The following is a 132,730-nucleotide window of genomic DNA, read 5'->3' as shown; positions in this document are numbered from 1 at the left end:
GCATAACGAATGCCCGCTCAAGCCGTTCGTAGCTTAACACCAAAAATAATGATGTCCGAAAGCCGATAGCCACCAGCCACCACAATCTTTGAGCGCGAGGCCCTCATAACAAAATCCCTGCCCTTCTTCAAATACCGATCTATTAAAATCGGCCTTAACAGCTCGAAAATAAGGGCTCATAGATTAAAAAAAAAAAAAAATACTACCCGCAGCGCTACCTGGGCATAAGGAGAGTTCAACAAAGAGACGCCTTTGCTTTTATAGTTTGGATTTATGGTGCATGCGGTTCTTCGTTTGGAAGTATGTGAGCAGTAGGGCCCTCGACCTGGCCGGGCAAAGTTGGGTCGGTGCGAGCACAGTGCTCGCCCAGGACGATGATCTCGAGTCTCGACAAGAGGATTCAACACCAAAAGCGTACTTTTTCTAACAGGGGAAAAAAAGGTCCTAATGTAAATAATTCATTACAAAAATATTTCAGGGTATCTAAGAATTATAGATGAAAAATTTATCATTGCAACCTGACGAGATTTTTTTTTTTCTTGTCCGCGTCTATGGGAGACATGTAGCATTACTCGATTCACCAATATGAAAGCTCATTATGAGCCTAGATAAGTGTATGTATGAGTTATTAGTTACAATAATGAACAAATGTTGCAGATTTTTTTTTTTTTTTTGCTTAAATAAAGGGGGGGGGGGGTGCGCAAGCCCATCCCTGCATAGCAGTCTCTACTGGGCCCCTACCCCGCCAGAAGAATGTTGGTATGGGCAGAAATGACCGTATGCTGGGCATCCCGGCCGGTTTTACTCATATCCTCCACGTATGAGTACGTCACACCTGGCACCACCGATGCTACCAGTAGAGCGATACGCCCTTTCAGACTCCGTGTTCGAGTAGGGAGCATCCGGTCTCTATAATTTAAGCGACGTCCGTACGTTTCGAACTCGAAACCACTTGGTTGGAAGTAAAGCTACGCTCCCACTAGGCTACCATCTCAATGGTAAATTTTGTAAATTTTAGTGGCAACCAAACACGATGGACTAATCCAGACTAGAATATTCTCTGCAGCTTTTTCTCTGTTGTTCCTTGATGGTCCGTGACTCCTTCCGTGCCTCGGCCTTTTGCTTCTCTTCCGCGTCTTCAGAAAAGAAGAGTCGTCAAAGTAGGAGGGCCTTGCGATGCAACCTCCTGACCTGTGGTCTTGGCGGTCAGCCCTCTCGCAGCCTATCTCCTAATCTCTCCTTTCCGATCTCTAAGCGGAGCATCCAAAGGTTGAATCGCTTTTACTTCTCAGATGCAGAAAAATGGCCAAGCAAAATAAAATTTGATGACTTCTGACTATGAGATAAATAATAGCTAATCTAGCCAATTAAAGCCGGAATCGGATCGAATATATATTGAATATTAGTATATTCATATTCATATTTATTTTGTTTGACGAATATAAATATAGATAGAAATGTTAGTGGGATACAAAAATTTATATCTATATGTATTTTAAATAGATACTGATGCAAATCCGATACCGAAAATATGGATATAAATACTTGTATAAATCAGATAATTAAACTTTATGACTATAAAATCAAATATATTACTAAGTCGATAATAAATCAAGTTAATAGTATATTAATATGATTATTTATTTTTTAAAAAAAATTATGAGTGCCACGTAAAATTAAATAGATCTATAAATAAAATTAGATATTCGGATACGAATCCAATAGCTGTCTATCCATATCCAACTTCATTTTTATTTGAAGGATATGGATATAGATATGAGTTGGATGCTCAAATTTTTAGTTAGTGCTTATTGTAGTCTAAAGAGAAATTAGTTAGTGGCTGCAGGGCCAACTTACTAAACACCCTATTCTTATAAAGAAAATCCATGCACATAGCATTCGTCTATTAAAAACTTTTATCTATCGTGTAGTCAGATCCACAAAGAATCAGAATTCAGGGCAGTGCAACATAAATCACCTGAACACAACATAAATCACCTGAACACAAACAGACTCACCCTTGACCATGCTAGTGTTTTCCAGGGCTCTTAGTCACCCCAATTAAAACATATCACTGGTGTTCCTGTCTCAAACTCTGTTCCTTTGAAACACCCATTGGTATTTAGGGAGGACGCAGACCGCTATGAAAATTTCCTCCTCTGTAACAGGTGACAGTACCCATTAGAGAATGTCACCAAAATTCTTCATTCATCCCACCAACACATACAAATCAAGAACCCAATTCTACATATTATTTCGTATGCAACAATATCTGTAGTACCTGATACTTATTTATAGTGACAGTTCCAAACTCCTCCCTTCGATGTAGCTCTACACCTTCTGTCTCTATCCCGTAAACAAAATTCCAGTATTCGACACATAATGTAATGTACGAGAAAGAATAATAGTAACAGGAAGGTATAATCCAAAGTAAAAGATATATCGACGCCACCGCCCCCTTCGACTCTCCTCACTCGAATTCCCCCAAAACCGTTTCCGCTTCCCCCGTCCTCCGCCGGCGGTCGCGGAAACGCCTCAAGACCCCATCCACCGCCACGTCGAACGCGTCCTCCATCCCCTCCCCCAACCCCCCCTCCGCCGCAGCGTACACCAATCTCGGTATCAGCTCCACCACTTTCTCTCTCATCTTCTTCGCCCTCTCCACCCCGATCCCCTCCAACACCCCTCTTACGCTCACTGCGCCGCTCCTGACCTCCCTCCGGTCTATAAACACCGACCACTCCTCGCCCGCCGGTAAGTACCAGCGGTACTGCACGTACGCGCTCCGTCGCCAGAACAGCACCGGCACTGCCCCTGCCACCATGCAGTCGAACATCGACCGCCGCGTGAAACTATCACCCCGTGGCTGGAGGCAGAACGTCGAGTCCAGGAACAAGCTCAACGTCTCCGCGCTCCGGTTACCGCACCGCCCACCGCTGCAGTCCACCGTCCGGCACTGACCCCCGGCACGCCGGCACTCCCCTAACAAAAGCCCCCGGAAGTCGTCCTTGAACCCGGCCCGGGCCGCCCCCGCGAAGCTGAACAGCTTGGATCGGCTCCGTCCCAGCACGAACCGCTGCCATTCCCTTACCTGGGCCGCTGTCCGCGGGTGGAAACCGGTCGGGTAAGGGATTCCGACGTCTTTTTCGTCCCATGGATTGCGCTCGATGAGGAGGCGCGTCACGTTCTCCATGCCAGGCATGTAGAGGAAGCTCCCGCCCCAGTCGCCCTCTCTGGACCGGCGGAAGTCCCACGTAATCCGGCCTAAAACGATGAAGTGGTCCCAGCCGTTGGACCGGCGCCAGGGGGGCTGGTCGCGGACCCAGCGGAGGAGGAGGGCGCAGTCGCGATCGCGGTCGCCGGAGGTGGAGTTGGGGGACCAGAGGTGGCGTCCCACAGCGAGGCCGCCGTAGAAGGGGACGTAGAAGGCGGCGGCGGCGGAGGGGTCGCGGGCGCGGCAGCGGTGGGCGAGCATGCGGCGGTGGAAGATTATCTCGGCGGCGAACTGGTCCGTGGAGTACCAGGATGGCAGGAGAGAGGACGGGATGACGCCGGCGAGGTCGGCGGCCGGGGGGCCGAAGCCGCCGTTCGAGAGGGCGGCGCAGCGGGAGGCCCAGGGGTTTAGATCATCGCAGGCGGCGAGGAGGTCTTTGTGGAACATCGGGGGGAGGTCGTGGACGTAAACCATGCCGGCGGCACAGGGCGCGGGGGCGGAGGTGGCGGCGGAGGGAGGGATGGGGGGGCGGTGGCGGAGGAGGTGAAGGCGGGGGCCGGGGATGGAGCGAGCGGCGAAGAGGAGGAGGAGCTGGAGGACGAGGATGACGAGTACGAGCCCCGCGCGGTGGCAGGGCGGAAGGTGGAATTGGAGATGCTTGGCGGCGGCGGCACTTTTTCCGGGGTGGTCCGGGTTGGAGGCGGGGCTGTCGCCGGCGGCGGTGGAGGACGAGTGCTTGTGCTTCTTGAGGAGCTCTGCCTCTGGAGGCGGAGATTCCGATCGCGGAAGCATCAGAAGAGAGGAGGAGGAGGAAGGCGGTAACCTGATCACGGACTGTCCGTTTCCGATCCGAGGGCGTAGTAGAATGACCGGAGAATTGCAACTGTGGCGTCGGGGAAGCAAAGGAAAGAGGCTCGTTGGTTTTTATTACGATTTACGAGTGGCTGATCTTTCCGCGTGTCAGTAGTTCGACGGTTTAGGAGTACACCGGTTCGTGTACCGGTGACGTTGGAGAATGCCTCGTCCGCGGGGTGGCAACGTGGGACACGAGGGGTGTGGGGTCCAGAGGGGTGGGAACTGGGAAGGTGGTGGGTTAAAAAGTTGGTTACTTTTTGGGTGGAGAACGGCATTGAATGGAGTGCCGGGTAGCGAGTGGGAGAGGTGTAAAAGCGGACGTCATCGGGTGTTATGGAATTTGGTTTGGAGGAGGAGGCGTGGCGTCCGTGACGGGATGACTTCAACGGGATTCTTGTTGGAGAACTATGCATGCCGTTGCCGACAGAGCAAAGTCACCGTTTGTCGTCAATTAACGCCACGTAGTGAAACCAGGGGATTCATAAATGACTCTGTTTTCTTCATGATCAACTCTCGATTTGCATATTGATGGATATGATATATGTAATATATATTTATACCACGAGTGAGAAGCCAGTGGCGAATCTAGGTACTATTATAAAATATGGGTCAATTATTTTAACTCTTTTTACCCTGTAAAATTTTTTTAACTAATTGATGCTTAATTAAAAAGTTTCTATCTAAAATATGCCATATCAATTGAGATTTCAATATAGTGATCCTGAACTATCGGTCGAGATGTCAAAAGAATCTTGAATCCAAATAACAGATTGTGATAAATAACAGATTTTCATACTTAATTCCAATAATGACAAAGTTCATATCTATATGCAATATAACTATATAGCCCATGAGCTACAAACGATGTAATTGTTGATTTTACAAAAATTTGGTCTCGATATTTTATATACACAAAGGCTAGTACTAGTTCTCATGTTGTAGTCGAAGAACTTTCTACCAAACTCTGTCATATCTTATGCTCGATCTATCATTTTGAGTTTCAATTCATGTCATCGGACTATTTCGATTTTATGTATATTTATTTTTTAGATTAGAAAGGAAATAAAACAAGTGATGACATGTTTTATCTCATCCTAGCTAAGATTTTCTACTTGTCAGTATTGGCACTTGCTCTCTCCACTTAGATAATTCTTGAGCCTACTGGTCTGTTCATGCATTTTTCATTTTTTTATCTAAGAATACATGTATTATTGAGCCATAGCACCTGCAATGAAATATCTTATTTATGTATACAAATGTCTTACATCTCTCTCTCTCTCTCTCATCAAAATAGCATAAGTTGGTGATTATTTTTAAATCCTTGAAATGATAATTTCTAAAGTTAATTAAGTGGCAGCATATGGAAATTACATGTTTCACCTTACCAAGGTATATATGTTTTAATTTGAAAAGAGAATATATTACATATATTCATGAGTAAAAAATACGAGAAATACATGAGCATAATTGGCATGGCCTTGGTTATATGAACCATGAGCAATCGCTAACAAGTTTGGATACAAAATAGGAAAACTTACCTTAGTTAAAATGTCAATCGACTGCAAAATTGCACCTAATAACAAATACATCAATAGTCACTGCAATTAAGTGAAGAAAAAAAAAAGAAAATACTATAGAAACAATAATCCCAGCCTAAGCCTCCACGTTATATCAAATAACTTGCTGCTATAACTTCTTAGTACTTACGACTAGTGTCACGTGCTGAATCTACTCTGATACATTTGTCACAACTCAGAATCTTGTCTAAAAAGGCTAGTTGGAAGATATTATTTGAATTTCTTGATTCTGTATACATATCCAAGATCTATCCAACGAATAATCAATATAGGACTAAACACACGCCCATAAGAGTCTTCTCACTGGCGGGATCAAAACACCCATCCAATGGCACCAAAAGTCCAAAACACACATCCTATCATATACATGCAGGGACTTTATGAAAGCAAGAATTTTGTAAGTAACACGACTTTTTTAAACAACAAAAGTTACTTAGCTTTGGATGTGTGTGTGCGATTCAGCTTAAGATGTTTGCTTCTCAATCCCTAACGGGTTCGATCTGAAATTTTTTGACCAGGAACCGTGCATATGAAGGCATCCAGAAATGATGACATTGTCACGAGGATTGGGAGAAGGATAATTCGGTTTCTTCAATGGGGGTAAAGCGAGCAATGAGTGGGCCGCACTCCAAATCATTCTCATCATCCACCAAAGTCGAGATCGAGAAGGTTCTGCTTTCCAATTGAGAACAGTTCATTAAAGAACATAAACTTGATCAAATGCCTTTAGTTCTGCAGGCAATATAATTTTATTGAAATATTATTTTATTCTTAGGAGGACCGTGTGCTGCTGGTACATGTATTACAAAGTTTGGAAAAATCACCGGAACATTTCATGGATCATTATTCCTCAGTACTTTCCTTGTTTAAAAGTTTCAATTTGATTCCTGAAATTAGTTTAATAGTACTATTCATCTCGGTCTACTTAAGCTCACAAGATTTCATCATATGATAGTTATATGATATATGCCCCCCCCCCCCCCCCCCCCTAAATGCAAGAAAAAAAATAGCTAAAATAAAACATTACAGTCACTATTCACCTAGAAAAGATGGAGGATGAAAAGGAGAAAAAGAAGAAAATTCAGCCATAGAATTTGAGTTGAAAAGGTGCATAGTGGCCCGCTATGTAAGCAGACAACGACAGCCTTAGTTACAATATTTTTTAACTTATTAAAAAAATTGGAAGTATTCTTATCTTTTCTCTCAATTACATGACTCAAAAATTATTATCCAAAAACAAATAGATCGTGAAATATTCAATTGTTATCGAATTATATATAAACTCTATGATTTATTCACCAATTATTCTTAATAAAAAATTATTATTGCGTGTCTACTCCATCTCTCTCCTACCTCCTCATTTCCGTTACTATCTGAATCCGGGAGTTCTCCATCTAATAAATACCCTGCAATTAGCTGCAGCCTTGAGTCGTAGTGTGTATGCGTTTTTTTCTTTTCTTTCTCTCAATACCTACCTCTGTAGACAAAGCAACACTTCTAGTCAAAAATAATAATCCCCCATTTTCCCTTCACTTCCATTAACGACAGGCGTTTGACATCAAAGGTTTTTGATCGAGTTCTCCCCATCCTCGCCAACCAATTTGTCACCTAGCCTCATGGATCGGAACTGGCCGAAAGGGTCAAGCCCAGGATTTGACCGTGGTAGCCAGGGAAGCAAACTTTGGGAAGCTTGCGCCACCGAGTAGGGCTTAAAGTTTGCAGCACAGCTCATTTCATCACAAACAAACTTCGGCCGGCAGCCCGCATGAGAAGCGGTCTCATACCGACAATATGGAGATGTCGTAACCCCAAGACCGCAGCTGTCCCGATATTGACGCCAGGATTCTGTTCTATCGATGATTTCCTGTAGCACGATAGACGTGGCATGGATGCTGCCATTCCGGCTTAGTATGAGACGCCATTCACGCTGCATCTTTCGCTAAATTACAGTTTGTTAGGACTGGAAATTCGATCTATTAAGGATCAGATATTAGATATAAATTCAAAAAAATAATTTTCTGAATCCAAATAGATTAAAAATTTAGATCCGAACCTAGCCATTTTACTAAGCTGTTAATGTAGCCCGACCTATAACAAATTAAATTAATTTTAAAAAATTAAATAGCTAAGTACTGCCGCTCCTAGCTGTTATCAAAAGTTTATAGAGAGAAAAAGACGTAGCTAGGTAAAGCTTGGATGATCATAATTTTTATTTAATAAAAGCATCAAATATACCAAAAAAGTAATATATATATATATATATATATATATATATATATATATATATATATATATATATATATATATATAAACTTTTGATGAGGTGTAATTTTTATGTTGCTCTTTCTTAAAATAAAATTTGAACTAATTGAGCTGCAGGGCTTTGGCACGTGCATTGCACGCGAGATGATGCACGCTGCCAGAATTTTTTCCGTCCCACTGGCTTGAAGGTAGTCGCGGTTTCACCGGGTTCATAGCGTGAAGTAAAAGGAAACTGAAAAAGGCACTTTTGATATATTCAAAATAGGAGTTGACGCTCAAGGTGGAGTTGATATAGAGGCCATTAATCCCTAGATTTACATCAAAAAAATAGAACAATGTCAAATGCCATGTGAAGCCATTCTTCGATGTTACCAAAAGAAAAGCCAATCTTGGATGTTATCAAAAGAAAAGCCAATCCGGGAAGGCTTAGAAACAAAAATTATATCCTGTACCAGGTGCATTATAGCGGCAGTGTACCACAGAAACAATTCAAGACAAGCCATATGATGAAAGAAGCCTAGATATAAACACCGAGAAATTCTGATTGGCATGGTGCACCATCGACATGGTGCACCTGGTATAATTTTTTCAATAGAAAGATATTTAGGTTAGACACAGGTACAATGAGAACTATAAACTATGAATGCCGTATGTGATGCATTTACACATTAACAGCAGGCTTTTCAAATTAATTTAGGTTCATTCTAAACTCGAAGGCAACAAATTAATTACACTAGCCCACCAACGCAAGTGGGCATCATTGTGCGGTTGCGAATCTAAGATACGATGGGGCCTCGCAATTTTGTGCTCGCGGATGAGTCCATGCAACTTGCAACCAGTTCTACTACGCCACAATGCAAACCTAAAGAAACTCCCTGCTCAACACCCAGCCATCATACCCTACCTAGAGTCGTTTTAAATCAGAAAAACAGGGTATTTATTATAGGAGACAGCCATATGCAATTGTAATTATTCATGACGAAAGCCACATTCCGGACTTTGGGGCATCTTATAGATTTATGAGCTCTGCGTACTTAACCCAATGCCTCATCAACAATAGGAGCATCTTGTTTTACAGAGCTACGTTTGCAAGTAGCTTGAAAATTTCCAGTAATATTCTTAAATAAATAATTCAAATAATAATATTTTCTTCTCAATTCATTTATTAGGCCACTTATATAAATTCTGTCAATATTGGCTATTTCGAACATTGAAATATATTTACATGAGTTTATAAATATTTTTAAATTAATCATACATATATAATAAAATATATTTGTTATTATCAATATATTTTAGTATATTTTGGTATATAAATAAATATTTTAATTTTAAATAAATTCTATGTTGGATTTATCACAACTAATAAATATTTTTAATTATGTATTAATAAATAATATTTATTAATAAATATATTAATATGTTAGATTTATTAATATTTAAAAAATATTAATTAATATATCTGTAATATATTAATATAATGTTAATACAATACATTAATATGATATATTAATAAATAAATATTAATTATATAATATAATTAATATCATGTTAATATAATATAAGTGAGGGTATTTTCATTAAAAAATAATAATTTTAAATTACCTCTACTCGGCTGGAAAAATAAATACTACTTTTTCTAGTGGTATTTGTTTGACTTTTTTTTTAAAAAAAATAGATACAGAATTCACCATTTATTTTACCATTTCTTCTATTTATCTTTTATACCAAATATAATAATTACATAAAAAAATTGTTTTTCTATGTTAGATTATCTCCGACCAAATCGGTCCAAAATTTTAAATACCATACTAAATTTAGAGGCAGAGAACACCCTTCAAGAAATAAACTGTTAACTAATCAATTTGACTCATAAATTTAAGCTGCAATGTAAAGAATCAACACTTCATATATCTCGTCTCGTGCAGCCGCCGGAACTGTCAACTACAATGACTGAAATGAAGTCAAGATAACAATCGACCGAAAAATCTTAAGCTAACAGGATAAAGGCTAGATGATAATAGTTGGCATTCCCCAAGGTGTGGGAGCAGGAGAAGCAAGACAATCGAAGAGGATGGGGGCGAGCAGTAGAGGGGCTCGGGCTGTACCTTTCGCACCAAAAAATGATGGAACTTCTTCCACGACATCAGCTGTCGGTTTGCGCTTCGCACAGCTATCAAATCGCTCCAGCTTCTTCCTTCCAGTTTCTTCCTTTCATAACTACAGAGCTGATGTTATGCTTTGCGGTGCAAAAAATGGATAAATTATCTTTTTGCACGGAACATGTGGCCTAAATCCGGCACTTGAGAGCATTTATTCAAGCACATCCACCACGTAGCTTCCTAAGGACAAATTTTGATGACAGTGCTTTAGAGGGTGAAGGCAGATGGGGAGCGAACTGTGTTACATGAGATCCCGAATCCAGGCTGATAGCAGCTGGCAGTCGACATACCTTTGATAAGTCTGTTATTAAAGTAGAGTTGAGAGCTGAATGAAAAAATATAGCGCATACGATGTGTGTGTTGGGCGTAGATAGCGTCTACTGTAACTCGGCTACAATAATTGGCTAGATTTAGGGACGACACAATAGTGATGATTAACATTTGCTGCTTCGGAACATCCGCAGAATTTCGGAGGAGTTTGACACTTTATAGGTTGCTTATGTCTTTCAAAAAGTGAATAGTATTGCCGATTAAATTGCTTCTTTGGCTGCGCACCATTGGGAAGAATTTTTTTTGCGACGGTTTGAGGCTGCTCTTCTTCTGCCGGATAATTGTGGGTGCACTCACCCATTAGGAAAAGGCAAAAGAGGAACCGCATTAGGGAATGCTGCGGTACTCTGGGCCCCACCTAGGTGGACTCTTGGGGCTATGTATCCGAAACCACGGCGGTGCGGAGAGAGCTGTATATATCTGGAAAGTTTCCGCATCGCCCATATTAGAAAATGGATGGCTGTGCATATCTCGAGGACAGACGGCCGTGCGGAACTGCCAGAACATGATGGATCACCAAGGTGGTAGCCCAATTCGAATGGAACGTTTGCTTCCAACCAAGTAGTTTCAAGTTCGAAATGCGCAGGCGTCGATTAAATTTAGAGACCGGATGCCCCACGCCTGGACACGGGGTCTGGAAGCGCTACTGGTCGGCTGGTAGTCTGGGTGTGCCAGGTATGACGTACTCACATGGAAGGTCGGATCGGGTAATCGAGCCGGCCCACGGGTAGGAAGGATATGAGTAAAACCGGTCGGAGTGCCCAACACACGGTCATTTCTACCCGCATCGATCATTCTTCTGACGGGATGGGTATCCAGTGGAGGCTGCTACGCGGGGGTGGGCTTGTCTCTTTCTTCCCTCTTCCTCTTTTTCTAAGAAAAAAAAAAAAGGAAAAAAAAGAAAAAAAGAAAAAAGAAAAACAACAACAACCAAGTCAAGTCACGGGATGGCCGGCGTGGTGGCTATTATATCCACGCGCACGTACGGCGGCGCGAAACAGGCACCGCAACGGATGCTTGTACCTACCCGCAAGGTGCACGTAGCTCGCAGCTGGATGTAAATGAGCCGCGGTTACGAGAGATGTCTGTTTTTCATTATTTGGATACCTTTCATTTAGCTCTCTCATAAGAACAAAGACAGCAATTGGATACCTTTTCATTATTTGGATGTTATGAACTTAGTTGCAGCTTCCAATTATAGATAAACAAACAATAGATAGCAGGTTGTTGCTAAAACTGCAATGCACGTAAATCAAACATTAGATTTATGACTCCAAATCGATTGGGTTCATCTTCATATAGATTCAACTAGAGGTAAATGAGAGCTGCAAGTATCCAAACAGCATCTAAATTGGAGCGGATGCTGAACTTATGTCAAATTGCCTGACGTCTAATGAATGCAAAATACTTAAACTACAAACAAAAAGTTCTTCTAGCTAGTTTATATCCTCAGGGCCAAATCCAGCCCATCATACAAACCTGGCCTTATGAGGCGAGGCCCGAGCTCACCCATTAGGGAATGCCAAGCCCGGGCCAGATCCGGCTCCTTTCAGGCTCAACTGGACTTTAGCATTCGACCCTTGGGCTGGCCCGGTCCATTCACAGACAAACTGAATATAAGGCTGTGTGTAATATAGCATCAGACTATCCAGAGTTAGTTTGAGCCATTTTTTTTTCTATGGAAGCCGGAAACCGAGCATAGAAAGCATGCCGACTTCACGATGCGTTCTTGTGCCCCACCTTAAATCAGGTATGTTAAAATTATATGATTGATTAGGAGCTTGATTGATTTGTAATAGATTATGACAAACTTGGTTGACCTTATTAAATTTCATCCTGATTGATTTGTAATTGATTGTGTCAAACTTAGTCGGCTTTACCAAACTTTATCCGCCTCCTAACTCTATATAAAGATTGCTCCTGTATATTGTAATAGAAGAGCAGAAATACAATTCTCTTATTTTCTCTTTTTTAAAAATATTTCAACAAGGTATATTACTATTGTGTGGATGGTTTCCGTAGAAAAAGGAGAGAGAGAGAGAGAGAGAGAGAGAGAGGATAAGTCCAAGCCCTCTCAAGACAGCTAAGACAGCTAAGGCTTCACGAAGACACGAATTCACGTAAGATGTCGAAGAGCAAAAGCTGTTAAGAGTGTGACCTTTTTTTGAGTGATTTTTGCCAAGTTGCTGTTTAACTGTGTAGCGCTGCTCCGACAAGAATCATGGCTCTGTAGTCCCGTTTTTTCGTCGACGAGCAGCATCCGACCATAAAAACGCCTCCAACTCACAGTGGACCCAGCCTTCTTCTACAAGAGCGGTGGTCATAAGTGATGTACATGGGACTTATCCACCATCTCAGCATCTCATGAGTCATGAGGCTTTGGAATGATGAGCTTTGAGGTAGAGTGAGTGGCCTTAGTAGGCTCTAATCATGGTCGCCCAAAAGCCATTCTATTAGGTTGTGTGCAAGGTCAGGCTGTCGTGAGCTTAAAAGAATGCTCACAAGTGGAGTAGCTGGTAAAATGTCAGGTTGGCGTCTCAAGAGGAAGGCGCGACCCGGCCCTGAGGGGCCCTTACGCTCTCAAGCACAATTTTAAATGGGGCTCTTAATAAATTAAGGATTAGTGGCAAATTTTTTAGACCGCAAAATCTCGGCCATCTTGGGAGATGGTGAGTGGTGAGCACAGAGCTTGGGCAGAGATGGAAATTGGAAAAAGTGGAAAGCAGGGTATTTTAGAACTCTGCCGTTTTATGGGAGCCAAGATCCAAGTTGATCCTTGTAAGAGATTAGTTTAAATGTTTGATGACTAAAAACTAATCTAAAATAATTAAAATTTGTCCTTTTCTCACAATAAAATTTAATATATACTGTAAAAACATGGTCAGCAAATCTCTAGCTGATATTTTGGTATATATGTATTTTAGTACTCAATAGCTAATACTTGAGCAAACTGATATCTTAGCCCAGATGGAAACTTCGGGTAAAATTAAGCTCCTACACGCTTTATCGGGAAGAAACACCTTCATTCGCTATTCATTTCACCTGGGAATGTGTGCGTGGTCGAGTGCAATACTCGGTTCATCGGGCAATGTGGAAGTCGGCGATTGGCTAGGTGCATAACGGACTTGCATATTGGCACCAATCTTCGACCGTTACATCATCATCGATTTGGCTGACAGCAGTGATTAATTCGCCCGAGAATGGGGAAGTCGGTGATTGATTGAGTGCGGTCAGGCCTTGAGCATCGACATCCCTAAGCTTATCATGCTTGGCGCCAATCTTCCAACTGTAGTTGCACCAAAAAAAATCCGCCAACTGTTACAGAATGAGCGAACCATGCAGCGATCATTAGGTGCTCCTTCGGTCTGCTGGGAAAAAAAAAAGGTCAATAAAAAAATAAAAATAAATATCTCAAATCTGGTTGATTTATTTTTACAGAGAAATAAAAAGAATAGCTATCTTATAGGAATAAAATTTTCATAAAAAAATTCGTATGGAATAGTGGCTCAAAATTAAGGTAATTCTTGTTTCAAAAATATTCTTATATTTTTAGATAGAATAGAGTAAAGTCTTTTCTTTACTAAAAATGTAATAGGTATTTTACATAACTTTTCCAAAAAAACAAATGCTCAACCATGCATAAACCATTATGAAATGTGCCATTTTCTCATGGTTAACCAAATATGCATAAACCACTTAATCAGATATCATATACTCAATCACCAACTTCTTGTAAAAAAAAAAAAATCAGTGAGAAATTTTTTTTTCTACAAACCAAATGAGTCCTAATAGATGATCCGTAGCAGTACTTATTGCTGCTTTTATAACTACCCCAACCAAGTGGGCGATCAATTCATGCATGCGTCCCCATGCTCCACCGCAGCTCCCTCTACCTTCTAATCCAAGGATCCCAAGTTCAGTTTGGCTCCAAGTCAGGCATGTTTGAGCTAGTTCATGTAAGTTGCACCTTGACCAGGGCTAGGCCAAATTGATTCCTAGAGAACTAGTTCATAAAGGCCTATGTTTCGTTGGACCACACCAGGAATGGAACAAAAATCTCTCAGATATTGGATGCTCTCATGCTCCTTAAATGACATTAGACCGCTTTCATTCGATGTCTTTCGAGCGAGTCTTTACTATACCCCCATTAGACCTGTGGATTTCTAAATCCTCACCCTCACTTGGATGACAATGTTTTAATGAGAAAATTATGGATGCACGAGAGTATCTACAATGAATGTTATTAGGAAGACAGCCCTAGCAGATGTGCAGATCAAGAATTCGAGTCAATACAAAAATCTGTAGATCTTAAAGCAGTTCTTGCACAGGGTGCACTAGAATTACAAACTCGCGGACTATTCAACTTTTCTAGATATAATTATAACCAGATAAAAATGCTACCTTTTTTGCGAATACAAAAATACATAGGTTTATACACCAATATTTTTATTCTTCATTCTTCGTTTTTATACATAAACTTTTGGCTGATTCTCCAATTATTCTCCAAATTTAAATAGGATTATACCAATGCTTTTAGATACATGAAGAATATGATTGCTGCAGCATGTGCATAATAAATGATTGTTCCTTATTCATTTTAATGTGACCCAGAAAACTGTTCCTCCTCTAATTGGTGAAGAATAGAGATGGGCACTGGGCCGGGCCGCCCACGGCCCGGCACGGCACGGCACGAAGCGGGCCGTGCCTGGCACGGCCCGCCAGCTACAGTGACGGGCCGTGCCTGGCACGGCCCCTTTGATAGGGCCGTGCTGGGCTAGCGAATCCTGGCCAGCGGGCCGTGCCAGGCACGGCCCGCTTCGGGCCTGGGCCGGCACGGCCCGGTCTAGGCATGCGGGCCAAGCACGGCACGGCCCGCGTGCCAGCACGGCACGGCCCATAAGGGCCTGGGCCGGGCTGGCACGCGGGCCTGGCACGGTCCGGGCCTGGGCCCGGCTCGGCCCGATAAAATTTTTTTAATACATTAATAAATTATGAACACTAAGAAATCTTGATTTATGAATATAAAGCCACCTTAATGGTGGGGGGTTTGGCATAGACCCCTACCAGTTTATTAATTTCAATCAAAATGGTACATGAAGGGAGGTTTGGACCTTGGTCTGACCTCTAGATTCTAGAATACAATAAGAAACTAAGAAAGGGCCGAGGTTTGGACCTTGGTCTGACCTCCAGAATACAATAAAAATGTACAATTATAAAAAATTAAGAAATCTTACTAATCATCAGTGATTCAGTGAATCAGTATTCACTCTTCAGTCTTCAGTCTTCAGTCTTCAGTCTTCAGTCTTCAGTAGTGTTTGTATCATCATCATCAGAGGATGTTGTATTATGTCCACCTTTATCTTGAAGTCTTGCCTCAGCATCTTCAGTAGTGTTTGTATCATCATCATCCAGCCATCCCATATTTTTCCTTTATTCCAATCAGTTTCAGTCAATGTAAATCCTAATCCACGATCATTAATATATGCACTTAATAAATTTTTATATGGGTATGCATCATGTATCATGCTATATGTGGAGTTCCAACGAGTAATTACATCAAGTTTAAATTTTTTAAAACGTTTACCATGATTTATGCATAATTCCTTAAATTCTTGAAGTCTTGATCTAGAAGCATGAATAAAAGAAACTGCATTTCTAATTTTTGAAATCACATCTTGAATCATGCCCATGCCAGCTTGAACAGAAAGATTTAAGATATGACATGCACATCTAATATGCAGTAAATTTCCATCTAATATGGGATGCAATGAGTCTCTTAATAATACAACAGCAGAATTATTATTAGATGCATTATCAAAAGTAATAGACATAATTTTATCATTAATATTATATGAACATGCAGTTTGATAAATTATATTTGAAATTTGTTGCCCAGAATGTGGAAAATCAAAAGCACGAAAAGCAAGAATACGTTTATTTAATTGCCAATCATTATCAATATAATGAGCAGTAATGGCAATAAAAGAATTACTACCTACAGATGCTGACCAAATATCAGAAGTTAATGAAATTTTTACATTTAAAGTAGAAAGTGTTTCAATTAAATTTTGTTTCATTGCTAAAAAATTGGTCATAGCTACTCTTCTAAATGTACGCCTACTAGTTCTTTTGTAAGCAGGTTGTAGGTTTAATTGAACATATTCTTCAAAATTAAAAGATTCACATAAACTAAAAGGTAATTCATCCTTGACTATCCATTTTACAAGTGCTTTTCTTTGATTTTCATGATTATATGCAAAATTACCTACAAGTAATCCCCCTTGTATATTAAGGCTACTTTGAGTTTGAGCATGAGAATCATGCATCCTATGACTCTCTTGATGTCTTTTTAAATGCCCTGTTCCCCCACTACTACTACAACTATAAAGTTTGGCACATTTTTTACATTTAGCTTTCCAGACTCCCTCAACCATAACTCTATCAAATTCATTCCATACAGTACTAGTCCTCTTACGAGAAGAGGTTTGACCTTCACTCGGTTCACCAGTTCTAGAGGAACTAGGAACAGGGGGTTGGGGATTAGTTTCTTCCCCCTCAGAAATAGGAATGCCAAACTGACTTTCCTCAAAAGATGACATATCTATGATTAATTCAAAAAATAAAAACTAACCGCAAGGAGGAATTGAGTAGAGGGTCGGAGGGCAGAGGCAGCGCCGAGATTCCGAGCTTCCTCTTGTGCTCTCAAGATAAGCGACCTTCTCTTCTCAACAGGAACCTCCTCTTGTGTAGCACTTGAACAAACTAAAAATTAAATTGCTAGAAGAGCACTTTAGAAGAGAGAAATAATAGCAGTAGAGAAGGAGAGAATGAGAGGTTTGGTGTGGTGAGAATGAGGGAGGAATGGGCTATTTATAGAAGCCCAAAAAAATTTTTTTCCCAAAATACCCCTCAATTCAGCCGTTATATGACTGTTGGGAGGGGCAAAACCGTCTTTTTTCCGAAAATAGCCGTTGGAAACGGCTATTTTCTTCCCCCCTCTCCAGACGGGCCGTGCCAGGCACGGCCCGTCTGGAGCCGTTACGGGCCGTGCCAGGCACGGCCCGTTTAGAGTTTTGGCCCGGGGGGCCTGGGCCGGGCCGGCCCGGCACGGCCCGTTGCCCAACTCTAGTGAAGAATAAGCATGGATCTTTTAGCTGACCGTACATCAGAATACTCCCTTCTTAAAAACAGAAAGTACACATACAGCCATATTGGTGCATCTAGCTAGTAATTTTTCCCCGTAGCCCGTGAATTGATGGTCTCGGCCAGTGAAGCCTTCCCTCATTCGATGAATTTTAAAATTAAATCCATTTCCTTATCCTTTTACGAGGCAAATGCACCGCCGAAAAATTATATCCTAAGCGTAATATACAATACACCAGGCAAATAATATTCCTGCCAGATGGACATTTGACCGAATCTATTTAGGGCTCATTTGGTTTGCGGAAAGCATTTTTCCTCCTAGAAATATAATTCCTCGGAAGAAGATTTACAGGAAGAGAATGCCTGGAAACGTACTTTTGGCATGTTTGGTTAAATATGGAAAAGTAGCAGATTTCCAAAGTGCTAATGTTTGGTTGACCATTCACTTTCTTAGAAAAGTTATGTGTAATTTCTATTATATCCTTAATAAAAATTAGGTTTTTAATGCCTCTTTAATGCTGAAGGAGTTTTTTGGAAAAAAATAAAGATAGAATGACTCCCGCCTCATAAAAAAGACTTTTCCATGAAATGTGGGAATCATATTCCCATGGGAATACAATTTTTTCATCTCTCTCATTTGAAAACTCCAACCAAACAAGAGGCATCTCATTACTTTTTCGTTGACCATACTTTTCTCCTTCTTTCTCCACGAACCAAACGAGCATAGAGGGATGAGGGGGTTTGCAACAGAGTAAAGGCAGAAGCGGAACCCTATTTATTTATTTATTTTCGGCTTAGGAGAGGGAGCGGAGCTGGTGCCATTGGCCACCTAGTAGAGTATTATTTACCTGGTGTACAGCTTAGCTGGCACGCCAGATGTCCGATATAATTTTTTTTAAAGGAGCAGTTTAACAAGGTATAAGCCGCTTTGGCCTGTACTTCGAATCATACTTTTAATGTAAGACAATCTACAATCATGGCCAACTTAATGGTTAAAGAGTGAAATAACACTTTCGCTAGTGCCCAACCTTGGCATGAAACAAATTGACCTAACTACCAACGACTGATGGGAGTTGGCCACATACGTAAACATGCAAACAACATGCCACCCTGGTGGAAGACAGGAAGAGTGGAAGGTTAAAAAATCAATAGAAGGCCTAACTTATATACTAGTAAAGGTGTAAATAATATCAAATAAATTGATAACTGTATCTGATTATTTTTAAGTAATTAAATGGGGATTCACATTAAGTTTTTGGTAATTTTATTGGACCAAACTCTAGGGGTGGCAAAATATGACCCGACCCGCCAACCCGACCCGTGTTCGACCCGCTATAAACAGGTTTGGGTTTGGCCTAAACAGGTTCGGGTCGTAAACAGGTCGACCCGTTTAACCTGTTTATTAATTGGGTCGGATACGGGTTTTAGATGTCTGACCCGTTTAAACCGTTTAACCCGTTTAACTGTTGGGCAGGTTAAACAGGTCTAAACAGGTTAAACGGGTTAAACAGGTTAAACGGGTTAAACAGGTTAGACAGGTCTAAACAGGTTAAACGGGTCTAAACAGGTCTAAACAGGTCGGGTTGGACATGTTAAACAGGTCGGGTTGGACAGATTAAACAGGTCTAAACAGGTTAAACGGGTCAGGTTGGGCAAACAGGTTAAACAGGTCGGGTCGGATTGGGTAAACAGATTACCTATTTATTAAACAGGTTAAACGGGTCGGGTCGGGTTACCTGTTTAATAAACAGGTCAGGTTCAGGTTTGTAATTCCTGACCCGTTTAATAAACAGGTCGGATTCAGATTTATAGTTTTCTGACCCGACCTGTATTTGACCCGACCTGTTTATGTCTGACCCGACCCGATTGCCACCCCTACCAAACTCTGATTCTATATATGAGAACCAACTGTTTATTTGTTGGATCTTTTATATATATATATATATATATATATATATATATATATATATATATATATATATATATATATATATATATATATATATATATATATATCAAAAAAAAAGTTGTGCACGCGGGCGCATACTTTGCATTCTCTCCTTAACCATTGCCTATTGCTATTTCAATTCTAAAATCCTAGCTGGCACTTGGATTTTAACTATTTTTCAGTCTAATTAAATATAAATAAAATTTTGAATTTATTTCGAATTTGCAAAATTTTTCACTTCAACAACCGCTTCTTTTCTAGCAGAATCTCCAGCAGATTCATTATATAGAGAACTGTTGTGCTAAGAGATCTTTCAATATTGAAATAATTGTCAATCCTTGACTAGGAAACCACTAAAATCATTTGTTCAATTGAACAATAAAACAAAAAAACTCAAATTTGAACTCGGATCCAACTACTAATCAAGTTTGGAGCGAGTTTAAAGCCTATTCATTTTAACAAATCCAAACTTGAATCAGAACTCCATTTTCCTAATCAAATAAGGAAAAGGATACACCATGAGTCCGGACCGTTTACAGCTTATTATCTAAAACCAGTTCCAGAAACTATATTTTGCCCCTATTTGACGACAGCCAGTGATACGGTCATCATACAATAAACAATCTGGTATTATCGTTGAATATTAAGAACCAGGAGCATCATTTTCCCTACCATTTATTCATGGGCCAGGGGGGACACAGCTCATTAATTGAAGAAAGCACTTCTTCATTTCTTAATGCCGAGTTTCACCCTCAAATAATTAACAAACCATGCCTGACGTCTTAGTCCATGTCTGACCTCTAAGGTCTTCATCAAACTAAAAATAATGACCATAAGCTAAGTAAAATACCGTAGAACGGTGTACTTGAAAAGATAAAGTTATGCAGGCTTAAAACTACGAGGCATAAGGAACTGACAGCGAGAGGCCCGGGAGATGCGAAGATTAAATCAAAAGAAAGCGCGGTTCTTGAGCCCGACGACGCGCCGCGCGGGAAGAGAAACGAGGGGAGCCCGAAAGCGAGTGACCAGGACAAAGTTTAACGCCAGATCGAATCAAGACAAGAGAGAGATCGAGAGGGCCCGTTAGAGAAGCGTGGAGTAGTTGTGGGCCCACCACCGTCTCAGCGCCGGCCCATGGCCTCTCCTGTCAGATCACGCCGCTGCTGCCCCCCACGACTCTCCAATCGCTTTTACCCATCGATTCCAAAGCCTCCAAACCTTTTTATTCTCTTAAAAAAAAAGATCATCTAAAACAAAATTAAAAAATTTACACTCCACTGGATGTCTCTTTTGTTTCCAAAAAAGAAAAATAATAAGGAAAAGCATAATAATCATACAGCCGTTCGCTTCTTCCACATCTCCATGGAAACCGTGGTAAAGAGAACAGTGACAAGAACTAGAAGCAGAAATGGTTTCTTTCAGCTAGCCACGAACTTGGATAGCTCCCAGAATAAGAAACCAAAAAAAAAGAAGACAAATAAAAAGAGAACAAATCCATGCGCCATACCAAGTCCGAAACAAAACCAGCATCACCATCATGTCTCAACTAACAAAAAAAACAAATCAACTAACCAGAGAGAAAACAAAGAAAGAAAGCGGCGTCGAACGGATGCAACGGTCCTTCACTCAAATCCACTAAGACTCAAATCAAATGATATAAGTTGCTCACAAGAAGGGAGTCAGCGCCAACAACGCGGAGACCGCCGCCGCTAGGGTTTTAAGTGGCATCGCCGCAGCAGACTTCTCGTCCGCCGCCTTGTCCGCGGCCGACTCCGGAGATCCCGCAGGCGACTCCCCCGGTGCAGACGTCGGCGGTGCCGGCGGGGACAGTGGCATCGGCGAGGGCGCCTTGGCCTTCCGGGCCGGCGCGGGGGCCTCCTTGGCTGGGGCGGGGGAAGGGGACGGCGTCAGCGCCATGGGCCCCGGTGCTGGCGCCGGCGCGCCACGGAAGAGCTCGGAAGGGAGGAGGAGGTTGTCTACGGTGAGGACGCAGACGGGGGTGTCGTCGAGGATTGTGCTGGCGACGCGGGATGTGTCGACGCCGGTGTCGAGGGAGACGTCGTCGCCGCGGGAGACGACGGAGAGGTCGTACTTGCCGGCGCCGCTGGATGCCATGGTGGTGATCCGGCCCTTAGCGATCTTGAGGGAGTCTTTGGGGGCGTAGGTGGGGAGGGCGTGGTACTGGAGGAGGGTGACGAGCTCGGCGCTGGAGAGGGAGCTGAGATCGGGGACGCCGGGGGCTTTAAAAGCCTCGTCGTTGGGGGCGAAGAGGGTGAGGCCTTTCTCCATGGCGGACTGGAAGATCTTGAGGACGCCGGAGGAGACGACGAGGGAGGCAAAGGTCTTGCAGCCAGCCTTCTCGAGGAGGGCGGTGAGGTTGGAGGAGGCGGCCGAGGGGGCGTCGAGGAGGCCCGGGTAGACGATGGGGGCAGAGATCTCGAGGACGGAGAGGTTGTAGGGAACCTCGCGGACGGATTTCGTATAGGAAGAGTCGAGCTTGGAGCCGGGGGCGGCGGCGGCGAAGGCGACGCGGCCGCCGCGGAGGTTGGTGATGTTGACGAAGCCCGAGTTGCCGAGGGCGTTGCCGGTGGTCTGGTAGAGGGTGGTAGTGAGGGCGGAGCCGTGGGGTAGGTCGTGGAGCTTCTGGGGGTCGAAGTAGTCGAGGAGGGTGAGGAGCCGAAGGGCGTTCTTGATGCCGGCCAGGGACTGCTTGGCCGCGAGGGCGGACATGGCGGCGTTGGGGAGGACAAGGCATGTTACCGTCTCCCGGGAGTTGATCTCGTCGCACACCTTCGTCTGGCTCAGGTAGCTGTTGTACAGCGAGTACTCCGGGAACCCATCCAAGATCGCCGTTATGTTGTGCCCCTCGCCCGCAACCAACGAGACCATGAAGGCGAAGAGTAGAGGGAGCAGGAGAGAAGCCATTGAGGGTGCTCTCTCTCCGCTACTAGTACCGACGCTCTTCCTTCTTCTCTACTGTACTTTCTCACTCTCTAGCTCCGTAGTACCAGTAGGGGGATGGGGGTGGACAGTTTGGTGGGAGGCAGTGAGGCAGGGGAGATGAGGAATAATAGACAGAATAAAAGGAAAGAGTCGGGTTAAAGTAACCGTGGTTAGCTGATAACCTGGGTCTGGAGAGGAGGTTTAGTAAGACGAGGAAGAGGGCTGGCTGCTGAGAGAAGTTGGCATGTACCGTCGCCGAAAGAGGAGGGGGCCGGCGTAGTATATTCAGGAAGCTTTACGTAGATGTTGGGGGTGGATGCGTAGATTTGTATGCGGGTGCTTGAATCGCCCTCCTCGTACGCCAATCAGACGGCTGGGCGGTCCCGCATAGAAGTTCCTCGTACACTGCGACGGTGGGAGCAGTTGGGCGTCGATTGGTCGCAGCTGTTTTTTTTTTTTTTTTTTTTTTTGCCTTTTCTGGGGAGCTCGGGGGGTACGGTCACCTCCCAGGCGAGGGAGAGGCAATTCACTATATTAAATAACTGCAGATGAATTTTCTGGTGGCTAAATTCTGAAGGTTTCAATTTGGGGGAGGGGCAGATGGTCTTGATAAGCATGAGCTCAAAAGATCGAGGGCAGAAGGTCGCGCGTAGAATGCCGAGCTCAGAAGACAGAGCTCAAAAAGACGATCTCGGTAAGCATAATTTCGGCTGAGCAAAACTTGATTGACCTTGAGGCCAAGAAAGGCTCAGTTAAAAGCTGAGAATAACTCCGACTCCACAACAGTCAAGCCAGTCTCCAAACTAGAATGTCTATATAAAGAAGGGAGCACCAAATCCTTCATATTCTGTATTAAATCCTGCAGTCTCCGCCACAACGACTGTCAATATTTAAATCTATGCAATTTCAACCAACTGCTAGCTAGCCTGAAATCTCGGACCGTTAAAATAACCCATTTAATCCGAAATCTGCGCAATCGCAATCAAGGATGAGTAACTGCCGCACCCTCTTCTATAAAGAGGGGGAAGCGCTAGCGAGGCGAGGGACTTCTCTGGATCTTCTCCCTAGGCCAGAAAACGCCTCTCCATTAAAATATTTCCGAATTTCCTCTCGAATTTAAGCATCGAAGGATCTTCGCCGGACACCCCGGCTCAAGGCTTTTTGCAGGCCCGTCGGAGACAGCCATCCGCCACTGCGCCCCAGCCGAAAGCACCTCCTCCTCAAACGGCGGTCGTTTTCGGGTCTAATTTCCAGCAACACAATTATTTAGCCGTTTCTATTAGAAATCTTATATCTAATTTCTGCCGCATAAAGTAGACATTTCTTTCAGAAATGGTAATAAGAAAGAATCGTATTCCCCCCTTTTATTTTATAATTGTTTTAATAAAACTTTAGGTAGGTGAGTGGGTCCATGTCTTTTTCTTATACCTTGTTAATGTAAATGCGATATGAAGCGGAAAAAGTGAGCGTGACAAGTGGACCGTTCCAGAAGCCGGTTTCCAAAGCAGCGCTTTTCATTTTCTATGTCACAGTTCAGAGAGAGACAGAACATGGGTGCACTTGATAGCCGGGGTGGAAAAAAAAAGAAGGTCCGGTGGGGTTGCCATCCAGCTCAGCACAGACATCTCGTGCCATGGACTTTGAAGAGCATGCCAGGTCTGAACCAGTGTGTAAAATTTTTCTGTTTAAACCTTTTAGATCTTTTAAAATCAAATGAGTGGGCCTTGGTGATTGATTCATAATGCTTTGATGTTGGGGTGCTCTGTGAATCCTGAATTTATACCCACAAATACAAAAGCGTTTTACCAAAAAAAAGGGACTTCTTTCGGAACCGTTTTAAGAGGGAGAAAAAAAAAATCAGAATCCTTCTTTGTGAATAGTTTGACAAGAGAACACGATTTAGCAAAGATGACCCCCATATTACACTACTTGAGGTATGCCGAGTTTAATTTATTGACAACGTAGGCTTGACCGGCCTTCATCAGGGTGGTGTGACTGTGGCAGAAGCCATGGATCATTCATGGTATGATCTAGTTTTCTGATACTGAAGCCCCGTGTGCATGTGCAACCCTTTGTTTTTTGCTTGCACCACCTTGAAATATAGTGAAAGATCCATTTAAGCAGAGTCCAAATGCAGATGTCCTCTTAAATACAGATTCCTAGTTTTATTTCTTTCTTTTTGTTTTGTGAAAACCAAAAAAGGGCCAGCACAATGCTATCCTAGTCCATCAATGGATCTGGTGGCAAAAATACAATCCAATCCATCTCAAAAATTTCCAACCTGAACATAATGTGGATTGGGTTAGTTTGATTCAAGCAATATGTTAGGGTCTATGGGGAGCTTAGTCATGAGTATATGGGTTTTGGTTGGGTTTGCTTTGAATAAGACCTTCATAGCATGGTCAAATTTTGGGTTGGGTCAGATTAGGTGGCTAATTTTAGAAAATCAGGTTGGGCTTAGGCTGGGTTGTATTATTTAAGCTTTTGATTCGAATACAATACAACCTAAATCAGGTTGACTTTTTTAGATTCAGGCCAAAGTAGATGTACTTTGGCACATGTTGACTTAAAAGACACGTTGGGTTTGGTTGAGTTTGGTTTGATCCACCCCAAGTCTACGAAATATCTTTTTTTTTCCAAAGCCGCATGGTTGATGTATTGGAGGAGGAATTTGATTCTACAAAGTCATGTTTGAATTTATAGTGGAAAATCTATATGTGGAGGGTGCAAATGTATAATAAAATGTATATGTGCAGGGTGCAAATGTATAATAGTCGTAAACATAGTTGCAGTCAATTTGGAAAGCATTTTTGGTTACCGGTGATTTCAAGAAAGTTACTAAAAAAAATAAAGAAAATTTTACATCTTGAATTTTATCTACTTAATAACAAGTTGAGATATAGACATGAGGTTACAAATCTTTTTTTCATGCGACTAAATGTACTTGCAATTATCATTTTCTTAAGTCTTACTTCTAAGAATATTTTGACAAAATTGCAGGTTAGATGTACTCAATTGAAGTTTTCTTCTATTCCTTGTCCTTTCACTAGGTCCATGATGTTTGGTAGGCATCACTATCTTATTTTTTATATCTATCAGGTTCAGGTTCAAAAGCTCCATTACTTGGACTGATGCATATATCATTAAATAGGATGAATTCTCAAGTATAGCATAGTCAAACAAAGGAGCATTAGTTTTATGTAGAAGAAAAAATAAAATGAAATAAAAAAGGGCATCTATGTAGATTTTTTTTTTTTTTTTTTTGTGCACAACATTGTTTGAATTGTAAATTGAGACGTGCACTTGTCACAACAAGCATGGATGAAATATACAATATACACGCTCACATTAATTGAATAAGTACAAACAATAACCAATAACTAAGGACATATTATACCCAATAAGAAAAAAGTTTTTTGGTAATCGGCGCCCATCTTAGTATATACTGCAAGAATAAAAAGCATTTTGGGATTCAAAATAAACAAAAGAAATTCCCACCATATTCCTTCAAAAGAAAAGTATAAGAAAGCACATTTATGCAAACTATTTAGTTTTGCCCAAAGACATTTACATTTTGACACTTAAATATTCAAAAAATTGCAATTCAAAAACATTAACTGCATCTCCTTGTAGGGACTGCATTGAATTATACTAAAAAATTATAAATATCTTGCAAAAATACATTTATCTTATTTTAATAGAGTAAATAATCTTTAGTGTAAATTATTTTTTTTTATCAAGATGAGGTCTATAAATGCACTGATCTAGATGTAATAAATGCTTACCAAAATCCTTATTTCGTTGTTTCGCAAAAAAAAAAAAAAATTCTATAGACCTCAAGTATGCAAATTTTAATCCAATTGGATCCTAATCAACAAGCAACTAAAATTAACTCAAGATTTTGAAGCTAGCTCCACGAACCTAGACTTGACTTGGAACTCATCCTGATGGACCTGGTCCACCAATTGGGTTTAGATCTAGGTCTAAATGCTGACCTCTAAATCTCATTCTAATTGAACCCATTCTGATGTAACCAAAAAAAAAAAAATTCCATTCTAAATGAACCCGGGTCAATCTTTGCCCCGAGCCAATCCTAATGAACTTGCAGCTTAACGGTCCCTTTCACTCGGGCGCGCTGATCGACGAACATACCCCGCGAGCACACCGGGCCATCCTGTAACACCATCACAGACCGTCCAACCGGTGGATCCCGGCGGAAGCCTTCGACCTGAACAGGTTACCTACCGATGACAGGAAGGCGTTGGAGCCTCCAGCCTTCTTGCCGTCGCACCAAAACGCCATCGCGCTCTCCTCTCCTCTCCTCTCCTCCCTGTTCCTCCTCCGACTCCAAACCCTCCTCCCTTGCTTCTCTCCTCCTAATGCTTCCTTCCGTTCCCCAGATCCCTTTGCTCTCCTACGCCGATCGCCGCCGGTAGATCCCGTTTCCGATCCGATGGCCGCCGGGATGGATCCGGCCTGGGGAGTTCGCAGATTGCTCGTCTTCCTAGTCTTGATGTCGTCATGCACGAGGGTTCACGTCGCCGCGAGGCCGGACAAGGAAACCAGAGAGAAATTCTACGGAGAGCTCGCCAAGGGGGCGTCGCACAACAGCTCTGGGAAGGGAAGCTTCGCCGATATGTTCGATCGCGTGCTCGATAAGGAGTTCTCGGACGCTGATGATGCGTCTGAAGGTAGGGGGATTTAAATATTTTTTCTCATTTTCATCAAGAACCTCCGAATGTGGCCTTTTGTCTTTGTTGATGGCTTCAAGATTCCGAAAATAGGGTTTTGTGCGATCTTTGGACATAAGTTTGATACCAAGATTTTTTAAAAAGCTGACCAGATGCGGAATATATATATATATATATATATATATATATATATATATATAGAAGTAACATTTGCTTCAAGAGGATTAGTAGGTGATTAGGGGAAGGATGGAGGTCGGAATTGAAATTTAACATATGAATATGAGGCCATGGGATTAGAAACTAGTTTCACTACTGCTAGTAAACTTCCATTCTTGTTTTTATTGGCTTCTAGGTTCACATTGTTCAGATTGTTAACTGCCTGCTTTTAGAGTATTTTCTTATCTGTGTTACTTTTTGAAAGTATAGATTTTTGTTCTTTGTGTTGAGAAATTCTGCAAAGTTGATTGGTCTGTTTTTTGACCTCTGCTGTTACTAGCAATAGAAATAACAATGTCATATTTTTATTAGGATGTTGCGACATTAGTATATAGTCAAGGTCTTCAGGACGTGGTCGGGTCTCCGAAACTCATCCGCGTGGGAGAAAAGAAGAAAAAAAGGAAAGAAAGAAAGATGAAGAAAAGGAAAAGTGAAAGGAAATAAAAATAAAAAAGAAAGAAAGAATGGAAGGGAGAAGAAAAAGAATGGAAGGAAAGAAGGAAGAAAGGAACGACAAAGAAGAAAAATGAAAGATAGGGAGGGATATGAAAATGAAAGAAGAAGAAAAAGGAAATCAAGGAAGGTAAGGAAAAAGGGAGTAAAGAAGGAATGAAGTAAAGAAAGAAGAACAAGAAAGAAAGAAAAAGAAAGGAAAGGAATGGAAAAAAGAAGGGGAAAGAAAAAGAAAAAGAAAGGAAAGAAGAAGGAGAGCGAGATGAAGCATACCTATGGGACACGCGATCGGGACTATCGCTGGGCCGGAGCGGGACAGTTGGACGTCCCATTCCATGATGAAACCGGGTCACCCCCTTCCTACGAGATTTAAAACCTTGAGTATAGTTATTTAGAAGGAGAGACTCTTATGTCTTAACATAAGAACACTATTTTGAATAGAAATTTTTTAACTCGAGCTAAATTTTATTTTCAGTGCTCAAAGCTGTTATCTACTAATGATTATTCTTCCATCAGAAATTTATTTCTTGTCAACTATGGAAACTTTGTTTAAGTCTGAATAAGTGTGGTTACATACTTGATTATGAAATGACAGGTATACAAAAAGGTCTTTCCTATTTAAGAACTTAAATGGAAAAGTGTTTTTTGAGAAAGACTCTTAGAAAAAGCAGAAGCAACAGCAAATACTGAGATTTAGAAGCCCATTTAAAGTAACTTGATTTTTTGGAGTGTCTCTATGTGGATCTGCTAGTCTTATATTCTAAATCGTTTGTTATTACAAGTGAAGGAAAATGAACTTTTGTGAGAAAGCAAATCTCGGGTAATTTTCTTCACTTTTGTATGAAACAGGGTATTTTTAGACCACACTTGTATTTGTGATGCATGATACACTCTGCTACTCCATCTTGCATCATTGAACTCATAACTTTATGCTGATGCATTTGAGCTTGACCTTAGCACTACCATGTCCTGTCTTTATCATATCAGCATATCTACCGACTGCAGTTTGTACTTAGATCATGTTTTTTTGTTATATCGTTTCTTGTTATAGATTTTGTAGTGCTGATGTGCTGATTTTCAAATGTTTGTCAGGAACTGATAAAAATAGCTTCAATAACAGCGTAGCAGAAAATCAAGTAGGTGTGACTTTCCCCTTATCCCCCCTATTTACTTGTATTTTTGTTGCCAAAGCTTTGTAATGTAGAAAGTAAGTTGTTTATATTCTTCATGATCTCAAGACATTCCAGCATGATGTAATTCTAAAAGTTTAAAGATTGAAAGGATATTGCATCATGATCTTAAGGACTGCAACGATCAATACATTTCTGGTATTACTTGGTCTAACCATATTAATCCAAACTGTTTTTCATATATGTGGAAAAAATGGAAATTAATGAATTTCATCTGCAGAATGGAAAGCAAAAGTACACTTGAAAAAGACAAGGCATGCTCAATCAAAATTGTACTTATAAAGGGTATCAACCAGCACATCGGTGTTTTATAATACCTGCATTTATTGTGGCCATACACTTTCTTTCACTATTCTCTGTGGAACAATGTTTCATGAAGAAAGTGACCATCTAGTTTTCTTTTTCAGAATATGCTACAGAAAGTTCTTAATGGTAGCTTGCAAGCACAAGAATTGACCAAACGATAATCTTTTTTTTTTTTGCCCACAGTTGCATGTATCTCCCTGTGACCTACTTTATAACGTGTTAGCACTTACTAATTTTAAGGAATAGTCATATCCATCACTGGCTCCATGTTGGCATTATGAGTACTTTACAATGTTCTATTTTCCATGATTTTGACCAATTGATTAGTTATTCAAATTGTGCAAGGAATCATAAAACTTCAAAATCCTTCTTGTCAGTGGCTCCATGTTGGTATTACAGTACTTGACGATGTTCTATTTTCCATGATTTTGACCAATTGATTAGTTATTCAAATTGTGCAGGGAATCATAAAACTTCAAAATCCTTCTTGTGTTGATCACTGCTTTTTTCATAGTTTTTATAAATATTCAGTCTGAGGAAAAATATGAAATAGTCCGGCGCATCCTTATATCTCAAGGGACTCTTTCTTAACCTCAAAAACCAGTGCATAAAATTCACTTGATATATTTTTTACAAATTCCCTATCAAGGATAAGGGTGACCCATGAATTTCAAGTTCGCACACGTGGTGTATGAGTAAGTCAAAGTGCAATTTATGCTTCTTTGTTTTATGATGGTTGTAACAGGTAAGGTTTTTTTTTTTTTTGGATATGGCTGCTACTATAAGTCGATGATATGAGCTCGGGCTTGTTTCCTTTAATTAATGTAGCACTTGCTTGCATGACTATGATGCGACTAGGAGAGAAATGAGTGGAATGGCTAGGTTCCCTATCTTGATATGTTCAGTTTAAGAGTCCAAATCCATCAGGGATTGGCTACCTCATGTTTTCTAGTTCTCTTTTTCAAATTCTTAGAGGACAAGCAATAGCAAAACCTGTAAATATGTAGTGCCCTAGAGGCCATATATCCAAGTAGTCAATATAATAAAATCAACCTAGTGGCTTTTGGAGGTTTTGCCTATCTTGGTATTAGAACACCAATCTTGTGCTACACCATGTTTCGAGTGATTTTTGGGGTAAATAATTGATGATCCAGAGTTGCAACTTGAGAATAGGCTTGAATCAAGGCTTGAAGCAAAGGCTTAATTTATTCAAGGACTTCCTTCTATCAACCCTTCAGGCTTATAACTCAAGCCTTTGACTAACCTTAGTAAGATCTTTGTGAATCAACTACAACATTGGTCACCATTGCGATTAAGCCAATTGAACAAAAAATGGAACACTTGCAAGATCCATGCTTTGATGCACAAATCAAGGTTTACCGTATCGGTGCGTACAACTTTATACCATGCGTACCGGGTTCCGAATCGAGACTCGGTACAGGAGGTGTCTCAAGTCTTAGTGCACCGAACTGACCTAAGTATTGCCACTTTAACAGCATAGTACCGGTACGAGGTCTGGCATCGAGATGGCAAACCTTGATAGAAAGTATAGATGTCAAATCATCTAGCAATCTTAAAGTCAATATCTCACGTGCAAAAGGGAATCCAAACCAACGTTGGTAGTTTTTCCGGAGAGATATCACAAGTACAAAGGTATGAGTCTCATCATGCTGCTCTAATGAGAAAAGAGTTTGTTAAAGGCCTAATGATTCCGGCTGAGCTCCTTGAGTATGAAAATATGAATGGTAAACTTGTTCTGGTTGTCCAAATTTCTATGGTGATTGAATTTTTGATTGGTATTTTTTCGTAAGTGGGCATGGTTATAAGATTCATCATGAGAGAACCATGATAGTGACAGTTTTTAGTTGCAAGACTGCTGAAGGATCGGTTTGATGCAAAAGATGGTCAGTTTGTTGCATTAAGCAAAGTTTGACCATGAGGATTAGGTCATTTTGAAGGGGGAAGGAATGGTACATCCTATAATGATATCCTAATTTAGGATTGATTTGGTGTAGGAGTCTAGTTAGGAGTCCCAGTCCATTTGGTGATTGGCTATCTCAGTTTGCTTTTTCTAATTATTGTAGGACAATTAATGGTGAACCCTATGAATATGTAGAGGCCACATTTTCAAGCAGTCATTGTAATAAAATAGCCTCCATGCTTTTGGAGGTCTTGATCCCCTTGAAATGGTTGAGTACTTCTTCCTGCTATTATCTCTTATTTTTTCTTTCTTTTTCTATTTATTGTAGGACAAGTAATGGTAAATTCTGTGAATATGTACTGCCCTAGAGGCCACAATTTCGAGCAATCACTTTAATAGGATTGCCTACATGCTTTTGGAGGTCTCGATCCCCTTGAAATGGTTGAATATTTCTTCCTACTATTATATCTTATTTTCTCTTTATTTTTGGTTGAAATAGCATTGATTGGGAATTGGGTTCTTATTAGGATAAGAAATGGTTTACCATTTGGCATCATATGCTTTTCTTGAAGGTACCTATGAGAGTTCATTATTTTCAAGGGAAGGAAGGTGATAACTGAAGTTTCAAAAGTATATATCTTAAGCTTACTTTTCAAAAATTAGGTCCCTATAAATTATTCAATTTAATTTACGAGCGAAGTGCTTATACCTGTGTCATCTTGCTGCAAGCTGAAATCGTGGAGAAAAAAGTTATAAAGATGCTATTATCCATCCTAAAAGTCCTTGTAGAAGCTAATTCTTCAAAGAACACCTGCTAGGACCAATTCAATAAGAACTAGGTGGATGAAGCAGACACATGCTTTGAAGTGTTGCGTGATTGTCTGAGATTAAAAAGGGGGAAAACCTATGAGCATAATTAATAAGAGTAGCATTGCCGAGATTGGTATACCAAATTGGAAGAGAGTAGTTAGAAATGGATGCATTAGACAAGCCGTAGGTAGTGCAAAAATAAAAAATGGATGGAGAACTAGTTTTGTTTGTAAGTCACCGTGAACAATGACAAGACGAGGCCTCCGTAAGGAGAATGTTGCAGAAATACAGATATACATGTAAGGGTAGAGAAAAAGAAACCCTATCAATTTTTTAATGGGCATTCAGAAAATGTATATGGTAAAGCCAGCAGATGGAGAGTGTAGCTCTTGGTAGGTGTGAATGGCTGAAACTGATTTTACATGGTCTGTTATGAGCATGTCATTTCTTAGAAAACAAAATCCTCTTTAACTTTTGAGCGATCCCGATTAAGCATGCGTATGTGGGATTTATCTGGTTACATTTCTTGCGATTTCATGAACATCATTTATACAAATAATTTTCTTGAAGAAGATATCTACTAGTCCAAATAAGGGGATTTTCCATCCATTTAGTTCACTTATACCTAACCTTAGCTCTGAATGGCTTAGATTTTTTCTACCGATTCACTGATTTTTTTTCTCTTTTTGCATATTACACTATCATATGCCTCTATTAAATACTGAACACCCCCCTTATGCATATTCTCAAATCAAGCCAAATAAGCTTGTGCTCTATTCTCTTCAACACCCTCTGGCTTTACTTGCAAATATGCATTAGGTTAGGGGGGTGTAGTAGGCAAAAGTTCTCCTTTTAATTTAATCTTATCCCTCCATAAATAACACATACTTGTACTTTCTCAATTTTCTGTCATATGCAAATTATTTTAAGAAAATATATCACATGTTTGCACAAATCGTGACCTAGCCAACTACCTTGTGTATCTGCAATATTATGTTGGTTGCACTATGAACCTTGTATATCGCTATCTTCTCACGATATTCAATTTTTGGACCAGTCCATGGTTTGACTTCTGATATTACCAATTGAGCCATGCATTAACATTTTGTGCTTTTCAGGCTGTTTTGGAGACTGTAGCTATTATTACTCATGACAAGGCAAAAAAAAATGATACTCTGGAAAATGAGGGTTCTGATGACATGACGACCTTGATAGACAGAAAGGTCTGCTGATTTCGTATTTAGCTCACTGTAGATAAGCACATTTCATTAATAATTTTATGCTTAAGGTGTCTTGCTTCCGAGTTATGAATTTTCTGAAGAATTTTTGCTTTGCTTGCCTCTTCATTTTGTGGCAGGACAATGTATTTGTGATGTCGAATCGTAAATCAAAATATCCAGTGCTTCAAGTAGATTTAAGGTCGATATGATTAATTTTATTGCGTGGGCTCAATCTGATTTATATATCTAGCATATATCTTACTGTGTTTTCCTAATAAAGATTTTGGTGATGATACTTTCTTGGGTAACATTGTTTAACATTTTCACCACTGATTTAAGCCTTGTTTTGTGACAACGCATACTTGCAGGTTGATTTCTGATCTGGTGGTTGTGATTGTTTCAGCTACCATTGGTGGTATTACCTTTTCCTGCTTGGGACAGCCAGTAAGTACTCATATGATATCCTTGAATCATGATTTTATCTCATTGCTGAATGCTGGGAAGTCATTTCAATAATGATTCTGTTATTTTCACAGTGCTATTCCTTTAAAGGTTTAGTATTAACTTTATAATTATGATTGCAAGGTCATTGTTGGTTACCTTCTTGCGGGATCTCTAATTGGTCCAGGGGGCCTGAACTTCATCAGTGAAATTGTGCAGGTAATTTTTTAACCATTTATCAGTGATTTCTTTTGTTTGTTTCTGGTTCAACTGCATGCTTTTGAGCTTTCATCCGTGCATAAAAACTCTATTCCTAATATTCACTGGTCTTTGCCTTAATCAAGTCCAATTGAGTGATCCTTCCAAATTTTCCAGTAGTGAATCTGTATCATCCTCTGGATGTGGTAAAACGTTGAAAATAATTAAAAAAGCAGCATAGTAGCCAAGTCTATCTTTACATATACATAAAAGGCACAATCTTTTAAATTTGTTATATTGGTTAGATGTTCATATGCTTCTGTGGTTGGTGTGCTTACATGCGCATCTTAAATGGATTATATGTTAAGATCTTGCATAATAAATATGGAATATATCTTATTCAATTGCCATTTATTGAAAGAGATAAGTAAATCGACAATGTCTCAATGAGGTTATGATACCAACAACATTGTGCTTTCTTTGTAGAATGCTAGATAAGTAATATGTAAGAAGTCAATTTTTCTTATGGAAAAATGATGGATCCCGCTATTTGGGTAGCCATCGACTGCGTGGTCGACACGTGGAACGCAGCGCCGGGTTCGCAGGAGGAAGAAGATCACGCAGCGATGGGGCCGGGAGCGAGAGGAAGCACGATGACGGGCCATGCACGTGGGTTCGTCGCTAGCAGGAAGTTCGTGAAACTGGGAGCGGAAGCCATGCACGCAGACTTGGCACGAAGTCGTGGGCGTGGGAAGCGGTTCGATGCCATGCACGCAGGTTCGGCACGACGTCGTGGACGTGGGACGAGGAGCAGGGGCGGCCCAATGCATTTTGGGGCCTAAGGCGAACTCACTAAAGAGGATTTTTTTTTAATAATAAATTTTTTTAATAAGTATAAAATACTATAAAAATTTATTTAAAAATAATTCGTCTAACTTTTTGAGATGCAAAATTACTAATCAAACTTTTGTACTCAAAATTCATTAAAATATCATTTTCAATTGATAATATAGCTAAGGCAGTGCCGAACTCGATGGTGGGAGGCGGTGCCGAACTCGATGGTGGGAAGCGGTGCCGGAGACTGACTAGCCAAGTAGATGAAGCCAAGTTAACTAGCCGAGTAACTAAGTTACTAGCTAAGCAAGCCAACTAGTCAAGTAGGCAAGTAGCCAACAAATGGACAATCAACAAGACAATAGTGTTACAAACACCAAGTGGGCCAAGGCCCAAGTCCCATGCTCTCTCTGTCTCTAGACTCTGCGTCTTAATTTATGAACCGTTCCTTCTTGGATACCCAGTAAACGGGCTAAGATCTTTAATATCAGAAAATCTATATGTATTTGATAAGCAGAAAAAAAACTTATGGAACTTAAAGGACTCAATAATTGAAAAACAGATAAGAATATCTCATATTATTTCTGTTTGGATGGAAGATCCCCAGAGAGCACCTGCTGAAAACTTTTTATTTTTCTTCAAAAGAAAATCACTTCATACCCAACAAAAAAGAAAAACAGAGGAGAAGATAAGCTCTCTACGTTCTGTTCTTTCTTTGTTTTTGTAAAGACTTATCTTCCCTCGTTTCCTTTCTTGTTTAGTTCTTTGACACCATTCCACAAGGAAAATGAAGAGAATGGTAAATACCCGTGAACAGAGAAGACATGGTTTTAAAATAGAGCAATGATGAAGAGAAGTGGAGAAAAACGCAACAAAACTCACACAAATGGATCCTTGGGAGAGTTTCTCCAAAAGCTTCTTATTTCTCCCATTCTTTGGCCTTCTCGTCTCCTTCTTTCTCCTTTACTTTGGCTCGTCGGATCTGAAGTATCACAGCATTCAACAACATTCAACAAGTACCAGAAATCGAACAGAGTCTATCATCAACAGGGAAAAAAAATAAAAACTTAAGATGAGGAAAGAAATAAAGGATTCAAATGCACTCGTAGATGTACCATGATTTCATCAAAAAAAATGCACAAATTTCTCAAGATCCCACTCAAGACCAACCAAAACTCAGAAATCATTGATTATATCACCAAAAAATGCAAGAGACATCATATTATCTGGTGTTTACCTCTCGAATTGAAGCGGAAAATCCTGACAAGGGCCTCAAAGATGAGCACTTTAAATCCTAAATCACGGTGAGAGCACAAGAAAGGCATCAATCCCACAATACTTACCTTGCTTGTGCCTGAATTTGCCCGATCCCTTCCTTTCGAGTGTTGGCAACACCACCACCTTAGTTCTTCTCGCTCCGAGAGGTTCACCTTGCTTGTGGCCGGCCCCCTTCTTGACAATGTGGCACTGGGTGCACTTGGTCTTGAAGATCTTCTCCCCGGCCTTCGGATCACCGGGAGGATCCTCCGCAAATGACGCCATTTGAGATCTAGAGGGTTAGGGTTTGCTTCGCTTCTACATGGCAAAGACCGACTACCGCTCCCCCTTATATGTGTTCGTTGAAATTATTAAAATACCCTTGCTACCTCTTGAAATGGCATTGGTCATCTATTTTATTGTAATAGAAAATTTGAAAAGTTAGGGGTATTTTAGGCATGAATGATGGTTCTGGAAGCTTGGGCCGGGGAAGCGGGGCCTTTCTTTGGGCCGAGGCCTTAGGCGACTGCCTATCTCGCCTAACAGTTGGGCCGGCCCTGACGAGGAGAGGAGATGGATTCTGAATCATTGGGGGGGGGGGGTGCGTGGACGAGGGAGTGGATGAGTGATGGCGAGGAGTTGATAAGTGATGGCTTGAGTCTCTCGTGGGGAGGGGGAGGAAGTATTTAATGGAGTGAACTATCTTGGGATTGATGAATGTGAAGTAGAGTATTTGCCTTGCATGGGTTTTCTCTCACCCAAAGAGAGTTATTTCATTTGAATGTACAATGGTTCGTTCTCACCCGTTGTAGTATACCAATTCTCTCTTTTTCTGTTCGACTCCATCTCTGGTTGGGACCTATCAACTAGTATTAGAGCGGGATGTCTAACAAGAAAAGGATCGAGCGATTGGAGGCCGAGATGGGCGTGGTATAGGAAGAGCTTTGCAGCTTGGACATGCATGTGGAGGGACGCTTTCTGAGGTCCTGGAGGCTATCCGCGGCCTCCAGGTCTCCGTCCAGCAACAACCACTGCTGGAGACGCCAACCTCGTTCCCTCCTTCACCTTAGGGGGAAGGTCATGGGCGTTTGGAGGACCACGCTGGAAACCAACGCCACCCGAGAATGAATTTTTCGCGGTTCATCGGGGACGATTGAGGGAATACCAACAAGAGTTTGAAAAACTAGCCAACCGGGTCCGTGGTTGGCCGCAAGACGTGTTGATTAGAACGTTCGTCAGAGGACTCAAGAAAGAGATTGCAAAGAAGGTACGCATGCGGCAACCCCATTCTTTGCGAGAAGCCATTACGGTTGCTCGAATGTGGGAGGAGAGGTTGGAGCAAAAGCGAAAAGCAGCCCATAGTGGTGGACTTTCGAACCCGTCTACCCCTGCATCGCGGCTTTCCGCTCCAGCACTGATCCGACACATATCATGGGAGGATATGCAGCAACGACGGAAACGAGGACCCTGCTTCAAATGCAATGGGAAGTTCATTCTGAGGCATCAGTGCAAGACTCTACAAGCCTATCTAATAGAAGCAGATCGCGTGGAGGATGTGGAAGGACCCAGCGGGGGCGAAGTCAACCATCACGACGATAGAGCTAGCAACCATTAAAGATTATCATTGGAAAGCGAACCTTGTGGACAAAGTTTTGGCTGAAAAGGGGGAGGGATGATGGATCCCGCTATTTGGGTAGCCATCGACCGCGTGGTCGACACGTGGAATGCAGCGCCGGGTTTGCGAGAGGAAGATCACGCAGTGATGGGGCTGGGAGCGGGAGAAAGCACGACGACGGGCCATGCACGTGGGTTCGTCGCTAGCAGAAAAGTTCGTGAAACTGGGAGCGAAAGCCATGCAAGCAGACTTGGCACGAAGTCGTGGACGTGGGAAGCGGTTCGACGCCATGCACACAGGTTCGGCACGATGTTGTGGACATGGGATGAGGAGAGGAGATGGATTCTGAAGCCGGGGGGGGCGTGGACGAGGGAGTGGATGAGTGATGGGGAGGAGTTGATAAGTGATGGCCCGGATCTCTCGTGGGGAGGGGGAGGAAGTATTTAATGGAGTGAACTGTCTTGGGATTGATGAACGTGAAGTAGAGTATTTGCCTTGCACGGGTTTTCTCTCACCCAAAGAGAGTTATTTCATTTGAGTGTACAATGGTTCGCTTTCACCCGCTGTAGTCTACCAATTCTTTCTCTTCTTCCATTCGACTCCATCTCTGGTTGGGACCTATCAAAAAACTCTTATGAAACTTAGAAATATATAGAAATGAAGAAATAGGCTAATTGGGATGAAGGTGAGTTCCTCCAACACCTGCAACTTTTGTAGATGAACCATCTGTTGATGATATGGATTGAGTATCTAGACCCTGGGGATTGAGTATCTAGAGAACAGACAGTGGGTTACTTAGAGTGCAATTGTGGCTCATGCAGATGATGAAGTCGAAAGTTAGGCTTTTCATTGTTGCTTTGCGCATGATATACTCATTTCTTGGGTAGTTAATTGTATCCTTCATTGATGAATGAGCTGGAGTGCGGGAGACAGGTGGTGTACTATTTGTCAATTCTGTGATCAAGTGAATATGTTTGTTTAGCTTTATGTTTGTTCTCTTGAAGGTCTGAACTCTGAAAAAAAATTCAATTGCATAATTGAGTAGTTGAAAATGCATTTATCTGTTGATTCCTCTCATCCATGGCCACCCTCAGTAGGACCACGACCAGAACCTCCTCTACCATTCCTATTTCTTTGTATCGAGGGCTGTCCTCTTATTCATATAAATTTGTGTAATTCCAAAAGGTGCAATCCTTTGAACTCTGGGGTATATCTCATATAGAGAAGTCATCTCGTTGCTAGTCAAAATAGGCTTGAACGCTCCATATTCAGGTTTAAAACATGAGAAAAACCTTGGCAACCATAAATTCTTCTTTTTGCTTCCTATGTGTCTCAGTATCACTTATAAGTGGCAAATATTTACGAGTCTTCTAGAAACCTTACCAGAGATGAGTAATATTCAGTAATAGGCATATCTTCCTTATCAAATTTGAAAAATCTTTAAAATTAAAATACAGAGAGGCCCCACTCTTATTCGTGTCAGATTAATACATCATCCAAATGAACGCTTTGTCTTCTTTAATGCTGTGAGAACTGATTATTGGAGCTTATTTGTGTTATTCCTGCACATAATAGTAATCTAAAGAGGGTAGAAAATTCGTTTTTCTTTTGTCCTCTAGCCCTAAAGGACAACTCCTAATTGTTGCAATTATATTTTGTCATTTTTTTAGACAGATTTAATAGGCAATCTGATCCGGCATTAGCTCTGACTCCATTCACGCAGAAATCATGTGGAGAATAGCCACCATAACCACTTTCCTGCTGCTGAAATATCGTGGTTGATAATCTGCATGACAAAGCTTAATAAGTAACATTACTGATAGAGAAAGCATTCTATGCCTTCACTTTTGAGGCCAAAGGGGGGAACATTTTCCAGTCTCCACAATGTGATTAAGCTTCCACAAAGCAAATACGCATATCTGACCCATTTATGGGTCATTAACCCCTTTTCTTCTTGTTTATTGACCTAATTTGAAGAGATCTTGAACTTGCTAAGATGTGATGATGCTGATCACACGCAAACAAAGAGAAGAAAAGTGGAAAGACTGTAGATCTGCAATAAATCTTTTGTATTGCATGAAGGGACAAAAGAATCTCAACAAAGGACATAAATGATGACAAATCACTTTACAGGTGATCTGTCAGTGCTAATGGATACGGCCTGAGATCTCAATGTGGATATTCATCCACCACATGTTGCTTACATGCAGAAATCAGCATACGAGAACCCCTTTGAGGAAGAAAATAGTTCTATAATATAATGTTTTTGGTGTTTTATGTGCTATGATTTTCATCTTTGAGATAAAGGTTGTAGGCAAGATCTAAGTAAAGGTAAGTTCTATTGGGGTGACCACTTGTTTTATGCTAAAAAATGAATAGAAACAGTCAAAATGAATAAAATTTGAATTGTAGTTGTTTGTACCAAAATTTTATGTGTATAAGATAGTTGTTTATCTTAGTGGTATGGGTTACTGTTGCTGAAATGAAAAATGACAGCTCCAAAACCTGAGTAATATTTATCATCTTGAAACTGTAGTACTCCATTCTTGTGGCATGTCTGAATGTCTTTTGTTTTACGCCAGTGACATCTGCTTTACTGTTAAAATATTGCTAAATGAACTTTGTTAACTTCACTATAGGTGCTTCTGTCCAGCAATTTTGCACTGAAGTAACATCTGCTATCATTGTATTTAGTGTCATCTTTTGATAATTGCTATTTGCATTCAAGGTTGAAACTGTTGCACAATTTGGTGTGGTCTTTCTCCTTTTTGCATTGGGCCTCGAGTTTTCGTTGACGAAGGTAACTCATATTGAACTGAAACCCTCTGTGATTTGTTGAACATGATAGCAGGAAGTTAATGCATTCAATTGCATTTCACCAGAGCACTTATTCTAGTTTTAATGCCTGTCAGTTAAAAGTTGTTGGGGCTGTTGCTGTTCTGGGAGGGCTACTTCAAATAATTATTTTTATGTTCCTATGTGGCCTAACTGCCATGGTATGACATGATGAATAGTTTCTATGAATCCAGTTGCTGACTAATGCTCAAGGTCACCATTATGCTAATCTGATAGATAACTATTCTCCCTAAAAGCTTTAAATTGTTGACTGCCTGCAGTTATGTGGAGCAAACTTATCAGAGGGCATATTTGTTGGTTCCTTCCTATCAATGTCATCTACTGCAGTGGTGACAATTTCAAGTCTACCCTATATAATTTTGTAGGACAGTTTACTATAGTCTGACCTTCTCCTGTTAGTTCTAATACATTGCACTTAATTTTTATTACCAGGTTTCAAAGTTTTTAGTGGAAAAAAATAGCACAAATGCTCTTCATGGTCAAGTTACAATTGGGACTCTTATTCTTCAGGTTTGGTTTTGCCAGCCATCTTGCTACCAAACAATATTCTAATGGGCTGTAATTTTACCCTTCATTTACATCAATGCTGTTTTCACTAGTTATGCTACTACGATCGTTTCCAACTGTTCCTGTTTGATCAATAACTTTGCTAATGGGCCTCTGAAGAAGTTCATCAGTCATATGGCTCCCATCATTTGATCATGTTATTAGTGGATTCTTTATATGCTTGCAATTATTTGTCCACTTTTTTTTTTAAAGTTATTAGTTGGGTAGATATGAGTAATCATCAAATGCGCTGCACTGATGAATCATGGTTGTATTCTCAAGGCTGTCAGATAACAAAAAATAATGGTTCTCAAAGTATAAAGAATCACATCATGAATTGAAATATGTTTTCCAAGTTCGAAAGCTTAATTGAAGCAAGGTTTTAAGTGCTGGCCCATGCAGATCCATGCCAGTCAATAACAGCACTTGCACAGGGTTGACAGTCACTTTTTCAAAAATTCTTATTTATAAGAAGGATTTTAAGTCTTTTTTTTTTTTCAAAAAAAATGTTGTGTTACTGCTCGCTACATGCATTGGCACGGAACTGGCACATGTGCTCAGTGACCAGCACTATCACCTTCACCAATACCTGAAACCTTTATTCTAATGCACATCTCCATGCTTATGGTTTATTTCAGGATTGTGCTGTGGGTTTACTATTTGCGCTTCTTCCAGTTTTGGGTGGTAGCAGTGGCCTTTTCAGAGGAATAATGTCCATGTCCAAGTTGTAAGAGGATTTATTCTGGCGACTTGATATATTCTACTTTGATCTTAATGGCTTCTACAAAAAACGATTGCAATCTGTAATTACCTTCTGTAATTTTGCAATTAATGTTAATCAATATGAGAAAACTGTTTAGATATTTCATCGAATAAATCATCTCATATCTAAGATTAATTTTTGCAGTGATAATACTCAGATAGGAGGATTTGCAAACACTCATTTTAGCTGATGTTAGTGGTGTTCCATTAATTACACTCTATACTGAAGTACTGAAGACTTCATTCACATGCAGGTTGCTGGTGTTGTCCATGTTCATAACTGCTGCCTCCGTATTGTCTTGGTCTTTTATTCCCCGCTTCTTGAAGCTTATGATCCAGTTGTCATCTCAAGTGAGTGATTATCTATTTATGAATTCAAATTGTTTGGTGAGTTTGGAAGTAGAATACCTGCTTGAAGATGTGTAAGTGAAGTAAATGGAAGTCATACATTTCTATGTTACTTATTTGTTAACAAAATGCTAATATTGCATTTCTGTTTCTTCTTTGAGAAACTACATACGATTTCATGTGATTATAAGGTGAATAGTCTAGACAGAACTGTTTTGGTCTGGAATAAAACCTGAACAGTACCATGCTACACAAGATATCATTGTATTTTCCACCTGTATTTTAATTTATCTGTTTGTTCTGGTTTTCTGGTAATTTTCTGTGCATCATGTTGCTGCAATGTTTATTAGGCCTGTACATTGCTACAAGATCCCCATTGTAAAATATTTCATGTAATTTAGAAACATATTTTGCCTCAACAAGTCTGCATGATATTCGTTGACAAGCGCACTTGAAATTTGTTAGAACAATTTGTCCTGTTTGCAGGATCTTTCCTTGTGTGTATTTCTGCTCAAAGATTAACTGGGCTGTTTAGAAATTGGGCCTTATAATACAACTTGGGAGCATCAAAACTAGAGGAAGCCTACTTAGGATCAAAATGAAGTCCAGTAAAGTATATTCTGTTCATAAGGATCTCTGAGCTTTAATAATGAACGTAGGATGGTGCAATAGAGATTCTTTGATATCTATTGAACTGCCAGTTGTTTGGCTTGTTTAGCAATGTAATGGATCCTTTGGTTCTCATCCTGTTAAATCTAAGAAAAAACACAGTATGGTTCAGTAAAGCTTCTTTGATCCCCATGCAACTTCTGCCAGCTGTTTGGATTGCTTAACAACCAGATTGACTCTCAAGGATTCCTGGTTTTATATTTTCTTCATTTTTATGTTTTAATGTTTATCCATGCAGCACTTCTGACAGAGTTGTGTAGAAATTCTTTCTTAATTGAATTCTTTAAACATACTTCTGCACTTTTTGAGCCTTTTAAATTCAAATTTACAATTCTCTCTCTTAGGTTAATATTCTGCTAATTTTGCAGACAAATGAGCTCTATCAGTTGGCCTCAGTTGCTTTTTGCTTATTGCTAGCTTGGGTAAGTACACACTAATTGTTTCATAGCATCAAGTTTCATAGCTAGATGGCTTCAGTTGATTCAGATTCCTGAGAGTGGAGAGAGAAGAGAGAAAGAAGGCAGATGCATAATGCTTGAGTAGAGGGTGACAAAAAAGATTATGGAGTATTGATTTAGTATATTGGCTAACCTTTTTGCCATTCATTGCATTGTCGTGATGAGGATATGTGCTTATCTCGTAACTCATGCTGCTCTCACTATTTCATTTTGAGGTTATAGACTGCTTCAGGCCCGTGGTGATGATTCTACTCTTTTTGATGATGAATAGTTTATCAACTTTTATATGTTACTCCAAATAATTTTTTTTTGGTTTAGATTTTGGTGGAACCAGGATCTGCCAAACCGGGCTGCCCGGTTCAGGCAGTATCGAGCTGACCCGGTGTGAAACTAGGTCTGTTCGGCATTTCAATTCGGTTCCGGCCCCTATCGGCGGGAACCCCTACTGGACTAGTCGGAACCGGCTGGAACATGCCGGAACCGGCCGGTTTGATGCCAACTTGGTGTGAACCATACCAGCCGGTTCGCACCTTGAACCAGGTTGACTGTATTATTTTATAATTTTCACGTCACTACTTGATTTAAAGATATTTTATGTTGTTCTTTGTAGCATGCAATATCTCACTAATCATTTTATGATTTGTATCATTTTAAAACAATAAAATGCATCATGTAGGTTAAACCGGAATAATAGAAACATCAAAAAAACATCAAAAAAATATCAAGAAAACTTCAAAAAAAAAATTAAATTGGACTTAAAATTATTGAAAAACTTCAAAAAGAGTGGTTACCAATTAAATATTCTTAAAAAGTTAAAAAAAATTGGGCATGCTGGTTCTAAAACCGAACCATACCGGCCGTCAACCGGTATGGGTCCCAATACCGGTTCGGCGGTCCTAGGGTGGAACCTTATTACATTTTTAACAAAATATTATAGTATTTATACTTGTTCCTTCAACCCATTATTGTGCTTTTAGTCTCAAACATCTTTTTTTTTTCAAATCTCACACTTCGTCCTATTTTCTCCTGTTTAACAAACTAAAAATTGGGCATCATGTAGGTTAAACCGGAATAATAGAAACATAAAAAAACATCAAAAAATATCAAGAAAACTTCAAAAAAAAATTAAACTGGACTTAAAATAATTGAAAAACTTCAAAAAGAGTGATTACCAATTAAATATTCTTAAAAAGTTAAAAAAATTGGGCATGCTGGTTCTAAAACCGAACCGTACCGGCCGTCAACCGGTATGGGTCCCGGTACCGGTTCGGCGGTCCTAGGGTGGAACCTTATTACATTCCTAACAAAATATTCTAGTATTTATACTTGTTCCTTCAACCCATTATTGTGCTTTTAGTCTCAAGCATCTTTTTTTTTTCAAATCTCACACTTCGTCCTATTTTCTCCTGTTTAACAAACTAAACCTTTTCTTTTTCTAGTTTTAGAATATAAACATGGTAGCCCTTAACTGATATCGTCAATCAAATCTTGGTATGCTTAGACCTTAAACCCGGGAACGCCATCATGCTAAATCTTTACAAAGGCTTTAGGAACATGAAATCCACAATGTATAGCAAGAAGACAATGATTTGTCAATCTTCATCCTAGTTTTTGTCCCCGGAACTGAATATACTCTAGTCATATATCGTGTTTATTCTTTAAATACTAGCCAATATTCGTTCTAAGCTTTCTTACTATGAGCATGACCTAAAATGAACCTAAAGGATGGTAACCTCTTGAACATAAAAAAGTCAGCACCAGCTCTCTGATTAATATAGTCATTACTTTGTCTTGTTGGAGGGTCCTAGCAAGCTGAAGGATACCAAAGAGCAAGAAAAATAAAATACCTTCCTTTTCTACCTTTGTAACGCAGAGCTAGTTGATTTATCATCTGTCAAATATACTCGATGTTACATGTCCTAATTGTTTTTTAATGCCTAATGGTTATTATGATTATTACCTGCTAATGTACTTTCTGTGGCAAATTCTCTCTCCTCAGTGCAGTGATAAGTTGGGCCTCAGTCTTGAGTTGGGGTCATTTGTTGCTGGAGTCATGATATCCACCACTGACTTTGCACAGCATACTTTGGAACAGGTGAGCTTCTCCTTTGTGTATTGTGTAAAGCCATACCATTCAGATTTGATCTTACTTTAAGATTCTTTTACGTACTCATTACCATTTGATATTTGTTGTTTGTCTTTTTTAATATTTCCCTTGACTTGGCAATTCTTTCTTTCGTTCTATACATCTTTAATTTACTTATTAGTTGTGCAGGAGCACATCCACAGTTGGGGCCATACTGAAATTATCCCTCATTCTTATCTTCTCTTTTGTTAACTCATAAAGAAGGACCAAGAGATGGAACTATAAGGACGTGTTGGGTTTTGTTTCTGCTTTTCAAAAAGTTCTTACGAAATAAGCAAGAAGCTAGGTTTTCTAGCTTAGACTAAAAGCACTATTTTGACCTTTTCTTGTAGAATCACTTCTGGGACAATATTACAAACATCTATTTTTTGTAAAAAAGTACTTCTTTTGCTTTAAAGTTACAAAAGCACCTTCTTTAGGCAACACCAAAACCACCTGAGGAATCAACACTAAGAAATAATTGCTTTGTATTCTTATTATGCACCTTATTGTTAAATCCAGATGCCATAATCTGCAAATAAACTAAAGGACTAGGAACACTTAAAGAAACATAGAAATACCACTTCTTGAGCTCCTCTTAGTATAAACCAACCTCAAACCTCATGACAAGAGGGTGTTGCAATCTTGATATCATTAATTCGCATGGTAATATAGCCCAACTAGGGTTTCTATTTCATCAATAATTTACGCATGTTCCTTGATCATAGTCAAGAGAGAAGAAAATGACTCTTCTATGGGGTTAAAGAAAACTCTATAATGAAATTCAGAGTCTACAATATGATATTGGTGAAAATACTGTCCTATAGTGTTTGTTTTTGTTAAGAAATTTGTTAGGTCCTGTCTAATTTGGATTGTTTAGTATATAGCTTTTTTTGACCTTTGTTCTGGAAAAGTAGTAGGAGTCAGCTATGGCATTGCTCACTTTTCTTTATTCAACTCAGACAAGTATAATTGAAGCATGCTGGTCATAAACATGTTATTATCAGAGATGAATTTTCGAGCTCCTTAGTTAAAGTGAATTGATTAGGTCATATTTAGGGCTGATTGGCAGCAGTTCATTCTTCAACTTGTATGCTTATTTTTTTTGGGGGTAAGTGGACTGTATGCTTTAAACTTGAACATCTTATTATGTTCATTCTGGGTGCACAATACATTATAAGTGATTTTATTTTTATTTGCTTTTCTGCATTGAAGGTGGAAGCAATCCGTAACCTCTTTGCAGCGCTCTTCCTTGCTAGCATTGGCATGCTCATACATGTACACTTTCTGTGGAACCATGTTGACATATTGCTTGCATCTGTCATTTTGGTTGTGATAATTAAAACAGTTGTGGTAACTATGGTGATCAAAGCCTTTGGATACAGCACCAGAACATCATTTCTTGTGAGTATCACTGACAGCACTTTTTGCTTGAACTAATTGCTGATCATATTATGATTCAGGATTCCTATTTGGCCCTTCACATTTACTTTATTTGATCTCAAAGGTGGGTTTGTCGTTAGCTCAAATTGGTGAATTTGCATTTGTTCTCTTGAGTCGTGCCTCAAATCTTCATCTTGTTGAGGTAATTTTTCTCACCCTTGAATGATTATTGAATCTACGAGATACTATATTTTACTTATTGTGTTATTTACTACTACATGTTTAGATTTTCTTTTTTAGATAATGGATTCTTAGGTCATGAATGTAAATATAACATTTTATTTATTTTAAAAGTTAAACATTCACCAAACATAACTTTGTAATGAAGTACCTGGACATCCTTAATATGCAAAAGGTGAACTTGGGAGCAGAAGCTTTAGATAATTTTGACTCAGACAAATGTTTTCTGAAAATTTATATTCATATGGCTATGCAGGTTGTTTTTGGATAATTCCATGATTTGCTTGTCTTTTGAAATTAAGTCCTAATTTTGTGATATTAGGGGTCTAGTTATTCAATGAAATTACACACAAACATCCTAAAATTACAAATTTGAAATTTTCTATCAGCTTTATTATCTGATTTTTCTCCTTTTTTTCAAATTTATATTTTTTTTTAAAAATCTGATAACCTTTTAAAAAAAAACCAAGATTTGGAATTTAAAATTTTAAACATGGAATATAATAAAATCATGATTATGAAATTATAAGCCTCCAAAGATTGCCTTAATCCTTGTCTGTTTTTGATCCTTCATGTTTTATTATCTCTACACTGAAATAACATGATAGACATTGTATGATACAGCATCTTCGAGCTGCTGTAATTTCTGTTTGTACATGGTTCTATGTGATTTTCATAAGATTTATGCACACATCTCTTCCTATGGTCACTTTGATATTAGCCTTGATTCGATATGTTATTTATTTAAGCTTTTAACTTTTTCTTCTTATGCATGTTTTCTAGCTAGTCCTTTGGTCTCTCAGACTAGGATTCTACTTACTGTAATTTCTGTTATACAGGGGAAAATGTATCTTCTGCTTCTGGGAACGACAGCTCTTAGTTTGGTATCTTTCTTCCACATCAACACACCTATTTGACTGGCGACATTTGTTCTCAAGGTTTATAATTATTTTCTGTTTTCCATTTGCTATAGGTAACCACTCCTCTAGTGTTCAAACTAATACCTGCTATGATGCATCTTGGCATTCTCATGCACTGGTTTCCTGCAGAGAGCAACGTGCAGAATGAGGTGCGTTCACTTGCTTTCTGTTATACTTTGAATATTAAGGTGTGGATGTATTCACTTGCTGGTATGTGTTATTTTGTGGCCAATAAACTTATTTACTGATCTAAAACCAAAACTGGGCTGTTTACATTACCTTCTTGTGAAACTTGAGAAGTTCAAGAATTGATAAGTTCATAATATTTCCTGGTTTTCTAGATGGTGTAGTAGGAAGTGGACAATGGCAAGGACCATGAATTTTATCATTATCCATATATTCATTATATCTAGTATGTTATGTGTTTGGAATTGAACTTCTGAAAGCATTGAAATGTCGAACTATGTAAGGTATCATGTTTTCATAAAATACTATCAATTTTTTTCTTTTAGGAACCTGTTTTAAAACGCTTTGTTGTGACTGAGATACTGAACAAATTATGTATTTGCCTGATGGTCATTCATGTCTAAAGTTGCCTTGTTTCTTCATATTTTCAGGATAAAGCCACCGTGCTTGAAGCATACAACAGAGCACTCTGATATCAGCTTCATGCAGTAGTGTCTCATTCAACTGAAGCCCTTATTAATATCCAATTCTCCAAGCAGCAATTTCACACACCAGGAATTTTGACTTTCCTCACGGTTTCAAGGAAATTCTTTAAGTGATAGGTAGAGAAGGTCCAAGCGCCTGATGAATCTAAGCGTGGCGATTGTAAACTAGAATTAGCTGCGACATATTTGAATTGTAAATATGCCAAATGGGCTGACAATATAAAACATTGTTTCTTGCAGCAAAGTGAGAGTTTGAAATTTAGTTCGAATTGGTACAGGAGGGATTTACAGGGGAAATATGGGTTTTAGTCCTTTGTGAGGGAGATGGTATATCAGGCCATCAAACTCATTTGGCGTTCTGTAGGCATGCGATGAACGAGTGATTCTTAAAAGAGCGATGTCTTAGCTGTAGTAGCAGCGGAAGCTCGTTTTATGAATCTTTTTCCTACTAATCTTGAATGTCATTTTCAAACAATTTAATAAATCTCACCTTCGTTCATTTGTGATCAAAACGTGGTATTTTTGGTGCCAGCAATCAGTCTGTTGGATTGCAATAGATATCCTCATGTCATAAATTTCGTTCTTGTGAGTGAGCCTTTGAAATTTTGATCTTTGTTTTAGTGCGCGTGTTTTGAGTACGCTGTATTTTTACATTTTTTACTAAAAAAGAGAGCTTTTTGTTTGTAAGCTAGATTATAAGCTGCACATTAAATCTTTGAAAAAGGATTCAAGTTGAATCCACGTTAGAACAATGCTGAGCAATTCAAAACAGAAGTCCTAATTGTTCAAGATAATCTTTATTACAAAAGAATGTTTAGAAACGGAAATTCATGAAGTTTATTGGGCTTCCCTCTATGTATCAAGTGGTGGATTGTACTAACAATATGATATTATATTTTACTACAATTTTATTATCAAAAGCTAGCGAATTTAATTTCAAATATGCATTAAGATGTCTAGATAATAATCAACAAAATTTTTGTGCATTCTGTAATATATTTTATTGTAATATGCAATTAATATTATTTATTTTGTACTCGATATATAAGTGAGGGATCATCAAAATATATAAATATTTTTGTTTCTGCACATTCTATTATAATGTAGATCACCTTTGATGTTATGGATCGTAGTTTGCATGATCCACAATTTATTTGGAAATCTTCAAATTACTTTATCAAATATCTAATGTAAGGTGTATAATCTAACTCTTTGTTTATTTGTATTATGAAAATCATTGCTCCTATAGGTCTATAATTGAAAAAATGTCACCAACTCCTCTGGTGTGTTTATGCCTGAGACATGTTCATTCGTCCGCGTTTCTGCACTCCATATTTTGTATCAAGCATATTTCCTCACCCTACCTTTCCTTACTCCACGTCAGTTTCTCCGTGTGGCTATTTACCACAATTTCAGAAGTTTGAATCCTTTTCCTAATAAATATTATTATTTATATAAATTTTATTTTTATTTAAAATAAAATAACTTGTTATTGGATGTACTATATCCTTGTAATATTGTGATTGACACTATGCTTCTGTCTGTTTACTTAGAATGATTACTACTGTATATGTTCTTAGATGCATTTTTGCAGCACTATTAAGACAGTCCATTTTAACACCATTATATGGTCATAAAGGATGCTTACTCTCAATTTAAAATTTTAGTAAAGTAGGAGCCCTCTCTATTAGATATAGCTAAAATAGAGGCTTGTGCTAAGCTCTCCATTTATCACGTGGACGCCTTTATAGATAATGCTATTAATATACTTCTTTATTTTAGATAATAAGCAAGGCTTGTATATATCGATAATTTATTTTGGATAATAAAGAGGGTTTTTATTTAATATAGTTCTTTATTTTGGATTCACGTCCTAGTTTGATTACTCTTGGTTGTAAAACCCTCAAGGCTTATGAAAGTAAAACTTTTGGAAGATGGAGCTTTTATAAAAAATTATTTACTATTTAGTAAATATAATTTTAAAGTATCATGAAATTTTAATATATATTTGATAATCAAACTAAAAAAATAATTTTAATATGACAATATGATATTAAAGAACATTGCATAGTATTGTGCAGTTGATTAGAATACAATATAATATTATGTATTATTATATTGTACAATATTATTATAATATAATATGATATGATAAAATATGTATTCAAATATAATATTATTGCAATAAAGTGCAATATAACATTGTATGCTAACATGCTATAGCATAATAATATAATATGACATGATATGATATGATATAATATAATAATGTATTATTCCATAGTATAATATTATTGTAATATAACACTATGTAATATAATATTATATAATATTATACAGTATAGTATAATAACATAATACGATAAGATGTTACATGATATGATATAATATAGTAATATATTATTATACTATTATAATAATATAATGAAATAATATAATATAATATAATATAGTATATGATATAATATAAGATGCAATTATGAGATTGGTTTGTGGGTATCCTGGTTGCTAGAAAATTTTCATTAAAGCTAAAGCGGCTTCCCAATATTCTCTAGAAAGTACTTCGGGGAAAGCTTCAAAATAGAGTTTCTCTCAAGTAAACATTTTCAACCTTCTAATGGAACCCAAATAGCTTCTAAATTTTTTACCAAATATCACTATACCATCTATAATTACTTTTAGATGGCTTGAAAGTGCTTTTGGATGGCTAGAAAGTACTTTCTGGCTTTTTAAAAGCTTTGCCAAACATTACCTCAGTGGATTATACATACATACATACATACATACATATATATATATATATATATATATATATATATATATATAATAACAACTATAGTCATTATCAAACTTTCTATTCTTGATGGGAATATTATATGCATCAAAATATTTTAGCTTTTAATTAGTTTATAAAATCTTAATACCTTCCCTCTTGATAAATAAATTTCTTATTTTTGATATATGAATATCTTATAACATATTATTTAGTGTTACAATAAGTGATTTTGATGTCAATAGCAACAATTATTGCCATTTCCATCATTCTTAACTAAATATTTTTTTTCAAAGTTCGATTTTTTGCATCAATTTTTCCTAAAAAAATTGTAGAGTTTCAGGAATAATATTTCTATGAAGTGAAACATGAGTAAAAAATACTACCACTAGTTGTCTATTATTATCTATTATTATTACAACAAAGTATAAATTTAAATAACAACTTAATAAAATAATATATGGTTGCTATTTGCTGGTAGAAGAAGAAAGTTTCTACTCGATCATCATTAAAATTAATTACAAATAAAAATTTAGCCATTAATTTTCTATTTTTTATAATTATTATATTTAAAAAAAGTTGGGAAAAAAGAGAAAAAATAGTATCGGTACTGCATGTATTATACGCCAGTTATAATACTAAAACGGCTGCTAACGGTTTGACCCAGGGACCGTTCTAGTTAGGTCCTGAAGTCCTAAAAACCATTAAAAAAAAAAGGGCAACGCAAAAGAACCTGACAGTGGGGCCCAGTGTCGGACAACTCCTCGATTATCAAAACGATAAGCATAAAAAATACGCGGTAACGCGGCAGGCTCGGTGCGATTCATTTACTTACCGTGTACGTAGCTTATCCTTTGGATTTACTACGGTCTATGTTGCCTCATCTCGTGGGTAAGAAAAAGTTATACTTATTAAATGATCTGCCGTTAGTTATGTACCTGATGCATCACAGACCATAGATCTTTTTTCTCGCATAGAACGTTTCTAGGCACCCCATTGCGAAGGACAGCAACAGTCGGCCGGTATCTTTTTTGTTTTACTTTGATTACCATTCTTACCCTGGTGTCGGAGAGAGAGAGAGAGAGAGAGAGAGAGGGCCCACTTGTTTTCCTTTGTCTTCGCAATCCCTCCGGCTGTGGGCTACCACCGTTGCGTCCTTTCACGTGACCCGGCGTCCTTGTAGCTGGACCCCACCACCTCCGGGCCCACCTACGGCGGGAGGCTCACACAGCGCCGATGGTACCAATCCGTGCAACTTGCTGGGTGCACGGTGCGAGTTAAATCGGAATAGAAGGAGGATTTGGTGGAGTCTCACCTCCTTCTTAGCCCGCCCCTGGTGAACTATTTTGTTAACCTGCGCCTGCGGAAGATAGAGCGCGATTTGATTGAGGGCCCCAACGGGGACAGGGATGGACGATTGATTCGTGATAGAGAAGGTTAGTTAGAATGATGCATAGAGGCAGGGGGTTGCAGAGAGGTGCGAGGAAACGGATGGGGGTCCTCGGTTTTGGGCTCGCAATTCAAGGAGGCAGCGCCTGACGTGTAAGCCTAATAGAATACGAATTTCTTTTAGGCTGCGGCAGCAGCAGCAGCGAGGAGAGAGAGAGAGAGAGAGAAGGGGATAGATAGAGAAAGGCTGACACATGTCAGACGACTCTCGCTGCTCACGCCGTACACACATGGCTCCTCTGCCGCCCTCCCCCTTTCTCTCTCTCTTCCGAATCGCTACAGACGTTATAACGGTCGTTGATTTCATTTAAAGACCTATATTATAACGGCTAGTAAAAATATCATGTACAGTTTCCACACGCCCTTTTGACGGGGCTTGGTCTGCCTAATCTTGCAAATACAAACAACTAAAACTTAATAGCCTTAAACTTGGTTCTTAATTCGCAAAAAAAAAAAAAAAACTGGATGGACTCTGGATTCTAAACTGATATATGGTGTAAATTACTACAATAATAAACCGTACCAATATTTTTCCGAACATAAATTGTGGTGTGCCGTAAATGAAAAATTAGTAGTTATGCACCAATATACATATATTTTAATTGAGCATAGCCTAGTTCATGCGAGATGTACATGATCGTTTTCTTTTGAGCATCTTCTTAGATATGTAAAAAATAGTTAAGCATCTAAAAATTTGCCATCCCTATAATAATTTTTTTTTTTGCTAAAATGGATAATTACTACAGGCAACTCTCTCCTTTAATAGCAGGCTCTCCACTTGGGGATAGACTTTGGACCAGCTTAAATGCTGTGGTTTACGTGGCATGCACGAAAGCTAGCGCACACGTATAGCGCCCTATGACTCCTGATCCGTGAGGTAGAGCATGTTTGTAACCGACTTTTCTGACTGCAGCAGCAGGCTCTTAACGGCCCCGGGGCGAGAAAAGCGTTTCACTTATAACGGCGTTGTATAAACCCCTCCCTCGAGTCACCACTCCATATCTGACAACTACCCATCGCCACCAATCTCAAACGACGCTCTCTCGGGTCTTGTCACCAAAAGCGATTCTGGTTTTGGCCCGAGAAGTACTTACTTTAGCCGATGGGCTTCGGAGAAGAGAGAAGGAGAGAAGAATGAAGCAGCGGATCGGATCGATACTTCCTCTCTGAGTGAAGCCCCCCTGAGATTCTCTCTGCTCTCCGATCCGAGCGTCCCAGCTGCGGCTGCCTTGTCATGTTAAAACCATCCCTTTTAGCGCGTGTAGATGTTCAGAGGATGGCCGAGGAGCAGAACCCACCACCAACCCAAGAACAGCAACAACAACAACAACACCAGCAGCAGCAGAGCCCACGCCAACCGCCCTCCAAAGTCCGTCGCCTTTCATCAGATGCCTCAGGTACTACTTTGCTCACTTTTTAATCATTACCATTCCACTCTCTTTCTCTACCGCTGTCTCCATCTCTCTTCTTTATGGTTTTGCTGGTTTGGGTTGAGTTGATGGTGAGATTTATGAGTTTTGTGATGGATGTAGAGTTGGTAACGATGGCGGCTCCGTCGCCGCTGGTGCTGGGGCTGGGGCTGGGACTGGGGTTGGAGGTGGGGGGTGGTTACAGCAGGCCGGCCTTCACGTTTCTGCAGCTGCAAGAGCTGGAGCACCAGGCGCTCATCTACAAGTACATGGCGGCGGGCGTCCCTGTACCTCTCCACCTCGTCCTCCCCATCTGGAAGAGCGTTGCCGCCTCCTCCTACGGCCCTTATCACTACCCTTCTTGTAAGGACTCTTCCGTCTCCCTCCTCTCTATCGCGCTCACCCTTTTTTTCTTTTCTTTTCTTTCATTGCTGGCTTTTCTGGTTTGCTCCGCTTCGTTCGGTGCATCATTTGATTGTGTGTTGGGCCTTGTTTTGGGTTCTTAGATGGGTTCCCAACTCATGATGGAACATCTTTCGTGGAAAAGAAAGCATAGGACTACTACTAGTGTTCATTCATCTTCGTCATTTAATTTCCTTCAGATGCAGCTCTTTTCTTGGTCTTAATTAAGTGCGATGGGATGACCATCTTTTACATACAAAAAAGAGGTACTAGCGTTTTGAAGTATTATATTCATTACTCTGATGCTCTACAAATGTTTCATCATTAAAGCTGGTGTGGTAAGTTCGTTTATGAGATGGATGACTTGACGTACATGTGGTGCAAAAGATGCAGTACTGCAGAGGACCCGATGTATACTTCGGACATCGAACTGTTTTAATCAAGTCCTTGGGGCTTTAGATGGGTTTTGGAGTTATCACGTTCATGGTCTACTTCCTTTCTATAAGGGTTGGATAAGAATACTGTTAATTGTTCTGGCCTAGCGTGTAATCTGAAATATTTTTTTTGGTTGGTTGAACAACAGTCATGGGGTACGGTAGCTTGTGCTTGGACTACAGGAATAGCATGGAGCCGGAACCCGGGCGGTGCCGGAGAACCGACGGTAAGAAGTGGCGGTGCTCCCGGGACGTCGTCCCCGACCAGAAGTACTGCGAGCGCCACATGCACCGCGGCCGCAACCGTTCAAGAAAGCCTGTGGAAGCAGGACCTGGAGCAACAAGCGCCACCACCACGGCTGCTGCTGCTGCTGCTGCCACTCTCCAAGTCGAAGCCAACAACAATAGTAATCGTAACACCGCCACCCATCTCTCTATTGCCATCCCATCTGCCGGTGGGCTCCAGCTGATGCCCACCACCAACTCCAGCAGCAGCAGAGGTGGCGGAGGCGGCGGCAGCAACAACGTGTCGCCTGCAAGGCTTGGCTTCTCGCCCACCAGCGTCCTACAGTGCGGCACCGCTTGTAAAACCGCACCTCCTTGAGAGTTTAGACGTTCTCTCTCTCGTTTGTCTTCTTTTCTTCTTTTTTTGTATCTTTAGCTTTTCATATTTTGTCTAGATGTGTAAGTGTTGGAGGAGAACACCAAGGTCTGCTGGTGTGTCTTTTGGGGGAGAACCCCATGGGCTGTGACCCTACACACCTCCCATGAGCCTCTTCTTCTTTTGTTCGTTCTCTAGTAATGGCAAAGAGTGGTATGATTGAGGTCAAAATGACGTCGTGGGCTTGTTTTGAAGCTTCCAATCTCTCTTTTATCTTCCCTCAACTCATTGAACTCAATTAGCTACAGGCAAGCAAAGGTCGTGCAGCTTTTTCACCTTAGCGTGAATGGTACCACTGTGGTCCGGTGAATGGTAAAGAGAGTAACCACGTGGAGTGATTATGGGTGGGCGCCTGGTCGTTTATGAGTTTAATTTAAAATATAAATATATTATTGCGTGGTAAAGATGCTCTCGTTGTTCGAGAGATTCCATGTCGGAGAGGTTATATAAGTTTTTTTTTTACCGAATTGTTAGTGGTTTGTGGTGGTGGGACGGGGCGAGGGCAAGGCTTGCAGTTGGCCGTGATGGATGCCCTGTAGACGGCGGACAAGCATGAGGCAAGGCCTGTCCTTGAAAGCTTCGAGCCTCGCGGTTCTCACGAGCTCCTCCTGGCGTAGAAGCTGGCTGGGACTTCGGCGGAAGCTTTCGGGAGACGTCTGTGCCTTAGGGCGTTCGATTGCCGGAATTGACTGGTTTAGAAGGATGTGACCGTACAACTAATGTACGGAGGAGGGAAGTTGACGCGCGCCGACCGGAAAACAGTAGTGCATGAGTACCTACCTACGTTTAGGTAGCTCTGGAGCTGTGCTCATTGAATAATATGTGCTGTCGGAGTAATTCTAATTTGAAACGTATTTTGGAATATTTATTCAGTACACAGTGTGGCAACGTATCAGATTAATTGTTATTGTTCTGGTTTAAGCCGGTAAGGAATGAGGGATTATTTCAGACCATTAATGTGACACCATTACAACTGGTAAGGAAAGCTCTTTGCTGCTATAATGATCTCTGCATCTTTAGCCTTTCCCAATCCTATCCCCTCGCATTCAGTTTTGATATTAGTTCGGTGGCTTGCTCCTTCCCTTGGTGCTCTCAAGCTCAATTTCGATGGATGTATTTCTGGTGAGAAAGCAGCTGCTTGATATGCTGTAAGGGACCAGCAGGGGTGCCTAGTGCAGGCCATTAGGCTGCGTCTTAGCTCTTGAACAGTCCTCCTTGCGGAGTTTGTCGGAGCTTGGGATTGCCTTCGTGATATGGTTCTTCAATAAGTTTGGATGGAAGGAGATTCTACTATGGTTGTACATGGGATTAACTTCCCTTCATCTCCATTTGTACGCAATTCTCTCTCCCCTTCATCTCCGAACATCGATCGTTGTTCCGAAGGGCCGGCAGGCCGGCAGTGGTCGTCGGAGGCGAAGGCGGTACAAAAGCGGCAGATGGGCCAGAGTCGGAGATGCAGGGGAAGACACAGTTTGGGCTGGAAGAGGTGAGAGCAGAGGAGAGAGGGATCGAAGATTGTTGCCGGCAGCGAGACGGTGGAATCAGACAGCGGAAGTCGAAGCGAGTGTTGGAGAGGCAAGGGTCAAGGTTTTGGGATGCGGAGGGTGGGCGGGTTCAGGCTTCACGGTGGCTGCCTCCCGTCATGGCGGCGACGGTGGTGGCCGGATTCGGAGAAGGAGAAGGAGCATCTCCTCTGCTCCTGCTTTTCTTTATTATTTTACTTTTCTTCAAATCGGCGTTATTCGGCTATGTGTATCGCTTCGATGCTGGACGGTGGGATCTGCAATGCTCTATCGACAAACGGCTTCGATCTATGCGGCCCATCCAACAGACCTAACATTGATATTATTGATCAACATATAGTATAAGATTTTATTATTATAATATATAATTAGTTAATATAATTAACATATTAAATATAGTATTGTCTCGGGCCGTGTCGGGTTAATTTTTTTCATTTTATTGGGCTCGGTCCAATTTTCAGATTGGGCCTTTTTTGCCCAGGCCTGTACCACGGGCCTATTTTTAATGTCCAAGCCCACGCATTCATGCTTCAATCCTGCGCACGTATGACCGGTGTAAGGAACATCCATTTCAGCAAGGGCTATGAGTGCTACTTGGAAGGTTTCAATGAAGTTGATATGAAACATAATATTTTTGGTGCTGTAACATGAGCAGAACTCTTTTTAACTTCTGTTAATATCTATAAATATGTTTTTATCCCTGTTTCAATGTCCTTGATATTCCAGTACATCATATCCTCCAAACGCTATTGTATTCCTTGGTGCGGTTTGGTTTCTTTGTAAGTATAATAGAACAATAATTATGGCTTGAGTCTTGGGCTGGTATTTGAAACAAATGATAACTATATTTAACAGTACATGTTATTATCCATTGTAAATTATAAAATAAAATAAGGGTATAAACAACAAATATGCCATTGTTCCCATTGTATTATGTATAAATTGAATTGAAAATCTAAATTTAAAATATTTAATTAATCAGATTAAAATTCAGAAATACTGATGACCATTTTTTCACTATATATAATGGCGGTTGTGCCAAGAAATTGAGATGTAAAGGCTATTATCTACAAACATCTTATACCTAGGTCTCCGTGTAATTAGAAACCTTGAGAACCAGTATAATAATTGTTATAACTAAAATTTTCATCTACGTCAAGACATAAGACCGATATCAGTGGAGAACCTTAATCCTGTCTTATAGTTTTAATAATGTTTGTTAATAATCAAATATCAAAATTAATGTATTAAAACAACTATCAATTTTATCGCGTTGCTCGTACACTTTGTTTGCAAGATGGCAATCGTTTCCTCATCTCAGCCGTCTACCCCGTCATCTTTCCATCAACGGCAGGGGACTCTATAAAGCGAAATTATTGCACGCCCGTTGAGAAGCGGAAGAGATTTTAAGCCCCCGAGGCCGTGGCTCTTGCATTCGATGGCGGCGAGCGACCGGAGCCGGGCGGAGCCCAAATCCCTCTCCGTCTTCGACCTTCCCCCCGATTTCTTCGATTCCTGCGGCCTCTTCCGCTCCCGCCTTCCTCGCCTCCCACCTTTCCCACCGCCGCCGCCGCCGGAACCCGGCGATGCCTCCCCGAGCGAAAGAAGCGAGGGCAACGAAGGGGAGGAAGAGGTCGATTCGAAGGGGGCGGGGGAGTGGGGGAAGGAGGTGGCGTCGAGGTGGACGTGCAACACCTGCAAGGCCGAGTTCGATTCCCTCCAGGACCAGCGATCCCACTTCAAGTCCGACCTCCACCGCCTCAACGTAATCTCTCTCTCTCTCTCTCTCTCTCTCTCTCTCTCTCTCTCTCTCTCTCTCTATATATATATATATATATATATATATATATATATATATATATATATATATATTATCTTTCTCTCTCCCTCCCTCCCTGATTCGAATTATAGGGTAGAGAGTGGGGGACTGAGTGTTCCTGATTCCTTCTTTTAAAATCCCAAGGTCGAACCAATTCGTTCTTGAAAATCTGCTCCTTTTTCTCCTTGCTAGTAGATAGAGAGGTTTTCCTCGCCAGAGAAGACTAAAGATAAGGACGGATGGAACCGTGAGCAGTTGAAAGATTAGATTAGGTGGAGCCTGTTTGCTATTTTATGAAAAAAATGAAGGTAGAATGATAGTGTAATCAATGAAGAATATATTTTTATCATATATTAAGAGATAATTATTGAAATTTTGATCTCTTGCCTTGAAATTGACATGTAATGCTGACTTCGATCATTCTCCTAAAAAACAGAAACAATAAAGGTTGCTACGCTGATGGACATGTTTTGCTAGGGACAAGTTCGTTTCTTAGAGTTATATATCTGTCTTGTAGCATATCATAACTGGGAAAACTAAGCATGCGCTGCATGGAAAGGTCACTTATTTTAAAAATTTATCCAAGGATGAAACCCTGACTCGTTACTGAGGTTATTCATATCGAAGACAGTTATGTGAAGGGATTACGATGGCATGGTGCATAGTTTAGTCCAGAATATTCATTATTGTTGAAGTTTCATGTTAACCATAACATTGAAACAAACTGTTCAATTTCCTTTATTAGATGTTCGTAGAAAAAAGAACTGCACCTGTTTAGAAATCATGTCTGTTAAACAATGATCAATAAGATGAATAAAAGTAATTGAATATATATGTTTCTTATATACAAAAACATTTATCCGTGTGTCTATAAAAGCAGTAAATTGATATAAACTTGTTTGTCTTGCTTCTTGCTGCAAATAAACGGAGGAGATTTCAAATATTCATGTCTTATATCTAAGAACAGCTGCGGGCTGCCATGCTGCCCAAGCCCTAATCCTGACACTTCTCCAACAAAATTGTGTCTGGTCTGTGATGGAGGACTATATGTGTCAACTCTTGTGTTCCTCTACTGGAGCCCTGTCAGATCAACACTCTCAACAATCCGTGCTGTGTCTAGCCTTCACCTGTGTTATTGCAGTCTTTTGCCCGGCAGTGTCCCTGTGTCTGCAAAAGGGAAGGCAATAGTTACAAGTACATGAGATTGTTTTGTTGTTTTTTTTGAAAGAACCAGAACCACCTGAAGACCTATTGGAGCAGGCAAATGACTCTCTCAAGCCTGTGAGTCTTTGGATGTACCCTTTTGATGTGGAGGTGGCCTAGTCAGAGCATAGCCTATTGCATGAACAACAGTATAAAACCAATATTGAGATTTTGGGATACATTGGTAGAATTTGAAGGCTAAAATTGAATGGCTTTCATGTTGAGATCAATTTAGTAGAAGTAACTGCTTTAGAAAATATTGGTCTAAATTGGTATGTACCACTCACATGTGGTATGTATCATGTGGTATGTACCACTCACATGGTCAGTGCCATGATACAGGTGTTAATTTTGGCATTAGTTGGCTTGATATCATACGACCCATATTGGCCTAATTCATAAGGTAATATATAATCTAGGTTAGCTTGATACCACACATGCTTGTATATATATATTATGCATTTCACTTGCCTCCAAGTATGTTCATCTGATCTTTAAAGAATTGTGTCAGCTCCTTGATGCAATTTGATAACATATTTTGGGCCTTTAACAGGCAATCAGCAGGTTTCTTTAGAATTGTTTAGAATGCTTGATTTTAGTGTTTAAATCATGTCTACATTCGGGATTAAAATGTTTCAGTGTAGATAAATTGAGAAGTTCTAGCATATCTTAGTGTGTTGATCTTACATCTTTTTCACACTTGTTTTTGTCCTTGCTGTGTTGGTTCATTTTCAAGAGGCGTCATGAGATAGTATCATATGCATGCTATGCTACATCTTGATTGCTGTTGAATGACACAAAATTACCTAATCAGCATTGGGCGTAGCTGTATAGGTAATTCTTTAAGTCTTCCCCAACAGTTCCCGATTGTCCTAAAAATAGAAGTCTTTTAAGAATATAAGATATGATATAACATTCAATTCTTCTGTTAGCTGCCTTCTCTAAGGCATAAAGAAATGTACAATCATCTATTTGACATACTTTTTATTTGATTCCAAGCCGACTTTGTAGGCTCCACTTGGCTGTGTTGTTGTGGTTTGAAGTTTGCTCTAGTTCTGATGAGGGGATTAGGGCTAGACTCTTAATAATGAGATTGTAGAATATGTATTGCACGAATCTTCATTATTTGCATGAGTGATGCACCTCCCATCACTTACGTGGAATTGTTTATATAGTAAAGGGTCAATATGTGACCTAAGATATTGTAGGATGGTCTCAAAGTTGAATCAGAAATGTGAAATAAGTTGTTAGGTCATTAGCAGAGCTAATGAAATCCATCAATTTCCTTTTCTTTATTTTTTTATTTTTTTCTTTGTGAACATTCTTGTTTGAGAATTTTCTTTTTGGTCTTGGGTTAGACTCGTTCTTTTCTTCATTCCCCTAAGTGACCTTATTTTTCTTTTGATGATAATCCTGGTTTCAAATTTGCAGGAACTAGTTTCCATTATTTATTTCCTTTAATTCTGGGAAACTTGGTTATATATGTAAAACCATGCCTATGATTTTTGCCACCTTGATCACCAAGTTCTTTTAGTTTACCTGCAGGGCATTGTGATTATTCTGCAATGGCGCTGAGATTAAATAAAAGTCTTTGAATATGAACTTGCTCTGCTTGAGACAATCTAGTCTGATTCCTCCCATTTTATTCTTTTGAGACTATAATGGAGCTCTTTTGTCTTCTTGACTAAGTTTCTTCATGAATGTCTAACACATGCATTCTTCATTTAAAGTAGGAAACCTTCTAGCATATTTATCTATAAATACTTTCATTTGGAAATTTTCAGTAAGCTTTATAGGGTGATTGTTCTTATTTTCTTGGAATTACTTTGACTAATAATGTGTACATGACAACTTTATTTCTTTATTCTACATTTCTACTTGTTTTCCTTTTGAAACTATAGCATATAATTCGTGGATACATACATTTTGTTGGCAGTTTAATATATTGTCTTTTCTTCTTTTCCTGGCAGATTTCAAAAACTAATTTGTTCTTGGTACAATCTACTTATTTTCGTTGTCTGTCGTAGGTTAAGCTGAGCATAGCTGGTAAAAATACTGTCAAGGAAGAGGACTTTGGTGAGTTGGATGGTGATTCTTTATTTGAAGACCTTGATGTATCCAGTATATCGGGATCAGAAGATGAGTTTGAAGAGAGGTCCATTTCAAACACTGGCATGTCAGCAAAAGGAAGAGAAGGGGTTGGACAAAAATTGTATTTCCGTCTCCATTCAGGAGATACAGTTTCTGTTTGGAGATGTTTGCTTTTGGATGAATCTGAAGATCTTCAGTTCGGGAGTAATCAGTCAGTCCATACAGGAAATGCTGGATATACATCAAATATAGAGGAGGACAAGTTAATAGGTAGATTGAAAGGTTTGGTCTGTGAACCTCGAGATAAAACATACTTAAGGATTGTGTTGCTAATAAGTGGTGGACACTTTGCTGGATGTGTTTTTGATGGCAACTCTATCATAGCCCATAAAACATTTCACAGGTTGGTGGAAAACTTCTTGATGTCACAATTAAATAAATGACTTGTCATATAGCTTGCTATGTATATTAAGAGGGTGCCCCTGTGCAAAAGGCTCCCATCATTACGGAGTTTTGGGGGATGCACACAGCATTACCCTCTATGGGAGACTGTTTTCATGTTTGGAACCCTAGGTCACAATGGAGCAATCTTGCCGTTGCGCCAAAGCCTGCCCAAGGTTGCGACATATATGATATATAAAATATTTATTATGCTGCAATGTCTCATATAGATTATCTAAAAGTAAGATCTAATTAGTCTAAGTGATTTTAAAGTGTCCATATGGTGTAGTTATTTTCTAATATAATTTATACCATCTTTTTCAATTACTTGATTATGTGGACCATCCTGTTCAGTAGATTGTTAATTAAAAGAGTTTGGCTATTATGACGAACTGAACTCTATGGACCAGATTGGATCAACATGAACCATTTAAATCATGACGCTACAACAGAAAATTAATACTAAAATATGTCAGACAAGGACTTTTTATCTTTTGCAGTAATGAAGCAATGTGAACTAGTACCTATAAAGGGCTTATCATTGTCTTTAAATATCCAAATTAATTGATGAAGCTTCCCTTTGAAAGATTTGGTGATGTATTTCTTTTTTGATCGTCATCACATTTAGTATTCTCACCTCGTTTAAAAACATTAACCCAGTATTAGAGCACGATGAACAAGTAGTTCCAATTATGTTATCTTTGTCCACTTCTGCTCATTTCAGTTGTTCCAAGCTTGAGATGTGGTTCGACTTAATTGGTAATTGGTTGAAACATTTTTTCGGTTTCCATATTCATAATGTAAAGCCTTTATGTTTGTGAAATTTTTTAGATGCTCTTAGGTTGTCTATCATTTATCATCTTGTCATATGTGACATTACTCATTAGATTTAAGCTTAAGGTCCGGTTATACATTTATGGGACTGGATGTCCAAAAAACTGCGATCTTATTGTTTATATTCAGGAACTCAATCATTGAAGTCGAACAATTATTCCTGCTTACATATACTTGCAGATATAGATCACCATTGAAATTCAGAACCTTTAGTTGAGCAGTTTTTAGCACTTTGATTTCTTTTTGTTTTGAAACTGCACATTTACTTTGGCATTTCTTGAGTTGCACTTAAGCTTCTGCCATCAATCTGCAGGTATGTTGTTAGGGCAAAAGCTGGCAAGAAGCAATCTGCTAAAGATGGAACTGGAAAAGCTGCAAATTCAGCTGGTTCATCTCTTCGCCGGTATAATGAAGCTGCACTGAAGAAGGTGCCATAACATAATCAATTTTCTAGGTCTCATCCTTGTTTACCATATTCGGATTTTATCTATCATACACTATTGGTAAAATGCTGTTATTAGGTATGATTTATCAGAGTCGTGACTGCCTGGTTAGCTTCTGCTAGTTAGTGTTCATTCTTCTATGATCACTGAAAATCCCGTTATTTAATGCTTCATGACTCTTAGTATCTGCTAGCATTCAAATTGTAATTATAATAGGAACTTCAACATCATCTTGATACAGTGCTTGTCCCCTTTGTTCATACTTAATGAGTTAAACAGCAAACTTTGTTCCGCAGGAAATTCAAGAATTGCTTGTGACTTGGAAACCATACATTGATTCCTCGCGATGCATTTTTGTTTATGCTCCATCAAAAAGCCGTCAGATGCTTTTTGATGTTGAGAAGCCTCAATTTGGATTTCAGAGCTGTAGGCATGTCCCTATGACAGTCCATAGGCCCACCTTGAAAGAAGCCAAGAGAGTATATTACCATTTGACAAAATTGGCCTACGAGGTAGATGAGAAAGCCAGTCTAGAGGATGACTTACCTTCATATATGGGTGATTATAGCAGTAGCATGCAACAATCAAATGAAGTGCAGTCAGGAAAGCAGTTGGAAGTCAAGGAAACCTTTTCCGGATCAAGTTCAGTTGGTGAATGTTTGCCAGCTAAATGTGACATTGTAAGTCCTCCATCTAATGGAAATGAGACAACACCCCTTCATGAGGCAACAAAATCTGGTGATGCTCAACGAACCCTGGAACTTCTTGAAGAAGGTTTGAATCCTTGCGTCAAAGATGCAAGAGGTCGGACTCCATATATGTTGGCAACAGAGAAGGAAGTCAGAAATACTTTTAGAAGATTCATGGCTTTAAACCTTGATAAGTGGGACTGGCATGCTGCAAATGTGCCCAGTCCATTAACAAAGGAAATGGAAGAATCTCAGGCAGCAAAACAGGTATTTTTCATTGTTCCATGCTGTAGACCAAATAGTCTGCACAGTACTATATTCTTAATAAATTATCTTCTCTACAGCAATATCCCTTCACTCCACATAATCTATGCATCCTCATGAATAAAATGGTGGGTGCAATCTTAATTTTCCTTAAATTTGCACAGGATTCTGATAAGTAACATATCTGTCCTAATGCTCTTAATGTTCAACTGTTAGTTTGATGATCTTCAAAACATATATCATGTATGATGATATTGCTGTTGCTTAAATATTTTGGGAGAGGCCTTTTGTTGTTATTTCTGTATGAAGAAATCTAAATCCAGTTCAATGGATATGTAGGCAGAGAAGGATGCCAAGAGGAAGGCAAAAGCAAAAGAGTTGAAGAAACTGCGGAAGGCAAAAGAAAAGGCAAAGGTCTATTTTACTTCCATAGTGATAATTCATTCTAAATCTGAGATACATCTTATTGGTTGTTGGTGATATTGCTTCTCGTTTTTTATATCCTCAATTTTCAAGAGAAGTATTTTTGTGTTTTTGTGGCCTTTTGGCTCTGATTGCTAATTCATTATAGCATATGCCATATAGACATCCATGACTAAACTCCCAAGAGATGCGAGGCTGTAGCGAGACAAATATCAATAACAAAATAGTTCATTATAGTCAATGAAAATGACATGGCGAGTGATTGCTAGTTTTTTCCTTGTTTGATTGTTGTCTTTGAGACTGCAGGCGCAGGAAGCCCCTAAACAGCAGCCACAATCCAATGAGTCCGTGATCATTTCTAAGGAGGTCGGAACATACTAAAAATACAATGAATCTGCTCATATTAGTGTGTAACTAAATTACCAATCTAAGCTTTGAATGTGTTGCTTTCAGGAGGAACAGAGAAGGGCACTAGCAGCAGAGAGAGAGAGAAGAGCAGCTGCAGCAGAGAGAAGAATAGCAGCTCTTAATGCTTCTCTAGCCAACACAATAGCAGCACCACCGAGCGGCTCGGAGCAGACGAGTGGAGCGAGCGACATTACTTGCTCATGTTGTAATTCTTCCTTGGCTGGGAAAGTTCCATTCCACAGATACCATTACAAATATTGCAGCACCTCATGTATGCATGTTCACAGAGAGATGCTGGAGAGCGGATAGACCTAAACCTTTTTTTCTTTTAGATAATTTGTTAGCATAGCTCTAGTTTCACCTTGTCCATTAACATTTTGTTTTGACTGTTACTCATCTAGCCATGTTTCTGTAATCAATCTATTTTCTTTAAGACCTCATAACAAGTGGATGCTTTATTCGTGAAAATGAAATAGAGGGGTGAGTGGGATTTGAGGACCCGCAGCTTTTTATGTAAGAAAAGTTCCCGAAGCTTTCTTATGCAGCATTAAGGCAATATCGGTAAACATGGGCCTGTTTGATAATGTTTGGCATTTTTATTTTTATTTCTCTAACAATACCGTCTCCAAGGGGTCTCTTGTGCTTTACGTTTGATGGTCTAATCTTTGTTTTTATTCATTTTTTCCAAAAGTAAAATATGTGTGAACCTACCACTCGAGCTACCTGACCTTGTCACTCTCTTAACTTCATTATGGCATTTGTTCATGGTTTTGTAATAGGTGTTGGTAGGCTATATAACAACCTTTACTTGGAGATCATTTATAAGATTGCAAAAGCCATTTTTGAACTATTTTCTTCTGATGTTATGATAATCATCATTGATGATTACAATAACAAAAAAAAATGTTAGCAAAATGATCAATGGCATTGTTAGACCATTCACTATTTTAATGAATAAAAGCTATTTAAACTAATATCTTTTGGCTATTGGAGATTTGAATCTAAAATAATAGCTTGTCCGGTAAACCATGACCGTTTATATACTGGTTGTTATGATTATTACATATCGCTGCTATTAGGGGCATAAACTTATATGTAATTGTCATCATATATATTTATAGGATAACATATTATTTATGAAACTAATATGATTATCCATTAAAACAATTACTATCTAAAAGCATGATTAGTAGAATATATGTTTATAATCAGAAAGAAGAGAACACAAAAGTGATCGGTCCAACTTTGGTATAATTCTTACCACATGAGAGGGATAGTTTTTCCTTCTCTTCATGTAACCTGTCATAACAATTTAGTATATGATCTGGTTTAATTTATTTAGCAAGGCTTGTAATTCTTAGTTTTAGCCGGTATAGCTCAGTGGAACGGAATCTTACTTTCAACCAAGTAGTTTCGAGTTCGAAACGCACCGGCGTCGATTAAATTGTGGAAACCAAATGCTCCCTGCTCGGACACGAGGTTTGGAAGGGCTACTGGTTCGCTGGTAGTCTCAGTGGTTTTAGGTGTGACGTACTCACACGGAGGGTTCGTGCCGGAGCTTAGAGGGGTATCCGAGCCGAGCCCACGGATGGGGAGGGTATGAGTAAAACCGGCAGGAGTGCCTAACATACGGTCATTTCTGTCCGCATCGAACATTCTCCTGGTAGGATGGGGGCTGCTATGCGGGGGTGAGCTCGTTCCTTCCTCCCCCTTTCTTTTTTGTCAAAGCAAAAAAAAAAGAAAAAAACATAACTTTTTGCGGCGAAATAAACGCTGAAGTTATATATTTCAAGTACATTTTTTTTGGTTTTACGAGGTGGCTTTATTCATGACGGTAGAAGATACCCAATGACCACCACAAGGCTCCATTGCCGGTCAGCCACAAGTTGTCCACGGCTTCGACCCTGCCTGATTTAGTAAAGGATTGTAGCTTAAGTGTTAGGTTAAGCATCAACCCATGCCCAACCAGGCTGCCACCTCTAAACCTGACCCAACCCGAGAATCGTTCCTACGACGCAATAGCGAATCCAGCCCATATATATTTGCACCTTAACAGGATTCCAATTATAAGGGCTACGCTAAAATGTTGAGTTTGAAGCTTATCATAGGACAAAAAATACATGCTATTTTTTGAATTGATATCCGTGCTATATTGATTGATATTGAATTCGGATTGTTCCATTTGAAGCCAGTTTAACATTCTTCAACCTAGAACCAATACAAGGTAGCTAGCTTGCGAGTTCCCAAAACCGAACCCAAATCATGGGACTTGATGCAGTCTTTGTCCGGTCGACCGAGCCCATATCCTAATCCATCTGATTGCAGTCGACGGACTTGGGTCTGTAGAACATGCCAGAAGAACTAATTGAAATTCGTTTGCTGCTCCTACATAACGCAGTCAGCGAATCAGAACTTTGACAAACCTTTAGCCTCCCACGCTCAGCGAATCCGTGAAGAAAGTGAAACACCTCCGTGTCGCGATGGCAATTCCACAATGAAATCTCTCTCTCCACCACAGGTCCACAGGACTCCACGAACTCCTCCATCCCGTGACCCTTTTGCAAAAAAGCTATGGTTCCCATCCTTCCGCACCCATCGGCCAACCACCCAAAAGCATAGCTAACACGTAAAAACACAAAAGTCTTGGCTCTTAATGCATGTGCATGTAAAAGATCCCAAGTTGACATAACTACTACGTCCTGCCTCTACTTACATAATCTCTCTATAACCGTTTCTCTACTCCCGACGGTCATGAGCCTTCTCTTGCTTCCCGGATCCTCAAATCAGCATGGCGAGCGGTCCCAACGCCCACTTCGTCGACATCCACCCGCTCCTGGACGACGATAACAGCAGCAGCCGTAACAAGCCCGGAAAGCAACCAATGAACGGGCCTGCCAAGTTTCGAGGTGGCGGAGGTGGAGAGCGAAAGCCACAGGGCCATAGGAGTTTCAGTCGGCAGGTCTCCCTTGAGACCGGCGTCGCGGCACTCTGCATGGAAAAGGAGTTGAAGGGCGGCAGCAGCAGCAGCAGCAACGGAAAGCCGGAGACGAAGGTTCTGCCGCGGAGTGGGAAGAGCTTAGGTGGTCTCCGAGATGGCGTTGGCGTTGCCGGTGGTGTGGAGGCCTGTGCTCGGAAGGGAGACTTCAGCATCTTCCGAACAAAGTCCACACTCACCAAGCAGAACTCACTGCTTCCGTCGAGGAAGGAGAGCGAGCTCGATCTCCAAAACTTGGAAGGCGTCGCCGGAGCCGGGCCAGATGACCCGGTTAACGAGAGCGTCTCCGCCGGAAGATACTTTGCCGCCCTTCGAGGGCCCGAGCTGGACCAAGTCAGGGTAAGTAGAAAACGGCCGAGTCATCATCTTCTCTCTCTTCAGCTACCAGTTTCTGGCATGCATGCATCTAGTTAATCTGTCCGGCAATATATGAATTGAGCGAGCTGACAGGACTCCGAGGACATCCTACTCCCCAAAGACGAGGTGTGGCCGTTCCTCCTCCGCTTTCCGATCGGATGCTTCGGTATGTGTCTCGGCCTCGGGAGCCAGGCCATCCTATGGGGATCTCTCGCGTCGAGCTCCGCCATGAAGTTCCTCGACGTGAGCCCCTACATCAACCTTGCCCTGTGGCTCCTTGCACTCGCTGTCCTCGTCTCCGTCTCCATCACCTACGCCTTCAAGTGCGCCTTCTACTTCGAGGCCATACGCCGCGAGTACTTCCACCCAGTCCGAGTCAACTTCTTCTTCGCCCCCTGGATTGCCTGCATGTTCCTGGCCATCGCAGCCCCGCCGGCGTTCGCACCGAAGCAGCTCCATCCCGCCATTTGGTGCGCCTTCATCCCTCCGGTGTTCCTCCTGGAGCTGAAGATATACGGGCAGTGGCTCTCCGGAGGGAAGCGCCGGCTGTGCAAGGTGGCGAACCCATCCTCCCACCTGGCGGTGGTCGGCAACTTTGTGGGTGCCGTCCTCGCGGCCAAGGTGGGGTGGGCGGAAGCCGGCAAGTTCCTCTGGGCGATCGGGCTGGCGCACTATCTCGTTGTGTTTGTGACCTTGTACCAGAGGCTGCCCACCAACGAGGCCTTGCCCAAGGAGCTGCACCCGGTCTACTCCATGTTCATCGCGACGCCATCGGCCGCCAGCATCGCGTGGGCCGCCATCTATGGCAGATTCGACGCCGTGTCCAGAACCTTCTACTTCATCGCTCTCTTCCTCTACATCTCCCTCGTCGTGCGCATCAACTTCTTCCGAGGATTCAGGTGAGGAGAGACGACCAACACCCTAGAATAATATATCCACCATGAAACTCGATTCTTACTCTTACATATCCGCTTTTTTATTGCAGGTTCTCGGTGGCGTGGTGGTCCTACACGTTCCCGATGACGACGGCGTCTCTGGCAAGCATCAAGTACGCCGAGGAGGTTCCCTGTTTCTTTAGCAGGGCGCTGGCGCTGAGCCTCTCTCTCATGTCATCCACCATGGTCTCGCTGCTTTTCGTATCGACGCTCCTCCATGCATTTGTATGGCGCTCCTTGTTCCCGAATGATCTCGCTATTGCCATTACCAAGAAGAGACACAGCGGACCCAGGTCACAGGGCAAGGAGAAGAAGGCTGTCAAAAAGGCCTATGACATCAAGCGCTGGGCAAAGCATTCTTCGCTTTCCCTTGTTTCTTCCATCACCAAGAGCAATTCTGGAGACAAGGACTCCAACGGGAGGTAAAAAGGGTTGCGTCGCGTTCATCCTATGAAGAAAAAAATAGCATATAACATGCATCTTGCGGATCAACTAGAACAGAGAAAATATGTAGCTTTGCAGAATTTATGATTTTTTTTTTTGGCAAATGGTACGATGGTTCAAAAAGAAATCTGTATCTATCAGAAAAGCAGTTTACATTAATTGGCTTGAAAAGATTAAAAGCTGGATCGATAAGGATTTTAATGATCCATGGATTTCTAAATTGTTATAATCAGAAATTGTAACAAGCTCGAAGTTTCGACATAGGAGAAAGCTTGCTCACAGTTGAACTGCAAAAAAAAAAAAAACAATCACGGAAAAGTCTGCTTTATTTGTCTTGTACAATGAACAAAAAAACAATTTCATCTCTTCCAGCGTAATGGATGGCAACCGTAAATAAAAGAAAACATACATTACCATTGCGGTTGTGCAACTGCATGTGCAAGTACATGAGAAGCTCTCTTGTGTAATACCTGTACAACTCTCAACTAAAACCAGCATCACAACAATTAGTCATGCTTCAGATTTCTCTACCATTCCATTTGCCAGATCGCTAATTTTCAAGCTTGATCACCAATGGGAATCCTCTGTTTGCTAAAAACTGATAAGAATGTGTAACTTGAGATCGAAGGTTCAGCAACGCCAAATATCTGCTGCCGAGATCTCAATTCCTCGCTGTCGGATGAGAGAAGAATCTCACACGATGGAAAGTTTCTTTTTCATGCAAAACCAAAAGCCAAAATAGCAACAGAATAATATATACCACTTAAGGATCATCGGATGCCCAAGCTCCTGCTAAAGTTCATGAACAAGAGGCAATAGCATTTCAGTTCAGATCTTACCAAGGCAACAATAAGCTGCTAATGAAATTATTCTACTAAAATAACCAAAGCATTTATAGTATATAATAGAAGACCTACGATATAAAAACTATCATGAGTTACATGTGCTAATACCCTAAGAAACAAGGCATGAAAATTAGAAAGTAACATGTCTAAGGCTTGACATCCAGAGCTTGAAGACCAATATCACATGAAACTTAAACCAAAAAGCCTCTAGTGTCACTGTTAAGAATGTTATGAAAAGGAACAAAAAAAGGTCCATCTAGAAGTTAAAAAAACAATAAACTATATGAAGAGGAAAATTGTAGTGTTTAAAGAGTGCCACATGATATTAATCACGATGGGCTATCATGAATTATAAAACCATTACAGGTGAACGTCCCACCAAGCTACAATCTACAATATCAAAATTATGTAAGTGTTCTAGTACCGTTAGAGTGAAATAAGCTAACTCTTTTGCAATTTTAGGAGAGAAATTGCTTGCATAATTTGTTATTCTAGGTGCTGCCAATATTTGCCACCTGCGATATGTCAATGACAGACGGATTTGTCGTCCGTATAGGATATTACAGTTTGCTAAATAGATTTGTGGGTAACATATTGCATTCAAATTATTTCATGATTACCAATGAAAGAAACCCAAGAACAAGAAGAAGCTGATGTATGTATCAATTAAAGAAACTAACATGATTCGCTGTTCTTTTCATAGAAAATTTCAACATACAACATACTGATAGTGAAAATAGCTGCCATAACTATTATAGTTTCATTACCTTAATAAAATTACAAACAATAAGGTAGTGATACCAAACTAACTGACAGTATGCAATTCTAATTTGTTTTAAACATAGAAATTTCATGCATTAGATGTCAGTTATTGCATTATATTAGGTAGAACAATTCTTTGAGCTATCGATCCATCCATATATATTTAAAACACATAAACATGTATGATTTACTTTTTTCAGTCGAGGAACATGCAAATGTGTTTTATCATATATAAGTATTTCTCTAAATTTACCTAAATTTAGTTGCTCGCGATCCATTTTTTGAGAACAGTCCACTTGCAATACCAATCTGCTTTATCCCCGGCTTTTGCACCTCTTCCTTTTTCAAACGAACATCACAAAAAAACAGGTGTTACAGAAGCAAATATACAAATTCTCTGATTCTACAAGATAAAAACAGCTTGTGCATCAGAAAAATAAAAATCTACAATTAGAGCAATAAGGGTGTCATCCTCTCATACTGTATAGCTTACCTTATGACCTAGTTGTTCAGAAACAATCATGTTCTCTTTTGAACCCTTGCATCAGTTAGTTCATCGAGTTATGAGTACAATTTAGAAGTTTAAAATCACATAAAATACAAATTTGACAATAACGTAACAGAAGCAAGGAAATGATAAAAAATTGAAAACCTTAGTAACTCCCTTAGAAGACGATCCCAACTTTGTGTGAGACGCAGAAGTCAGCCGGGCATCAGAATTTAGAGAGAGCTAAAGATTCAAAAATAACAAGACAAACGATAAGCCATGTGAAAGAAAGATTCACAAAACATGAAAAGGATGTAAGCATTACTCTGATAGTCAAAAGGATTATAGTTTGTGTGCATGTGTTTTGAGTTAAAACAGCAAAATAGTATGCTATCTTTACATTGGAGCACTATAAGAAGTTTTCAGAGTCCACCTTGTTAAAAAGTTCTGTTGGTGGGTCTTGCCGACACCTTTTGCTTGTTGAGAAGTGAAATTCCTAGCGAAAAGTTCAAAAAATCATTTAAAAGTTTTAAAAAAAATTTTAAATTTAATTTGTATAGAACTTCTAAGGAATACAGTTTCAGATACCATGGGTATCGTTATTTCCTGTTTGGTACTTCGAAAGATACCGATATCTCCTTTGCTTGATAAGATCTGTAATGGACACAGAAATAGTTATTATAATTTCAAGTGAGCAGATAATTAACAAGAATATGGTACCTTCCAGAGTATAGCTTCTTTAACATGGAAGCGAGATGGCATTAGACTTCAAATGTCATAATCCATGAACCGGCCATAAGCTCATATGAAAATGATATTTATGCATGGATAAATCCAAAAAGCCATCATACATAATGCAAGGTGGCAATTTTGAAGTGATTTCTAGGGTATGAAGATAGCAATATCATGATAAAATAATGAGTGGAGTACCTTCTTATTAAGCGGAAGAGCTTTGAACTTGGGCAAGATATTTCTGTGCTCATCTTGCTTTCGGTCATCACTATAATGTCAACAAAAATATATCAATAAAATACAAGCACTATTTGGCACAAAAATACAAGCACTTCAATTAGTATAGTCAGGATATCAGAATAAGGAGACAGGACTCATTCTGGCAATGACTGCAAACAAAACCAACAGGCAACAATGTTGACATAAAAATGAAGTACCTGATGAGCTATTTAATGGTTTCGGTTTTTATGAGGTAGATGTTGTCTCTTAACAAGGCAAGAGTGCAGGACACCTTACAAATGTAAGAGATGCTCCCAAAACTCCCACTGCACAAAGCACTGCTTTTTTTCTTTTTGTTTTTTTTTTTGGTGGGGGGGTGGAGTGGGAAGCATAACCAATCGGTAGCTCGATCAAGACCTTGGAGGGGAGGGGTCACTTGCCTGAGGCACTATTTTCTAGTTTGCAGTAGTTGCATATGTCTGTAGGGAACTCTAGAAAATGAAAGGTGAATGACCACAATTAGTTAAAGGCTTTATCTATGGGTGGAGTCCATTCCACGGCCAACCTGAGCTAGCCCATCTCTGTTGATCATTAGTCAAATCTATGGAACCCAACTCCTAAATACCAGGCATCCAAAGAAATATTAATAGATTTTTTTTCTGAAAAAAAAGGAAGGCAATCGAGAATCATAAGATTAACTTTCTTTATGCACAAACATAAGATTAACCTAGTAGTAAAGAAAAGAGAAATCTATCAACTCTCACATCTAGCTGAAGAAATATATGTCAAAAAATATTGGCAAGACATGCATAAGCAGATACTTTACATCCTAATCAAATTCTTCTATTGTAGATTTTACAGATCGGTCAAGGAGAACTGCAGAATACTTATGACCACTGTTCAAGATTTATGGATCACTGATTTACTAGAACACAGCTTCTAGCATGCACAAGAAATCACCAGGATATTTGAAATCAAGAGTGCCATTATGAAATAATGAATCACTATTAAGTTGGCATTTAACAACTGTGAAACAATTTCACAAGTTTATGATAAAAGAAAATATAGTTCTTACTTCTTAGCTTTTAGAATTTTTAGTTTCACGGTTCAGGAACTTTAACAAATAACTTAACTGACATTATTCTTTTCAAGGTGCCCCAGTATCTCCTTTTTTTTTTTTTTTTGCTTGTTACCGAATCAGACTCAATTATCTGTCAAAATCTGCCACTGATTACCTTGCCCATGCAACACTAATCTGTGGCAAAAGTGGACACCACTGTACATTGTTTTGCAACTGGTACTTTGAATACATGTTCATCCAGAACACAGATATACTGGAACAGTATAAAGGTGCCTAGTCTGAAAGGGTCGGAGGCCTTAGTAGCTATCAGAATCTCAGACCGTTAACATTAGGGGTTTCCATGTATGGCATTGGCCTGGATTATGTAATGGATATTAGTCATCACTTAAACATGCAAATTCATAGAAAACAAGCTTAACTACCACTACTTTAGTAAAAAGGCAAGTAGCATGCAAGATACTGGTTAAAAAAATTAAAATTCCAGAGGAGATGTAGAGGAAAGGAAAGGAGAGGAAAAAGACGTAGAGCATGTGATGTAGCAAGCATGAAACAATGCCTGTTAATTGTTTGGGAGGAAGACCCTTGCCTCTGAAAGCCATGAGTCCCCATCTTTGCTGGGCCATGTTGTGCTACTGTTACTTTTCTCACAAGGATGCATTGTGATGAGGCTTCAAAGGAGATGTAGTCACAAAGATAAATTTCTAAGGTTTATATAGGACATGGTTGAAGGAAACTGCTGAATTCATGCTACATCTGAATGGAGGTGTGCGAATGAGTGTTTTCTATGGAGAGGGGCAGTGGATGAGGAAGACTCCAATTTCCTATTGTCGCATCCAAGGCATAAAGAAGTGTCGAAGTTTTTGGATGCAAGGCCTTTGCTTTATGAAGAGTCTTTCAAAATGAAGCACAAGCAAAAGGCATTTATTGACAAAATGGAAGACCTTGGGTTTCATAAAGGATTTGCTGAAAATGTATGAATTCCGTTAGCTACTTCTGGTATTGACAACATATATATGTTCCTAATAAACCATAAGCAAAAAAGTGTTTATTCTTTTCTCAAACTAGACTTACTTTTGCAGTTCTGAAGGATCAACAGGCTGATTCTCAAATGTTTTTGATGCTGGAGCAAGATCTTGTACAGCAGAATTAGGAATCTCATTCTTAGCTATCTGAAAAAACAGACAAATTAAGACCACCTATTCAAACTGAAATTGGGATGTTATATGTTTCTAAAAAGGCAAGTACAAAATGAATGTCTGAAACTGTATGGCCGAATAACTAAACAATTGCTGACATTGTGCCTTAGAAACACATGACAAAGTAAACACTGAAAGCTGCATGGTTTGGAATTTCAGCAATATACCAATGACGTTGAGGCAGTTGATGCATGTTGAGCAGCCCTCTCTTCAGTCTTTAAATTGAACATCTAAGAAGAAAGGATGTCAAAGAAGAACCACATAGTTGCAGAAAATAAATTATTTCCATGTTTTGCTAATGCAGTAAATAATCAGAAGTTCAGATTGCCTACTTGAAACTTGGGCAACTGCGGTGTGCTTTTCTGACGAAGGGGCAAGGAAGGAGCTTCAAAAATCTGTGATAATGTACAGAACCTTTTTAGATGAAAGCCATGTCCAAACTTGTTGAAGGAAGCGTACAGCAACTGTCTAAAATATTTTTTTCAATATGGAAATACTAACTTTTCTATTCAGTGGCCGTGCTTTGAATGAAGACGTTGTTGGCATTCCCCCAGCCTGAGATTGATTGCCATCATTGGACCTGAGTAATTGACAAAACATATATGGATGTCTTCACTGTAACAGCAAAGATGAATTTCCATGTGTGATATGCTAGACAAACAACAACCTTAATCTTTGAGCCCTTAGTCTTTGTGCCCTTTGTGCTGTTTCTAGTTCAGGTTCTCTTGGAATGGTGAGTCTCAATCTTGGAAACTGAAAGTTGCAATCAGATCCAATCTTCTGCATGATACATAAAATTATGTTAAAATTGAAATTATTAGTGAAACACCAAAACCAACAAGGACAATATTGCCAAAGTATCTCCAAACCCATTTAGCCAGTTTACTCCCAGATTAGAAGAATACCTTTTCTGGAACCTTATGCATGAAGTCAGTTTGTTGATTTACACCAACTACCTGTAATGCATAAGAAGAATATTCCTATGTATAAGGATGCTGGCAATTTTGTCTGTTCAGTGTAATTTAAAAACAAGTTAACAGGTTCTGGCATATTTTTTGATATGCCAAAAAGAACCTAAGTATAAGCTTTGTTCGATGAAAATATGAAGATTAAGCATAAGCACATCAACAGCAAAAATAAAAAGTGTACTTTTCAGATGAAAAGTGTCCACAAGACAAAAGCACAAGCAGAATAATGCAGGACCAAATTGGGATGGCCTGCATTATGTGAGAGGACCTTAGGGATTAGATAGTTTAGAGTTTAAAAGCAGCTTTATAACTTGCTGTCCAAGTGAGAACAGGACAGAGTCGACAGACAGTAATAAAACTAAATTTAGGGCAATGGTAGATTGAAAAAATTATTTGTTTAGGGTTTTAAAGTGATAGAAGATGGTAGAAAAAGGGCCATAACAGATTTAGGGCTTGATTGAAAACTCAGTTGTAAAGTTGCAATCAATAATAGAGAAAAATGAAATGGAATTTAGGAGGAAAAGATTGATACACTTAAACCTGGCAGATTATAAAGCAGAGATAAAGTTTTCTGACTGAAATCTGATAACCAGTTATATCAGAAGTAAACTGTAGATAGAATAAGATAAATAGAGATCAAGAACAGTATTAATGCAGAGAATGGAAGTAACAAAGAGAGAAAGATATAGAAAAGAAAGGGGAGAGAAGTGTGGCAGAACCAGGCTCCAAATAAGCTTTTCATTCATAAAAATTCTGCATGTAATCCTCTTTTCAATGACTCTTTTTGGACCTTTTATAATCTCAACCAATTCTCCTTAACATCCCATTGAGTACCAACCTATTTGGCTCCTAGTAGGACTCCAAAAAGATCATGATTATTGGAGTGTTCATTGTTCATGATACAGTATCGTGAATCTACAACACATCAATTATAGAAACATAAATTAGACCACAACAGTTTCAAAACTAAATAAAATAGAAAAGCTTGGACTGTTGGATTTTTAATGCTTACAACATCATATGTTCCGTTGCGTGGATCTCATGCTCAAGATCTTGATGATTTCTACCATAACACACCAAAATTGGATCTTCAACACTTGTTGATGATGACCAATGCCCAAACTTCCTCATGATTGAAAATTTAGATACCTGATGCAGCACCTTTCCTTTTATAGTCATGCACCATTTGATTGATCGCAGATTGAAACAAACAACATGATTTCACAGATCCAGATTGAATGGATCCTCAAAATAATACCTAGCTCCAATTATTGACTTCATGGCAGTCACATGATCTTCTTATATGCATTCCTCATGAAAATCTTCAAGAATTTTATCTTCTTCAATCGAGACATTATATGAATCCTCAATTATAGGTTCCCCATTGATGAATCTTCAATTACAGCATCACTATATGATGGAACTTCAGTCTTAGAATCCTCACATCTAGAAGTTTGATTTGGGCTCTTCATAAAGTGGTTCTCTATATTGCTGGGTATGACCATTGCAAGTGCTAGAACCAAGTTTCGCCCAACCAGTACCAGGACTTGTATTGGTCAGCGAACGATACGATACGATATGGGTTCGTACCATGCCATTCCAAGACATACCATTCTTTTGCCAATTTTGAACTAAAGTTGGAAAATGTTTTGCCAACTTCGCTTAAGATGCTGGCAAATCATTTGCCGATTTCATTTTTTTTGCCAACTTAAACTGAAGTCAGCAATTGGTTTGCCAACTTCAATTCGAAAATGGCAAAAAAAAATTATAGGACATCGAAACAGGGGGACCCCCTGCCAACGAGATGACTTTAAGCCCTCTTTCTCTCGCCTTCTCTCTCCCTCTCTCCCTCCCTTTCTCCCTCCCTCTCTCTCTCTTTTTCTCTCTCTTTCTCCCTCTCCCTCCATTTCGAACCAATGGACTGAACTATGCTAGTAACTGACTAGTCCAGTTTGATATGTCCCAAACCAGCCGATTCAACACAGTTCAGCCTTCCATGGCTAGAACTATAACCTTTATTGGTGCCAAATCATTTTTGATATATGTTATATCAAAACATATCTACCTGAAAACCTTCTTCTCATATTTGATAGGCTAATGAAAGCCATCAATCTTGAAACCTAGCTCTCTGTATGGTAACATGATGATAAGGAAAGAAATACGAATACGAAGAGGATCAAGGGAAAGAATAAAAAAGATAGGACTCTTCAGCTCTGATACCAAACTAATGTAGTTCCCAATCGGGATGGACCATTGCATGAGAGGACCCTAAGGATTAGATACCAAAATCTGCTTCCCTGCCCAAGTCTTGAGAACAGGAGAGGCAGTAAGAAAACTGAATTTAGTGCCTGAAGATCAAAAGAAAGGATGTTGTTTATGGTTTTGAAGTGAGGGAAGATGGTAGAAAGAGGTCTCTAACAGATTTAGGGCTTGATTGAAAAAGCAGCGACTAGCAGACCAAAATCAAACTGTCAGCATGTTTGATATTGATAATTCTTTGATCTCTGGTTTGAACAAACTCATTGTTCGAAATTTACTGCATGATTAGAGGATTGAAAATAAATAACTAAAAAAGATAACATGAAGACACCAAGTATCAGTTGTGAAACATTATCATACACTTGCTAGATATAACAGTAGGAAGACGTGGGCCTCGATCTATTCGGAACATTACATGTCATTCACATACAATGACAAACAAAAATGAGTAACCCTTTTTTGAATGGCAGTTCCCAAAAAACGTATTTCTATATCAAAAAAACATATTCGTAGGAATATTTGGAAGAAAAGAGGATATTTAACTGCAGTAAAACCTTTTTCTTTAGCAAAATCCATATCTACCTATCATTCAAAAAGTTTTTTTGTGTGACAAACAAATAATAAAGTCTTGGGATAACCGGAATTGACATAGCCCGAAGAACTGAAAATTTTTTAAGATGAACGATTCACATTAATTAATGTATTGAACTACTCAATATTAGTTAGAACTAGCTGTTGGGATATGTAGAATAAGAGTTTTCTATATACCAGGTCCTCATTAAGAATAGTATTTTTTCCTATCCAATAGGAAAATAGAATTAAGATCTATTGTGAATAGTACAATTGCCATAGAGGTTTAAACTTGTTAATTGTTGGATCCATAATTATATCTATAGTTTCAAGCTATAGATCAAGTCAAAGGAAGGACTCTTTTTACCCATCCTCTGTGTTGTCTTTTCTTTCCATGCCGGGATAGAAACTTATTCTTTGATTATTTGACTATATGATACAAGATTATACGAGAGCAAATTCTTTATTATAGGAAGAAACAACTATTTTTCTTTTTGATAAGAATTTCCAGTACATGACATGAGAGAAACACATCTTTATATTCTTTAATTGAGAAAAAGATTCTATCTAAGGAATGTGGAACCGTCCTAAACCTCCCGATTCGGGGCGATTCGGGACGGTTCCATCATTCAAAAAAGGAAACCGGCAGGAGGAGGAGAGGGAGAAGGAAAGAGAGAAAAAGAGAGAGGGGAAGGAAGGGAGAGGGAGGGCCAGAGTAGGGGCTCCGTTTGAAATAGGGGTCTGTCGAAGCTCCTTTTTTATTTTGAAAATTTTGTTGACCACTTAAAATTTTCATATAAAAGAAAGGGGCCCCAACAGACCCATGTTTCGAATGGAGCCCCTCCTCCAGCCCTCTGGGGTCCTCCGGCAGCCTCCGAAGCCCCTCTTCCCTCTCCCTCTCTCCTCCTCTCTCTCTTTTTCTCTCTCTCATTCTCCCTCTCTCACGGTCTCTCTATTGTGTCGGTACAGGCCCGGCATGGAACAACATAGGGGCATACCGAACCATGCCGCCGATCGACTGGTACAGGCTCTAGTACCAGCATGGTGAACCTTGATTCTATAAATATATTGAAGTGATACTTTGGACCTCCCCCCCCAACAAAAAAAAAAAAACATTTCCTTCAATACTCACTAGTTATATTATTGTTATTAGTCCCACATTGATTGTGTGTTAGGAAGGTCTTGCCTGCTAATACAAGGCCAAGAAATATAAATAGTACTTTCTGGCTAGATTGTTGGGGACTTGGGTCTTTACATAATTATACTAGAGTATAAATGAAAAAATCCTCTAATTAAGTAAAAGGAGAGAAAGTCCATTCTTGCAAAAATATATGCCTACAAAGATGATGTCTCACTATGTGATAACTAAACATGCAAAATCTTAGACTACAAACTAAAGCGCACTTCAAATAACTCAATTGAGTTGTTAAAAGGTAAATTTTTGATGCGATAAACAAGCACAAAGAAGTGCCTCATTATTGGATTGAGTACTATCTTAACATATATCCTTATCATAGGTGCCCTTTTTTCTTTTGATAAGTTATCCTATAGAAACAACAACAGACCAATCAAAAGCACCTTGGCCATGAAAGACTAATACATACTACATAAGACACCTCATCTAAATGTCAAAAAGAGCTATAGTTACTAAATTGTCTGCATATGATGCTTTCACTATTGTTACCAGTTGCTACTATATGAAGACAATTATGATCACTGACAATACTTCTTGCAACTAAAGTAGCACGTATTGGAGTGAATCATATGCCTGTTGTTGCATCAGCCCATGAGGCAGATTTTGCATAGTTTTACACCAAAATGAGTATGTCATAGCAACAATTGGGCATGGGCCCATCGACCCACCTGGCGCACTCATTTGGCAAGTGTGGACATGAGTTTTGGCCCATGAGGCCAAGTCATGAGCAAATTTTAGGCCCAAAATCTCATGTCATGCTTTTATTAAGCAAATAAAAATTTCTTTCCAGTTCCCCTGAACCCTTAAACCTCAATCCTCCCAATCTCCCTTTCACTCTACATCTAATATATGTTGCCCTTTGCCTACCCTAACCCAAGTCCTCCTTTCTTGTTATTATTGACCATTAACACTCTTGTCGCATGCTATGCAACCAAACAAGCCCCTACCAATCCTTCCTTTATACCTCACCATCAGAAAGCCTATCAATACCATAGGCCCAAGAACCCATCCCACTTTCTCCTTTCGTTCTTCTCCCATGCCTCTCCCATCTCATGATTAGGTGATAATGCCAATGCCACCACAAGATAGATCCCCAGGATTTCTTCAAGCCATGCCAATTTCAAGGCTACCGTGTAGTTGAAAGTTAGTCTTGGGCTTTAAAAATTTGGCCCAAGGTTAGGCAAATTGAGCATGGGCAAGCATGTTGGCACTCGATTCTAGACAGGGCCTAGCTTGCCCAATCGATGACTAGGTTTAGTTAATACACATAATGAGCAAAAAATTAAGTATACATCAGGACCAGCATACTATGCTTAAGAATAAGCATGTGATATGGCTACTCCATTACCTATTGCTTACATCAATAATCATATTGATTTGTAAATATCTTGCCATGACATGGCACAAAAAAAGATCCATATCATATGATGTCATACTTTAAGAACAAGGTTCCAAAGCCACTTTCTTGGAAGATGAAACTTCAAGAACATAATTGCAAGAAACCCTAGACTATCAGCTTCTTCAAATGTGACCACTAAAGACCATTAGGTATAGAAGAGGTTGGGTCTTCATACGATAAACATTTGAACAACACGATGAAGAAAAAATTGCATAGAAGTAAATTGGAGAAATTTAATTCAAGTGATGACATAACTTCAATTAATGATAAAAGTATAAAGTCAATTGTCATGTAGCACAGCATAATTAGGTAGATAAAATATCTTTTCAACAAACCTTCACTACATAGAGATGAACTCCAGGGTAAAGCTTCTCATGGATGATTAATGAATTCTTTTGAATAAGTTGTTATCTTCATGTCACGTGCTATAAAAAACCCTTTCTTGCATGGAAGTGGTATGGCTTTCTAGTATATGTTCCTCTAGTAATTTTATAGTTTTGTATTATTTTAAATTATTAAATATCCAAAGCAATCTCTTAATATGGTAATTTATCATTGGTTTACCATTTTGGCCGAGTTTCCAATATCTCGATTCCTATAATTCTGGTAAATCTCAACAAATATTGTAATATCTTGTTGTATGCTATTTTGGCAAAATTTTCTTTATATATAAAGATAAACCAAGGTGTTGGTTATCTTATTCGCAACTACCTACCAAGAAAGCTAAGATTAACAGATTTAAAAGATTTTGGCGCTAGGATTATTTACATGAGGTAGCTTTGAAGCAAAACTTGAATATACATTTTAAGTGTGGATTATGATGTTATTGTATCTTAGTTTTAGCTAAAGAAAATAGTCTCAGTTAACAAGTACAGATAATAATAGACACGATGAAAAAGTGAATTGAGATATTAGAATGAAAACAGAGAGAGAACTTCCTATGTTTAGTGTTTTAATGCCAAGTACATGGCTATAGGATATCACTTCGAAACTCGAACTAGTTTTACCTTATAATGTTCACTGCTTATTTTTCATGCAATTCATACCATAAATTAGTTCCAATTTCTATAAATGCAAGTATTTAATGGAATATAGAAAGCCATTTCGGGGGCATATAACTGTGAAATATGAATGCATAAGGCAGTTACTATTTTGGAAACTAACATGCATTAAGACACAAGTGTATGTTGTAAAAAAAATAGTACGAAATTGTACAAGTATATCAGTCCCAAATGATATTCAAAAGATACATTGCATTGAGATATCAAAACTTAGCTGCACCTTCCGTGAAAGACCCCCCTCTAGTTTTTGTCTTTTGGTAGCTTGAACCAAATGTTCAGGTTCATCCTCAACATTTTGAGCACTTATTTGTAATATTGACTTCGGAACCCTGAGTAGCATAGGTAAGACAAGCTCAACATAAAACATTGACAGTTGTTAGTGCAAAATAAATAATTATAGGGGCTGGTTAAAAGATGGCAAAAAAAGATTAGATCAAATTTAGAGGAAAAGAATAAATCACCAAGGAAATTATTATGAATGTCTCAAGAGGCAAAAGCAACATTTATATCAATAGAGAATATAGGTTATAAGTTATGAAGCACTATGACACATTGATATTAAACATATAAGCAACATACTTAGTGAACAATATCGAAAAAAAAAGATAAAAATAACATTAAGCAGAGGAATGAAACTGAAAAACAGAGATCACCTATGGACAAATCTGTTGGCATATTTAACTTCTCGTGGACGGTTTTGCTTGGCCAGCTGACTTGCAGTAGGTTTCATCAAAGTGGAGCCTTTTGAAAAGCCCTTGTTAATTTTTTTTTTATCTTTCTGAACATCTTGAGACATGATGCTTCTAAATGTCCAGCCTACAAAAAAATGTGAATTATGGATGTAATATCACAAAGTTTAAATCTGTTCCTTTCCAACCCACCCACCCAAACCAAAAAAAAAAAAAAAAGAAAATGTTTGCGTGCCTATGAAAAATATCCCAGTGGCAAAGGAACACTAAATATGTTTGCAACGACTCTTCTCAAATGAAATGTTGATCCAAAGAAACCATGGTTTAAAAAAGAAACTACATTTAATTAAAAAGTAAACAAAAAAATCCGAAAAATCTATTATGAACATTTTCCCTCTTTCTCTTCTTCTTTTTCTTCCTTGTAACCTCTTTTCTTCCTGATCCTTAATAAATTCTTTTTGGTGCTTTGCAACATTAATCTCGCAAAGAAAAAGATAAAAGTTTCTTGCAGTCAAACAAATATTAGCCATGAGTGTCACTATTGGTAATTTGTGAACAGAATAAGAAATATAATAATATATTTTCAACAAAAATTTGCAATATGATTTTTACCCAAGACCCTTTTTCCTTATTAGCAGTCACATAAGCTGAATCAAATAAGCATCCTAATTGAATTGTCTCATTTGTATGAACATTGAGAAAACAAGAAACAAGAAGCAAAATAAAAGGAAAGGTACTCTCAATTGCTTTCAGAATTTCCAAAGAATGTAAATCGGATTTAGCAGAACTTTGACAATAATTAACAACAGAGAAACAAAGAACTAACGAAAGTATAGAACTAAAGACAAATAGAAGCTGGCAAAAGAAGTAAAACCAAAGAGAAATTGTTCTTCAGAAACCATGTTGACATGCTGTCAAAGTCTGGACATGTTCCAGTAGGCATGTGGATTCACTCAACATTCTTGACCCACTTTAAGGCCCTATAAATTGAATGTGTGGCAACAGGAGTGTCAATGCCAACCAACACTATAATCATAAAGGCAATGTTCAAAAGACTGTAGGCTGCAGAGTGTGGCCATGGGGCTGCCTAGTACTTACGCAAGTGCATAGAGGTCAAGACAAAAAAATGATAAATTAAAAAATAATAAATATAAGGATAAGATCTAGAAAATTGTTATAATTTAAACAAATGAGATGGAGTCAGTCAATAGGAAATATCAACTTGGCAACATTCAGTACTAACTTATGAGCCGATCTCATGTGCTTTAGCAGCCATTTAGGCATTTGGCAACAGTTTTCTAAAACATTGAATAAAATAAATTAGGAATACATTAGATGGGAGACTTATGCACCTGTTTGTTGTTAAAAACACAAGAATTTCTCGGTTGAACAATGTACAACTAAGCAAGGAAAAGAATAGCACAACTTTACCCTTTAAAAGATGTTCTACAAGCCATCTAGTCATTTAACATCCTTTTTCCTTTAGATTTCTTCAACATAAGCATTATGCACATGAATTTCATTTATTCATTATCACTCCTAAATTTCCTCTTTCATTTTCATTATTAAATAAATGCTAATTTACTCGGTTAGAGGATATTCATAGAGGTAATTTCAACCCAAATTTGTACATCTAAGCTAGTTTTCTTTTCTTAAACTGGGATCATGTTATTTACATTCTCCTTGTTAGTTGAGATTTTGATGTAATAGTCCCCTTTTTTACTCAAATACCAGGAATCAGGATACTATGTTTTTAGACAACACAACTAAACCTCATAGGTTAGTGTGACAAAAAAACAAGAATGATACCCGCACGATGTGTGGGGTGATAATGAAAATGAAAATATAATTTTATGTAATACAAGAATAATAATAACTTGAAAAATAGAATGAAAAAATTTGAGGCGCACCACTTACCCTCCCAATCGCTTCGATCGTCGTGGCATAGAGTGGCACTTTAATTGCAAGAAGAAATAGAGGACATGCTACTTTTAGGTTTCCTACTACCTTCAATCCCAAGACACTAAACACAAGTTCGAAATTTTTCATGTTTGGAGGAAAATAAATAAGCGAAATTTTTCTATTTTGAAGTTCCCAAAAGATATAAGAAGTGGAATTTTTCTAACTTCCCTTTTTTACACAAGTTTGGAATGCCATTTTTTTCCTTTATCACAAACGAATTATTTTTTTTTTGTGCATGACACATCTTTTTTTTTACATGACTTCCCAAATTCATTATGAATTTCTTTGTGCATGATTTTTTTTGTATGTTTGGTATTTCTTTCCTTTCTGAACGTTCCTTTTTGAATGAATTATTTTTCCCTTTCTTGTGCGTGTGGAGTTTCCCAAAAAAAAAAAAGAAGCGGAACTTTTATAAGCGAATTTTTTTTGTTCATATAGATTGTTCCTTTTTGAACGACATATTTTTCCAAGTTGAAGAGTCACACTAAAAATCTAATTTATCTCGAAATTTTTGTGCTTGTGGAGAAAATTTTTCATTTTTAAATATCTCTTTGCTAATAATTTTTTTCCTTTTTGAAGAGTCCCAATAAAAATCCAATTTATTTCGTATATAAACAAATTATTTTTTTCTTTTTTGTGCGTGTGGAGTTTCCAAAAGAAATATTACAATTTTTATCCTTTCTGACAAGTTCCATTAAAAATCTAATATATTTTGAATTTTTTGTGCTCGTAGAGAAAATATTACAAACAAAATATTTTTTTTCTTTTTTGTATGTGTGGAGTTCCCAAAAGAAATAAGAGGCAGAATTTTTTTCTTTTTCGAAGAGTTTCACTAAAAATCTAATTTATTTCATTTTTTGTGCTCATGGAGAAAAGATGACGAACGAATTATTTTTAACTTTTTTTGTGCAAATGGGATTTCCAAAAAGAAAAAATATTTTTTCCGTTTTCAAAGAGTCTCATAAAAATCTAATTTTGAAAATATTGCGAATGAATTATTTTTTCCTCCTTGCACTCATGGAGAAAATATGATGAACAAATTATTTTTTTTCTTTTTTTGTGCATGTGGATTTCCAAAAGAAATTAGATTTTTTTCCTTTTTTGAAGAGTCTCACTAAAAATCTAATTTAGAAAATATTAGGAACAAATTATTTTTTCTTTTTTTTGTGCGTGGAATTTTTTCATGATTACGTTTCTTTTGAATATTTTTTTTCCTTTTTGAAGAGTCCCACTAAAATCTAATTTATTTCGAATTTTTTTGTGCTCATGGGTACGTTTCTTTTTGAACGAATTTTTTTTCTTTTAGAAGAGTCCCACTAAAACTCTAATTTATTTTGTATTTTTGTGCTCGTGGAGAAAATATTATGCATGAATTATTTTTTTTCTTTTTTTTTTGTGCATGTAGAGTTCCCAAAACATATAAGAGCATAATTTTTTGAGCGATTTTTTTTGTACATGGAAAATTTTTCTTTTTGAGCAAAATATTTTTCTTTTTTCCAAAGAGTCCCAGAATGAAAAAAAATTCTTTTTTTTCCTTTGACGAAGAGTCCCACTAAAAATCTAATTTAGAAAATAGTAGGAACAAATTATTTTCCTTTTTTGTGTGGAATTTTTTGTGTATATGTTTCTTTTTGAATGAATTTTTTCCTTTTCGAAAAGTCCCACTAAAAATGCATTTTTTTTTTGTGCATGGAGTTCCCAAAATATTTTTCCCTTTCTTTGTGCATGGACTTCTTAAATTTATTAAGAAGCAATTTTTTTTCTAGGCGAAATAAAACATGTGCAAAATTTTTCTTTTTTTACATGACTTCCAAAAATAATTATGAAGTCAAATTTTCTATGATTTTCTTTGTAATTTTTCTGAATTTTGGGGCGGGGTTGAGTTTTCTTTCTCCTTTCCATTTAATAGATATGGAGACAAGGCCCAATACTAGCTTAAATTATTTGACCTCATTAAACATCAAAATTAATTATGTCTAGACCCTTAAAGAGTTTTGGAAACCTCCTCGTATACTTCGCTTCCTCCTTGGGTAGCCCCGACATATCTTCTTCTCTCTTTCTCACCTGCCTTGGTATGCACCTGCTCTCCTCCATGCTGCCCATGAGACGCTCTTTCCCACATATTCAATTATGATGCTAGCTGAACTTCACTTTTAACTATCCACTATTTAACCAGCCAGGAAAAAAGTGGTTGATAAAGTTATTCAGTTAAAGGGTGAGAAAGCCACTAAATCAAGGTACCTTTATCTCATGCAGGAGGGTGAAATGTAGTTAACCCCCAACTCTCTCTTCTTTTTCACTTTTTCCACAACTTTATCCCACTAACCACAGGAATGTCAACCAAACAGCAGAGAACTTTAACTGCTGGTTAGTTGGTTGGTGGTGGCTACAGATGGTTTAAGTCTATTCATCCCCTAGTCAGCTATTTGGCATCCAAACACAGCCTTACAGTTTGCATTATGCTATTATTCACTACCCCACCAGACTGCCTGACTACCAAATCAGCCCACTGTCCATCTATAACTAAACCATAATTATCTACAAGATGATATACTTCATTACAAGACCATACCACATCTACCATTTCAATGTCACTTCTTTGAAACATGTAGCCTCAATTTGTACTGCGATACTGTTAAGCTAGTTGTTGACAAAACATTCACCCTACTTTGGTTAGACATCAAGTTCCAACCTATAACTTCAAGACTGATCTAGAAATTGCTTCTGAAACTAGTATATGTTCTCAAGCTTCATCCTCCACTAGCATGCAAGAGAGAATGATACAAAGAAAAGAAAAGAAAAGAAAAGAATGAGCTAGTTACTATGTAGATCATATTTACGGAAGTAGTAAGCTAGTTCTGTGTAATTTATTATAAAGGGGTGAAAAGACACTGTTCCATGTAGAGACAAATTTCGCATGATTCTGATATCACAATTTATGCATTTTATTCAATTATCTTGCTTGATATAACTCCCTCTTGGTAATCCTTGAAAACAACTTGCAACCGAGCCAACATTTACTATGTAAGAAGAAAACATGATGTTGCTCCACCAGAATAGAGCACATTTGAAGGCATTATGACTACGGTATAGCAGGTCTGGCTGCCCTTGAGAAGTGTGCAAGGAACAATGGAACACCGAAGGATTGCTAGGAGAGCTCATCAACTTGGCTTCATTGTCAAGCTCCAATACATGAGAAAGAGGCATCAACATTTTGGCTTAACTTTAAGAATTCTTTGACACATTCTATTGTTTTCATGTCCACTTAGTTACTTAAGGTTGTTTCAAAAAAACAATCAATATATTGTTTCGAAAAAGCAATTTGGTAACTTATCTTCCATAAACTACTATATACAAAGTGCAAATAAGATTATTCATTTATAAAACCGATAGGACTTTAATACTGCACGTACCATGAGGATGATATAATAGTCAAATTCTAGGGAGTATAATATATATGAATCAGTAAAATGTGTCTGGAATCTGGATGGTAAAATAATGAATGACATGATGTGTACATAGTAAACAACAAAAAAGAACCAAAGAAAAAAAAAGGCAGGGATTCATGATAGAATAATAACTGCAAGTCTTTAGTGATATCCAATTACCTTTATAACTTTTGTCTTCTGTAGAGAACTCAGTGCCAGCAACACCATCAGAAAGAGAGCTCGTATAATTGATATTTTCTGTATCCTTGAATTTTGGAAGTGTATTTACATTTTCTGCATATATGTCTTCTCCTATGTTCATCTTTGCTATAAGTGCTGAAAAAGAAAAATAGAAAGTTCTTTCAGAAAGCAAGATATCAAAATAAAGGAGTCCTAACACCTATCACAAAAGGTTGGAAAAGGGTATTATTTAAGTAATTCCTTTAAATAACAAATAGCATAAGACCACCATAGAGATAAGCAATACATAATCCATTATTAAATGTTAATGATAGTATAGATAAAATATTACAAGTAAAATAATTTACAAAATCCTCAGAAAATTTATTGATATTATGTGATAACATGTGCAGGTGCCTGCCCTCAAAAAGCAAGAGAAAGTAGTATCCCAAACAAGACGTCGTATGGAATTTGATATATAACCCAAATATGTTATACAAATGCTAGTATTACATCCAATAACAAATGATTGGTCCCATGCATTAAACAATATAATTCTATCCAAAATAAATAAATATCCAACGTTCCTCCTTGTACTCTTGATTTATTAACAAAAAGGAAATCAAATGGGAAGGGTACAGGGGATAAAGAATTTATGTCCAATAGATAACTAGGAGAAAGCAAACAAAGCCAAACTTATGTGCTACTGATATTTAATACAATTTCCAAGAAAATTTGAAGTGTCTAAACCAAAAAAAAAGAATTAATGGTTGTAACAAAATTCTAAAATTAACTAGAAATGGTTCTTGATTTATGTATGTTTGATGAGGATGTATTCCTCATTACTATAAGAATATGAGATAGTAACAATAAGAATATGGTCATTTTCTAGCATGCTTAAAAGTTCGCATTTTATGATGCCATGGGTTCTGATTTTCAATCTCCTGCAACACCAGGCAGACATGTAAAGACATTGGTCAACCTGAGAAGTCCATGCTGCTACATTTAGCAGAGCACCGATCAATGTCTCTAATACAAAAGAACAAACTATGATACGTAGTAGGACATCTAATTTTTAATAAACCCATGCACTCTTGTTGGAGATACTATGTTTATCAACTTTATTGGTGGCACGTCATAGCATTCATCTCTTTACTCTTAGCAATATGTAGGCTTCAGTTCAAAGCAGAAAAACCCATACATGAGGGTGCAAATATGATGCTTCTGCAGTTCCTATGCTCCCAGCTCTCTCTGCTCTCTCGTTATGTCTTCCTTCAAAATTTCTCTCCCACACAGCAGCAGAAAATGACAAATGAATTTTCTTAAAATCTACAATTAGATTAAATTAAATAGATGAGGGAAACATGATGGAGAAGTCCCGATTATTGCTAACTTGCAACTACGAAGGAGCATGACCTCTTTTTTTCCTTAAAGATCATTTGCTGATCCAGAACATTCTCAACCATCAATCCGAGAAGATCCAATAATTGACATTGAACTTTATTTATTGTTTTAGAAATGGGCAGTGTATATTACAATAGCCATAATAATGGTATTGAGGACCTCTGTCTGTAACATTAAAAAAAATGCAATGATCTGTGATTAAATGTCGATATACATATGTCATGACCCTCACATACCATTCTCATTGTTTACAAGAGGACATGCTAATATTGATATTCTAAAACATGTCTATCACATTATTAAATACATAAAAAATGACATTACTTTGAAGCAAGATATTGTAATCACATTATTTTGTTGTTAGAAGTAGCCGTTAGATGCAGCAACATGATTATCTGAAAAGTCGGTTATGCCGAACCAGTGTTTTATAATAGCACTAAAAAATCCATACTTGTTCCATGCCATGGTTGTTAACCACAACAATATCTACAAGCATCAATGCACTGTATTTCTGGGGGAGAAAACACCTATGCTCCATCGCTTTCTGGATTACTTTAGCAAAAGAACAGACACAAAAACTATACATACACATGCATGTGTGCATGAGCGCACACACAGGCACATGTAGAATATACATACACACAGAATATATATCTGGATATGTATACATTTATGTATTTGCATGTATACATGAATAGTTGTGCATACATGTATGTATGCATGTATCTATGTAACTGTATGCATGTGCATCCGGGGTCAGCTTTTAATGTTCCTATGGCAATCTAATGAAATTATACCCTTACAACAGAATATATGGCTAGCAATAACATTGACAATGCGATCCAGCCATTGCAATGTTACATATCTTAGACCACAGCTGGAGTAAAATTTAGTTGATTTTGCCACCTTCCAGAAATATCATGTTATTTAAAATTTGTTTATTTCTTGATGAATTGACACACATGTGTTTTTTGTAAATTAAATGGAAATCAGCAAGTACATAATATAAGGTTCAGAACTAAATCGGGTTATCAAGCCATTGCTTCCAGAATCCTCAATATTCAAACTATGGTCCCATGATTTTCCAGATCCACCTGTGAAAGTCATGGACAGTGGATAGTCCTTCCTATCAATAATAACTTCTGATGCTTTGTCTTTTACATATAACAAGAAAGAACAGGACAGAAACAAAAACTTTAGAGAATCCAAATTATATATCATAAGTTGCTAGCATATTGGACCACTACCAAATTGAGGAGGAAGACCATCGAGATTGGCAGTGTATGATGTTTAAATGGAACCTTTAAATATAACCAGTCAAACCAATATATTCGTTTATGGGTCGCTACCAAATAAGCAAATGTTGCTCTCCGTCCATTCATTTATTCAACATACTAAAGAAGAAAAGCATTCATTAAACCCTAAATATCCAGCTTATCGTCGTGCACAAATGTCATTCATACAACTCCATCCACAAGGTTTCAAGAAATCAAGAAATGCAAAATATAGCATCGATCATCAATATTTAGAAAAGAAAAAATCAAAAAGAAAGAAAACGAGAAAGAACTAAGCATCCATAGCAAGTGCCAAGAACCAATCAAACAGTATACCATACCAGATCCAAGAAGCTCAAAGGATCGAGACTAATGAAGAGCAATCCAAAGAATCAGTACCAGAAAAAAGAAACAAACAAATAAAAACTAAAAAAATTTGTCTAATAAAGAACAGAGAAACGAGATCAAAGTATTAGGGTTTGAATGTGATACACATACGAGAAGGGGGATAGCTTGCGGCCGTCTCGAACCAGAGCTCCGCCTCCCACGCCTCCGACGGCAACTCCTCCCTGCTAAGGTCAAAATACCGCGAAGCATCGTACTCGTAGTCAAGATCGATCTCCTCCAGGCTGAGAAAATCGAACGCTTCCCCCATCTCCTGGTCCATCTCTCGCTGAATAGAGACAAGAATCAAGTCCGATAACCGCCGGTTCCCGTACTCCACCTCTCCTCCGGCGGCGAAAGCCCTAAAAGCGGTGGCCGGAGCAGAGAGAAGATGTGGGCAGCCCAGAAGCTGTATGAAGGAGAGAGAACAGGGGCGGTAGAAATTTGAATGCGGGTCCGAACGGATCTACCAAAAGGACGATAATGCCCCCAAGCATTCGTAATAATGGCGATCCTTACGGGGGTGGGTGGGTAACTTTGGAAACGTTCGGGGGCATGCTTGGAATGTGAGAAAGGGAGGTGGGCCTGCGAAAACGGGCGTTTTGGGCGTTGCGAAACGGTCGCCGGATTCGAAAAATTCGATGGTCTTGATGTCGCCAAGAAGCAGAAAGTGGGCCTGCGACTGGCTTTCGAGATGCCCCCCTGCGTAATTTACGAGTTTTGTCGTGGTGCTATTAACTCCATCATGGTAGGGATGACTTTGTTAATAATGGAATAGAAAGGGGGTTTAGTAGGAGACGAGCAAGCCTCCTCGCTGCACGGCTGCGTGCTAAGGCCGTTGATTGATTTGGATCTCGAGAAACAGATATATCCTGACCATTGAACGGTCGACTAAGCTGGCGGTGGAAGCGTGAAAATTGAATCAGCTGATCTGCTATTGAACATGTACTATCATTTATGTTGACACGTGTCCTTAATTCGTTGCGAAGAACAGACTTAATGGTCCGACCCAGTCACCCAATGGAGCCCAGAGGATCAGCATGATTACTCCAAGACTAATCTCGACATGTACGAGATCTTCATTCTAAATTTTGACTCAGATCCTGCTCATTCGAGATGGAGGTGAATCCTGGTTCCGGTTAGGAGAGAATTTGCAAGACTCAACAAACATAGAAAGCTTTTTTTATGATTGTATTAAGAATCATACCTTATATAACCAAGATATGCTATCTCGGTACCGAATTCTATACTAGTGCCATCTTATTACTGTATTGGTATGCCCGATATGAGCGCTGGTTCAGCATACCAAGTATCAGGATGCACCATCATACTGCATACTAGTACTGAACTGGATGATACAAGACATACCCTGTACCATATGGAGTGTACCCGAACCAAGCAGTATGGTATGATATATCTTACTATCTAACACTTACGTTGATCGTATAAAATAGGAATGTAAATGATATATAAAATCAAACAATTCGATCCAATTATTTTTATAATAATTGGACATAGATAATTTTCAATAATTTTATTGGATCAAAATCTAAACTTATATATAAGATACAATTGCTCTCAACCTCTGATGTATCTATCCAAAAACCTAATGACCCTGTGCTAACTCCTTTTTCTTCATACTTGGACTTACCATTTTTATCATGCATCTCTTCTTAACTCTTAGATTTTTCTATTTATACTTGGATTTGCCCAATGCCATTTAAGTTCCAAAATTTCAGCCAACTTAATTATATTTTATAACTAGATTCCTTGAGCCAATCATTGACTTCCTATACTTCTTTCCTATCATAATTTACCATCGATTCATTATATAGGGAGGTCTAAATGATATATAAAATCAAATAATTCGATCCAATTATTTTTATAATAATTGGACATAGATAATTTTCAATAATTTTATTGGATCAAAATCTAAACTTATATATAAGATCCAATTTTTCATCAAATCAACCTCTGATGTATCTATCCAAAAACCTAATGACCGTGTGCTAACTCCTTTTTCTTCATACTTAGACTTACCTTTTTTATCATGCATCTCTTCTTAACTCTTAGATTTTTCTATTTATACTTGGATTTGCCCAATGCCATTTAAGTTCCAAAATTTCAGCCAACTTAATTATATTCTATAACTAGATTCCTTGAGCCAATCATTGACTTCCTATACTTCTTTCCTATCATAATTTACCATTGATTCATTATATAGGGAGGTCTAAATGATATATAAAATCAAACAATTCGATCCAATTATTTTTATAATAATTGGACATAGATAATTTTCAATAATTTTACTGGATCAAAATCTAAACTTATATATAAGATCCAATTTCTCATCAAATCAAACTCTGATGTATCTATCCAAAAACCTAATGACCCTGTGCTAACTCCTTTTTCTTCATACTTGGACTTACCTTTTTTATCATGCATCTCTTCTTAACTCTTAGATTTTTCTATTTATACTTGGATTTGCCCAATGCCATTTAAGTTACAAAATTTCAGCCAACTTAATTATATTCTATAACTAGATTCCTTGAGCCAATCTTGACTTTCTATACTTCTTTCCTATCATAATTTACCATCGATTTGTTATATAGGGAGGTCTAAATGATATATAAAATCAAACAATTCGATCCAATTATTTTTATAATAATTGGACATAGATAATTTTCAATAATTTTATTGGATCAAAATCTAAACTTATATATAAGATTCAATTTCTCATCAAATCAAACTCTGATGTACCTATCCAAAAACCTAATGACCCTGTGCTAGCTCCTTTTTCTTCATACTTGGACTTACCTTTTTTTATCATGCATCTCTTCTTAACTCTTAGATTTTTTTATTTATACTTGGATTTGCCCAATGCCATTTAAGTTCCAAAATTTTAGCCAACTTAATTATATTCTATAACTAGATTCCTTGAGCCAATCATTGACTTCCTATACTTCTTTCCTATCATAATTTACCATCGATTCATTATATAGGGAGGTCTATTGTGATAAGAGTCCTTTCAGTTTAGAGAATTGTTCATCCATGATAATTGTCCACTAAAGTTTTGTGTTTAATTGCATCTCAAAAGAACTTGAATTTAAACTTAAATTCGATTGTTAATCAAGTTAAGATAAGAGTTTAGAGCCTACTTATTTTGACGGGTCCGAGCTTAATTTTTTTTTTTAGGTGTTTGAATGTGGATGCATGAATCTAATCCAAGTCCGACTTTTTTACAATTCTAGCATAAATAATTAAGCAGATAAGCATAAAGCCAAAGCAAGTAGCATGACTAGTAAATCTATGTTGGTTTTATACTTTTATTAAAAACCTACATACAAAAGTTATGTTTTACCATTTGGGTGGTTATCGTATATGGGGAAAGGTTGTTGATAGCTTCATGCATCTAGAGGTAACTTATTGCTTGCTGTGCAGTTCATTGGCTACAAAATTCTGATTGAGGACGTAGCTTAAAAGTATAATTAATAAATTTTGTAAAGAGCGCATCAAATAGAAATTGCAATATATATATATATATATTGTATCCAGCCATCTGAGGATGTATTTATATTTCTATTATAATGAAATTAGCAGTTGTCTATGAAATTTGGCCTCCTGGTTACATTCTCCCTCCCTCCCTCCCTCCCTCCCTCAATCTGTCTATACTTATTCTAGTAGAGAAGGCATGCAGGCAATTTGCTGTGTAATAGGTTTGTAGGCGTCCACAAAATATCTTGGACCATTCAAAGCGTATGCATATTGGAGGTATTGTTTTCTCAAAAAAATAAAAAATGCGATTACCGTAATAACTATTTTAATGATATACTTTTGGCTATGTAACTAGGATGGGCCTACATGATTGATGGTTGCAGATTCACCTATGTCAAATTAAATTACAGTTTAAGGTGAGTTGTAACGCATCACCAGCCTAGGAAATAAGAAAAATACGAAGCCGGCGTTCCTGATGGTTGGCCAATGGAATGGTACTATACATTTTGATGTGAACGAGTGGTAAAAGCATGAATGCAAATGGGTTGAGTTGGGTTGACTCTGACTTGATCCAATTTTTTATTTGAATCTTAATTTTGGATCCAGATTTGATTTAAATAAAGATCGGATCGGATTGGTTCATGTGTAATCCGGATTTGATCTAAAAGATTTAGCCCAAATTAGATCCGATGATGGGCCAATCCGACCCATCTGCAGCCTTAAGTAAAATGAGAGGGAAAGAAGGCAGTTGGAAAACAAGAGAGAGAGAGAGGAGGAAGGGAGGGAGAAAGAGGAAGAGGGTGGCGATCGGAGCAGGAGCGAGAGGCCACTGGACTGTCTTCTTCGCGCGTCGGAACAGAGATTTCTATTTTTTATTTCCTTTATTAAATTTTTTAATTGAAATGCGTAGCCACTGCTATCTTCATTTATTATTATTATTATTATTTATTTTTACATGAAGTGGACAGAGTAATCCTTATATATATATATAATAATAGTGGGACCACGGGCTCCAGGGCGTGGTCCAAGGCCGGAGGGGCCTCGTGCCCGGCTCCCACTTCCCCTGCGCCCTCTTCTACGTCCTCCAGCTCTACCTCAAGCGCAAGAACCGATCCTCCTCCTCCTTCGCCGCCGCCGGCGTCTCCGAGCTCGCCGCCGGCATTCCCGGACGTTCTCTCGATGCCTCCTCTCCTCGAAAACCTCCGCCAGCCCCGCACCAATCTCCTCCCGAGCAGCCTCCGTCGCCGGACCAAATGATTCGCCGTACTATGTTGGTATATGAAGTTCTTGGCGGAGAACCAGGCAGTCTCTTGGCTCTACGTTTATATTTTTGCTCTGTTTTTACTGCTGGGGATTTAGGTTTGCTGTTGGTTTTAGAGCAGCTGTCGCTGGATTTGCTTCGGGATTCGTCTGCCGAGAATTTGAAGGATTTGGTGCTGGACGGCGAGGGAGGGAATTTGAGTATCATCGGCTTGGCAACTTATCAGCCGTGTGATGGGTTGATGGAATTGAAAATGGTAAGCAGAGGGCTGGATTTTGTTCTCTCAGGTGCTTGCTTTTATTATTTGCTTATTTTCGATATAATATGTTTGGCAAATCCTGGACTTTCGATACCTTATATTGGTATCCTTTTTTTTATATATACAAAATCCTTTTTTGTTTTTGGTTTATATCTGTGACAAAAGACGTACTTTTATGCTGATTTTATCTTTTCTTCTGCAAGCTTTGTTCTATGGCGCTGCTACTTCTTTCTTTCTTTTTTTTAAACACATTGCATAATCCATGCTATTAATTTATTTGGTGAACTCGAGAAACTTAATATTAGATGCTTTATGATACATATATCGAAATAAATCGCCAGTTACTGTGTTTTCTTGGATGTTAATGCTTCTATTTGATCAAGTGACAGGTATCTTCTTATGAAAAGCCTGGATATGGATATACAAGCCCATATGAATCATAAAATCTCTGTGCAAGTTTAAATGCATATAAGGTGGAAAATTTTGGAAAGAAGTTGAAGGCTATTTATGGAAAGCTCTCAAAAATCAAAAGATATATATATGCTTTAAAACCTGTTACCAGAATGCTAAAACTGAAAGTTGTGAAAAGTTGAAAGCTATATATTTAATTGCACCAAGGAATGAAAAAATTAACAAATTAGTAATCAAATAATCATTGACATATTGTTTGTCTTGCTAATTTTGTTAGTCAATATACACAAATTGAATAGAAAATTCATGAAATATATTGATTTATTCATTAGGAACATTTCCCACTTATACTATATTCGTGTGAGCATTTCATCTATATGTAGTATTTGTGAGAATATATGTTTGCGTATATTTGAACATTTTTTTAATATTTAGTGAGGACTATATTTGTAGAGTATCAGAAAAACCTACTGACATTCATCTTTCTTAAGTCAAATGGTCAATTTGTCTCAACCAGAGTACCCTGTATCTCTATGTATGTAAACCCTTGTGATTTTCATCTCCTAACAAAAGCTTGCTACGTCCTCTCAAAAAACAAAAGCTTGCTGTAATATCATACCGAACTTGATCTTTCAAGCCTTTGTTATGAATCCAAGCCACCAAATGGCCTCCTTGTTGAGCCTCCAACTCCTAACAGATATGGTTGTAAAAAAACCGAGAATGGAAGATTGTGCTGGAAGGGTGATTGTTAGGAGTTGGAGGGTTTAGACAACCATGACTTTTCAATGATGATAATGCTCATGAATTGAGCTACTATGACTACCATTCCTTAGTATGAGAGTTGGTGCTTGACAACATCAACTGTTATGACAACCACTCGTAGAAGTTGAATGCTGTAACTGCCAGAAGTTTGCTGACCTTCTATGCATGAGTATAGCATCACCTAGAATTTGTAGTCACTAGTATGATCCCAAAGAATCCGTTCTCATCATTGTCATGGAGGTGTCATCCCCTATTTGCAATCAGGCCATTGCCTTCTCTACCGTAAATAATCGTTATGTGAATCAAAAGTATTTACTTATTTGCTCGACGGTGTTATGGTTGAGTGGGGTACGGTCCAAACTACTTAAAACACCTAGGATAAAGATGAGTCCGTATAACATGCCTACACAACATTGAGGTAGATAAAAGGTTAGGTTAATTCGACTTCATGTGAATCAACAATCAATGCAGAAGAACATGTCCTTAGCTTTGATCCGAGCAAACCCAACCGTTCAATAGGTCAAAGCTGCTCGACTTATACTAGACCCTGCCTTAAGCTTTTGATAAAACGAACCGAAGCAACCAAATATAAGCCACCAAAACTATTTTGGGAAACATCTGAACCAAGAAAGTTGAAAAAATTGGAAACAAGGTCTTAATTTTCTCCCATCTTAATTTGGATCCCACTCTTTTCGGGGGAAAAGAAGAAGAAGAAAGGTGGACAGCAGCACCAAGATCGCACAATCTTTCTCTGTCATCCTCCTCACCCCCACCCCCACCCCCAAAAAAAAAAAAAAGTTTCATTCAATTTTTTTTGTTGTTTCATGAACAAATTGACCTTATAGAAACAGATGAATGGGCATGGGAATTTAATGTCATGTATGGGCTGATGTTATGTTCCTCATGGGTTGAGGATATAATGCTGTGGAACTGCATGAAGAACTCTCATTGCTAATTACTGGAAATTAGCTCAAGGCCTAAGCATGTAATTAGGGAGAGGAATTTCAGTCATTAGAATATACTAAGTTGCATCCATGTTAAGAAATTTTTAACATGTAAACTGGAATGGTGTGGACTAAGTCATGGTCCTAAAGAGCGGTGGAGTTTTATAGAATGATTACCAGACATGATTAATTGTTTTGCTTGATGACTTGTTGGCATTTGACATGTAAACTGGATCATTGGGATGCATGAATTTATGATATTCTTGAGACTTTTAATATCCAGGTTAAAGATTTTTGGTGTTAGTAGACCTACCAATGTAATCTTTTTCTAAAGAGAAATGTCCAAGAAGGTTTTTGGCTAACACCCATAAACATTTTGGATGGTGTTAGAATATTTTTGACTTTACATTAAGAATATGAAGCTTTACGTAAGCAGTTCTACTGCAACATGATTTTTTTTTTGGGCCATGCAGAAACATCATTCTGTTCACTAAATAAGAAGGACATGGTAACACAGCCCTAAATATGAAGCTTTCAAGTAAATCTGAGAGTCCAGTTAACACAGCCCTAAATTTCCTTGCTATTCAATGTGAAAAATGTTGGGAGTGACTCCTCTTTTACTCTAATGAGGGGTGTCAATAGGCTGGGCTTGGCCTAGGCCCAATTTCAAATTGGGCTGAAATACAAAATCTAAGGCTGGTATAAGTAAATGATTCTTGGTCAGCTAGGCTGTGCTCAAAATGGGTCTACTTAATCTTTAACCAAAAACTTACCCAGGCTGTCCTAAAGAATCGAAACTCGAATCGCTTTTGCTTTTTTTCCTCTGGCTACTAAGATGTTTCGGTTCGCCAAGTTATCTCCTGCCTGCCCATGGATTCAACAGTAGATCGAAAGGTTGACCTATTCGGGAATCTCCGGATCTATGCTTATTTTCAACTCCCCGAAGCAATTCGTCGCTTGCTATGCCCTTCCTGTAGCGAAACTGATTGCAAAAGAGGGTAAATCGGCCACATTAAGATTACCATCTGGGGAGGTCCATTTGATATCCAAAAACTGCTTAGCAACAGTTGGAAGGACTTCAAAGTTTCGGTCTGGCTGGGTCTTTTGGTTGCTTGGGCCAGCATGGCTTATTGACAGCACATCCCTAGTTATGAGCATGCTAACCTATTATGAGCTAGTATCTTATCAAGTCAGAGCAAATAGATGGAAAAGGCATGTAATATGTAATGTTTATGTTTGTTATTGTGACCGTTGACATTCTCCTGGTTAAGCTAGAAATATCTGTTGATTAACAATTTTGTGGTTTTCTTTAACAGGCTGTGGCTGAATTTATGAGTCATGTCTTGTAAGGATCAGCATCATTTAATCCATCAAAAATAATATTGACAGCAGGTGCAACTCCTGCAATTGAGACACTCAGTTTCTGTCTTGCAGACCCTGGAAATGCATTCCTTGTTCCTTCACCATATTATCCAGGGTGATTTTCTTCTCTTGACAATTTCTCATTTTCGCTTCTGATACTCATGCATCCATTTCACATACTGATATTATTGATGTTGTAGATAGATTTGATAGGGATATAAAGTTCCCAACTCGAATAGATTTAAAGGTCTCTGCTGTTCTTGTTTCAAACCCTTCCAACCCTGTGGGCAATCTACTGAGTAGGGAAACACTGTATGACCTTCTTGAATTTGCCACAGTAAAGCATGTGATTTCTGATGAAATATATGGTGGATCAATCGATGGACAAGCAGAGAGGTTCTACATACACAAGATTTTCACAGGAGCAGGGCTCATATAATATATGGGCTGTTAAAGGTCTCTCTCTTCCAGGCTTTAGTCTTCTATTCCTTTAATGAACATGTCCTGGTTGCTGCTTCAAAATTTGCAAGATTCTCGTCCATTGTGGCTCGCACTTGCAGATTCAAAATACATCACGGAATACATCATGACGAACAAAAAGAGACTCAAAAAATGCACGATTTGTTTGTGAAAGGTTTCAGACAGTTAGGTATAGAGTGCATAAAAATCAGTGGTGGATTTTACTGTCAGGCAGACATGAATAAGTTCATTCGACCACACAGTGAGAGAGGGGAGCTTGTTCTGTGGAATAAACCGCTTAACGCAGCTAAGATTAATATAACACCGGATCATCATGCCATTGTATTGAACCTGGATGGTCTCGGTGTTGTTTTACAATGTTGACGGAGGATGATATACCTGTAGTCATACAATGTGTTACGAGAGTTACTAATAGCTATAAAGTTCATCTTTGAAAGGATGAGAAGTGACTTCTGAGCTCCATCAGTCGAGTCTGGTGTTTCATTGTTCTGAATCAGCAAGATTTCTGGCATGGACAGCAGGGATGACAGTACTGGCATCTCAATGGGGCTCTCTGAGTATTGCCATCTATTGCCAATCTAAGAAATGCGCAGGTGAGTATGTTGAACTCTCAGCTTTGGAATCACTACACAAAAGCATACAGGTTAAGGTGCAGGGTGAAATAAAGCTCATCTTATAAGATCCTTGAGTAGGTCCTGTGTCCATCATTTCCTGCCTTAGCAGTTGCTGATAAATACATTGTTTTTGTTGATGCCGGTACTGAATGGAAAACATGTGAGCAGACTCTTCTTTATGAATACCTGCAATGGTTGGATGAATCATGAGTATAGTCTCTATATCTCTACTGCAAGAGTAATCAATTCAGAAGTTCTCCTGTGTATGAAATATATAAATAAACTTGAGAGAGATGTAAAATTGATTTTTGTCTCCTAAAGATAGAGTGCTGTTTAAATTCTCTTATTTGTGCTGACCGTTGTATTTCCAGCAGGTACTAGTGCTAGACCAAGTCCATTTAACACATCTTCAGATCCAGACCTCATGGGCATGGGATGGTCAACTGAGCGAAGCTCTTTTTTTTTTCTATCTTTTAACTGGGTCATGAAGGGAAATCGTTTTGTATGCGAGTTAGAAAGGTTAACAACATCTATGTCCAATCCCAATGAAACTAAAATAGAAGCGAGTCAGCTTCCGCTGTTGGCTAGTCGTGTCTCAGATAAGCTCCGGATCTATGAATCTCTTTGCCTAGTTTGCTGGTGTCTAGTATTGTTAAGCTGATTGACTATTGACTATTAGAATCAAACCTGATCTCAGATACAATCTGTTCAGCAGGTCTTCAGGGCCTGATTGGATCTGAAAGTGTGTGAGATTGTCTCCCAATCTACGAGTCTTTCTTTAGCTAGCTAGTCTAGTTTGCTGGTGTCTACTTCAGTCAAGCAGGTTGAGAATTACTGTCCAAACCTGGTCCCCGGGTTCTCGGTCTTTTTGGTCAAGGAAAATCAAAGCAGGAACCGCATAGAATATGATTGAATGCATCAAAGTTTATGAAAAAATAACTGCTTAGTGGCCACCTTTCAAAATTAAAATTTAATGTGCAGCAGTGTAAGAGGACCCAATGAATAGCTTTAGTCTGAGAAATTACCTTCAAGTTGCTTCTCTTCTCAACATCAACTGGCTTCATTTTATAGCTTAATTTGCGGCTCAACAGTATGAGTTCCCCCAGGGTTAATGTTCTCCTGGGCCTGACGCTGCGATTGTGACTGTAAGCTGTTGGCTGTAGTTCTGGGCAAGCAGCAGCTGGAATCAGAGCTCTTTCCCTCCCACGTACCATGTTAAGAAAACCAGCGTCAGGAAACGACAGAGGAAAAAGGAACTCCGCAGCTGAGGCATCAAAGCTGGCAGTATGTGTCGCCGAGCTATTCGAACTGCTGTTGCAATCCGTCTCCGATACCGAGTACCAGTTTTCCTGCCGGTCTGAACTGTTCTCGGTCGAACCTCCCTGAGAATCATTCACATCTGCGAAAGATTCACATGTTTTCACATGGTGACTTGGAAAAGTAGAAGGTGCCAACCCAGATTCATCGTCATTCATTTCAGAAGCAAGCACTTTGAAAGCTGAGGTAGCAAGAACTCCTTCCTCTTCATCAATTGAAGGGTTCAGCAGATGAGCTGAACTAGGAGTTCCAGCCAGCCCAGGAAGAGCACGGAGAGGTGATGAATCTGGCGATGGCTGAGATAACTGGAGTGGTGTTCCAGGCTTCTCTTCCCACTCGAAAGGGACCGACACGACAAGCCTTGCCGGAGAGGGGACAGAGATCACGGTGACTGGCCTGGAGATCCACTCTTTCTTTGGTGTACCGGGTCTCTCCTCCCAGAGAAATGGAACTGAAATCTGCTGCTGGTCTCGTTGCCTAGGATGAGATTCCATACATTCCTTCTCACCAGCCATTTGTAGCACCAGTTTAAACTTCAAAGAACGCTCTCCTATAAGTAGGGTACTACGTGTGGGTTAGATAAGCTGTTCCTTGATCAAAATGTTCTAGTTCAACTATTCTTGTTAGTGGAACCCATCAAAAGTTCAAGATACCTAATCCTCTCATGACATCTCCCCAAAGGCCAAATACATGAGCTTCGGAAGCAATAACGAAAATTGCAACGAATCAAAAATTACTTTTTTATTTCAATAAAAATCTAAATTTAACATAACAAATCCCAATAAAAATGGTGACCAAAGAAAGAATGAAGAAAAGAATGTAAGTTTTTGTTCTCCGTACTACACGCTTGCTGGGCCCCATCACCATTCTTCTGTTCCATTAGCCACCAGAATTCTCCCACCAACCCCACACATCCATCCTTGCACGACCTCTTTGCCACCAACATCATGAATTGAGTTTGACCGACTCCAAAAATTGCACCACCTCCGCCATACTTGGCCGCCTCGAAGGAGCCTCTGAAGCGCAGATCAACCCCAGCTTGAGGACCTGAATCAGTTCGGTCTCCACGAAGCTCCTGAGGTTTAGATCGAAACAATCGGATGCGGCGCCATTCTCCAACACCCCTCTCACGTAATCACGCAGCACCACCACCTCCGCCGCCCCCGGACTGTCCACTGGTTTCCTCCCAGTGACCAGCTCCAGCAGAATCACCCCAAAGCTATAGACATCGCACTTGTCGCTGTATCTCAAGCTCTGGGAAGCCAACTCCGGCGCCACATATCCAACGGTAGTATGAAACTTGGTTAAGACATAGTTGCCCAGGATTGGCAGCAGCTTCCCCAGACCATAATCAGATAGCTTGGCTTCATATCCTTCATCTAGTAGGATGTTTGTCGACTTGATGTTGAGGTGCAGGACTTGGGGCCTGCAGTCATGGTGAAGATAGGCGAGAGCCCTCGCTATTCCGAGAGCAATATTGAATCTCCTAGACCAGAACAGCTCTCCCCTGCCGCCGCCGGAATAGGAAATGCGAGAACCATGGAGGTGGTCAAAGAGGCTCCCATTGGAGATGAATTCGGATAGAATCAACTGCATTGTGGACGACCAGTAGTAGCCTTGGAACGCCACCAGATTGGGGTGCCTCAGGCCACCCAGCCGGCCCATCTCCTGCTCGAACTCGTCCTGGTTCCTGATTCTCCCAAGTGTCTCCAGCTTCTTCACAGCAATGGAGATGCCGCCCTCGAAGATGGCCTTGTACACTGTTCCAATTGATCCGCCGCCAACCAGGCAGTCCTTATCAAGCAGAGACTTGGTCCCCGCCTCCCAATCTTCATACTTGGAAGGTAAACTCTTGCTGAAAAGAACCAACTTTCCGATGATCACATTTGAACCAGTGGAAGCTGGAGGGGTGCTCTCGGAAACCCGAATCTCTTCCTCCCCTCTCTTCTTCCTATATGCCTGGATGTTCATAACGGTGACCACGCAGACACCGATGAGAATCGCAGCGGCGGCAACAATGGCCACTATGGCAGTTGTACTCAGCAGCCTTGTTCGCCCGGAACGGCCGCCCGAGCAGGAATTTGCTAAAGGAGGGCCACAGAGATATGGATTGTGAGAGAAAGCCGAGGGTCCGAATTGTTGAATGGTGGGAGAGGAAGGGATGGCACCACTGAGATTGTTGTAAGAGACATTGAAATGGGTTAGTGGCGTTAGATTCCCCAGTGAGTCAGGGATGGTTCCTGTTAACGAATTCTCGGAGAGGTCGAGGAATTCGAGCTTGGTGAGGTTCCCAAGTATCGCCGGAATGCTCCCGTCGAGCTGGTTTCGATGGAGGTCGAGGTACTGGAGGTAGGTGATGTTGTAAATGGTGTCAGGGATTCCTCCCCGCAAGTGGTTTCCTGATAAGTCCCTGCAAAACCACGATTCTGTGAATCCTTCAACTAATTCCTGAAAGAAATGATTATTTTGAAGGCTTATGGATGGAGCTTTTACTGTAACGAAGGACTTACAGCTCGAGAAGGAACCGGCATTGGCTCAGGGCACTTGGAATTTCACCGGAAAGTTGAAGGCTTTTGACGTCCAGAATCTGAAGCAGCTCGGCGCCGCCAAGCTCCTGCGGAATTGAGCCTCCAATGGCAGCATTATTCCCCAACCTGAGAACATTGAGAGACTTCAAGCTCCCAATCTCGGCCGGAATGCTTCCACTGAGATCATTGAAGCCTAAATCCAAATACTTCAGCCTTCGGCAATTCGCGATGCTGGAAGGGATTCCACCATCCAATTCATTGCCGGAGACATCAAAATGCCCTAATCTCTGGCTGCAAGTGTTGATCGCCGGGATTTCTCCCTGGAATTTATTAGAAGACACGTCGAAGTAGCTGAGGTTTTGGAGGGCCAGGAGATCGAAAGGCACCGTTCCGGAGAAGGAGTTGCTCCCAAGATCGAAAAGGTCCAAGCTTCGGCACCTGGAGACCTTATCGGCGACGGTTCCCGAGAGGGAATTGTTCCTCAGCGAGACGTAGTTGATGGCCGGCGGCTCGCAGATCTCCGGCAGGAACTCGCCGGTGAGATTGTTGAAGGAGAAGTCGAATCCGACGAGGTTGGAGCAGTTGGCGATGGAGGTCGGGATCGGGCCGGAGAGATTGTTGTGGGAGAGGGAGACATAGCGGGTCTTGAAGCAGTTCTTGAAGAGGTTCTCCGGGATCTCGCCAAAGAAGGAGTTCATTGAGAGATCGAGGAGGCGGAGGCCAGGGAAGTCGCCGAGGAATGGCGGGACGGAGCCGGAGAGCTCGTTCTTGCTGAGATTGAGCTTGTGGAGGGTGGTGAGGGCGGCGAACTCCGGCGGGACACCGCCGGAGAAGCGGTTGCCGAACAGGGAGATGATCTCGAGGGAGGGGAGGCGAGCGAGGGCGGCGGAGAGGGTGCCAGCAAGGGAGGCGTTGTGGACAAGGATCTTCTCGACGGCGCCGGAGGGGCCGCAGGTGACGCCGGCGAAGTCGCCGCAGGGGTCGCGGCCGGGTGCGGCAGACCAGGAGGCGAGGGCGCCGCCGGGGTCCGCGGTGACGTTGCCCTTGAACTCGAGGAGGAGCTCCTTCTCCTCCGCCGTCGCCGGCGAGACCGGAGAGAGGCGGAGGAGGAGGAAGAGGCCGGCGGCGGCGGCGGCGAGGAGGAAACGGCGGCAGGTTGTCATCTCGGACGGCCGCTGATGGAGGAGGGGGTTGATGCCACCGCCCTCGGCATCTCCGCTGGAAAGCGACTATAGTGGAGAACAGTAGGTGAGGGCTTTAAGTGAGGGGTTTTAATTGGAGTGGGGAGATCCTCCGCTGAGGTGTTATTAAAGAAATGGGGGAAGCACGTGGTGAGCAGGAGGAGGACATCCCTGTTTCTGCGTGGGTTACTGCGTGCTTGGGTTTCTTCTATACGCGGTGGATGAACGCAGGGGGGATTCGCATTTAGTGGGGAAAGGGAGGAGTGGGTGTTGTTGGTGGTGACGGTAGTGGCGGTGACCGCTTTCTTCTGGTTATTATTAGAAGGCTTGAATGCTTCGTATCTACTTCCAACCACCGAGGCAAGAGAGATTGAGGAATTCAAAGAACGAGGAGAAAAGTGAAGCCACTGTAAAAACTTTTTGAGAGAGAGTCCGTGTGGGAGAGGGCAGTGCTTGTTCTGAGAACTATTTTTTTTTATCTTCTGCTTCTTCTCTCTGTATGGCGAATTTTATTTTGTTTCTCTGTTGAATCCAGCAAGGGAAAAGGGGAAAGGAGAAATCGAGGTTTGTTGGGTCCTTCTCTCCTTTATTTATTGCAAGATGGTGGGTGTGGTATTGGGGAGCGGGAAGAGAAGTTTGGACCAGAAAATGAACGGAAACAGAGGAGATGGAGCCGGAGATTGTGTAACCGGAAACGGCGTCATTTGGGAAGGAGAAAAAAAAAAAAAAACGGAGGAGGTGGGGGAGTGGGTCTGCTGGATGTCGTTGGAAATGAAGCAGCCTGTAGAATTTGAAAAATTAAAAATCATCTTAAAATCTTGAAAAATTATTTAGTGTTAATTTTTTTTGGAAAGATTTGTTATATAGTTAATTTGGCACTTTTATATTTCTTGCTCCTGGTTTAACAGTATGTATATGATTAATTTTAAGATAAAAAAAATGCATAATGGAACAATTTGTTTATCTAATGAAGATTGTATTCTAAAGTGGTTTATCTGTCTCTGCTTATTCAAGATATTGCAAATAAGATAGTTTCCATATATAATGCGTGACATTTTCATGTAAGAAGCATGTAGGGAGCATTGCTAGCAAAGCCAATTCATGAAACAAATGTATAACAACTAATATGGTACGCAGGTCCCATTTAAATTGAAAATATTATTTTCTACAAGGCTATGCAGTCCCACCAAATTACTTTTTTCAAATATTCATATGGCAACACATAAAACAGATGAAAGGCCTGTTGTCGCTAAATTCGGAATTGAAGTTGGAGTATAGCTTGAATGATCCTGAGGTCGGCTGGAGACGAGTTGAGCAGGCTGACTGAGATATGAAGAAGTAGATCTCTTTCGAAGGTGGCCTAAAAAAAATTTTTTTGCCGGAGTGTTTCCGACGGAGACTCTCCGATACCTAAGTTAGCATAGAAAGACAATAATATGAATAAAAAAAATTTCAACATAGTGCCATCATCTATGAATAGTATATTACATTTATTTCTCTTAAGGTTTCCGAGCTGCTCCTTTATATAGGGAAACTTCTTCTGTCATTATTTGGGCTGATGTGGCGTACCTGATGGCCATATAACTTTTGGTAGTACAGTCACAGTGTGGGGGAGTGGGGGCAATTTGCATGGGTGGTGTGCAATATTGGTCGGGCGCAGGCTATGGTGTTGCCATGACTACGAGCTGCTAGAGCCGTTAGTTGGTAAAATTGTCAATTCTTATCAACGCGTGCTGATTGTTCTCCTCATATGTGAATGGTATATTACATTTGTCTCTCCGAGGTTTCTGAGCTGTCCCTTTATATAGGAGAATTCGTTTTGTTGTTACTTGGGCTGATGTGGCGTGCACTGATGGCCATATAACTTTCGGTAGTACAGTTACAGTGTGGGGCAATCTGCGTGGGTAGTGTGCAACGTTGGTCGAGCGCAGGCTGTAGTATTGCCACGACTGCAAGCTGCCAGAACTATCGGTTGGTTAAAACTGTCAATTCTTGTCGACGTGTGCTATTGTTCTCCTCGGATAATTGACTTCTCGACTGATCGACTTGTTAGTCGGAGGCTCTTCAGTGCTAATCACCTCTTCTGTCAGGGCCGAAGTCATTCATCTCAATTTATGTCCGAGATTAAGAGAGTCAGTCTAACCTAAAGTCGAGGTGGCCAAATATTTCTTCTATGGGTCCTGTCCACATAAATTGCATCAGTTTCCTCCCACTGCATCAAACCAAATTCTAAGCCATGAAATAATGCATTCCACAGCATGGATCTGTAGGTCAAACATTTGTTGCCTATTTTCATGATCAAAGTATCATTTCCGTGACCACTTTCTACGCATGCGAAAATTACTTGGAGACCCAACGTTTGGGACCATACATTCGTACCACACACTACTGTGTATCAACCCAATCCCATGTAGCACACACTCCTTGCTTTGCGCCTATGTTCTTTTTATGCAGAAAAAAAAGGTTGTTTAAATATTTACACGTGGATACAAACGCACCGTGCCAGCCACGAAGTTATGGTTGTTGCCTAGGGAGGACAGAGTCAATGATGCCCAAAGCAGGGAATCTCCTCGGTTATCGCGCTGACGCCAGCTATGATTTGATGCTTCTCATGTTTCTCTGTTCAACTCCAAACAGGGATCTCTACGCCCCAATTTGTGTCGACCAATTCGTTCGCCTGTGCCTATCACTATCGAAGTGGATATTCCAACAGAGGAGATGACAGGCGGAAACGCGCGGTTTAAGTCCCGAATTAAAAACTCAAAAGAACCGATGTCAAGATAAAGAAAGAGTGGATGATGTTCGTTGGGATAGTTTTATGCACCAGGCTGTTAGAATAATTTTAAAATATAAATTTTTATTAATTATATATTTTTATTTTATAAAAATAACGTTAGATGTGTGGCTTATAATAATACTATAGTTAAGCTCAATATGATGTGTGATTATTTTATTTTATAGATTTTTACTGTAGAATTAACTTCTATTAATTATGGTAATTTTGGTATGTAGGCTAGAAAATTCAATTAGAATTTTAGAATCCTTAATAAGAAGACTTCCATATGTTTTATATATAAAGGTTAGATTCTCTTCTTCTCTTCATATGGTTCATAACTTGTCTCATTGACAGCTATTTTTTGTGAAGAGCAAGAAAAAAAAATCCAGCCACTATTATTTCAGATGATTGAAAAATCATATTTAATATATCTTCCGCATCTATATCTCTTAAATTTAAATAATAATATTATCGTGATTCTAAAACTTAGCGTGTCTACTCTATTTTTGCGGTTGGATTTAAATAAAAAAGGAAAGAAAACTTTTGCGCGGGAGGGGCCATAACAAACTCAGACCTCGCAAGTTGGAAAGTAGGACGGGCCTTTTCAGGACAATCATTAATAAAGCCTGTTTCAGTTGAAGAATAATTAAGTTGTTGTTAGTCGTGGTTACCAAGGTAAACCTCCATAATTCGATAACAGAAAGAAAAAAAAAAGTTAAGAGAGAGAAAAAGACAGCGTGCTCTTAGGAAATCCCGAGTTTGGATAGGCATAATTTTTACGTGGACCATCGTTGAATGATCATCATGTCATTTATTTAATATATGAATGGATCTCATTTTGTTTCTACAATGCAACGAGCCACCGTTAATATATGATACACAAAATGCTGCAGTGAGGAAAAAATATCGTTCATCTCTAAAATAGATGATATAATGGCCATCTACAATAGAACCATACTTTATAATAACGCAAACATTGTGCCGCAGAAAATTCTATTTTTAAAATTCTATTGCATGAACAAAAATAACTAGCTTTTTTCTTACAGTAAAATAGCAAAGACTTGTATTTCCAAGTCAAGCTTTTTGACTTATTTTGTGTTTTGTCATTTTCATGGAATCCATCGCAGCCTAGAGTTCTGTCAGCATTGCTTTATTATTATTGTTCTTGGTGAGGATGAAATTTTAGTATATTATTTATTTATGCAATATATATGTTTGATGTTCGTATATAATTTATTTAAGAGAATATGTCGGACGAGGTGATATGATGTCAACAAACGAGATCAGTTTGATACGGGCATATATGTGCATATATATGTATATACTTGAATTACATATTGAATATTAATTTTTTAAAAAAACTTCAAAATTTTATGATTAATGATTCACCATCCAAATGAAGACCTAAACCATTGAATATTATCTATGTCGTGGAAAATATTTAGAAACATGTATGGTCCCCCTCTTCGGAGTTACTTATTAAAGATTTAGCCAACATGCTGAAGTCAAGTTGTGAACAAGTCAATCTGCAGCTACAAGAAGACCTAAGAGTACCAATACCCATGCATGGGTGGCCTAGACTTTCATAGAGCGGCTAGGTTTCCTATTCACCCGCATTGCACCAAGTCTATTAGCTAAAATCAATTCAAGCACAGGTCACACAAGAAAAATGCTTCATCTTCTGGTGCGTCGAGATCATTGCTGGCTCCATGGTTAAGCCCTGAAGCATCATTTGTCACACAAACACTTTGGTGTAAGTCGTAAAACCATGTTAATGGGAAAAATTACATGAACTGACATTGTTTTAAAGAACTAAAAGAACACCGAGAGTTTGGATCAAGATTCACCATCTCGGAGCCATATCCTATACCTGTATTATACTATTCACGATATTGGTATTCTTGGTATGAAGACCAATTTGATATACCGAGTATCAATATACTCTATGTACCGCATATTGGTTCGATATTGATATGGTACCATACAATCGATATGCACTGGTATCGACTCGTAGTCTGGTATGATAAATCTTAATTTAGATGGTTCAACCGCTTGCCTAGGGTTCGCTTCAACTGTCATTTTGGCCCCGAGTTACATCTATGCCCTAGGGAGCGCTAGGCTCATCTGGCCCAGGTAGGAGGGTGGATATCAGTAACGGTAAGTTCAGGTTATTAATTAAGCTTGCTAGTGATAAAGAGGACCGCATAAGGCCCACATGATTTACTGACATGGTCTCATCCATTCTCTGCCATAGGCTGCATGATGCGTGTATCACACGTAACATGTCATGCAGCCTATAATAATCTCTTGATTTCAGCTGCAACACCGCTTGCTCTTCAAGTTTTTTTTTTTTCTTTCTCCTAGAAACCATTTTTCGGGACCTTATCGTCACAGCGTACAAGAGCAACCGCACCAACAGATTTGACATATAAAAATAGAATAACGGTCAATTTTTTTAATTTTTTAAATAAATTAGATGACGGTAGGATCTGAGATCGCATGACTTGTTTCAACACCCAGAAACTTTAGCAAGCCTGTTGGCACCATGAAAGCATATTGTTTCTTTCACCAAAAAAAGAAGCATATTGTTTCTCCAAAGGGAACCTGGAAAGGCAAGGTTTCTGTAAATATGATTTCAAAGTTCTCTTCTGAAAGCCATCAAGAGGATAAATCAGTATTAGGTTTAAGAGAATGGAAAGCCCAAGTGGTCCGAAATTGTTCCGAGAGCTCTCGATCTTGATGGCATCTGGTGTCTGCATCCATCATTCATGTTGGAAAACAGCCACTACATTTTGGATCAATAGTGTAATAAATGTCATGTTAACAACTTGACAACTTGAGATGATTAGCATTTACAAGCAATGATTAGGTAGATACAATCCATAACCTTTTGTTCAGAAAAGGGTGGAAAGGGTAAAAAAGAAAGAGATGTATAACTTGCACATTTTCTTCCCTATCTGAAAAACAAAAATAAATATAGACACAGCTTTCTTTTTCTCATCTGCTACTTATTGTGAAGCTTTATAAAGCAATATCAGACTCCCCTTCCATCTAACTCTTAAGTGAAGGTAGTGCACGCAAGTAATTGTTCAGCTAAGCAGAATGCCCATTAGCGTATTTGGGCAAACAAGAAAGCAGCAGAGAGTGCTCCCTTAATGCTCAACCACAAACATAAACTTCTGTGGTCTATGCATAATTTGATGAATTGCCTGGGGTTACCTGAGCTCATCCTCAGCTTGGAGGGTTTGAAGAGTTCTCTTGGCATAAACCGTGATGGCTGCAGTGGCAGCTACGGCAGCAATGAAGCCAAGAGCATCATAAATGATCTGCTCCATTGAAAGGAAACCACCTCTGCTGGTTGCATCTGCCAAGGCCTGGAGCAGTCTCCCACTGTTCTCACAAGTGATACAGACCAAAAAAAACAAGATCAGGCTACAACTTGCAAATAGAGATTACTATCTTTTATTTCAAGTGGGTTCAGAAAAAGAGAGCGACTGATGTCTTGATTTTGAACACACAACCCAGGGTTACTTTTATTTTTCTGCTAAAGAAGCCCCTATGAGCTAGTGTTAATAACAAAAGAATTGAGAATGCTCTTTAGCTGTATCTCACAAAGACACTCGAGCAACAAGTTTTAGCGGCCTCTGTAATCCGTCAGAAATGCTCCCTTGGAATCTCAACCAAAAAAGAGCAGAAAGCCTACTGCCTCAAATGTTCTCGACTATTTTTACCCAAAAAGATTCTCGGCTATTCTAAACATGACACTATTGGTTAACACAGCTTCACCAACTTGCCATCCAATTCCAAGAAAAAGGGCCTTGATCCAAATAAATGGCATATCCATTTCCAATGTGAATCTGCCACCTGGCATGTCAGAAATCAGAGATCTCTTTTCCTTCAATTTGCCACCTACTTTTGATTGGATTAAGAAATCATTATACACGCAATCTAGTAGAGAGATGATACTGACACATCAATGCCTTCTGTCCAGGCTATATAAGATTAATTTAAAAAATTAATTCTCTCTCCAGCTCAAGGAATCAGATGGTGGGGCAATGATGGAGAGAGGAAAGAAGGTAGGCTGCCATTCCTGAACTTATAGATCGGATGACCGCTAAATATGTCGCCCATTATCATTAAGAACTCATCAAGTTAAGATGTCCTGAAATCATTTATTATTACTCCTCCATATGATTTCTTTGATATTTAGCGTATTCTTTTCAACTTGCATTCAAGACCTCTTGGGCTCCTCCTAATCAGGGTTACATGTGAAAATGTAGCAGGAATTGTTCATACAGTTTTCACTTATATCCTCAAATCTACTTTATGCTCATCAGGCCCTTTTCATAGATCAACATTTTAATCCATGAAACCAAGCTAGCCTTACAATTGACACCAAGTTGGTTTTGCAATGTATCTAACCTATGTAATTTGTTTGAAACATCCAATACATCCATCCATCCCTTTAGGTCGTAACATAAAGAGACAGGTGGAAGCAAGTTTATTATGCAATCATGTTGAGTCGCTTGTTATTGCATAAAACACCATTCATTTCTCCACTGCACTTAAATTATTTTTTTACGCTAGGCAAACATTTATATATTAATTGTCAAGAACATGTCGCAGACAATTGTCTCGATTCTGAAAAATCGCTGAGAAGTAGGAATCCATGTTATCAAAGGATTTCCTGCAACTGTTTCTCGGCCCTTCGGAAGTATCATGAATTCATGATCATCCTATAAAAAGGTTTCAATTTGTTCAACTGAACGACTTGAACACCTATTGATTCTAACAATTGATTGCAGAGCTAAAGATTCGGACCTTTCATACTGAATTTGGTTGTTTCGGACCTTAATCTAATTAGCCAATATTATGTAATCTGCAAATAATATGAACCGACAGGCCACCTCTGGAATATCAGCTTGTAGGGACAATTGGAGCTCACTTGTCTTCTACAAGATTCCAGAGACAGGAGAATTATCCACGAAAAGATGCATTTGAAACTGTCAGTACTCCTATTCATTGCCCAAGTAGTGTAAGTACCTTACCTGCCTGAGTTTAGAGGACCACCCTCTTTCATATATTTGTATATGGCTTTGAAAGTTCAATTATGGGGTAATTTGTGAAGTATAATGTATCCCTTTATTCTGATACACTGGTACCATTTGGAAATCTTATAGTATGTTAACTGAGCTCGGCTTTGTTTGTTCTGCTATTTTTTTCATATTTTTAATGGTGTCATATTTAATCTTAAAGCTCTCTTTCTCAACAGTCACTAAAGCTAACTCTCGATAAAGCTTTCTCTTCTTTTTACATCTCTTGTCCTTCTCGAATATTTACTTCAACCATCTTAGGAAGCATCCATTTTGTGCTTCTCGGATCTCAATCTAGATTCTCGCACCTTTGCACTCCCTGTGATTCAAATTTCAATTTTCGCATCTCTTGCACACGCACTGCACGCAGGAATCCATGCTTGTGATTGCACACCTCTCATAATGATATTGTCCATGCACAGACATACACAAACTTGAGACTTCAATGGTAAAAGGAGATGGTTCAAGACCTGATATACAGGTATAGATCAGGTATGAGTGGGAGCAGGTATAGATCAAATGTGATCAGAAAATAATCTACTTTGGACTACAGGTTCAAAGCAGATACCCTCTCTCCAACATGACTACGTCCAGAGAAATTCAAACATAGCACCACTGGACCTGACTGTATCAGTAGATGGGCCAATTTGGCCTAACCTGCTAAAGCACAGACAAGACCTGACCTAAAGAATACCCAATATGCAAAAGGATTTAGTGTAAGGCCATCAGACAAGCAAGCTGTTAATAAACAGTTTGTATGTCGCTAGTAAACAAGCCAAAATTGATTTTGATTCAACTAGAAAAAAGGTTATTACCCACCTAAGTTCCCAGAAATCAGGTGTCCTGGGAGGAGCAAAGTGGGGACAGACCAAGCCCAAGCCTTTACCATTGCACTAAGCCTTAATTTTGATTTGACTATCCAAAAAAGAAAAAACAAGACTGGAACTCAAGCTTTCTCTAGCTTGATCGAAGCTCAAAAATAAATGCATCCTGTAAAATAAATGAACCCTCAAGATTCCTAGAAAAAGGCCATGGTTTTGAGTGACGACAGATTTGCGTCATCTCGTTCTGTCCATGTTGGGCCGGCACTGGTGCTTTAACACTATGTCATTACTAGGTTGTACGTGAGCCACTATTACCAAGCAGTGTTTATCCACGTCTTCATACCAGAAGACCACAATCTATACATGCATGCACTACAAAAAACAAAATTTTTTGGTATTTTCCTCATCCTTCTTCTTGGTGGCACCTGACATTAGAATGACTACAGTGTTCTCTGTTGCATTAACTCATTTAATTGTGAATGGTGACATGCTTCTATAGAATGTAATTTAAGCAACTTCAGGCTGGGTTTAACCTGAGCCCAGGGTTGCCCACATACAACCAAAACCAATAAAATTGAAGCCCAAAGCCTTGTCCAAAGTTGGCCCAGCCTGATGGGCCTCAAGATAGCCTAGGCCCATTTTCAACCCTAACTCAACTAAAGAACTAACTTATAATATTATGCTAAATCACTTATACACTATTTTGCATCAGTTGTTTTCATTCACAGAATTGCATTCCAAATCTAATGGAAATTTTTCGTTTATATAGATGTGTGTTTGTCTGCATGTCTATATAGTGATGCATCCAAATTTCAAAAACCTAATTTAAGTAAATATTACATATATAAATGGATTAACATAAGCCAAATCCTTCAGCCAATCTTTCTACACATAACTCCAATAAAACTTACAACCCAATGTAGAGAAAATAATGTTTTAGCTCCTACTTGGATTAAATAGTAAATTAAAATATATCCAACAGGAAGCAATGCCTGTGGAAGTCAAATTATGAGGTGGAGAAAAATTTCCACATGTGCTATTAGAACCAGTTCTTTTTAACTCTTTCCATGACAATTAAAAGCACAATCATGATAATCTTGATCCATAATGCCTTGCCTATGCAAGCATGTTAGCAGGTTAAATGATCATATCGAACATCTTATATTAGTGCAAAACAAGTTCAATTAGATGGGCAAGAGTTCATTGAATCAAGCAACAGTTCGCAGGCTTAAACTAGGACTGCCAACACCAAGCACGTGCAATGGAAAAAGAATTTGAAGCATCAAAATGTGCTAAATACAATGGCAGTCTCAAACACACTATAGAACAACCATTTGCAAGGGAAAGGTTTGTTTAGTAATCTATTATCACAGGAGCATGCATAAGTACAAGCATAAGCATATATTCTATATATATGTCCTTACATATAAATAAACTAAGATGTTTCAGACAATAAGCTAAAAAAGAAAATATATTGCAGGTAAATTTATATTGGCAGCTTTTAGAACTACTGTATTTAAAAATAAAAAATGAGAAAAAAAAGAGAGAATATATATAGTATGAGGAGAGTTCCAACCTGTAAATTGTAAGAAATATCTCATGCACTGTTCCTACCCACGAACCACATATGTATGGACCATACTTCACATTTGTTGCCACAGCCGCATAATTAAAAATAAGATACGGAAATGGAGAAATCCTTAATAATGTGACAGCTCTAAATTGATGAAACCAATCTCCTTCACCAGCTAATCTTACAATAGCTGCTTTCTTGGGCCAATTCTCCAACCACCTCTGCATAAAAATTAATAGAAGAATCCACGAAGCACTAAATAAAACACAATAAATTTTCACAAAACAAACATAGACAAAAAGAGAGGGAAGTAGAGACTAACATGTATTCTATGACGAAAGTGAGAACCAATGAAAAATGGCAATGACATGCCTATGGTTATCCCTGCCATAATTAACAGAAAACCATAACCATAGCCAAATGTCATCCCAGCTATCCACATAGAAGGAGCAGAGGGCAACAATAGGGCAGGAAATAATGCAATAGAAATAAAAAGCAACAGTCCAAGAACCGGTCTGCTAAAAGTTGTCATTTCCCAGTCCAAAATTGGTATAACCACCTGCCAAAAAACAAATTTAACCCAATTAAGTCAAATGATTTAGAAAAATGGCTAAAGGTTGAGGTATTACCATCATTTGGCATCATTTAATAAAAAAATTGTAATTCATTTTCATGAGAAGTAAACATAAGTTCAATTGATGCTGTCTTGATCTTTCTTCCTCTAGATTCTTTCCAATTTGCAGAACATTTTAGGGTTGCTTCCGATTGCAATATGACCTTAAAATATGTAACCAATAAGATGCTTGCCAACTAGCATATAGTCACAAGTTCATCACCTGATTTGCAAGTTGATGTGGTGATTAAAGTAGCACCTCTTTGTGCTGTTGAATACAGATGAAAATCTCTATATAACAATTCAGGTTCTCAGACGAACTTAGAAGTTGCTGTTGGAATATTCTTTTTTTTTCAATCCAAATGAAAGTCCAAAGGCAACTAAAACAAATTGATTAAGCAGTATATAAAAGTGAGCATAGGCAATAGAAGGTACGCCGTGCAGAGCAGAAGCAATGTCCATATGACTTAAGCAGAAGGGTTCTACTTAAATTTGGAATTTTATTGTTGCTGCAGTTCAGTCCTTATGCCTTTAACCTCTTCTTGTAAACTTCACACGTAAGGCATTTGGAGATTCTGGATGGCGTCTCGACAGTTGAGAATTTCTTTGTGTAATGTAATTAATATAAATACTCAAAGGTAGTCATTTACCATATCAGCTCTTCCTTTTGGTTGTTTTAAAGATACTTTTTTTTCTTTGTAAAATCTCTATTACAAACAAAACACAGCTAATAAGTTGTTAATGAACTATGCTTAAGCAGAAGGGTTCTACTTAAATTTGGAATTTTATTGTTGCTGCAGTTCAGTCCTTATGCCTTTAACCTCTTCTTGTAAACTTCACACGTAAGGCATTTGGAGATTCTGGATGGCGTCTCGACGGTTGAGAATTTCTTTGTGTAATGTAATGAATATAAATACTCAAAGGTAGTCATTTACCATATCAGCTCTTCCTTTTGGTTGTTTTAAAGATACTTTTTTTTCTTTGTAAAATCTCTATTACAAACAAAACACAGCTAATAAGTTGTTAATGAACTATGCTTATATCAGATTGGCAAAACCAATGTTTGCCATCCTAGTGTTTATAGCCATTTTGAGCGTATATACAATACCGGTACCAAACCGCAATACTCGGTATAAGAGGCGTACCAAGTGTTGGTACACCGAATCGACCCATACCAACACTATACCAACATAATACTGGTACTATGTTCCGAAATTGGTATTGCGAACCTTGGGCAAAATAGCCTTACAATTTTGCACAACTTAAAATGAAACGAAAGAAAAAAAAAACTTTCTTTGAAAAAGAAAAAAAAAGAAATAAAGAGAAACCTTTGTCTAAGTTGTTCAAGGTCTATTTGGTAGCAAGGAGAAAAATCCTCAAAAACTATTTTTTCTAGAAAAACAAAATAACTAGTTGTTTGCCTTTCGTGAAAAACAAAGAAAAAGGAAGAAAAATAATTTCCATGTTTGCTCGAAAGTTTAATGCTTTAATTTTTTTGTTCCAGAAAAAAAGAGAGAGGTGATCTCCAGAGTGTAAAAGGAAGCTCTTTTCCTCTCCAAGTCATCAAATTTACTAGCCAACCAAACAAATGCAGAAAGTGAAAAAAAAAAAACCTATCCAATGTAGAAAGAATTTCTTTTCCTTTCCATAGGTTTACTTACAACCATGCAGTTACTTACAGAACCATATTTAAGTGAAAATTCCAAAATTAACCAGCATAATAAGCCATAATGATTTTCACCATGATTTTAAGAATAAATAATCAATGACTGTATTTAAGTGAAAATTCCAAAACTAACCAGCATAATAAGCCATAATGATTTTCACCATGATTTTAAGAATAAATAATCAATGACTATATTTTGAAACATTCTGATTTCTGACAAAGCCAACCATTCCTTAACCTCATAGAGTCGGTTACCAACTGCATTTAGTGAAACACTCAATAATCTAGACAAATGACATTCAAAGTTCCCCAATACAAATACTTTTGAAAAATCTGTATTTAGAAATCATTCCCTACCATGTATCTCAACTTTTCCCCTGGCCCTCCTCACCTCATTTGTCTCTGAACCTTTTTTTTGGTCCGAAATAAGCACACTAAGTGCTTTAACTATAGAAAACAGGTGATACATATACCTTAACTAGTAAAGGACAACAAATATCAATAACTGCGTTTGACCTAACACCCAAAAAAAAAGTTATTGACTTTTCAGTTGGAAGAACAAGAATTTCAGTTATTGCCCTATATAGAAACTTAGGCCATTAAGGATCAAGCATTCCACTCATTTCACCTTGTAAAATATACACTCTTCTTTATTAAGCAACTTGGAAGTTTTAATGCCTTGCACATCTATAAGATGCATATCTTCACACAGGATCTACATGGATCAAAAATGCACATGGTGAAGACACTTGAGCAGTATCTGAATCTCCAAAAGTAAAATTGGATATCCAAAGATGCAGAACAAGGGTAACTACTATTTTATGGTTCTTTTGGATGAATCAGTTCCCTAGAGCAGAATGTACATATAATCTTTCAAGATTTTCTGTTAATAGCTAATATTTCGCATTTTTCTTCATTGCAAGACTATGTAACATGAAACGGTTTTATCTTACATTCCTGATTTCAAGTTTACACCAACATGTTAATATTTTGCTATGGAGTTTCTAAGTTCCTGATGGTCCATTTCATTGCAAAACTAGATTATTCAAAATCAAAGACAAGGATAAAAATCATAAAATGTAATGGAAGAAAACCGAGCATTAGAAGAAGTTGATTGCAAAATTCAACAAGGAAAAATGATGACGACGACAACAAGACCAATAATGGCAAGAGTCGAAATAACAGGAAACAAGAAGCATTAAAGACTTGCTAAGCAACACCAAGAGCATGGAAAACGGCCAAACAACATAACCCATTAGGGACCTCTCATCAGGGTCTAGAATGTCGCATATTGTAGTCATGTTGGCAGGGATGATTGGCATGGTAGGAGATGAAGTGTCATGCATGGCATGCACTTGAATGGAAAAATTAACTATGCAACATTCAGAAAACATGCATGAAAGAAACTTACACTAGGGAAATACAGTTTTTTTTAATATTATTTTTGACTATTTTTAAGTTAAAGGGCACAAATAGGCATATGCTGAAACATTCAAACCAAAACTTTTGACTCATATGGGAAACCCAGCATCTTTAAGTCAAACTAAACATTTTTTATCTTGCTGAAGAACTTTGATAACTCAGGGCTTTTTCCCAACTAAAAATTGACAACAAAAGGGTACAAAAGGGCACTATATTGTTCTCAATTCTAAATGCATTCTGTCTCTTATGCCCTTTTCTTTGAAAGTTCAGAAAAAATAAATTCCACCTTATTTTCTCGTTAATAGAGCTAATAACTAGTCCAGATTTTCTAGGGATCATCTCCTCTGCAGATATTTTCCCCACTCTATTCTCCTGTACTACCCTCTTTGCTAACCACAATACCTCTAATTACCACCCCTCTCATCCACCCAATAGTCCCGAACTAAGCTTGGAACTGGTTTGAAGACTCCAGGCCCAACCTGGCTTGGCCTATACCTTCGATGTCCATCAAACAACTTGCAAAAACTGGACCCCGTGATTCATCTCAACATGTCCTCCTCTACTTATCTATGAAATATAGCATGCTAGAACTCTCTCCACATCACAAATATCTCCCATAGGGACAAGCTCATCTCTGCTAGCCAGCATCCTCTAATATATGGCTGAAGTCAAAACTTTCCAATTGAGACATGCAAAAACATGTCACTTTGCTGTCATTTTTTATTCAACTCAAATTGGTTTTGACTGAATTTGATAAATTTCATATAAGTGTTCAGTTTTAAAGTCTTAGACATATTCTCACAAGTTTTCTCCAAAATGGGAAACAAAATTTTCTGTATCAAAAGAGGAGGTGAAACTGTCAAAAGCAACAGGAAGAAAAGGATGGTGAAAATCAGCAAGGGAACAACTGAGAGCAAGAATGAAGTACTAGTCTTCTTTTCATTCTTTAGAATAATGCTACAGGGAACCCATTTTGTGCACGCAAAAGGTTCTATAGCCACGTGGCATGAGGAGATTGGTGTAACTTGCAGGAATTGTTGCCAAGGGGGGCTTAATTGAATATTAAGTTGCCAGCTTTCCTTGTGCACTTAGTGTGAACCTGAAGCATTTCCCTTTTCATTCTTTTTTTTGAGTCAATTTTCTATGTTAAGAACTTGCAATTTTACTAGTTCGGTTCGTGCAAAGATGAAGAAGGAAATACAAAACAAGCCTGTACTAGCTTTTCTATCTTCTTGCTACTACTTTTTGTCCTATTTTAAGTTTATTCACCACTTCAACTTGCCATGTCATTCATAATTTTTGGTCAAGAAGATGTGACTAGTTATTAGGCAAAGCATAAAGAACATTATAGTTTGTGATAGCTTTAACTAGTCATGCATCAAACACGAGTTCCTTTTATTAATCTTTTTCTCTTTCTACTATTCCCCTCATGCTTACATTTCAATTTAAGAACTCTATAGCTTTGATAAGTAGTAGTATGATTCCATCATACCTCATCAAGTAAAACAATATTTGATGGTTGCATCTATCAAATCATGCTAACCATGTAGTAGCATTTCTATTTCTATTGTTCACCAATCACTAACCATTTTCATTTTAATAAATATGTTCAGAAAAAAATAGAATAATATTGTAATAGCTATTGTTTTTCCATAACATCTATCAGCTCTATGGTATCATTTTATAACATTTTTATTTATTTAAATAAAAATCAAATTGTGAGAACACATTGCCCATTCCTTTTTTAGAGAAAGAGAGAGAAAGGGAGGGTAAGTCACCTACACTATAATTGCCAAAGATTCAGATTTTTCGGAAAGCATGCACAAACAATTAGTTACTAAAATTACACCCATAGAGCAAGACCGTGGTACCAATGCTATTCATCTCTACAGATCCTAATGATTCCAATTGGAATGAAACAGCTATTGTTTTTCCATAAAATATATCAGCTTTATCGTATTATTTTAAAATATTTTTATATATTTAAATAAAAATCAAGATGTGACAACATAGAGCCCATTCCTTTGTTTGGAGAGCGAGTGAGAAAGTGAGGGGAAGTCACCTACACCATAATTACCAAGGTTCATATTTTTTTGGGTTGCACTATCCAAGAGCATTCCCTAGTCAGCATAATTGTAGCTTAACCTTTTAGCATGCTGGCTTATAAAGCATGCATGAACCATTAGTTATCATAGCTACACCCACTGAGCAAGATCCTGGCACCAATACTCTTCATCTCTATAGATCGTAATGATTCCAATGGGAAATGTTTTGAATATTTACTGATAAAAAAACTTATCATTGAAAAATATTAAAGTTTGAGAAGGAGAATGTACAGATTTATATATAACAAACATATAATGCAATACTAGTCTCTTGGCATGAAAAGTAGATCAAAATTTTAGGAACAGCTATGAATTAGAGACAACATCATATAAATTAATTTGCAAGCTTTCTAAGTAGACCCCTACAATATTGCCCGTAAAACATTCAAAATCAATAAAGTGTTCCATACAGATTTGCAAATTACCCTAGAAATAGAAGATTAAAAAAATAAAACAGGACTTTTATTCTATGTGGTTTATCTCTCCTTTAAAGCCCAAAGGACATTTGGGAAACAAGAATTCAGTTGTCACTCCAAAATTCGGAATTTTATGTGCAAATAAAGAAGATCTGACAAGAAGTCTCTCCTGATGCCCAAAAGCTATCTTCTAGAAATGGATTGTTATTCATGATAATCCTGTTACCAAGATAATACTGGTCACCAGAAACCAACCAGAGTTATTCCATGGACGTTCCAATTATCAGGTTTACTAAGATATTAAGAATGATGCCTGTTAGTTACCCTCTTCTTTCTTGCTCCTTTCATTTTCATAAAGTGAATATATAGCATGTCATGGTTAGAAACGGCAGGCTAGAAATTTGTTGAGAGATAGCTTATTATGGTAGCTACAAAACCAAATTATTAGCTATCACAATAATAACAAAACAAAAGCATTGGACAAGGTATTTTTAAGTCCTATTTGATGATCTTGATAAGTTATCTTTCCTCCAAACAAATTTCAGCTATCGAAAGAATACAGAAGAATTAGAAACTGAAAACCACAGACCCCCTCATGCGAGTGGCAAGTACGTCTTCCAAGTATGATCCTTATATAAAAACAACGTAGAAAGATTAAGTTTTGAAACAAAAGATTAATGATCCCTCATAACGTGTGACTCGGATCTCCCATGTGAGGCTCCACATGCATGAGAGCAATCATTAAGCTTCCAATCCAAACTTCAGCTTGATGAATATCTTGAAGAATATCTCAAGCAATATTTTGGCACATCAACTAAACAACACCTATGAAAAGGAAAACAAGCCACAAAGAAACGAGCATGGAAGAGCATCACGTTGCCAGCTACTAGGATTTTTTGGCATCTTCAACACTTCTCAATGCAAGAACAGAAGGCTTATCCAGTTAGTCCTCTATGAGACATGTTACAGTTCTTTGATTCCATGCATTCAAGAATTTCTTGACAGCACAGCAATCATCAATATGCTAAACCCTCGGAATTAGCGTTATATGTGTTAGTGGCATGAAGGAAATAGTACCACTTTTATTGATATGTAACAGAAGCAAGAAAAATTTATTACCATAACAAGTTCCTATATTTTGCCATCCTATCATGTTAGCCTGTTTTAAGTCGACATCAACTTTTTTCTTCTTCCAAATGGAAGTTCCTGGTTTTAAGTGCAAGAACTGAAATATTAGAGAGAGAGAGAGAGAGATTGCCATGAAATTGAATTAAATTAGTTTCATCGTCGAAAGATTGACAGGCTGGTCGCGGGAATGAAACAACTCCTGAATAATAACAAGATCCAATCCAACCGATAGATATAAGCTTTAATTAAAGAAATTCTCTCCAGAGAAATGTCGGTATTTTAGGATATCGAGCCAACAAAACTAGTTTTCAATCAATGCCAACCCTTTTTTACTATATACAACCCATAATTCTACATCTCAGTGCAAAGCAGTAATTGGTTCCAGGAACTATCAAAAGAGAAGAAAATAATTGCAAAGCTGGATATTGTACATGAAAAGAAAGAAAAAAAGAAAGAAAAGATTAAAGGAGAGACCTTTTTAATGATAACGGGGCCAGCGCAGAGAATAAGAGCCGCCGCGCCTGCCAACAAGCACAGACACAAGAGAACCACCTTCGCCCACCACCAGAGAGAACAGCACTTCCTCGGGGGGCATTGCTCCTGGACCCCGAGAAACCTCCCCGCCTCCGAATCATCCAACCTCACATAGTCCCCATTTCCGTCCCCCATTACGACCTTCTCTCCCGAAACCACGATATCATCCACGGATTGTGCCCGATACGTCATCCGCACATAAATCGAACAAACATCAAAATCCCTCGATCAAGAACCCAAAAAACAAGACACCAATTCCCACCCCAAAAAGGGGGAAAAACAATAAATCGGGCAGATTTCGTGAAAAAGAAACCCCAAACTAGAAGTTTGCTTGCCAGCCTCCTGCTCGCGGAAGCGTAAAGGGTCGGCCTTCAAGCAAGACTCCGAATTGGGAGGAGGGGGAGGGTGGGGTTGTTTCAAAGAAGCAACGGCATTCCTCTCAGCGGAGGAAAACCTATACCCGGACGGAGACGGATTGAACGGGAAAAACAAAACAAAATGTAATATAGGGGAAAAAAAGAACGAATATAACAAGGCTCCTACTTTAATATGCAAACGGAGACCGAAAAATGATACCAGAAAGAAACCCAAATACGAGTCGGCCACGTGGTGCTCTGGGACGAGTTATAGAGTTTGATGTCACGTTATGGAGTGGCAGACGGGGTGGCTCCTTTTTGGTGTCCGTTGGCCGTGAAAAGGACGTCTGGACCGGTAGATGGGGAAACAGCTTTCTTTTGTTTATTTGATGAATCAGTTTACGTAAATGACCTCGGGGACGGGGGGTGCGGGCAGTGGGTGGGCGCCACGTGGCCGGGGATCGTGGGGGTACGGAGGATTTGGTGAAGGGAATCGGTTGCGGCGGTGGAGTTCTCACGGTCCGTCGTCTGTCATCAACGCGGGGTGAGGTCAAGAGTGGGGGAGTCCAGCTGGGAGAACGCTTTGCCGACTCAAGCAATACGAACCGACGACTTTATTCCAGGCACTGGAGCGTTTGCCAGCTAAAGCAATTGACCCTCTTTATTCCCGAGGGCACGCAGAGTAGGATATCAGGATAAGAATTGCTGGAGTTTCCAAGAAAAAGGAGGTGCTACTGCTAATTTTGGTACAAGATTTATTTATTTAAGGGCTCGCGGAAAAATTTTTTCTCATAGAAATATGATTCTTGAAAAGAAGATTTCTGAAAAGAGAATACCTGAAAAAATACTTTTGGCATGTTTGATTGACCATGAAAAACTGACAAATTTACAGAGTGCTTATGTTTGGTTGACCATCCACTTTTCTAGAAAAGTTATATGTAATTTCTATTATACCCTTAATAAAAATTAGGTCTTTAATACTTTGGATCAATTAAGGGTTCTTGAAGGGCTTTTTTTGAAAAAAAAATGTTTTGATTTCCATATCATGGAAAAATAACTTTTCCATGTTTTTCATGGAAAAGATTTTTTTATGAAACGTGAGAATCATATTCCTATGGATATACAATTTTTCCGTCTCTCTTCTTTAAAAACTTCAATTAAACAAGAGGCATCTCTTTACTTTTCCGTTGACCACACTTTCTTCCATTTTTTTTTCCGCGAACCAAACAAGCCCTAAGCGAATGCATAAATAGCAAGCTTAGGATAAACAAGGGAGATTATCAAACAGATGGTTTCACACGTGATCATTTACTTTGTCTTAAACATGGAACGTTTAATGGGTTGGAGCCTTTTGTCTAAAGGCTTGTTGAGATGGCAGCAAAGTTCATGCTAGTGGGATGGAGTGCAACCACGTGTTATTAGGATCCTTTGCCGCATGATTGATTTGTCAATTATCAAGATGGTGTGGGAAATAGAGATCAACCAAGACTGCATTTGGTTCATGATCACAATCAGCATCGGAATCGGAACAAATTTGAATGAAAATTATAATGGCTATATTTCCTGACGCATTTGGTTTATGAATCAAAATTGAAATCAGAGTAGGATTTGAATAACAGAGAATAGTCGGATTTAGAATTTTAGAGATTGAGGTATTCTCATTTTTCTCTAGAACCAGAATTGAAATAGGACTCTTCCTAAGCCCTAACCAAATGGCTAGAATGAGGGTCACTCGTTTCCAATTCCATTTTGGAGCCCTAATCCTTCTAACCAAACATAGCCCAAGTGGTTTCCTCAAAAAAAAAATCTCTCTCTAAAGATGGTGGGTCCACTAAATTTCACTTCACAAGTAAAACAAAAGACCGAATGTACAATATTATAGCCAAAAGGCATAGTTATAGATCAAAAGATCTAGAATTAGATAACTACTATTAACATTTGGACTTGTACGGTGCATGCAATCGGCGAGAGAGAGTAGAGGAGAGCATTGTGACTCTAATATGTACAGTTTCACCAATCAAAGTTGTTCAAAGTAGCTTTCATGAACATGAATACGCTTATCTAATATTAGCTACTTTGTGATCACAATAGGCTTTCGAGGGGAATAGCTGCCTACTCGGTTTGACCATAATCATGTAAAAATTTCCCCTAAAAAGAAACACTACTATTGAACTAAACCAAATAAATTATTTCCAAAAACTTTATTTGCAATAAAATCTCGATTTGGCTAGATAAAAAATGGAATGTACCATAAATATCTTTTCCCAGTGAATCTCTATGAGAGGCTTGCGAGACACTCATAACCCTTTTGTTTGGTAACAATAATCAATTTAACCCTAGCTCTTCAACTTTACCAAGATCCATGATACATGACTATATTACAAGAGGAAAAAATTGATCACAATATGCCCTCTGGTTTCTTATCAAGCATATGCTTTGTTTATTCTTTTATTGAATTTGGTATAGTTAACTATTAATTAGATTAACCCACTCTTGATCCCCACTCATACTAAAGTAGGTTAAATCCCTCATGGTTGATAATAATAATGCATGGACTAACACATACCTCCATTACCGCCTAGTTATCTTCAACTTTATAGTCAGATTTAGAAGAACTTATTACTTTCCCAACTGCTCGAGCACTTGAACTTTAAGAACCTTCCCCGGCTAGCGTTGTTTTTTGTAAGGTCTAAAACTTGACGTATGTAATGCACCTGAGTAGACATATAGCCAACCTAATGGAGCTTCACCAATGTAATTAGGTCGTGCGGGTTGGGGTGGGAGTGGGGATTGGCGATTTGCAGTGGTTCGATCACAATTCTAAGCTCCAAGATGAAAGCAAAAGTGAGAGGACATCCCTTATATCGATGAGAGATTACACAATAAGCTCAACACGCATAATTTACAAGTCATACGAAGGTTTTTTTGGCCAAAAATGCTATATTTAATAAGTGGGTTAAGAATACATATACTATCAATTAGTGAACTGGACTTGTTGGGAGAAAAATGGACTACTCCACAAATATAATCAGAACACCCGAATCCGACGGCAAGGCCGAGCTCATAAAGCCGAGCTTTCATCCATGTCGAGCTCATGCAGGCCGAGCCGAGCTCAGAAGGTCGAGCTTATGCAGTCCGAGCCGAGCTCATGCAGTCCAAGCCGAGCTCAGAAGACCGAGCTCGGAAGGCTGCCGAGCACAGAAGGCCGATCTGACCTCAAAAGACCGACCTCGTCGTCCACATGCTGCGGCCATGCCCTGCAGCAGCCTCACCACACCATGCTTTACTTGCCGGCCACGCCACGACATATCAACTAGGGATCATATCCTGCTACGACTGTCAACGCCTCACCATTCCCAAGAATGGACTGCATTGCGTGCCACAAGCAAACTCTGGCTGCGCGCCATCTCCTCCCATGATGGAAACGGGCCATCCACGGCAACTCATTACTTCACACGCCCACGTCCAATCGTGACGGTAACCCATTAATTCGCCCAGTCACATCACAGGTAACCCTGCCACTCCTCTTATAAAAGGGGAGGTTCTCCCTCTAAAAGGGGCTTGTTCCTCCAAAAGGGAGGCTTCGGACTTCTACATACAGTCCCTCTCCTTCTCCAAAATTAAGCCCCCCTCTGACTTAAGCATCGGAGAGCCGGCGCCGGAAACCCCGGCCACCGGCTTTTTGCAGGTCCCCCGGAGGACGCCGCCCGTCGACGGACCGCCACCCGCCAACTCACGCCGGAGCTCCCCCTTCTCAGCCATTGGTCGCCCCCGGGTCCAATTTTCAGCAACAGTTGGCGCTAGAGGAAGGGACCGAGTCGTGGCCATGAAACTAAGAAGCAGAGGAGTCTCTGTTACCTCCCGGCATCATGCTCCAAGCCTCGGACGCTCAGTCCAGAATCCACCACCAAGACCTCCGGCAGATCAAGTTCCACAAGTTCAACTCGAGCACTTCGACGCGCTGGTGCAGCAAGTCCAAGCGCTAGCCATTGCGGCCCAAAGCCTGCAACAAGTGGAGGCCCCTTCTGTGCCGCCTCCACGGGTTCACGTTAAGCAGAGGAATTTTTTTTTTTCCGAGCCATCTCGAATCAGGCATGGCTCCCGCTGCAACGACGTGGGATGTGGGGGCAACCAGTGAGAAGTAGTAGCCCAAGTCTCACGTCAACGAGTTGGAGGGAAAGAGAAATAAAAACTGAGTCTGGAGAAGGAGAGTTATGTACTCCCTCCTCATGGGTGTAAGTCCTTACGACGGCGCTCGTGATGTCGCTCTCCTACAGAGCGTCGCCATCACCGAAGCTCCCACCGAGCTTGGAAGGACAACTTCGGCAGGCATGACCTCAGAAGGCCGAGCTCAAAAGAATGTCGAGCTCCGAAGGCTGCCGAGCTCCGAAGGCCGCCGAGCACAGAATGCCGAGCTCCGAAGGCCGCCAAGCTCAGAAGGTTGCCGAGCACAGAATGCCGAGCTTGGAAGGCTGCCGAGCACAGAATGCCGAGCTCCGAAGGCCGCCGAGCTCAGAAGGTTGCCGAGCACAGAATGCCGAGCTTGGAAGGCTGCCGAGCACAGAATGCCGAGCTCCGAAGGCCGCCGAGCTCAGAAGGCTGCCAAGCACAGAATGCCGAGCTCCGAAGGCCGCCGAGCTCAGAAGGCTGCTGAGCTCCGAAGGCTGCCGAGCACAGAATGCCGAGCTCAGAAGGTCGTCGAGCTTAGAAGGCTGCCGAGCACATAAGGCCGAGCTCAGAAGGCCGCCGAGCTCCGAAGGCCGCTGAGCTGGGAAGGCTGCCGAGCACAGAATGCCGAGCTCAGAAAACTGTCGAGCTTCGAAGGCTGCCGAGCTCAGAAGGCCAAGCTCAGAAGGCCGCCGAGCACAGAATGCCGAGCTCCGAAGGCCGAGCTCCAAAGGCCGCCGAGCTCGGAAGGCCGAGCTCAGAAGGCCGCCGAGCTCGGAAGGCCGAGCTCCGAAGGCCGCCGAGCTCTAAAGGCTGCCGAGCTTAGAAGGCTGCCGAGCTCCGAAGGCCGCCGAGCACAGAAGGCCGAGCATAGAAGGCTGCCGAGCTCCGAAGCCCGAGCTCAGAAGCCCGAGCGCAGAACGCCTCCCCTAGAAAATTAAGCTCAGAAGGCTGGTGCTGAGCCAAGTCCTGAGGGACTTCGAAGCTCGAGAGCCATTAAAATGTCTCTAAAAGGTACAGGACGCCACTTTGGCTTTAAATAATTTCAATATTTTACCTATCTGCAGGTCGAAGAATGCAAAGACAACGACGGGGCGGACCCCCGTAGCGCACGACGACGACAACGGAGTAGTCCCTACGCGGACCCCCCGTAGCGCATAACAACGGGGTAGTACCTACGCGGTCCCCCGTAGCGCACGACGACAACGACGGGGTATTATCTACGCGGACCTCCAAGACATTCGACGACGGGGCAGTACCTATGCAGACCCCCTGGTGTCAGGCGCGCCCAAAGTTGACCACAAGCCAAAGAAGGCCGTTGAGTCGACCTGAAGCACTTAGCTTCAACTGCATGAGAGGTACACCCTACTTGGCACGTATATCTCTATAGACATTTGGCTATATTACAGGATGATCGACGACTGAACTACTTCCTTCGCTCGAGCCAAAAAGTAGCTCGAACTCGGAAGTCGAGGGGTAGTGTTCGGGGAAAAATGGACCACCCTACAAATATAATCAAAACACCGAATTCGACGGCAAGGCCGAGCTCATGCAGGCCGAGCCGAGCTCAGAAGACCGAGCCGAGCTCAGAAGACCGAGCTCATGCAGGACGAGCCGAGCTCCGAAGATCGAGCTCATGCAGTCCGAGCCGAGCTCAGAAGGCCGAGCTCTCATCCAAGCCAAGCTCATGCAGGCCGAGCCGAGCTCAGAAGGCCGAGCTCATGCAGACCGAGCTCATGCAGTCCGAGCCGAGCTCATGCAGTCCGAGCCGAGCTCAGAAGGCTGCCGAGCATAGAAGGCCAAGCACAGAAGGCCGAGCTGATCTCAGAAGGCCGACCTCATCGTCCACATGCTGCGGCCATGCCCTGCAGCAGCCTCACCGTACCATGCTTTACTTGCCGGCCACGCCACGACATATTAACCAGGGATCATACCCTGCTACGACTGTCAACGCCTCACCATTCTCAAGAATGGATTGTACTGCGCGCCACAAGCAAGCTCTGGCTGCGCGCCATCTTCTCCCATGATGGGAACGGGCCATCCACGGCAACTCATTACTTCACACGCTCACGTCCAATCGTGACGGTAACCCATTAATTCGTCCAGTCACATCACAGATAACCCTGCCACTCCTCCTATAAAAGGGAAGTTTCTTCCTCCAAAAGGGAGGCTTTTTCCTCCAAAAGGGAGGCTTCGGACTTCTACATACAGTCCCTCTTATTCTCCAAAATTAAACCCCCCTCTGACTTAAGCATCGGAGGGCCGGCGCCGGAAACTCCGGCCACCGGCTTTTTGCAGGTCCTCCGGAGGATGCCGCCCGCCAACGGACCGCCACCCGCCAACTCACGTCAGAGCTCCTCCTTCTCAGCCACTTGTCGCCCCCCAGGTCCAATTTCCAGCAACATGACCAAGTCAATTTTTTTTTTATTCTTTGTTATATATTCCACAAGATTCACCAATTTAGACAAAGATGCAAACACCAATTTCATGCTCGATGGCTATAAAGCTACTGTCACGGCAAATACAACTTAATAGAAACTATTCCATATCTCAAGTGATATGCGCCGTGAATTAAGGATAACGTGCATGTTTCATGAGCCTAAAATAGACAACAACTTTTTAAAGGATGGTGATTGCCAATGGAGATCATGTAACGTTTTGCCACGTCATCAGCTCGATTACAAATCCTGCTAATACTTTGGCCAATTATCCTCTATCTGGAGTTCCTATTTTTCTCTCCTCTTCTTTCTATTTCATGCAAAGTTTTCATCCTATCAAGAATACTGG

The 132,730-nt window shown here is 39.4% G+C and overlaps 10 protein-coding genes and 1 pseudogene across 13 annotated transcripts; 5 read left to right on the top strand and 6 right to left on the bottom strand.

Moving 5' to 3' along the window:
- Positions 1-1,970: 1,970 nt before the first annotated feature.
- Positions 1,971-4,637, bottom strand: LOC103699829 (xyloglucan galactosyltransferase XLT2). Its single transcript, XM_008781834.4, has one exon. The coding sequence runs from the start codon at positions 4,004-4,006 to the stop codon at positions 2,471-2,473; it is 1,536 nt and encodes a 511-aa protein (XP_008780056.2). The 5' UTR covers positions 4,007-4,637; the 3' UTR covers positions 1,971-2,470.
- A 16,086-nt stretch (positions 4,638-20,723) lies between these two features.
- Positions 20,724-22,566, bottom strand: LOC103699822 (fasciclin-like arabinogalactan protein 10). The gene has a single exon (XM_008781826.4). It carries the CDS (start codon positions 22,414-22,416, stop codon positions 21,157-21,159), a length of 1,260 nt encoding a protein of 419 aa, XP_008780048.2. The 5' UTR covers positions 22,417-22,566; the 3' UTR covers positions 20,724-21,156.
- Positions 22,567-26,618: 4,052 nt separating this feature from the next.
- On the top strand, positions 26,619-49,063 carry LOC103699814 (K(+) efflux antiporter 5). 2 transcript variants are annotated; one of them, XM_008781819.4, is made up of 19 exons: positions 26,619-27,125; positions 28,887-28,930; positions 33,140-33,244; positions 33,379-33,440; positions 33,610-33,685; positions 33,827-33,901; positions 40,315-40,386; positions 40,499-40,582; positions 40,703-40,771; positions 40,875-40,952; positions 41,627-41,715; positions 42,005-42,101; positions 43,136-43,189; positions 45,225-45,320; positions 46,566-46,754; positions 46,858-46,935; positions 47,813-47,857; positions 47,947-48,042; positions 48,511-49,063. In XM_008781819.4, exons 1-19 carry the CDS (start codon positions 26,888-26,890, stop codon positions 48,550-48,552), a joined length of 1,689 nt encoding a protein of 562 aa, XP_008780041.2. In that variant the 5' UTR covers positions 26,619-26,887; the 3' UTR covers positions 48,553-49,063. The 2 variants fall into 2 exon arrangements, with proteins under 2 accessions (XP_008780041.2, XP_038978399.1); XM_039122471.1 differs by having other exon boundaries at positions 26,779-27,125; positions 28,887-28,934.
- Positions 49,064-53,794: 4,731 nt separating this feature from the next.
- On the top strand, positions 53,795-55,894 carry LOC103699803 (growth-regulating factor 10-like). The gene is made up of 3 exons (XM_008781813.3): positions 53,795-54,183; positions 54,319-54,558; positions 55,181-55,894. The coding sequence occupies exons 1-3, from the start codon at positions 54,021-54,023 to the stop codon at positions 55,633-55,635; spliced, it is 858 nt and encodes a 285-aa protein (XP_008780035.2). The 5' UTR covers positions 53,795-54,020; the 3' UTR covers positions 55,636-55,894.
- A 2,695-nt stretch (positions 55,895-58,589) lies between these two features.
- LOC103699796 (ankyrin repeat and zinc finger domain-containing protein 1) lies at positions 58,590-66,396 on the top strand. Of its 2 annotated transcripts, none has more exons than XM_017841102.3 (7): positions 58,590-58,980; positions 62,265-62,731; positions 63,917-64,031; positions 64,343-65,002; positions 65,339-65,407; positions 65,729-65,788; positions 65,876-66,396. In XM_017841102.3, exons 1-7 carry the CDS (start codon positions 58,654-58,656, stop codon positions 66,137-66,139), a joined length of 1,962 nt encoding a protein of 653 aa, XP_017696591.1. In that variant the 5' UTR covers positions 58,590-58,653; the 3' UTR covers positions 66,140-66,396. The 2 variants fall into 2 exon arrangements, with proteins under 2 accessions (XP_017696591.1, XP_017696589.1); XM_017841100.3 differs by having other exon boundaries at positions 65,339-65,413; positions 65,876-66,347.
- Positions 66,397-68,015: 1,619 nt separating this feature from the next.
- LOC103700155 (guard cell S-type anion channel SLAC1) lies at positions 68,016-70,787 on the top strand. The gene is made up of 3 exons (XM_008782121.4): positions 68,016-69,164; positions 69,276-70,081; positions 70,168-70,787. Exons 1-3 carry the CDS (start codon positions 68,619-68,621, stop codon positions 70,541-70,543), a joined length of 1,728 nt encoding a protein of 575 aa, XP_008780343.1. The 5' UTR covers positions 68,016-68,618; the 3' UTR covers positions 70,544-70,787.
- Positions 70,788-70,869: 82 nt separating this feature from the next.
- On the bottom strand, positions 70,870-93,054 carry LOC103700146 (protein TPX2). 2 transcript variants are annotated; one of them, XM_008782114.4, is made up of 18 exons: positions 92,771-93,054; positions 89,595-89,750; positions 83,989-84,151; positions 83,556-83,664; positions 76,789-76,839; positions 76,551-76,663; positions 76,385-76,463; positions 76,216-76,278; positions 76,051-76,113; positions 75,759-75,856; positions 73,586-73,655; positions 73,244-73,309; positions 73,089-73,151; positions 72,821-72,898; positions 72,662-72,706; positions 72,422-72,507; positions 71,322-71,353; positions 70,870-71,233 (listed from the first exon to the last, which is right to left on the bottom strand). In XM_008782114.4, the coding sequence occupies exons 1-17, from the start codon at positions 92,937-92,939 to the stop codon at positions 71,332-71,334; spliced, it is 1,494 nt and encodes a 497-aa protein (XP_008780336.1). In that variant the 5' UTR covers positions 92,940-93,054; the 3' UTR covers positions 70,870-71,233; positions 71,322-71,331. The 2 variants fall into 2 exon arrangements, with proteins under 2 accessions (XP_008780336.1, XP_017696594.1); XM_017841105.3 differs by having other exon boundaries at positions 71,322-71,350.
- Positions 93,055-97,169: 4,115 nt separating this feature from the next.
- LOC103700138 lies at positions 97,170-102,590 on the top strand (annotated as a pseudogene).
- LOC103700128 lies at positions 101,775-104,164 on the bottom strand. The gene is made up of 2 exons (XM_026802017.2): positions 103,270-104,164; positions 101,775-102,430 (listed from the first exon to the last, which is right to left on the bottom strand). Exons 1-2 carry the CDS (start codon positions 104,074-104,076, stop codon positions 102,347-102,349), a joined length of 891 nt encoding a protein of 296 aa, XP_026657818.2. The 5' UTR covers positions 104,077-104,164; the 3' UTR covers positions 101,775-102,346.
- Positions 104,165-104,277: 113 nt separating this feature from the next.
- LOC103700120 (probable LRR receptor-like serine/threonine-protein kinase At1g12460) lies at positions 104,278-108,046 on the bottom strand. The gene is made up of 2 exons (XM_017841149.3): positions 106,072-108,046; positions 104,278-105,971 (listed from the first exon to the last, which is right to left on the bottom strand). The coding sequence occupies exons 1-2, from the start codon at positions 107,250-107,252 to the stop codon at positions 104,507-104,509; spliced, it is 2,646 nt and encodes an 881-aa protein (XP_017696638.2). The 5' UTR covers positions 107,253-108,046; the 3' UTR covers positions 104,278-104,506.
- Positions 108,047-112,817: 4,771 nt separating this feature from the next.
- Positions 112,818-125,915, bottom strand: LOC103699788. The gene is made up of 4 exons (XM_008781796.4): positions 125,361-125,915; positions 117,859-118,095; positions 117,540-117,757; positions 112,818-113,436 (listed from the first exon to the last, which is right to left on the bottom strand). Exons 1-4 carry the CDS (start codon positions 125,610-125,612, stop codon positions 113,262-113,264), a joined length of 882 nt encoding a protein of 293 aa, XP_008780018.1. The 5' UTR covers positions 125,613-125,915; the 3' UTR covers positions 112,818-113,261.
- Between the last annotated feature and the right edge of the window lie 6,815 nt (positions 125,916-132,730).

The sequence above is a fragment of the Phoenix dactylifera genome, chromosome 2, assembly GCF_009389715.1.
Source record: "Phoenix dactylifera cultivar Barhee BC4 chromosome 2, palm_55x_up_171113_PBpolish2nd_filt_p, whole genome shotgun sequence".
In the NCBI taxonomy this organism is placed as follows: Eukaryota; Viridiplantae; Streptophyta; class Magnoliopsida; order Arecales; family Arecaceae; genus Phoenix; species Phoenix dactylifera.
Note: the sequence above shows the minus strand (reverse complement) of the source record. Positions and strands in the feature narration are given on the sequence as shown.

What these genes read in the sequence shown, in the direction of transcription:
- LOC103699788 (XM_008781796.4), bottom strand. Translation starts at nt 125,612, where the DNA reads ATGACGTATCGGGCACAATCCGTGGATGATATCGTGGTTTCGGGAGAG. An exon ending in GCCCCGTTATCATTAAAAAG is followed by an intron (nt 118,096 to 125,360) that starts GTCTCTCCTTTA and finishes GTTTTTTGGCAG; the next exon opens with GTGGTTATACCAATTTTGGA. An exon ending in ATATTTCTTACAATTTACAG is followed by an intron (nt 113,437 to 117,539) that starts GTTGGAACTCTC and finishes TTGTGAGAACAG; the next exon opens with TGGGAGACTGCTCCAGGCCT.
- LOC103699796 (XM_017841100.3), top strand. Translation starts at nt 58,654, where the DNA reads ATGGCGGCGAGCGACCGGAGCCGGGCGGAGCCCAAATCCCTCTCCGTC. An exon ending in ATGAAGCTGCACTGAAGAAG is followed by an intron (nt 64,032 to 64,342) that starts GTGCCATAACAT and finishes TTTGTTCCGCAG; the next exon opens with GAAATTCAAGAATTGCTTGT. An exon ending in AGGCAAAAGAAAAGGCAAAG is followed by an intron (nt 65,414 to 65,728) that starts GTCTATTTTACT and finishes TTGAGACTGCAG; the next exon opens with GCGCAGGAAGCCCCTAAACA.
- LOC103700128 (XM_026802017.2), bottom strand. Translation starts at nt 104,076, where the DNA reads ATGGCTGGTGAGAAGGAATGTATGGAATCTCATCCTAGGCAACGAGAC. An exon ending in AGAAGAGAAGCAACTTGAAG is followed by an intron (nt 102,431 to 103,269) that starts GTAATTTCTCAG and finishes CAACCATTGCAG; the next exon opens with GTATTCATAAAGAAGAGTCT.
- LOC103700155 (XM_008782121.4), top strand. Translation starts at nt 68,619, where the DNA reads ATGGCGAGCGGTCCCAACGCCCACTTCGTCGACATCCACCCGCTCCTG. An exon ending in CCGAGCTGGACCAAGTCAGG is followed by an intron (nt 69,165 to 69,275) that starts GTAAGTAGAAAA and finishes GCGAGCTGACAG; the next exon opens with GACTCCGAGGACATCCTACT. An exon ending in AACTTCTTCCGAGGATTCAG is followed by an intron (nt 70,082 to 70,167) that starts GTGAGGAGAGAC and finishes TTTTTATTGCAG; the next exon opens with GTTCTCGGTGGCGTGGTGGT.
- LOC103699814 (XM_008781819.4), top strand. Translation starts at nt 26,888, where the DNA reads ATGGCCGCCGGGATGGATCCGGCCTGGGGAGTTCGCAGATTGCTCGTC. An exon ending in ACAGCGTAGCAGAAAATCAA is followed by an intron (nt 28,931 to 33,139) that starts GTAGGTGTGACT and finishes TGTGCTTTTCAG; the next exon opens with GCTGTTTTGGAGACTGTAGC. An exon ending in ATAATGTCCATGTCCAAGTT is followed by an intron (nt 41,716 to 42,004) that starts GTAAGAGGATTT and finishes ATTCACATGCAG; the next exon opens with GTTGCTGGTGTTGTCCATGT.
- LOC103700120 (XM_017841149.3), bottom strand. Translation starts at nt 107,252, where the DNA reads ATGACAACCTGCCGCCGTTTCCTCCTCGCCGCCGCCGCCGCCGGCCTC. An exon ending in TGCCGGTTCCTTCTCGAGCT is followed by an intron (nt 105,972 to 106,071) that starts GTAAGTCCTTCG and finishes GTGGTTTTGCAG; the next exon opens with GGACTTATCAGGAAACCACT.
- LOC103699829 (XM_008781834.4), bottom strand. Translation starts at nt 4,006, where the DNA reads ATGCTTCCGCGATCGGAATCTCCGCCTCCAGAGGCAGAGCTCCTCAAG.
- LOC103700146 (XM_008782114.4), bottom strand. Translation starts at nt 92,939, where the DNA reads ATGGACCAGGAGATGGGGGAAGCGTTCGATTTTCTCAGCCTGGAGGAG. An exon ending in CTCTTCCGCTTAATAAGAAG is followed by an intron (nt 73,310 to 73,585) that starts GTACTCCACTCA and finishes TGTCCATTACAG; the next exon opens with ATCTTATCAAGCAAAGGAGA. An exon ending in CTTCTAAGGGAGTTACTAAG is followed by an intron (nt 72,707 to 72,820) that starts GTTTTCAATTTT and finishes AACTGATGCAAG; the next exon opens with GGTTCAAAAGAGAACATGAT.
- LOC103699803 (XM_008781813.3), top strand. Translation starts at nt 54,021, where the DNA reads ATGTTAAAACCATCCCTTTTAGCGCGTGTAGATGTTCAGAGGATGGCC. An exon ending in CCTTTCATCAGATGCCTCAG is followed by an intron (nt 54,184 to 54,318) that starts GTACTACTTTGC and finishes TGATGGATGTAG; the next exon opens with AGTTGGTAACGATGGCGGCT. An exon ending in CCCTTATCACTACCCTTCTT is followed by an intron (nt 54,559 to 55,180) that starts GTAAGGACTCTT and finishes GTTGAACAACAG; the next exon opens with TCATGGGGTACGGTAGCTTG.
- LOC103699822 (XM_008781826.4), bottom strand. Translation starts at nt 22,416, where the DNA reads ATGGCTTCTCTCCTGCTCCCTCTACTCTTCGCCTTCATGGTCTCGTTG.